Source organism: Chaetodon trifascialis, chromosome 13 (assembly GCF_039877785.1).
Source record: "Chaetodon trifascialis isolate fChaTrf1 chromosome 13, fChaTrf1.hap1, whole genome shotgun sequence".
In the NCBI taxonomy this organism is placed as follows: domain Eukaryota; kingdom Metazoa; phylum Chordata; class Actinopteri; order Chaetodontiformes; family Chaetodontidae; genus Chaetodon; species Chaetodon trifascialis.
The window spans coordinates 4,089,498-4,233,676 of record NC_092068.1 but is presented as its reverse complement, the minus strand read 5'-3'; the positions used below and the strand labels follow the sequence as shown (position 1 = coordinate 4,233,676).

The 144,179-nt window shown below is 41.2% G+C and overlaps 2 protein-coding genes across 5 annotated transcripts in view; both read right to left on the bottom strand.

Annotated features, from left to right (window-relative positions):
- The window catches only part of ltbp1 (latent transforming growth factor beta binding protein 1), a 175,920-nt gene extending 162,472 nt beyond the window's left edge, over positions 1-13,448 (bottom strand). For all 4 annotated transcript variants that reach the window (XM_070978139.1, XM_070978140.1, XM_070978141.1 and 1 more), the window contains exons 1-2: positions 12,746-13,448; positions 6,275-6,345 (exon numbers count right to left, since the gene is read on the bottom strand). In XM_070978139.1, coding sequence (XP_070834240.1) covers positions 6,275-6,345; positions 12,746-13,101 — 427 coding nt within the window. In that variant the 5' untranslated portion in view covers positions 13,102-13,448. The remainder of the gene's footprint in view (positions 1-6,274; positions 6,346-12,745) is intronic.
- Positions 13,449-50,394: 36,946 nt separating this feature from the next.
- On the bottom strand, positions 50,395-142,433 carry ttc27 (tetratricopeptide repeat domain 27). Its single transcript, XM_070977601.1, has 20 exons — positions 142,135-142,433; positions 133,004-133,187; positions 130,364-130,487; positions 125,486-125,626; positions 120,817-120,919; positions 113,732-113,890; positions 113,412-113,551; positions 106,567-106,679; positions 101,219-101,285; positions 91,533-91,646; positions 85,269-85,364; positions 81,630-81,752; positions 71,789-72,016; positions 69,448-69,546; positions 68,872-68,924; positions 66,812-66,977; positions 57,225-57,422; positions 56,831-56,942; positions 52,687-52,787; positions 50,395-50,796 (listed from the first exon to the last, which is right to left on the bottom strand). The coding sequence occupies exons 1-20, from the start codon at positions 142,223-142,225 to the stop codon at positions 50,671-50,673; spliced, it is 2,538 nt and encodes an 845-aa protein (XP_070833702.1). The 5' UTR covers positions 142,226-142,433; the 3' UTR covers positions 50,395-50,670.
- Positions 142,434-144,179: the final 1,746 nt, after the last annotated feature.

Here is a 144,179-nt window from a genome sequence, read left to right as displayed (position 1 = left end):
TGAGAATTCAACTTTTTCTTGAATACGTGACTTACATATGTGATTTGCAAGTATTCTCTTCATCCTTGGTTGAAATCAATAGCACGATTGTCTAATCGTCTAATCATGTTGCACCATATTTTCATGTGAAAATTATGTTTGAGAGCCTTGTTTTAAGGCCCAAGATCCACAAACCTGTCTGTTCCTAGTGTTCTCTGTTTCCCTTTTCCCCCAGTGTTATGTGTCTGTCTGTCTGTCTGTTCCCCTGTTTGTCTCAGCTGGGTGTTTCCCCTCACCCAGCTGGCTGTGCCTCTCAAGCAGCGCACCTGGAGCGCATGAGCCTGATTAGGGCTCAGTATCTAAGCCTACGTTTACACGTAGAAGGATATTTTGGAAAACAGATATTTTGGCCCCTCCGTTTTAAAAAATAACATTGTGCGCACAACATCATTTTCAAATACTTGTCGTTTACATGAACCCAGATAAATACGCCGTCAAGCGCCATCATAACTATGCCAAACCTATGCGAGTGTAAACACAGGTCACTCATTGATGTTAAGTATTTTCAGTCACATGTTGTGACGTTTCGGAACCTAAAACGCCGTTTAACTCTGTTTACACGCCAACACATTACAGGCATTTTTAGAAATCTCCACTCTGGCCGGAGTTTTTAAAAATGATAATTTTCCATGAAAAAAACTCTGTTTGCGTGTAAACAAGAGGCCAAACCGCATGAAAACATATGCATTTTCCCTGAGTGTAAACGTAGCCTAAGGAAGACGCTCAACTTGGTCTGTCGTCAGATTATCCTGATCTTTTCCATGAGTTTCTATAGCCCGTGCCTAGTGAGTATCTCCAGTTGATTGCCATTTGCTGTCTCAGTATTTGCGTCCTTTTTGAAGTGTTTTTTTTCTATTGCCCTCATGTGTGCTTCTGTCTTTTTTCAGTGCCTACCAGCCACGTCCAGCCTTTACTCAGCCTCAACCTCCCACGTGGAGTTTTGTTTGTTCCACCCGTTTGAGTGAGCTTTTGGTTAGTTTGATCCACTCCTTATGAGTGCGATGTATATTGTTTTCTTCATTAACAAACTTGTTCCCTTTTTTACTCTTGTCTTCGGTCTGTAACACCAAGGGTTTCAAAAGAAAGTTAATTTAGAGTTAATTTAATTTAGAGTTAATTTATGGGATAATTAGATTTCAAAATGTTTTTTAGCTTTTAAATATTTTAAACAAATATTTGTTCCTAATGTTTGACTCGTGGGTATTGCTCAAATTATTGCCCAGTTGTCGAGTGGAGCCTAGGGATGTCCATATATGTGAAATATTGGCTCCAAAATTTTCTTCAGCATTTCTTGTGGATTGTCATGAGTTTTTGTGAACACATGATATACAGACAATAAAGCTTTCAATTTTGGTGACTTAATGACTTTTCCATGAAATAATTTTTTTATCTCATACGCAAAAAAGCTCAGAATCTGTGGGGCAGATATTGAGTCCTACTAATTTTAATTATTTCATGAACAAAATGTTAGCTTTATACAAAGGGTATCATTTCACTGAGAAATATTGTATTTGATTTAATTACAATTAAGGCAACTTTTGCATGAAATTACTGTGTAGATCAAGCAAAACTGGTATTTGTATGAACTACTTAATTCTTTGTATCCAAAAAAGTACATTTTCAATTAAAGTAAGCCTGATTTTGGCTGTAAAATAACTTATTTTTTCAATTAAATTTTATATGATTTTTCTAGTAAAAATTATCAAATTTTACAAGTGATTTTAAGATGACTTTACATGGAAACAGTAAGTTGATTTTACTTGGAAAAATTAAGCTGAATTAACTTGAAAAATGTATTTCTTACTGAGAAACATTGAGTAGCTCACACAAAGACCAGCCTTGTGTGAACTACATAATAATCTTGAGCAAAAAGTTGCCTTAATTTTTTAAGTAGATTAAGCATGTTATTTTTCTCAGTTAACTGAGCCTTTCCAGGATGCCCCTTTCATACCCAATCGTGATACTATCACTGGTTACCAATGAACAGGTTTACCTGTGGAATGTCACGAACAGGTGTTTATTAAAATTTCACAACTTTCCCAGTCTTTCGTTGCTCCTGTCCAAACTTGTTTGAACATGTTGATGGCATCAAATTCAGAAAAAGCATATATTTACAATAATCAATGACGTTGATGAGATAACACATTAAATATATTGTATATATATACTATTAGCAATTGAATACATGTCAAAAGGATTTGCAAATTATCACGTTCTATCCTAATGTCATGTGCATTAATATGTACTTTGCATTTGTGTTATGTCACTTTTGTTGAGTTTCATAAAGAAATAAAGAAATCTGTTACAGCTGTGCAGGCTACTGTGTCCCACAACAACTTTGTTGTTGGCACATCCACTGTTCCTTATGCAGCTCCTGTGCCCTGTCCAATAAAGACACCTCGTCTGGACCTTGATGAGGTAAAAGAGGGCTGGATGCCGCCTACAGACTCAGTCAAAGCATATGAGAGTGTCAACAGATATGTTCTAAGTTACTCAAATATCCCTATAACCTCTTCAGGATCCAAGGAAGCAAACAAAAATACTCATAATTCATTTGTATGTTTCAATACAACATTAACATATTGTCGATTGCTGATAGCTTGTAACTACCATGACCATGCAAATGAAGTATCTACACAGCGTCTGTTTCTGGTTAAACAAAAAGGATCTCACTATTTAACAAAAATGCATCTCTGTAGCAATCACTTTCCATAATGTTTCAGACACTTAGAATAACAATCTAAACTCGTCAGTGGCAAAAACAGTGGAAGTACATTGATGGTGCACAAACGTCCAGAGCGATTACATTGCAGCACATTTTGTAGCTCACTGCAGCAGCGCTCTCACTCAATACTGGTCCGATTTCAAAAATTGTTGTCCCTATCAGTCATATAGAGGCAAAAACATGAGAAAATAGGGTCCATCAAAACAGACATTTGACTGGAATTTCTCCCATTTTGTCAAGGACAATGAAATCTTCCAGAGCACGACTGAGCGACTGACATGTACTCCAGCATGCACCTAAGCACATAATTAACTGGTTAGTTACTGGTTAATGGCTATCGAGCTATCAATATCGTGAAATTAACTGATACTGAAATCCCAAATCAATGTAAAATGTTACTCACATACGCCATGATATCTTGACTGCGATATTAAAGACATTGCAAAAAAAAATAAATAAAATTTTAAAACTGTTTTTGTTTCGATGCATGATTTTATGGAAAAAATCTAACTGTAAGTATTTATTCAGTAGACTATTTTTTAAGATTTTAATCTAGGTTTATTCTCTCAATATATAATTCCGATGGTGCCCACAACCAAAATTTACAGAATGTTGATTTTATAACATGAATCTGGCACTGTATTGTACAGACAACACAACCACAACTTTTAAGTTTCAGTGTCACATCTGAGGGTGAGGATGCACCCAAGTAAAAGTATTTTTTTGTTTGACAGTTCTAACTGTAGCTGATTATCATTGCTCTTAATAACCACACCAAACTTGGAAGCAGTTATTTGCCACATCTGCAGGTATACCACAGCTTTGATGAAGCCTGTCCCTTTGTCTTCTGCTCAATAAGGTCACACTAAGCATCTGAGATGAACAAATCCTCAAAGGCATTATCATATTTGTAACATTCTCACCTTTATAAAGTTGTCCTACTGCTGCATGCAAATATGTCTCTCCAAATCCTGCCATACATGTACAATGGGCTGTCAAAACTGACTCTATCTTTTCTGCAGCTATCCAAGATTTCACTGTGTTTTACCTGCATAAATATAAAGTTATAACATTAGTGAGTGGTAGTGTTAGCTACAAAGTTTCCAAATAATACTTCCAATAAAATACAAATATTTGTACAGACCTGTCCACATACAACCAGAAAATCCTGGTGTCCTTAACACTTTAATATCGCCAACAAATCCGACCAAGCATCAAGGCTTTTACTGACTTCAGGCTAGGCTTTGTGTATTGCCCCAGCATTTAATCAGGTACATATAAACGTCAGGAAACTCAGTTTCTGGCCATTTGTCAATGTCCATGGACCGCTGATTCTTTGGTAAGATGTCAGGATCACAGTTGAGTCCATTTGCCTTTAGTTTAAGCAGATAATGATGTATTTTACTCCTGATTTAACAGTTCCCCTACTAAGGGCAGCCATGTTGCAGGATGTTTTGCATCTCAGTCCGACTGAGGGGGTGTATTCTAATTGGAAAGTGACGTTAGCCTATACCCTCTATACTGGTTGGGGGTCTACCTTTTGCACAGATTATTTTGAAAGGGTGGGGCCAGAGGGTCAAGGGAAATCAAGCGAGGCTGGGGGTGAAAGCATTCAAGAGGGCTGGGGTACAAGGGCAAGTCTCAGTCATCAGGGGAGGGTCAAGGAGACATGTCCAAATGGCTTTTTTTTTTCTAGTCTTCTAATTATGAAACATCTGTTTATTAGAAGAAAATGTGATTGCAGTTGGAAAACTTCAAAACTGATGAGCACAAATCAATTTTTTGTTCTGTGGAGATTTCTAAGCCATGAACAAAGCACAAGTGATACTATGAAGTACAACATATTAAATAAAGACAAAAAACATACACTTTATATATATATATATATATATATATATATATATATATATATATATATATATATATATATATATATATATATATATATATATATGAAAAAATATTTTTGCTTGCTGTGTTTGATTTGGTTTGAGAAGCAGCCTCAGAGTCATGCCTACAGTGACCCTAGTAAGCCCCTGCCATTTAAACCCATAACCCATGCCTTTCCAAGAATGGCTTGGAGAGGCAGGACAACAGATATCACACATGGAGGGCACAAACGCTCTGATGGAGAAAGGCATAGAGAAATGGGGGGGGGGGGGAGACATGGGGCACAATGTGGATGCAAGTGGAGAACCTAGAAAAATGGAACGTTGGAACTGAAAACTGAAACTGAAAGAGGGCAGGGAGGAAACAGGCAAAGTCATTCAGTATGTGGATTCTCTCTCAAGAGGCTGGTCTTACTGGAAATGAATTCAGAATCAAACACACCCATTGTTCTCTCACCCCATGCCCAACCAAAATGAGCCATCGAGGACCCTGATGATGGGCTTCTACATTTGTCTCAAGACAAGGTGCTACAGGTGGCAAAGGATAAAAGTGGAATTGAATGGGAGGGCTGTTGGCTGCCTTTCTTTGAGGATCTGACAAAAGACCTAGTGGAGAAAAGGAAGACATTCATGTGGTGAAGAGATGTCTGCATGAGTTTAATGTGAGGCACAAGTCTGTATAAGCCTACAATGCTATCTTTACATGGAAAGGAAAAAGAAATTCTGAAAGAGCATGGAGGTAGAGAAGTTTGTGCAAGATGTTAAACGGAGAACCTTGGGACATGATACCAAAAACGAGGGAGTGTCTATGGAAGTAAGCTTATTTTTATGATGGGTTTGGGTATTTACCGTCAATGTGCCTCACAATCTGAGTTAAGTTAGTTAGCTCGGACAGGATAGGAGGGGTAGGCGTATTCTGTGTTGTTTTGCTTGGGTTAGGGTTCTTGTTCATGCTTAGTCTTTGCATGAAGTCAGTATATTTGAGTAGGCCTAATAATGTTTTGGATAACCTATGTAACAAGTGTTTTGGTAAAATGGTTGCAATTGTAGGCAATTCACAGTCACAACCACAGGGTATTTGCAGGTTTGAAAACGATGGGCGGGTACATTAATATATTAATATAATACATACATTTAATCAGGAGTCTGTATAGAAGAGGTGATGATTCCCATCTATAAAAAATCTAAGCTTTGTCATGACAAAACAATACAGTTACAGGGAAGGTTGACTTATTGTTCTGAAGCCTTGATCAGCGGAATTAGGACTGTGTTATGCAATATACGGTGTATGTGCCTAACAAAGAGGTTATTTCAACCAGGTAATGGGTGCGATAATTGACAAAAGCAGTGAATTGATGACTGTATACTGACAATATTTAAAAGATTAACAAGAACTTTTTTGATTTCTTAATTCGTCATTTCCTTTTTTGCCATGACATACAAAAAAAATTATTTAAGAAAGAGACCAAGGAAAACATCTTCCAAGAAACAGTGGGTAGTCTCAAAGCTGGCTTGGGTGCCTGGAACACTTTGGTCAGCACCCAGTGTTTACGTGTAGACTGGAGTAGCAGCATTAAAGTGGAGACACTGTTGTGTTGAAAGAAATTTACTGTACACTTACGCTTTGTGCACCGCTGGGATCCCTGAGCTTTACTCCATCCATGACAGCACTGCCCTCCACACACATTCACCCTGCAAACAGAAAACAAGCAATGACAGATGACACAACGGCATACACCCACTCAGATGGACATCAAAGTCAACAGAAAGATTTCCCCTTCCCTTTTTCCTCTACTTCTGGCTTCAAGTGTTTCAAAAGTAAGAGTTGGGCCCTGTTTGAAGATCCCAACCAAACTGCAATGCCAGCCCAAACTTTCATGTTAGTTTGGCAAGACCAAACCTTTATCTTTGAAGGGATGTCATTTCAAGTAGACTGCACATTAGATGACAGTTGTCTTTTTTACTCAAATGTCAACATCAACCTGACTGGACAAATGCACCATCCTCAAGGCTGTCAAGATACTAATATACATTTGAGTTAAGAAATGGGCCATGTCTGTAACACTTAGTTAAAATGTTGTCCACAACATTCAGGGGGTTTGAGATACTTGACATCATTATCTAAATGTTCCACCACAGTTATCAGATTTTTGGCCGGGCTCCACCAGTCCTCACCGGATATATTCCAGACTTGAATGCCGTCCCCAACAGCTCGGGAAATGCGGTTTGGCCTTGTGATACTAAATATGAGTGGGAAGGCAGGAATTATCTGTGATACTGAAGTTGCTGAGGTGTAGTGCTTACTATGGTAGGTTTGCCAGCCTTGCAAAGCCAACCCGAGTTTCACAAGCTACAACTACAACTACAAAACTTTGGTTTAGAAAAGGTCCACAGAGATTTGATTGCAGCAGGCTGTTGGAAGCTGGACCCATAGAGGAACTTACACTGTCATGAAAGAGAGTGGCTTAAATAACAAGTCACTGCCTCTTGAATTACAGTATAGGTGGAGGATGATACCCCAGCCATACAACAGATGCGCCTATGACTAGGGTCTTTTGATCACATGTTCAACCTGGATCAATTCAACCAGCTCTCACAGCTTATTTTTTGTTAGTGGTCGTTAGAAGAGTGTAGTACCATACACTGGTAAATCACTGAATTAAGATGGATTTACACTTGACACAAGGGATATCAATAGTGAACTCTTGATCAATTGTCAGAAAAGAAGGATGAGTTAAAAGTCAAGCTAGCCAGTGCAGCTAGCTCTGACCATTGACCACTGATTGAAATGTATTGGCTTTAAATACAAATGTTTGCTCCTGAAATTACAGGAGAAAAACATACTCCCATTATGCTCTGTCTATCTGCACCGTCTCATAAGCAAGTGACCTGCGGAGCCTCAAAAATATATAAAAACAGTGGTCAAGAGATTCACATAATTACAGTGGAATGCAAAGGTTTGAGAAGCCTTTGTAAAAATTTCTGTTAAAGTGAATAGCTTAGCAAGTAAAAGATATATTAAGTAAAATTACTCTTTTTATTTCCATCTTTTACAGTTTCAACATAACAAAAAAAGAAAAAAAGCAAAAGGGCCAGAAGCAAACATTTGGACACTCTGCATGGTCAGGACTTAGTAACACCTCCTTTAGTGTATCACATCTTATTAACACTTTTTGTGGGTCTTTCAATTCTTTTTGGGGGGATTTTGCCCATTCTTCCATGCAAAAGGCTTCTAGTTCTGTGAGATTCCTGGGCAGTCTTGCATGGCTGCACAGTTCTTTTGAGGTCTATCCACAGATTTTCGATGATGTTTAGGCTGGGAAACTGTGAGGGCCATGGAAAAACCTTCAGCTTGTGTCTCTTGAGGTAGTCCATTGTGGATTTTGAGGTGTGTTTCGAATCATTATCCCGTTGAAGAAGCCATCCACAAGCTCAAAGCATGATTGATCCACACACATGCCTGACAGTTGGAGAGGTGTTCTTTTCATGAAATTCCTTTTTTCTTCAAACATACCTTTGCTCATTGCAATCAAAAAGTTCTATTTAACATCATCAGACCACAGGGCTTGTTTTCAAAATGCATCAGACTTGTTTAGATGTTTGCAAACTTCTAATGTTGAATTTTGTGGTAAGAATGTAGGAAAAAATTTCTTTTGATGATTCTTCCATGCAGGTGTCTGCTTAATCTTCCTGAAGGCCTTTTGCAGTTAAAGTGGGAATCCTTCTAGCAATCCAATGAACTGTCCTCTTGGAAAGCATTTGGGTCCTCCAGACCTGAACTTGATCATGGCTGTTTTTACTCACTGCCATTTCTTAATCATATCACCAACCAAGGAAACAGCTGACTGAAAAAGTGTTGTTATCTTCTTATAGCCTACTCCTGCTTTGTGGGCATCAATTAATTTAATTTTCAGAATGCTAGGCAGCTGCTTTGAGGAGTCCATGGCTGCTGATTATTGGGACAAGGTTTGAGGTGTGTTTATAAAGCCTAATGTTCTGGTTTGCCCAAACACTTGCATGGTGCTCCTTTCCCTTTGTTTCCCTCTAAAATTGTGCAAAGCAAAAACAATGCCCAATTCTTGCTTGAAATGTTCAAGAGGATGTTTAATTTTAAACTTTATGACTTTTGGAGATCAATCCATCCTCTACTTAATTAACTGTTCACAATAGCAGAAATTTTGATCAGGGATGCCCAAACTTTTGCATACCTCAGTATATAACAGTCAGACCAGTGAACAAGACAGGGAAGTCATTCTGCATCTTTTTCAGTGAGCCTTCCTCAAATTTCCTTCATGTTGTCTTCAACCATTACCAGGATCTTGTAGAAGACATGCAACCCAGTCTGACCAATCACAGTTCTTGAAGCCAAGATCCGAATCCTCGATATTAGCTCTGATGTTCACTAAACCTTGAGCCTTATCTTTTGGCTCACTGTACAGTAACACTAACCTTCCGTGCATTGTGATGACCTTCCGTGTCCTGATATCTGTATCTTTTATCTCCTCCTTCTTTTTGGCGTGTTGGTGTTGATGGCTTGGATCTTATTCTTCTGGTTCTACTGGCTCCTCAGACTTGCTCTCTGAAGGTATTTGGCTGTAGCTGACTCCCTTGCTGCCTCTTCATGGTTTCAATTTGTCTGTGGAGTACCCAGGTTTGTAACTGTCCTCTATGTGGTTATCCTGCCATCTGGTAATTAATGCCTTCAGTCCTCACTTCCTTTTCACTTTTTGTCACTTTTCCACCATACTTCTCAGTGAATGAAATCACAATGTCGTCACTGCAGATCCTGGTGAGGTGGATCAGCAAATCAATGTCTCACTCATTCCTGGCATAAAGCTTGATGTCATCCATCTATATGAGGTGGCTCAAGGTATCTCCAATCTTGAAACTGTGTCTATAGCCACTCTTGACGCTCGCACTGATGAGGTTCAGAGGCCTATAGGGTTGGGCGGTAATTCAGTAATAGGGTATCCCACAGTATCTAAAAATAGCAACAGTATAAGTTTCATTACTGTCATTAAAAAAAAAAAGAAAATGCTGCGCATGTAGGTCTATAGGGGTCTAACATAATTGTAGCATCGTCATAACAAAAATGAAGTCCACTCAATTCAATGTATCTGGTTGAATTTTTACTCGAGAAAAAGGTGAAAAAAAGGTGAAGACAAAAAACGAACCCGAGCAGTTTTACAGATGTTTTAACACAGATATGTCCAGGCGCTCATTTCGGCGTATCTGGGCAGAGTACCGTTATCTCATCCAAGCATACACAGAAACATTTTTTCAGCCTTTTTTATGCTTGCTATTGTTCTTAGCTCTCATAAAAGGACGAAATGCGAATAAAACAGTAAAGTAACACTTCGGGCTGCTCAGCAGAGTCCTCTGTGAGCGCTCTGCTCATTCATGAGACGGAGCGGTGAAACTATGCCGGTCAATCACTCAGTGACTCGCCCACATTCACCATAGAAACACCAATGACAATCCAGAAGGAAGTAACCCCAGAGATTATTGCATGAAGAGCGCTCCCTCCACTCTAGAAACCCCCTCCTCTTTATGTAAACAAGCAGGACCTTCGTGATTGATCTCAAACTAACACAGAGTCATAGGAGGAGACAATAGCAACGTTTTTTCGAGCTGGAATATAACTTTTGACCACAAAACAGCAAAGGTAAGACATACTTAATGATTTAGCAAAGGTTTTTTTCTGCTACTCTTTGGCTGCTAGCTCGCCAAGTTTTCGTCGCACAGTGAGGAGGCAGACATCTTCGTGATCATCAGACTCTGCTTTCATATGATACCAGGTTTTGTGGTTTGCGTGAAGTGGTGAAATCAGCAGATGTGGTACCCTTGAGGTATTTTCGCTATTTTCGTTACGCTATTTTCGTGTTTTCGTTACGTGCGCATATAATTTCTTGGGGTATGAATTATGTTTCGTTTGGGTGGCAATTCTTTTAGCTGAGCTTCTCCCTGTCATTCTGGCATGCTACAAGTTAGGATTGGTGCTTCCTAGCATGAGCACTGACCATCTGAACAGCGCGCATGTCACGCTGCCCTGCAAAGTGATTTTTTTTTGCCCTGCAAAGTGATTTTACCCTGGGAAAATGTGGGGAAGGTTTGACCGTATCAAAATTTGGATACTGCCCAACTCTAGAGGCCTATATGTAAAGGCATATGCAGAACAGTAGTGGGGACTGTGAAGCATCTTGGTATATGCCACATTAGAAGGCTATTAGTGTCCTGTTGGCTTTGTACGCCAAGTGCCAAGCACTCCTATAACCATGTGTGGTTATATATATATACACACACACACACATATATATATATATAAACTGCCAATATTTGAAAACTGCACTTCACTTCATTTCTCATCTCAAACATTCTCAGAAGTTAGAAGTACGATACGAAAATTGTGAAAAAATTAAGAAAAAGCAAACTTTGCCTTATAGGACACAGTAGACGAGATAGATAAAGGATGAATAAAGGATTCAAGTGTCAAAAACTGCAGTAAAACTGCAGTTTTTATTAAACATTACAAATGAAATGAAATGAAATGATAAAACCCACCAGTAATCACCACATGCAAAGGCTGGCCCCTGAATATTTCTTGGAGCAAGTTTGGTGAGAAGTGGAGAAATGTGGATTGGAGGAATGGTGAGACACACAAACATACACACAAACCACTCCTCAATTACAGCAGTGGGATACAACCCAATCCAAATCATAACCATTTACTGTGCATCTGGAATTTATTATTTTACTATTAGCTATAGTATGCCCTGCAACTGACTGCTAGCACAGCACCACATTCCCATCCCTAAACGGCATAGAGGAGAGGTGCCATATGATGCCCACGCTCGGTCCTGCTGCCATCCTTCTCACGGAGCAATACGTAGAACTACATTCATGAGGAACTGCTTTGACCATTTATGATTAATAGTGGGTGGAATAATAGGCAGAAAACGAGGCTCGTCCATGTATATACGCTTTTAAATTGATTGTGATTCATAAAGAAAGAATGCATGCGGATTTCAGTCTGTGCACAGTTTTATAAATATTTTTTTTTGTACGCATATAAACTTTGGGTATGTATTCAATATAATTGAGGCCCCATGCATTGTGCATGCTTGCTCACCATTACCCTGTCACAGCTTACTGGGACACTTGAATAGAAGTCAACTTTACTGTTATGATAAAATGTCAAAATGTCTGCTGGGATGAGAGGCCTATTAACCCCCTGCTCAGGTTCAGGTTGTGTGGAGCTGTGATGGAATTGTCTGAGGCCGCCAAACTTATTGAACCCAAAAGATGGATAAGGTGTGATTTCTCCACCCTAACAGGTGCAGCAAAGCAACAGGAAGGTCTGGGAAATGTCAAGAGAACAGAGCCTGTACATGCCAACACAGTCCTCAGGAGAGGTCTTATTAGGCTAAATAAGGCACTTTGCTGTATACACATTCCTAGTGTTATACACTAGACTTAACAAACACACAGTATGGCTGTGCTCTAGTAATGCTTCAGCCAGCCAGCCAGCACAATATCTGTGAAAGAAGCCAGCTCAATCTAACACAAAAACCAGGGATACAGTGGAGAGTTGAGTTTGGAATAATTAATCTGCAATATAATAATAATAATAAGAAGAAGAAGAATTGCATCGTATCCACCATGCAATTACACTATATCATCAGCGTTAATTGAATCAACACCAGACATAGTTCATTAAACAGGTCAGACAGTTTGACCAGTACAGTGAGTGTGAAAACAAACTGTCAAGTCAACACTGTCAGCTCCAATTAGTGTCAGTGAAAAGTCAGCACCTGATAACAATGGGCCGTTTTGTGCTGGAGTACACTGAAGGAGAAACCAAAGACACGGTTTACCCACTTCACTGGCAGAATGAAATCAGGTCTGTGCCATAGAGTATGATGTGAGACCTGCGCACAACTGTTGACGCGTAAATTTCGGGCAGTTTTCTCAAAGTTAAACTGTCTAAGGCTTATTTGGTTTATGATCAAAGCTGACAGGAAGTCATTAAATTCATTCGCGTTCTCCCATAGCCAACATTCGCCCCTCCTGACACTTATCCGGAGTTTCTTACCCCGACAGCTTCATGACATTTTTCTGCTGGCTCTGCTCCTGGCCGCTCAGCCGGACGTCCGACTGCTGCTGAGTGAACTGCGGGGCTTGGTTCCCCATCCTGCGGGTCCGGACCTGGCCGCCGAAGTTGGCGGTGAGCTCCAGGTTGTACGTGTGCGGCTGCCCCGGCGCGCCGCGGCGCGTCGACACGGAGCTGACTCGCACCCCGCCGTCCGCTCCGGCTGGCCCCGGCGCGGGCTGCAGTACGTACAGCCTCCTAAAGCCGCTCTGGATCTGCTGCTGCTGCGCTGACACACGACCAGGGGAGAGACACAAACCGAACGAAAATAATAAAAGGCCCCATCTTATCCAAGCCATATCCACACCGAATACGAAGCAAAGAAAAAGTTTCTTGGGGGAAATTAGGTCCACGTTACTTTCGGCTCCGTGAAAAACTCCTTTTCACTTCTTACGAGGAGGAAAAACCTTCGTATTTCTGAGCATATTCCTGTAGGCACCGACCTCCAACCCGGTGCGGGAACGCACAAACTTCACTAAGCTAACGTTACCCAAGGAAACACGTTGGCTTCACTGTGAAAGGTTTGAAATAAAATGGGGCATGTAACGTTAAAATGGTTGTAGAAGTGAGTCTAGTCCCGCTTTCAGTCTTTCTGCAGCATGGAGGGCCTCCGGGCTGCTGCGGCTTCCTCTGGGGAAGATTTGACCTGGTCCGCAGTCAGAAGAGCCTGAGAACTCCAAGAAAGTTTCTCTGTTGTAGGTGAACAGTGTCAGCAGCGCGAGCAGCCAGCCTCCAGACGTGACGTCAGGGGGGGTGGGGGGTACACACTAACCCAAAGAACGTTAGCTGAGCGTTTCTTGGGGCCCAAGGGTGTCAGGGGGCCTAAAACAAAGCCCCCACCCACCCACCCACACACAGACTGACTGACCCACCCCAAAACCAACACACACTCATTCTCCATTCGGATTTCTGTAAGTTGATACTAAACTTCCAGTTTAAATGAATAAACTCTACACCTACTGTAAGTATAAGCAGAGTGGATTTACTTCCACAACTCTCACACAAGTATGTTGGTTAAATCATCCCTCAGCTGGTGGTAGTAATCACTATGGATACATAACTTGCACAGGGGTTGTATATGGAAGCCCAGAGCAGCAAATATTTACTGATGTTTTAGCATTATATTAGAGGTCACAGTGGTCTTACCTTGAAACATAATATGGTTATCTCATATTCTCAACCTCATTATCTCAAGATAATTAATGCTTATATTTATTTTATGTCCAAGATAACAGTCATTTTATATTCTTTGCTTGTGTCAGCAGTGAAAAAAAACGTAATGCTTTTGAAGTTCACGTTAAGTAAACACATTTGTTTTTATCTACATTGTAAGGTTTAAAATACTTCTGAAATCTGCCCAAAAAAATCTACTGTGGCTCATCATCCTGTTCTTAGAATTGTAATCTAACACCCATTCCCTATGGTTCCATCATGCACTTGTGTCGCACAGCGCCCCATTAACTTTTGCAGACTGCTACATGTAAGAATGGGTGTTGACGTTCGCCATTTCTGTGTTTTTCCCTGTGTAGGCAGCTACTGGTTTGGCATTAGTTTGCTGCAGCTGCTAGTTCAGAGGCTGTTTGTGATTACTTGGTTTCAAGGAGATGCACTAATGTAAAACAGTTTGTGTTAGAGATTAAAAAAAATCCACTGTCTGTATAAACAATGAGGATAATGTTGCAGTTTTCCCATATGGCATGAGACAATTCAGCATTCTGGACATTCACCCATCTGGGCATTAAGAGGGCCATGGTATCAAAATTGTGAAGCAGAACGACACGTGACGGAAAAAAAATCATTGATATTTATGGTGATTTAACACACTACAACTGAAGAAAACACATGCAAGTAGACAAAAACACAAGCAAACTAAGAAAACATGTTGACACAAATACACACAACACAACCAAATACACAAATACATGAACATGTTGTGATACACAACCAAATACACAAATACAACCAAATACACAAACATGCTGCAAATACTCACAACACGGCCTAATTAACACACTGCAAGTAGCACAGACAACGGATCTGTTTCTAAGGGAGACGAAAAAGTGATGAACCTGGCTGGTACGCACTTGTTGTTGCCATGGTTTGTGCCTTTTGAAGTTACCGAACATAACATTTCACAGTTAATTGGGTGCATTTCAACAGATTATTTGAACTGGAGGGCTAATAATTAGCGAAAGGCTAAGGTGCTCTTAATAGCAGATAATATCTGCAAAAATATTTGAATTGTGATCACATTGTTCAAATAAACCAAAAAAGTTGACATTTTAGCTCATTTTCCAACTCTTCTGACACGTGACTTCAAAAGTTACAAACCATGGCAACAACAAGCGTACATCAATTGGTTTCATCACATTTTTGTGTCCGCTGGAAACAAATCTGTTGTGTCTGTGATACTTGCTTAGTGTTTCTGTGTTAGGTTGCGTGTGAGTATCTGCAGCGTGTTTGTGTATTATTGCACATATAAGGACAGTGTTTTGATGACAGTGTATTCATTACAATTTCATGCATCATCCACACCAAGTGACTGCAGTAGGACACTTCCATAATAAAATCCAGCAGGTTGTTTGTTAAACTGTCTCCACAAGAGAAAAGTTTGTAGGACTGTGAGTCTGTCCTGTCCATTGTTTGTATAGAGGGTATTATCACAATTTGACATGGGCATGCTAATAATACATGGTTATGTCACAACACAAATTGAGGTGGTCCAGAAGATTTAATGAAGACATCACCATGACCTAATTAGTGTATTTATCCTCCTTGCAGACTATTTTGATGATTGGCTACTCAGTGTCCAGTCTGATCAACTATTGGATGGGCTGCCATTCAATTTTAGATATTCTATTCATATTCATGGTCTCCAGAGGATGACTCCGAATGACTTTGGTTCCTTGACTTTTTCTGTAGAGCTACCACAAAGGTCATGTTTTTGTTTGTTTGTTTGTTTGTTTGTTTGTTTGTTTGTTTGTTTGTTATGTCACCATGTTTTGAGATGGACACATTTTAATTGTAGTAACTTTGTCCAGTATTATGGTTTATGACTAAATACCTACTCATGACATTCCCAACTGCCTCTTCTTTAAATTAACAACAACTTAACACATAAAAATCTCAAGGCAGGGACACATGTACAATATATATAACAACACGTGAGCACAAGGAACAGCCATCCAATCCAAAAGAAAACAAGACAGTGGGTAACACATGAGCACAACATTGCCAATCTGTTGTGAATTCAGAAATAATTTGACAAATTTACACCATCATAATGTCTCAGTGTTGGAGTGCTGTGGTAGATGCACATAATGTCACCAGTTTAGTCCTAGCTAGGGACCTTTGTTGCATGTCATAGCCCCTCTTTCTCCCCACATTTCCTGTCTGCCTCTTAGTTGTCAAAATTGTCCAATAAAGGCATGAAAAATATGCATAACAACATTTGACCCACAGCCTGTTGTTGACCTGTGGATGGAAGCAACTAATCTGAGGCTCAGCCAGGGACTGAGAGGAGCATCTTCATCATCTACCATGCAGGAAGCTGAAGAGGGGGACAGTAAGGGAGACACAGAGGAGGACAGTGTGGAAAACTGTCTTTGTTATGACCACGCTATGTATGGAGTGAGTACCAAATACAATCTGTTTGTTTGCTTGCTTGCTTGTTTGTTTGTTTGTTTGTTTGTTTGTTTGTTTGTTTGTTTGTTTTCCTGTTGTTTTTGTTCCCCAGTTGGTTTAGCAATGTAAATGTGTTTGTCAATGAAGTCCCCGAACAGAAAAAAACTTCAGAGGCTAGTAAAGACTATATGTGTGTGTGTGTAATCAGATGCTACTCAGATCCCTCCTTCAGTGTGAAATTGGCTCATTTACATTATTTTCTGCTGAAATTAGTTTAACAAATCAAATTTTCTTCTGCATGTGAAATGATAATTGAATGTGAAATTCCCTTGACGATTAAGGTAATAGAGCATGAATAGCTGGCTTTATCAAACAGGTTGAAGGCTTTTCAACATGAACAATATCCACTCGCTTAATTAAAATCCTGAGGGTGGCGTTGCCAACGCAGTGTCATTGTGGGAGTGTGTCATTTTTTTTCTGCACTATCAACATTTACATATGAGTTCGACAAGTTGCTGAATACCTTTATTAAAAAATAAAATGTCAAAAGAGTGTGTGTTACATTGCCCAAAGACAAAAGTTTTCTGAGGAAAATATGGTTATTGAAACTTTCAGACTGCTGCACCAGATTTAATGCTGCTCCTGTGTCTTTGGTTGCACTGAGCAAATGGACACACACGAAGAAAAGTGAATATCAGCAGATACAAATGTGTCTTGGAGGAACTCCATGCACATAGCCATCTAACAGGTGCACTGGTATAAATCCAGATGCACGACAGAAGTCCTACTGTGCACTTGCAGTATCTCAACTTTGAATACAGTCCACTATCACCAACACTACCTCTTTCCATACAGTCCACCACTACTGAAACACAGGTGTAGGGTTAATGAAAATGTAGCATGTCCACTTGCAACTCTTAAAATGTTAACTCTTCAAATTGTTTGGACGTTGTTTGCTGTCAGAAACACAATGAGCTACAGATGCAATACCTGCCCGGAACCTAAAAAAAGAAAAGAACAAGTGTGACAGTTGTACATAAATGTCTGGCTGACTAACCTGACTCCTGATAGCCTTGCTTCCATGAGCACGCTCTCGTGTGGTTATTGTTATCTCCATTATCTCAGTAACACAGTTGATTGGCAAGTCTCAATTTTCATAAGTCATTGTTTACTAGGAGTTTTTCAACATTGAAGTTATTGTATATGTACTTACACCTACAGTAAACTTGTAGTGAGTTGTTTGAGTGTGGAAAACTCTAGGCACCTATTTCATGGCATGGTCCTAAAAGCAAAAACTTGAAATCTAGTGGAAATGATATGGTGCTCAATCCAAACAATCTGGTTCCTGTAAGTACACACGTACCAGTTCATCTTTGTCATACACATTTTTAAAGACAGATCCGGGAACAGGAGCTGGGAGCACCATTCACACACAAGTCAAGTGAAGAGCGTACTTTTTATCCTTTTATAAAATATTTAATGCATGGGAAATGGTGCATGCATGGATTTTGTGCATACACATCATTATTACATCTGGTTCCTGGAATGTGTTTCGAACAGATAACAGTTGTTGACACAATTGTGGGTGCATCATAGCTAAACAATTAATTAATTCCACATGAGCCTCATTTCACCAACCATGTTGATTTCAACTACATCTCATCAATGATGTAATGGGTGCTCATTTTGGTTGCGTGAGAGACTTTCACACTTTCAACAAAAAGACTTTACCTCACAGGGCCTGAATGGAAAGTTTGTGTTTGTTTAATGGTTGCATATGTATCAGACAGATCTGGGCGGTGGACCCTGCTGTCAAATTTGGACCAATGAAGGGTGATGGTAAGCAGAACCCACAGACAGACTGTGAAACAGCATCCTTGAGAAAGAGGGTGGAGGCTGGCAGCCCTTTGCCAAACTTGTGGGGAAAGACATGGCAAGGCTCTGAGGAGGGCTGCTGCCATGATGTGTAATCACAGATGATGCAATGTTTTAAAATCCGGCCAGAGAGTCCATTCATTCAGTCAGCCTGGGTCTGGGTCATTCGCACAGAGGCTGCTTTCATCAAGGACAAACATGTTTGAAACATGGTGTAGAAAGGGGTTGAGGGTACTACTTCAATCTGGAGACATAAAATATGCATTCATATGATAAAGTCAGGTCTTTTTCTGTTGATGCAGACCCCGTGTGGGGTTTGTTTGTGGGAATGAGCCCTGATACCAGCCAGCAACATCACAACTTACACAGCTATGGTTAAAGTTTGGTTAGTTTTAGGCACCATTCTAACTTGGTAATGGAAAGAGAAAAATATTCTTCTGTCTCAGACCTTTGCACGTGTTACAACCTCCAAGTGAAGCTCCTCACCATTAGGTGTAAAGAAGTTCTTAGTCTTTCTCCTTAAGTACTGTTTTATATTTGAACTCCTAAATCATGAAGTGAAAGATAACCTAGTTTTAAGATAAGATAAGATAAGATAAGATAAGATAAGATAAGATAAGATAAGATAAGATAAGATAAGACATTATTGATGTAATTTGATATTGATTGCACAGTTGAGAAAAAATATAAACTTAAAAACCTGTAATGGTATTGCAGCAAATGAAATAGATAACCTGAGTTCATCATCATCATCAACACAGTGCTTCATAACATGATGCTGGCATTAAACAGTCTGGCAGCTGTTGGAATGAAGGACCTGCAGTAGTGTTCTTCCTAACACACTGGATGCAGCAGTCTGCTACTGAAAGAGATGCTTAAGCCCCTCACTGTCTCATGCAAAGGGTGGGATGGGTTGTCCGTGATCAATGTCAGTGTGGCTAACATCCTCCTCTCACCCACCTCCTCGATGGTGTCCAGAGGGCAGTCCAGGACAGAGCCAGCTCTCCTGACCTAGTATTTTTATGGCCCTCTCTGACCTTCCATAACTCCAGCAGACCACTGCATAGAAAACTGCAGATGCCACCACAGAGTCATAAAATGTTTTTACAGTGTCCTTCATACTCCAAAGGACCTCAGTCTTGTATGTACAGTATACGTCAAAACTGTATTATTGGGTAATAAATGGCCAGTCAGTGGATGTTTTGCAGTTTTTAGTGACATTTAAGGTTTAGTGACCCTGTATGACTGGTTACGTGTTCATCAGGATGATGGCTTGTGGGAAGAAACAGTTTTTGGCACTCAATGATCTTCTGCACCTACCAGAGGGGAGAAGTTGGAAGAGGCTATGTCCAGGATGTGAGGGTTCTGTAGTGATGTTTCCTGTCTGCTTCCTGAGTCTGGAGGTGTGCAAGTCATGAATGGATGGCAGATGTTACCAATGATTTTCTCAACAGTTCTTGTAGTCTGTTGCGGTCTGTGTTATGATTCATAAATGAATGTATTTTTTGATGGACCCCAGAGGCAGATAATCAGCACAACAACAAAGGGAGTCATTTAACATTATTTGTTTATTTGTTTGTTATTTAACAATAACAAACAAATAAACCACAACTTACAACAAAACCCAACTAACAACCCACAATACAAGAAAACACAAAATCAGCCCAAGAAAACAAAACATCAACTACACTGTGGCAAGTGGGTAGGAACAAAACGCACTACTAAGGAAGAAAACCAAAACTAGGAAGCTACACTATGGTAAACAAAAATAAAGGCAAGATCTGCACACAGGCAATTAGGAATGCGAGACAAGGATAACTAAGAAGCTATGAGCACAGGGAAAAAATGGCTGGAAAGTCTAGGCATGAAGCTTTGACAATATGGCAGCGTTATGACTCTGCCACGCTGCTTAAAACAGGAGGAGAATCAGTAGAATCAGCCTCAGGTGTGCCATCTGCCTGCAGCACCACCAGGCCACACCTCCACTGCAGACAGTTATGACCCCTAGCTCATGGTGGAAAAAGGGAAGCAACATAGACCAGTTGGAATTGGTTAAAGCAAAGTTATTTATTATAAAGGTAAGGAAGATATTTACAAACAAAACCTGAGGCAACACTAAACGGGCCAATGGGTGCTGACAAATCAAAAAACAATCAAAACCAAAGGAGGACTTCTCTGAAACTAAAGTTAATTAACAAGAAACAATCCAAAACAAAAACCCTCTCTGATTAACTAGAATTTAACATAAACAACAAATCAGCACCCCTTATTCCTAATGTGACTAAACAAGGTCTTCACTACCTCCATGTAAACTATCAGCATCAGTGTTGAAACTGGCCCTGGCCCAGTCCTTCTCATAACTCAAAAATGCCTCTCACATCAACAATACAGCCGCACACAAAAGACACGACTGCGGTCTGCCCGAGCCTTTCTGCATCCTGTCCTCGATTGGCGCCTGGGGATTGGTGACCGGGCCCGACACTGCACCAATCCAGGGAGCAGACAGCCAAAGGTGGCAGGCGGAGGGAGACCACACCTCCATGATGAGCCAATCTCACACTGAGGTCCGCTCCACCTGCTCCACATACACACTCCTCCGATGCACGGCAGGTTAAATGGGTGGGGGGGTGGGGGGGGGGTTGGTGGCCGTAACACCCTGTGACGGCTGCAATTGCTGCCACACAGCTGGCATGAGTGTCCTTACACCTTCACATTGTACATACAGACAGCGAACACATAAAGGATGACACATAGCTTTTGTTTTCATACAACATATACATATTTATTTTAAGTTGACAATACATTAGCTTCTATTTGTAGCGCGCACATTTAGTTAGCTTTTGTATAAGTCAAACTACCAGTTTTCTTATGTCTTAATAGTTTTTTGAGTTACCATTGTGGAGCGTTCACCTGCTGAAGGACATCGTGCCAGGCATGCGCAAAGGATGCGGCTGAGGAAACGCTGCTGCTAAATACAGGAAGTGGCCATTTGGGCCTATACCAAGTGTACTGGTCTCACCAGCAGTTACCCAGTCAGTTAAACACAGGATTCAATAAAGCCAGTTGAAGCCGGGACTTGTTTTGGATCTTTTACTGAACCACGGTGTGAAACTGCAACACAATGCATTACAGAATAAACATGTAAATTTCGGCCGTAACTCGTAAAATAATACATTCTCAGCATCAATATAGACCTCAAGAACACATACTTACAGACAATGCGTCTTAATAGGCATGTAAGATGACGGAGAAAGTTGCAGAAAACACTCAAAAACGATCTGCCGGCTGCCCGTTTATGTACTTTCGGTTTTTAGCCGCCACTTCCGGTTTGCGCCGGAAGTGACGTCATCTCAGAAATAAAACACGATTTCACAGTAGAATCACTTTAGAAGAGCAGAAAACAACAAACAAACAACTCAAGACAATTTACTGTCCTTAACACTCCCCGCCTGGGGTCCTTGAACGACCCCACTTACGTTCATCTTTCACTTAAGAGTCCTCAGGAGACAGAAGGAGAACCAGTTCAGTGACAGGTCGAGAGAGAACTTTCTGGGTTCCGTCTCTGGAGACTCTAATGTCCACCTTTCTCACCTTCCCGTCTTTGCTTGGTGAAGCCTTCACGATGATGGCCATCGGCCACTCGATCCTCTTGGCCTGGTTGTCCTTCAACAAGACCACGTCTCCTTCTTTCAGATTGGGCCTGTTGTCTTGCCACTTGCGTCGATACTGCAGCGTGCTCAGGTACTCTCGACGCCACCTGTTCCAAAACGTCTCTGCTAGACTCTGAACACGTTTCCATTCCTCTTTAAGGAGTTCCACTTTCCCAAATTCTCCAGGCGGAGGAGGAGGAGTGCCGGTTTTCTGGGTCAACAGTACAGCTGGAGTCAGAATTAACGGTGCTTCTGGGTCTGAAGACACAGGAATGAGGGGTCTTGAGTTAATCACCGCTGTGACCTCAGCCATGAATGTCGTCAGCACTTCATGCGTGAGACGAGATCGTGCATTCTGGAGGAGCATACTGTCGAGGATGCGGCGGGCGATCCCAATCATCCGCTCCCATACGCCGCCCATATGAGATGAATGGGGCGGATTGAACACCCATTTGCACTGCTGACTCTGAAGATACTTCTCCAAGACAACCGAACTGCAACTTGAGGCATCCATGTTCAACTCGTGGCATGCACCAACAAAATTAGTGCCACGGTCTGAGTAGATCTGCTTCGCTGGGCCTCGAATAGCGAAGAATCTTCTGAGGGCGTTTATGAAGCTGCTGGCACTCATGCTCTCAATGACTTCTATATGTACAGCCCTCGTACACATGCAGCAGAATAACGCAGCCCATCGTTTGCTGTCAGCGTGACCACCTCTGGTGCGGCGTGAAACCACTTCCCAGGGCCCGAAGATGTCGATACCGACATAGGTGAAGGGTGGTGCTGCTTGAAGTCGCTCTGCTGGAAGATCGGCCATCTGTTGGTGCTCTGTCTTACCACGAAGCTTCTTGCAGGTAACACACTTGAAGAGAAGACTTGTGATGCACCTTTTGGCCCCAATAATCCAGAATCCGGCAGCACGGATGGCTCCTTCCGTAAAATGTCTGCCTTGGTGCTTCACAGCGTGATGATATTGACGCACAAGCAGAGTTGCCAAATGGTGTCTACCTGGGATGATGATGGGGTTGGTTTCATCCGTTCCCAGTCCCGACTGTATAATGCGGCCCCCGACTCTTAGAAGACCATTGCCATCGACAATGGGACATAGCTTCTTCAGACTGCTTTGAGATGGGAGATTCTGCCCTCTTGTGATACAGTTCAGCTCTTTGTCGAAACACTCATGCTGCGCGCTTTTGATCACGAAGATCTTCGCTTTCTCCAGCTCCTCCTCAGCAGGACCTCCACGACAGATGTGCCAACCTTGGCAGGTATTGTCTGGTGTTGACTGAGCAAATGAACGAGCTATGTGGATTAGACGAGCAATTGCTGTTATGAGTGTGCTCCATGCTGAAAAATGCTTAAACCTTTTGGTGATCACCACTTCATTTGAAACGTCTTTGGCTGTTGCTGTGATCAATGGACGTACCTCAGCATCAGCGTGAGGGTTGAGGAGGTCAAAGGGTTCCTCAAGTTCGGAGAAGTCTGGAGATGAGTTGCGGAGAAAAGGTGGTCCAGACAACCAAGTTGTGGTGCTCAGGGAGGCTGCAGCAACTGACCTGGACCCATGGTCAGCTGGGTTGTGTTCCGTGGGAACATATCGCCACTGGTCTGGGGATGAGGTCTGTCGAATCCGCTGGACTCTGTTATTCACATAGACGTAGAACCGCCTTGCTTGATTGTGAATATACCCCAACACAAGTTTGCTGTCAGTGAAGTATGTGATGCGGTCGAGTTCCATATCCATCTCTTCCACCACTAGTTCTGCGATTTCAACTGCGAGGACTGCCGCACATAGCTCCAACCTTGGAACAGTAATCTCTGGTTGAGGTGCCAGCCTGGCCTTCCCGAAGACAAAGCTGACTTCACTCCTTCCATCTTCAGTGGTTAGTTTCAGATAAGCCACTGCTGAAATGGCCTTAACAGAGGCATCACAGAACACAAATAGCTCCTTGTCTTGAGCATTACAGAGTGGGAATGATGAGTAAGGCCGTGGTATCTGAAGCTCCTGAAGATCTAGGAGGGAGGTTTTCCACGCTGTCCATTCCCCTTCCATTTCATGAGGCAGCGACGAGTCCCAGTCCTCGGCTTGCTTAGAGAGCTCTCTGAGTAAAAGTCTGCCTCGTATGGTGACAGGAGCCAAAAAGCCAAGGGGATCGTACAGGCTGTTGACCGTTGATAAAACTCCTCTTCTAGTGTATGGCTTCTCATCATCTGAGATCTGAAAGGAGAATGTGTCTGTAGTGATGTTCCAAGACACTCCAAGACTCCGCTGTAAAGGGAGATCGTCGGTAAGGAGGTTCGAGTCTTTAATCTCTTTGGCACGGTCCCCGGGAGGAAAGGCCTCGATGACTGCAGGTCTGTTGGAAGCTATCTTGTGGAGGCGAAGGTTAGAAGCAGCAAGCATTTCCTGAGCTCGCTTGATGATGCTGATAGCGTCCTCTTCTGTAGAAAAGGACTTGAGCCCGTCGTCCACGTAGAAATCTCGCTCCACGTATTGTCTGGCGTCACTGCCAAACTCTGCCTCTCCTTGCTTGGCCGCTCTTCTGAGACCATAGACTGCAACTGCGGGAGATGGGCTGTTGCCAAAAACATGCACACGCATTCTGTAGTCTATGATATCTTGGCTTGGATCATTGTCGTGGTACCACAAGAAGCGCAGATAATCCCTGTGGTCTTCTCGTACCATGAAGCAATGGAACATGTGTTCAATGTCCGCAGTGACAGCCACCAGATCTTTCCTGAACCTCAAGAGCACGCCCAGCAGGCTGTTGTTTAGATCGGGCCCAGTAAGCAACACGTCATTCAGAGAAACTCCCTCAAAGGGAGCACTTGAGTCGAAGACCACTCGGATTTGCTCCGGCTTCCTAGGATGATAAACTCCAAACGATGGAAGGTACCAACACTCTTGGCCAGCAGAGAGTGGTGGAGCAACTTTGGCATGCTTGCTGTCGAGCAGCTTCTTCATAAAGTCAAAGTACTGGGCCTTCATCTTTGGTTGCCTTTCCAGAGTTCGGCAAAGTGAAGAGAAGCGACGGCAGGTGTAGTCTCGGTTGTTGGGTAGGTGTCTCCTTGGTGAACGAAAGGGAAGAGGGGCGACCCAGCTGTTTGAGCTGTCTTGATAGCACTCTTCCTCCATTAGCTGAAGGAAGCTCAAATCCTCCATGGATGGCGCAAGTTGATGGTCTTTGACCGACTGATGGAAGACTGACTTGCCCAGACTCTCTCCGGCATGCGTTAGCGAGCGACGTGTGATTTGGGCTGTGCTGAGGGGCTGGCGGTCGAAGTTCTCCTTGACTTGGACCTTGCTGGTACATGGCTCAAGGTAAGTGGGGCGGCCATTTTCCAAAACTGTGGTCTTGAAGGCGTTCACTTGAGACGGCCTGTGTGCTCCCCCAAGACACACATCTCCAATGATGACCCACCCCAAGTCAAGTCTTTGAGCGAAGGGGGCGTCATGAGGACCGTTGATCTGTTCCCGCACCTTATGCACTCGCAATACATCCCTTCCCAACAGCAAAAGGATGTTAGCCTCTGAATCAAGGGGAGGAATGGCTTTGGCGATGGATTTCAGGTGGCTGTGATGGAGTGCTGCGTTTGGAGTGGGGATCTCTGTGCGGTTGTTAGGGACCTGGTTGCATTCCAGAAGTGTTGGAAGTGGGAGACTGATCTTTCCATCCACTGATTTGACCATGAACCCACTGGCCCTTCGGCCGGCTGTTTGCTTCAGTCCTGCGCATGTCTTCAGCGTGTACGGTTGTAAGTCTCCTGTGATGTTGAAAAGCTTGAAGAATTCTGACCGGGCCAAAGACCGATTACTTTGGTCGTCTAGGATGGCGTACATGCGTTTCGATTCTTCGTAATGTCCTTGGGGGAACATGTTAACAAGGCATATTTTTGAGCATGCTCTTTCGCTCACTCCGTCGCCACACACTTCGGTGCACTTAGAGGTAACCTCATCATCGTGAGGTTCGTTGGGCTCCCCGCCATTCTCTGAGGCAGGAGGGTCTGACCTTGACCTTGAAGGAGCCGGGCCTGGGTGGAGGGCTGAAACGTGCCGAGTGCTTTCGCATTCCCTGCACTGTATGTCCACTTGGCAATCCTTGGCGAAGTGGCTTGTGGACGAGCAGCACCGGAAACATATAGAGTGGTCTTTTAGGAACTGCTTGCGGTCTTCGTAATTCCTCTCTCTGAAGGTCCTGCACTTCTTTAGTGGATGAGGCTTGTCATGGATAGGACAATGTTTGGCGAGATCAATATCCCTTTGCTGATTCCCTCTTTTCTCCACAGGTGACACTTGGGTCTTGTGGACTGCTACAGGCGTCCAAACATTCTTATCCGGTCTCTCCCTTTTTGCAGGCGTCGACTGGAAGGGCGCAGTGTTGAAGCTAGGATCTGTCTGTGTTCTAGCCTCGTTGCAGATAAAGTCAACAAACACACTGAAAGGAGGGAAGGGAACGTTATGTTGGAACTTATACTTTGAACCCACTGATTTCCACTTGTCCTGTATGCCGAATGGGAGCTTCTCCACGATCGGGTGGACCCCTCTTGAGGTATCTAGGTACGAGAGCCCAGTCAATACGCCATCCAATTTTGCGGCTTCCACCTCCATCAACAGGTCCGCCAGCTCTCTCAGTTTGTGTGGGTCTTTATATGACACCTTCGGAAAGTTCTCTAGCTTGGAGAAGAGAGTATGTTCGATGGCTTCAGGTGATCCGTACGTTTCTTCCAGCCTTTCCCATACCATCCTCAAGCCTCTAGATGGGTCTCTCATATTTACGGCCTTTATCCTGCGGGCATGCTCTGATGATTGTTTCCCAAGCCACTTGATGAGCATGTCGAGCTCTTCTCTTGGCGACAGGTCCAAGTCGGCAGTGGCCCCCTGGAAGGATGATTTCCACGCCCAATAATTTTCTGGTTTGTCATCGAAGACAGTTAACCCGGTAGATACTAGCTGCAAACGGGCCATGCATTTGATGAGGTCAAGCGTGGTGCTTTGAGTACCTTGGTTGGTGGGTACAGGAGAATCGTAGTAGGGCTGGTAAGCGGCTGGCCGTTGTCTACGTTGCTCCCAGTGACCATCTTCATACTGCTGCTCGGACTGAAAGAGACCAGGCTGAAGGGATCTAAGCTGAGAGCCATGTCCTGCATTCTGGACACCATGCCACTGCTGCCTTGGAGCGGCCGGCTGCTGAGGAGGGACTCCACCTGGATCCCGGTAGAGTTGATTATGTTGACTAGCATCAGATTCATATGCCGTTTGACGGACAACTAGGAGCGGATAGAAAGTAATGCTTTTGTCATCCGTTCTAGGTGGCTGGTGGATGGATTCGACGTGGGCTTGATCATGCACATAGTCGGCAGTGCGCTGAAGCCGTTGGTCAAGAGGGACGGGTACAGGTGCACTTTTATGCGACTCACATTCTGATTCCAACAGGCCTGCTTCCAGTATCTCAGCTTCAGCTATGGCAGCATTCATTTCTTTTTCCTCTTGCATAGCTTCCAGAGTGGCTTGAAGGCGAGCCATTTCAATCTTTAGCTCCTTCTCTTTAACTGCGAAGGCAGCTCTGGCTTTGGCTGCTTCTGCTTTAGCCCTTGCTTGGACAACCATCATGCTGGAACTAGAGACTGAAGACCTTTTTGATCCATTTGATTTTCTTGATTTAGATGACGCGGACTGTTTATCGTCGTGCTGGGCTGCATCATCACAATGGCTCAAAGGCATAATGGAGGCGGATGTGGAAACAGAAACTTAGCTTGCTGACAACGCGATGTCAAATGTGACAAATCTTAGCAGGCTCTCCTTTCTTCACAGCCTATTGTATGGCTGTCTTTTCACTGTACTGGTCTCACCAGCAGTTACCCAGTCAGTTAAACACAGGATTCAATAAAGCCAGTTGAAGCCGGGACTTGTTTTGGATCTTTTACTGAACCACGGTGTGAAACTGCAACACAATGCATTACAGAATAAACATGTAAATTTCGGCCGTAACTCGTAAAATAATACATTCTCAGCATCAATATAGACCTCAAGAACACATACTTACAGACAATGCGTCTTAATAGGCATGTAAGATGACGGAGAAAGTTGCAGAAAACACTCAAAAACGATCTGCCGGCTGCCCGTTTATGTACTTTCGGTTTTTAGCCGCCACTTCCGGTTTGCGCCGGAAGTGACGTCATCTCAGAAATAAAACACGATTTCACAGTAGAATCACTTTAGAAGAGCAGAAAACAACAAACAAACAACTCAAGACAATTTACTGTCCTTAACACCAAGTGCATGTAGCATTGAGGGGGTCAGGAAAATTTAGGTCAGGATGTTCTTTATTTCTTTAATTGATAGAAGAATTTGTAGTGTTTTGGTTTAGTCTTTATAATTAAAATATTTCTTCGCACCAACTAGTTGTCTCGTTTTGGGTTATTTGTTGTCCAGTTAGTTATGTTTGTTTTGTTATCCCCCCCTTTTTTTTGTCTAAATGGTCTGATCAGCCATTATATATATGTTCTCCTTTGTGCGCAGTTTGTGGGGTAGGCCTTGTCTTTGTTAAGTTTGTTTTGTTTTGCTTTGTTTGTCTTGGTCAATTCAGTTCAGTCTGTTTAAGTTGAAATAATCTGAGTTAAATTCTGTTTAGTTGACCTCTTTTATGGGCCCAGAACTTTTATGTATTGATTACATTTTTGTCTAAATAAAAGTTTTTTTGCTAAAATTTACCTGGACTCCTCCTGCCTGTCTGCCTGGTCCCTCACACACCCCTCCCCTTAAAATACAAACTCTAGGTTTTGTAACCTTATAATCAAAATGCAAATATCTACCACAACCTGGACAAGGCATCTGCCAACACATTATCTGACCCTTTGTGGGATATGTGGGATAGAAACACAAGGGGGTTATGATCGGTCAGAACAACAACTGGAGAAGAACACGAGCTGACATAAACTTCAAAGTGTTGGAGTGCTAGCAACAAAGCAAGAGTCTCTTTCTCAATAGTGGAATAATGGAGCTGGTGCTTGTGGAACTTTCTCGAAAAATAACCCACGGGATGATCAATTCCCTCAGTGTCCTCCTGTAGCAGTACCGCACCCGCGCCCACCGCGCTCGTGTCAACCTCCAGTTTGAATGGCCGCGAGGGATCTGGAGCGGTGAGCACAGGAGCATGGCTAAGAAGGGACTTGGCAGTCGGGAGTCCACACAAAGTCTACTTTGGGACTGATTAAACTTGTCAACGGGTGGACTACAGAAGTTTTGGCGGAAACTTAGGTAATAACCAGCCATGCCGAAGAATCTGCGAAGGGCTCTTCTAGTAGACGGAACTGGACATTCTGTTATGGCGCCAATTTTTGCATTGACAGGGCGCACCTGGCCCTGGCCCACCTGTCTCCCTAAGTAGGTGGTGGTAGCCCTGCTGAATTCACATTTTGCCAGATTTAGTGTGAGCGAAGGTGGAACACTGAGTCAGGCAAACACCTGCTCAAGGATCTGAATGTGTTCCTTCCATGTGATGGTGTACACAATCAGGTCATCCAGGTATGCATTACAGTTTGTCAAGCCGGCCAGGATGGTGTTTACCAGATGCTGAAAAGTGGCCGGAGCATTGCACATACCGAAGGCCATGACGGTATATTGCAGGAAATAATCTGGGATCACAAACGCTAAAAATTTCAGAGACGCGGTTCATCAATGGGACCTGCCAATAACCTCTGAGAAGGTCCAACTTGCTCACAAATTTGGCTGTACTCAAATTATCGATGCAATCCTTCATTCATGGTAGAGGATATGAGTCAGTGCTTGTGACGACATTTACTTTACAAAGATTGGTGATGAACTGAGGAGAGCCATCAGATTTAGCCTCTAAAAGGCACGGTGAACTCAAGGGACTGGAGCTAGGTGTGGCTAAGTCATGTTGCAGGAGATACTCTGCCTCCTTTTTCATCAGAGCCCATTTAACTGGATTAACACGATAAGGATGTTGCTTAATTGGCCTGGCACCTTTACCATCAATATTGTGTTGGAGAACGGTCATTCGGCTCGGGACATCACTGAAAAGACACGAAAAAACGGCTTATCAAGTTAATTACATCACGCTGCTGTTCATCTACCAGGTGGCTTGACTGGGACGGCAGCACTTTCAACATCTCAGAGTTTGGCAACTGAGCACTTTGACGTGAGAAATGACGCACCATGAAATCATCATCTCCATTGGACACGTTTGGGATTTCAGACACGATCAGCACAGAACTGCCAGAAACAACGGACGGTGGAAGATTGTCAGGCCGTTTTGGACAAACTGCGGGCGCAGTATTGGAGTGATACAACTTCAACATATTAACATGGCACACCCAAGTTTTTCGCCTCCTTTCGGGGGTGCCAATGACGTAATCAGTATCACTCAGACAATCACAAATTTCATAAGGGCCGGAAAATTTGGCCGAAAGAGCTGAACCGGGAATAGGCAGTAATGCCAAAACTTTATCACCCTTTTTTAGGCCTGGCCAAAAGAAATGCTAAAGTAAGAGTTGGTAGGTTTTTGTTACACCTAAATGTCCTGACCACTGACTTTCATGTGCTACAGATAAAACATTCTGGCAGTACCCAGCGGGAATCACTATCTGGTAGACAGCGTTCAAATCAGAATCAGTGTTAGCTTTGTTGGCACTCACCACACCGGCGAAACATTTCTTCAGTGTTGGGTCAGCCCATTGCATGGTGCACAGATGTTCACGGGTGACCGGGAGGGACATGCTGTCAGAGGATGACTTATCTGGGCTGGCAGAGCGCACCAGCTCAGCGGCGGTTTTGCGGGGAGACACAGCAGCGATCTCCATGTCAGTCTTTGTTTTAGCCTCCTCTGAAAGGGTTGCCAAAGCACTGTCAGATAAAGACACATCATCATCATCTTTATGTTTGCACGCTTGTGCACGAGTGATTACACAGGTAGGAAACAAATCTGAATGTGCATGCGTTACCTTACCATCATCTGTGCGCTGAGGAGAATCCAAAACTTCCAATGCAGGAGTCACCTTACCACCAGCTATGTCGTTGCCCATTAAAAGAGCAACACCTCTGATCGGTAACATGGGGCAAAAAGCAACAGGGAAGAAACCGGTGATTAATTTTGATTGCACATGGATGCAGTGTAAGGGCCCGGGAATGTAACCCATTTCAATGCCATGTAACACGGAAACATAACTGCAGGCAGACTGTTCAGAAAACAGAAGAAAGAATTAATGACTGTGAGGCGTCAGCCATAACACAGACACAGAAAGAAAATTAAAACACAATCAACAAAATCATAATCACACAGACTATAACAGCCTGTTCTTGTCCTAAATGGTGACAGACCAACAAGAAACAATGATGGATGTGCATAGAGTAGACTGGATTATTCCTATGCAGAAGTGAATCAGCAGCTGTTGAGGCAGGTTGAACCTCTTGAGCTGAGAAAGTAAATCCTCTATTGCACCTTCTTGTGTAGCAGTTCATTCAGCCTCTTACCTGCTGCCATTGTCATCTTACCTGTTCACCTGCTCAGTACTTTTCCACACTCAGCCACCCCTACCTGCTCATTCACCTAATCACACACCTGAGGCTCACTGCAATCAATCCAGTACTTAAGGTGCTCTCTCACACACAATCAGTGCCAGATTGTTCTTTGCAGCATGCCAGACTCTCCAACGTTTATTATCAGACTGATCTCTCATTACCGGACGTGCCTGCCCTTGACTTGACCTGATCTTCTGCTCCCTGGTAAATACCTCAGCCTTCAGTGCCTGATTAAGTTTGATACCCTGTACTTCTTGGATCAAATCATGACTGTTGCATGTTTGATTCGCCAAACATTTCCTGAGCCTCTCTATTGTTCCGGACAGAGCATTGACTTTATCAGGTCTAAGACTCTGAGGGACTTCTGTGTTCTGGTGGTACTGCAATTGGGTCCTAAATTCCCCCATTACAGTACAATCCGGCGAGTCGTGGACCCAGCAGATCCTACCCCACCACAGAATCGTTTTGAGAAGATTGCGGGTGTCCTCCAGAGACATGAGGCTATGATGGCGTCCACAGCGACTGCAGCCAGGCAGCAGCAGCCCAAAATCAGGGGCCCAGCTACATTGACCGCTCAGATCCAGGAGTTAAGCAGCACCCATGCCCAACCGTGTTTCTGGGTTCACTTGTCCAGCCACCGCCTTTACTCGATGTCAGCTCCTGAGAGAGAGGCTATGAAGACCTACTTCAATGACTCTGCGTGAGTGAAAAGATGGAACTCTGAGGCCCTGCATCGACTACAGGGGGCTGAATGATATCACTGTCAAGAACTTCCTCTCATCTCCTCGGCCTTCAAGCTTCTCCAAGGGCCCACCATCTTCACGAAGCTAGATCTCCATAACACCTATCACCTGGTTCATATTCATGAGGGGAATGAGTGGAAGACAGCCTTCAACTCTCCCACCTGACATTTTGAGTGCCTACTGATGCCATTCGGCCTTACCAATGTCCTAGTGGTGTTCCAGGTGCTGGTAAATGATGTACTCAGAGCCATGCTGAGCACTTTGTGTTTGTGTTTTTGGACAACATCCTCATCTTCTCCTGGTCCCAGGAGGAACACGTCCATCACGTTCAGACTGTCTTGCAACGTCTTCTAGAGAACTCACTCTTCATCAAGGTAGAGATGTGTGAGTTTCATGCCCCTTCTGACTCCTTCCTGGGGTACATCATGGCACCGGACAACATCCAAATGGACCTCGCCAAGGTTTCTGCTGTCACTTCTTGGCCCGTTCCCAACACCCATAAGCAGCCAGTTTCCTGGGGTTCACAAACTTCTACAGATGCTTCACCTGCAATTACAGCATCATAGCTGCAAAGTCCCAGTTCACATCTGTCCACATCCTCCAGCTGCCCAACCCTGACCATCAGTTCGTCGTGGAGGTGGATACATCAAAAGTAGGAGTAGTGCTTTTGGCATTATTGCTATTATGGAACATTTGAAGCACGAGGGAACTTCACACAGCTCCAGTGATTTGTTGAGGATCTGTGTGCAGCTTTCTGGTATCCTGTCTCTTGAAGAGGTGTCACACATCCTGTTCACACACCCTGAGTTCTGGTGGAGGGTCAGTGGGGAAGGGTGTGAATGGTTGTTTGAAGGCTGGGCTGGGTTGGGTGATGGGTGTTGATTTGGGCCTTTCAAACCTGCAGTACAATGTATTAAAGTAGTTAACCAGTTGATGGTTCTTAGTTGTGTGGGGGGATGATCTCATGTCATTAGTAATGTCCTGCAGTTCACCTCACACTGACAAAGGGATGTTAGCTGAAATGCTATCGTCCAGCTTTTTGGTGTAGCACCTCTTTGCTGCTTTAATCTCCTTTGTCTGTGTGTTTCTGGCTTGGTCATAGTGGACTGTCGCTACTTCTGAAGACTTCTTCCTTAGCCTGACAAAGCCATGAACCATGGTTTATTGTTGTACGTGCAGACAGTTTCAATTGGCACGCACAAGTCCTTTTAAAACTAGTGTAAGATATCATGGTGTCAGTGAGTTCTTCCAGATCTGTTGCAGCAGCCTCAAAAGCACTCCAGTCAGTGCAGTCAAAGCAGCCCTGTTGTTCCAGCTTTGTATCAATGGTCCATATTTACAAAGTTTAAATTACAGGCTCCGCTAATTTCAATTTCTGCCTCTAGTTAGGAAGAAGATGGACCGAACAGTGATCGGAGAGCCCCAAGGCTGCAGAGGGGACAGTAGAATATGTGGATTTAATATTGAGTAGCAATGGTCCAGTGCATTACTGTGCCTTGTGGGACACTTAATGAAGCAAAACTTTCTGGTCTGACAAAAAGTCGGGGGAAAAAAGTCTGAACAGTAGATTTACTGATGCTTAACAGTTACTCCCAGCTGTCTTGTATCAGAGAGAGACAGCTCAAAACGCAACACATATACAAAAACAAAGCAAGTAGTAGAGAGCACAGCACCAAGGTGGCCATCAACAGCACTATCTTGTAACAGCAGTTTTAAGCCATAATGTTATGTTACACTTTTTAGATCCTTTTCATTTTTTCTGCTTGTTTTAACCAGGTAAAATATTTTAGTCATTGGACATCTGGATCTGGAGTGAATGAAGCCCAGTATTTAGGCCTCTACCACTATCGTTTGATTCCAGCATGCAAGCACTCGCCTCTCCATCCAGCTGTAACAGCTGTCTCTGCTGGCACCAAAACAATTGCCAAACTGCAAGGACAGATCTCCATTCTCTACATGATCAGAGACAAAGGACAGTTTATAAATTACCTGGTTATAGTGGCCTCAGCTGAAGCAGAGATGGACTCCATTAACCTGGATGCTCAACACCTGGCCAAGAGCCTCAGAGTATTCAACTGAGTATAATTTCAATTCCCAAAATGTTTGGGTGTTTGGTGTCCCTAACACCACACCATCCTGTTGATTGTGGCATAGACCTGATTGGTACTCCTTTACCATCAAGCAGACTCTATAATTTGTCTTCACCCCAAAGAAAAGCCATGGAGACATACATTAATGAGTCTTTGACAGCGGGTATAATCAGTCCCTCCTCCCTCCCTACTCTTCTCCTCTTGGTTCTTGGTTTTCCTTTGTTGCTAAATTAGATCAATTGTTTTGCCCTTGACTTCTGTTGACTGCCATATCACAGCAAAGAACAAATACCCAATGCCACTTGTCACCTTTGCTTTTGAGCTTTTCCAAGGTGCCAGAGTGTTCACCAAATTTGACTTCCAGAATGAATGAACACATTTTTGACTAACTAATGCTCCTGTTTTCTTCCAGACTACGGTTAATGGTGTCCTCAGGGACTTCCTGAACTGTTTTACCTTAGTGTATCTGGATGATATCTTGTTTTTTTTCCAAAGACATGCTTTAACACATGTTCCATGTCCACCTGGTTTTGTACAGGTTCCTTTAGAATAACCTGTAAACTTTCAAAAAGTGCAAATTCCACACCAAGACAGTCAGCTTCCTGGGGTATGTCATTGTGAGCGGGCAGGTGAAGACCCATCCAGAGAAGATAAAGTGGTTGCAGACTGGCCTAAACACAGAAGCCGCAGGCAGCTCCAGAGGTTTTTGGGCTTTACCAACTTCTACTGTTGGTTCATCAAGGACATCAGCAGAGTGGCTTCTCCTCTCCAAAGATAACTTCTTCCTCCATCCCATTTTCCTGGACCCCAGAGGCAGACCTCAATTTCTCTCAACTCAACAGCCTTTGCTTCCACCCCCATCCTGGTCCAGCCAGACATCCACTCAACAATGCATTGTAGAAGCAGATGCACTTGACACTGGAGTGAGGGCTGTTCTCTCTCAGTGCCTTTCCTCAATGCTCTCTCCCAGCAGCACACCTGAAGAACGCCTTTCTGTCCAGTCACTTTTCCCACCTTGTTCAGTGTGGTGGTAGCAGTGACTTGAGAAATCAAGTCAAGTTGACATCTGTGACTAACTGTTGTTAACCCCTCTGTTTCCTCCACTCCAATCAGCTGTGAGCAGTTCAAAGATTTCTTTCTCAACAAAACTGACATTAGGCCAAATATTTCACAACCAATAAAACATTTCCCACTGGCTATCGAGGACCTGAGGATCTGCTTTTCATAATTTTGACCCAGTCTCTTCACCACAGCTTGGATGCATAACTGCAAGCATGAAGTCTACTAGCTGTCAGTTTCATATAATTCCGAAGAAATTCCTAAAACATTTGAAGCAGTTGGTCTCAGGATATGGAAAACTTTTAACAGATGTCTAGCCATAGATTCAGTTCTGTCTTGTTTTAAGCATGCTTAAGCCTAGCATAGTTCAGCCTCTCCTTAAGAAGCCTGGTCTTGACCTAGCAATTCCAAGTAATTTTAAATCAAATTCTAAGCTGGATTTCTTATCTCATGCCCAGTTCAGACCAAAGATTTATGGAGATGAAACTGTTTTAGAACGTTGCAAGGAAAAGTTGCTGCTTTTTAAAGTTGTTCAATATTAGATGAGCGAAGAGAGGATCAACTCATCTACCACTTGCTCTCTCTCACTTGCTCTACCACAAACCACTCTCGACACATATACTTTTTATGTTTTCTGTTTCATCAAAACCAGAAGTGCAAGTAAATCATTATCACTATCTGCATTCATATTTCAAAACAATACAAATTATATACAGCTACAAAAAGGCCTGAAAAGCCAGCAGTTAGAACATAAGTACAGAGAGTCGTTACAATGCTAACAATACACCATCTCATCTACTTGCATTGGTGTAAACTGGGAGATTTCCAGAATGTTGCAGTCCGGCACTTTGCAAGTACTCGGAAATTTCATTTCATCTTGTCTGCAATCTTTGGTCTGAACTGGGCTTTAGTCTTTAGAAAAAAATTTTTGAAATCTGATTCAGTTCCTTTTAAACCAAAACAATATTTCTGCGAAATTCCATGGGCTGTGTTAACACCCACAGCACAGGGCCAGCTCTCCAAAGCATGACAAATGACAAATCTTAATTCTTCTAGATCTTAGTGCAGCTTTGACACTGTTGACCCCATGATTCTCCTGTATCATGTGCCATACTGTGTTGCATTTCATACTGTGTTGCATTTCTGGGTCTGCCCTTGATCCGTTCCATACTTGCATTTCAAACATAAGTTTTACTGTTTACATTGGCAGCTTATCCGCCACACCTGCAAATATTTCATGTGGGGTTCTGCAAGGTTCAGTTTTAGATTCACTTCTTCTCTGTCTTTATGTGGTCCCGTTGAGAAAAATTACAAAACTGCCTCCAAGATATTAAAGACTGGTTGGTGTATGGATTCAACAAAAAGTTTCAACAAACAGGTAAATTCTGTTGTCAGGTCCAGTTTCTTCTAAATCATAGCCATCTCCAAAATTAGGTATTTCATATCACCCAATGGTTGAGCAAGAGTCATTTATGCACTAATACCACCAGGCTGGATTACTGTACCTCCCTCTACCGAGGCCTACCAGAGGCAATTAGACAGGCTGAGTCTGCTGATGCTTATAACATGCAACTTAAGAATTACTTGCATTCTCTGGCTTTTAATTGTGTTTGACCTATTTTTCCAGATTTCCTGGGTTTTAAATTATTTTAGTAGTATATAAAATACACCTTTGGACATGTGCAAGCACCTGAGCCCATATGTGTGTCAAGTACTTTAGTGTGTGTGTGTCTTCTTGACCAATAGGCTGTATTTTGCAGGATGTAAAGGGTGATGAGGGGTTATAGAAGAGTGATTTGGTTTCGACTGCTGAAATGAATAGAGGTGTCATGTTTTTATAGTAGGAAATGTCACAGGCTGACTAGAGGTGCAGAGGGGAAAAGAAATCTCTCCACTACTCATTCTTTCATAAGTTTAAAAAATGACACAACATGTATTCATCTCTAGATCATCATTTTTCTAATCTAATTTTTCTAATAAATTAATTTGTTGATTATACTTACCATATCCATGACAATAAAAGTTTAGTTTTGTTTATTAGAAGAGACTAACTACAGTGCAGGAAAGAAAGGAAGTCTAAAAGGCTTCTTCAAAGTGTCCCACTTACTTAAACAAGTCAGTCAATGACATGTTGCTTCTCATTGTGGAGCTCTCATGGAATCATGTGATTGATTGATTGATTGATTGATTGATTGATTGATTGATTGATTGATTGATTGATTGATTGATTGATTGATTGATTGATTGATAATCCCCATGGGGGGAAATTTCTTGCCACCAAAGCCACATCACACAACAACATACAATCAGCAGGACAATAGATACATCAAGTCAGGGCACAGTACAACATACAATCAAACAATCAACAGGACAGATAGATACATTAAGACAGGGCACAGTGCAACATACACTACAGCAACACACAAACAGATGTACCACATAGACACTGACAGGACACAATAATCACAGCAATACCAATAAGTAAATCATCACATCATAAATTAGTTGACAGCTCTTATTATAGAGTCTTATTGCAAAAAGAACAAAGGACCTCCTAAATCTCTCAGTGGAGCATCTGGGTAGAAGGAGCCTTTGGCTCCTGTCACTCAGTGAAGATGCTGTGTAAAGGATGGTCATCTCTTGACAACACTCTCCTCATTTTCCTCATCACCCTCTTTTCTACTATTTCCCACACAGAACTTGGGCATGAGCCAATGATGGAGCCTGCCTTCCTTATGAGTTTGTTCAGCCTGTTCCTGTCCTCAACAGTTAGGCTACAGTACCACCCCAACACACAACAGTATAAAAAAGGACACTTTCCAGTATTCCATGATAAAATATGTTTAAAATAGGCCTGCCCATATTAAATGACCTCAGTTTCCTAAGAAAAAATGTAGATGTTAGTTACCCACACCTTTGAAGAGTAGATCACATTCATTCTTGGGTTATTCATAAAAGCAAATCACAAATGGTCAGACAAGAGACTTCTTAAACCTGACATAGCAAAATACTGTCAAATGGTCCAACAGATGGTGTCCAAACTAAACAACAAAGAGCCATTTTCCCTGGGGAGTGTGTCATCCTTCATTCACCTGTGCAAACCTCATCTGATGGTTCTACATTCTGTAGAAATGGCTCTTGTATCCAATGAGTATTAAATAAACTTTAATTTTAAGTGCTGTTTAAAATCGTTTAGTTGATTTTACTTATTTATTTTTATTCTTAAAGTGTTTTTAAAATAGGTCTGAACTGCATCGCAGAGAGTCCTGTGCAGGAAAATTCCAGTAGTGGATCAAGAAAGAGAACATATGTCTCAGGTAATGCTATACATAGTTGTTTCACTTGCATATAATCATGCATTTGTCTATGAGAAGAATATTGGCTATTCCTGTCGATTTTAAATTAACCTGATAATTATTGATTTCTCTAGAGGAACACAATTTCTTTGATGAGACAAAGCGGTGGTGAATGCTGGTTGTTAGCTGCAAAGAAGAAATATTCAGTCAGAAAGCAGAATTGGTATTCTGCATCCAAATGTGCATCAAAATTAATGTTTAAATAATGCTGAGTTTATAATTTTAACTTGTGTGTGTGTGTTTCTACATTTTCATATGGAGGTATACAGGATATTCAACAAACAGAGAATACTCCAGGGCACCCTGGATGCTCACCTGATAGAGTGCGCTCTCCATGTACTGAGGCTGAGTCCTGGGTTTGATTCCAACCTGCTAGTGCAGATGGCCCAGGACCCAACACAACCTCCAAGACCAACGGAGAAGAGTTTGACTAAAGGGAATAACAGCAGAGAGGTGATTTACAGAGTTTCTTATTGGATAGTTAGCGTTACGTAGTGCTAAAGCAAGCTAACCACAAAATGCTGCTAACTTTAGCCCTGTTAGCTAGTTATCTCAGTTAGCTGTGCAGATACTGCTCCCATTAATGACACATTGGGTGTCTGGAGCCAAACCAAGTAAGAAAGCTACCTCTGTAACGTTATTGCATTCCCAGTGGACAAAATGGCTTCCATCAGTCTTGGAGGCTGTGATGAGTCATAAAGTAGCGTCCTGGTCCGGCACTGCTACTACTGCTGCAAACACCAGTCAACATTTGAGACAAGACAGTTATTTCATCAGAGTCCAACCAGTCAGTCAGATCTCTTTCAAAGTGGAGCTGGGAAAAGGATTCAGTCTGTATGTCATCACTGCTGCCTTGATGCCACTTTGATCCAACTGACAGGTGAGAAGTCTTTCAACAGTACAATATGGTGTGGTGACGAAGACCTAGAGGAGGAGATTATTCAATTTGGGAAATGTTGCACTGGGGCATGCTTCAAACATGTCAAAAAAGATGTAAAGGCCCTGTCTCTTTTGACTGCTCTCTACAGCTGTTGTACAAACACATGTTCTGCATCTTTCACAGTAATGGAAAAATGTGTGCTGGGCTATAGTAATGTATTTGTGTGAGAAACTGAAGCAAAATGTTTTGTTTCACTGTGAATTCCATCTTAATCTACAATAAAAGCAGTGTACACTGAGCAAGGGCATAACTTTGGGTTAAACATTGGAGGGGTTATTTCAGTGCATCCCAATATTTATTCCCAACTCATATTTTCTGTTACTCAATTCGATTATTTCTTCATATATTTGGCAGGGTAAGAGGCCTAGACTTAACAAAACCTTGCTTCAAAGACCCAAAAAACATGGAGGTTTGGGGCTTCCTGATTTCCATCACTACTATTGGGCCGCTAACATTCGCTGTATGGCATTCTGGACCCACCCTCATCTCCAGTCTAAGGGTCCCAACTGGACCCTCATGAAGCTCAATTCATGCAAAAATGTCTCTCTCAAGGCGCTCCTGGGTTAATCCCTTGATTGCCCTTCAACAAAACCTTTAGACAATCCGGTGGTGCATAACACCATTAAAATATGGACCCAGTTTCGTAAGTCCTTCAGCCGAAGGCACCTTTCCCTCCTGAGCCCAATTGCCTCCAATCACCTTTTCCTTCCTTCGTGTTCTGATTCATCCTTTAAGACCTGGCATGGGAATGGTATCAAATGCTTTGCAGACCTCTTTGTGGATGGATGTTTTGCCTCCTTCAACCAACTGTCTGTGAAATACAACTTGTCAAAAACCCACTTTTTTTGATATTTACAGGCTAGACAGTACATTCGCCCCCACCTACTTAGCTTTCCCTTAAAACCAGATACCAACCCTATAGACACCTTTCTTTCCTTTGACCCGCTATCTAAAGGTGCAATGTCTAAATTATACAAGAACATATCACCACTGTCGTGCCCATCCCTGGATAGGATTAGATCGGCCTGGGAACAGGATCTGGGAGCAGTGGGACTCTCTATTACGGGAAATACACAAAACCTCACTCTGTGCAAGATATGGCCTGCTTCAGTTTAAAATCGTCCACCGTGCTCACATGTCTAAGACTAAGATGTCTAGTTTCTACCCTAATCTAAGCCCAATCTGTGATAAATGTAAAACCGGCAACGGTACCCTTTTCCACATGTATTGGTTGTGCCCCAAAATACAGATATTTTGGAACAATGTTTTCAATACTCTATCTAAAATATTGGACAGGGATTTCGCTCCTAGCCCTACTGTAGCTCTCTACATCCGCATTTCCACGGATGGTGGCCCAGATTTGACATCTAGTGAGCAACACATGGTCGCTTTTGCCTTGCTTTTGGCAAGACGCACTATTCTGCTTAAATGGAGGGATGCTGCTCCGCCCACGCTGAGCTAGTGGCTCCAGGACATAATGTCTTGTCTCAAGTTGGAGATGATGTGCTTCTCCATTCGCAGCTCAGAAAATTTTCATTTTTATCATATTTATATAATACCCAAATAACATGAACTTGAAACTAGCTTGGTTTTGGCCCTTGACATAAACATTTACCGCCTGCCTATGCCATAAGTTAATCTCTAGAACTGTGCCTTAAAATACTCTCAGTACTGCAAGGGGGGGTGGGAGGTGGGGTGAAGGATTGTTCATTGTTTGTGTTAAACCATGCACTTATTGTCTTGTTTTGTTTTGTTTTCTTCTGTTAAAATAAAGATCTACTGTTTACTCTGTGATCACTGTTCACATATTTGTCTGAAAAATCCAAATAAAAATATTTGAAATTAAACATTGGAGGGGTTGAGATTTCATCCAATTTAAGAAAGTCCAGGGGTGGAGTTTTTTAAAAAAAGTCTGTTTTATATGAGGTGAAGAGACACGCCTGAACAACATAATATGTATCCTAAGTAGTGCTTAATTATACTTCCGTGTTGCCTTTTCAGCACTGATAGCTATCAAGGCCCTGAGCTGAAGTATTTTGTGTCTATGTTAAAATAAGTCTCAAAGCTTTACAGATGAGTTAGTTGCATTGGCATTACTGTGGGCTGCAAGACAAAGCACTGCTGCTTTTTATTACATATACATTAAGACATTAATACACACACGTTATCATTTTTTACAAAGTAGGGAATGACCATAAAATAAATAATTGACAGTTTATTAATATTCTATTAATATAAATACTTTTCCGTCAAGAGATTATTGGGGGGATTGTTACAACCCCCCCACCCCCCCCAAAAAAATTACGCCTATGACACTGAGTAAAAGAGGAAGGGCCGCTTGCAATCTGGCATTTGCAAAATGCACCGCCACTCAAAAAATATGACCTATCATCATCATCATATGGTAAAAAACAAGCAAGAAAGAAGAACTGTTTAATTTTTCTTGGTTGCATAGTCAGCTCATTCTGCAGCTGCACACCAGGCGAATACTATTACAAGGGTTACACAAGTCAGACATACCATAACTGTAGATATCTTTGCAATGTATGCCTGCCTGAAGAGTGTCAGAAACAATAAGATGTAAAACCCATGGAGTGTCCACATTGTTGGCGAGTTCACTAATCAGTGATTTGCTTTAACAGACACAAAATGCCAACATCACAAAAGATTTAATCCTTGTGATCAGACTAAATATTGTGATGACTGCAGCCACTTGTACTCCTTAAGTCCTAGAACAAACACTGTTGGTCATAAATGCCAAAAAAGTAAATATGGTGTGGAGATCTGTTAAGATGAGACATACAACATCAGTGTTTTATGCAACCTAAAACCCATCAAGGCCACAGACTAAATATGTCTCTTTGATTGAAATGCAAACACATTACAACACGTAAGAATTTTGTCTGTGCAAGATTCAAAACCAGACTAGTGACTGTAACAACTCTGATCCTGAGAGGGTTCTCTTGGGAGTTTGGGTCAGTTTTGGGTTGCAAAAGGCTGTTTAAAAAGGTTAGGCTGTAACCAAAATTGAAGAGGAATGGCACTTTGGGGGCTGCACGGTGGCGCAGCAGGTAGTGCGTGTGCCGACCAAGAAGGTCGCCGGTTCGATTCCCGAGTCGGGCCTTTCTGTGTGAAGTTTGCATGTTCTTCCCGTGCACGCGTGGGTTCTCTCCGGGTACTCCAGCGTCCTCCCACAGACCAAAAACATGCTCATTAGGTTAATTGGTGACTCTAGATTGCCCCTAGGTGTGAATATTGTTTGTGTATATATGTTGCCCTGCGATCGGCTGGCGACTGGTTCAGGGTGTAACCTGCCTTTCGCCTGTTGACAGCTGAGTCAACTCCAGCCCCCCCGCGACCCCGAAAGGGATAAGCGGCATAGAAAATGGATGGATGGCACTTTGCAGAGAAGAGTGACAATCTGTTCAAAAGTATGTAAACACCTTCATACAAGGAGAGCAGAATGCTTTGGGCCAACCAAGTTTGCAGAAGTCAAAGAATCCAAAGCAAAATATATCCAGGACTATGATGACAAAGAGGAGATTCAGTTAAATCCAGAAAACACAGCTGACAACAGAGCTGTGTGAACTATCAACAAACTGTTACTTAATTCTTTCTGGGGTTGTTTCTCAGTGCATTAAAATGAGGATACATGTTCAGTTATGACAGACCCTGAACAATTTGCCCACTACATGTTTAATGAACATTATGATGTCTGAGAGTTTACATTTGCACATAAACAACACAGCACAGCTTATATTGTGTGATCTGATGGGCAAGCTAGGGCAGATATGTCTCTGCTCTGACACACGCTGTGTTGTTTTTGTGTCAAAGAATGGAGACTGGGTCCCAGACACAGGTCCCTTTTCAGGGATCTTACAAATGAAATTACTGGAAATACTGGAGGTCATGAGCATACTGTGGTATTTGTGTCAGGAAGTCCAAAACACTATGTTTACAAGTATTCCTTATGGATATTGACTGGTTGATTCTAAATATAAGATTACATTGTTGACTTGCCAGTTGTGTATGTGTCTAAGAACAAACAAAGTCATGTCTGAACCCATGAGAAGAAGCTTTGTTGTGCTCAGATAACAGATATTGTTCAATTTGCATCTAAAGAATACTTTGACATTGTGTGAAATAGCATTGAATGTTTGAAAAGTGAAGTTACCTTTAAACAAAACACAGTGTCAGAGGGAAAAAAAGGACTAATAGCTAATAAAAAGCCTTTGCCTTTGTGATGAATAATGTTAATAGCTTCAAAGGTTCTTCAAACTCCTTGTTTAAGAATTTTTATTCACTAAAAACCTATTTCTGTTTAAATGTACAGGAGCCATTTGGTGAAGGGTGTAAACATCATCAAACAACATTTTTCTGTGTCATAATCTGCTAAACAAATACAGGAATTTTCAAGGACAGCCTGTTTTAGTTTTTGGATACCTCCATATCCTCCAAGATTTTCTGGTGCATAGTAATTCTTTTTCATGACCTCCTCAATGGCGGATGTAATAAAAATCCACAAGTACGTTCAGTGTTTAAGGATTTTGTGCCTGACACATGCTTACATCATCAAAAGAAAAACACATGTTCAATGATTAATATGACCCACTGTGCTATGCATCATAAAAAAGCACAAGAACAAATTGAAGTTTTTGCTCACCAAAGATTTAACTTTAAATCATCATTCACATGGTCTTATCTATTGAACTTTGAAGTACAAGCTAGGTTGAATTCATTGTCACTCAAAGGAAAAATCCTTTGTCCTGAATTACTTTTACATCTGTATATTTACCTGCAACCATTTTGTTTCCTCTAAGACCAGTCGTCTGCCATATGTCTAACAGCTGTCAGAGATTTGAATCCAGGACAGCACTGAGATCTGCCAGCGTCGTTAAGACTACTGTCAACAGAAACTTGCATGAAACATACTGTTTTCTGACATAATTTATCTGACTACATTTTTTTTTCTACTCCAAATACACAACAGTTCCTGAGCTGTTGTGTTCAATATGTCATCTCCTCATTGTTCAGTTATTTGGTCTAATTTTGTGGTGAGAAATGGTGCAGTCGTCCACTTCTGCAAAGCATCTGCTGCAACATGAAGAATGTCATTTGAAGAAGGTGCAGCAATCCCAAGACAACTGAATATGTATGCAGACTACATGTTTAGAGTACATGTTTTCATCAAAAAGCTCTTGCTTCACCTCCTCCAGATTTTCTTCAAGATAAAATGTCAGGGCATGACTGAGAGTGTCTTTTATATAGTTCACATAAACACAATATACGTGTTTTTGTTTGTTTGTTTGTTCTATTTGCTGTGAATTCTGTGCAGATAATGTCTGGTTGTTACCTCAACAATATGGAGACCAGAAGCTGATGCACTGGAGCATTTGTGGTGGATTGTCCAGAGTGTTCAAACAATCTGAAGACAAAGGAGCACCTTCCTCCCTTGTGTCTGATAGATTCTCTTCATAAGATAGAACAGGAAGATTTCTTTTTCCCCAGCTCCTAATTAAACTGATCCACCAAGAGTTTCTTTTTTTTTTTTGTAACAGTTTGGAAAATAGACAATTAGTAGGGAGTGTTGTCAGTCAGTAATACATCACATCCTTCATAAGACGGTTCCAGACCTGTCAACCCTCTTCTTCCCAGGATTCTCCCATATTTTACCCTCCTGTCCTGCTGTCCTCCTGTTTAAATATTTCCTATAAATCTCCTGTATTTTTAAACTTTCTGGAAAAAAAATGTTGATGGACAGCATAAGTGCCTATTTGAGGCTTATCTAATTTTGCTGTGTTGGTGTTGTTCCTGCAACACCATAATTAATGTTGCTTCAGGACCATAATTGCGACTGAGTAAAAAAAGCAACCAAGTTTGCTTAGGGATCAGCGTATGGTGGATGAATAGGTCAAGCTTGAGACTTTTACTTTCATTCATGTCTGATGTGGAACTTCAACTTATTGTTGAACTTATTTTTCAGATTCTTTTTTTATTTTCAGTTTACTGTTGCAGTTTGGTTTGGGTTAAAATAGATCCCTTCACAATGTTAACCACGTGTTGGAAAGGCTAACTTCTCCCAAAGCATGATTTTTCCAGTCTTTTTCCAAAGTTATGAAATCTAAACAGCGTGATTGGTCAGTTGCAGTGATGGTCCTGGAGCACACAGGCGAAATCACATCGTGCACCAACTTGACATGTTTGCTAAATTTACCTTTGGTACAGCAGGTGGGAGTATGTAGAACATTAGCTGAGTAGCTGTAACTAGGGATGTCCAGATCACGTTTTTTTGTCCCCGATTCCGAGTCATTTGATTTTGATACCGAGTCCCGATCCGATACTTCTATAAAATATTATGAAACGAAAAGAGCAAAGAATAAGATCCAGGATGTCCCTTATTTTTATTTGTTTATTTATTTTTTACCAACGGCTCTTTTATTAACATGTAACACTTGTGCAGTGCAGTGTATTGTAAACTTCTATGAGGTAGCTTGAATTACAGTCTCAAGTCAGAACAGAACACAGAAATAAAATAAAATTTTCTTCACATTAGGCATAGTGCAACATTAATTAAGGGATAATGCTCGACGAAGTGTCCATTATCAGAAATGAATGGACCACGCGGAGGCGTGAAGTGTCCGACGCGAATGAATGGACTTCGCTTTCATTTCTGATAATGGACACCTCGAAGGGCATTATCCCGCTTATACCATGGTCACTTACGAAAGAAATAAATATTAAATCAATTGTTAATACATTAATGTTGTTTTTTTCCCGTTAAAATCGTAAGTTTTTCACAAGAAGCAGCTGAGTGGACTATTTAATATCTCTCGTTGTGACGCGTTGCCAAGGTAACCGGCTCTGGCCACAGAACCTGCAGCTCGGTCGGCCGCAGCTGTTATATTAGACCTAATCAGTGGAGGGAAGTGAGATCATCGCTTAACGTTATGTTACATGATACAAAGTGTCATTTCAGAGGGCAAGTGCACCTCTTACCGCTACTGTCTTGCCGTTGTGATAAATAAACTGGAAGGCCTGTACCCGTTGATAGTTAATAAATACTATTTTTTTTTTTTTTTTTTTACTATTATTCTCATTTATTTTGATCGGCCCCGATTTCATGTGATCGGATCGGGACAACCCTAGCTGTAACATCTAGTGACGAGAAGACATTCAGTAAAATGGTACTTGCTGATAAAACAAGAGGAAGGAGAAGAGGGATGAATGTGAGCGGGATGGATTACCTGTCAAAAAGACAGAAAGTCCGTGCAGGTCTCATCAAATGGAAGTAGGCTTACTGTGATTAATGAAGAGCAACGTCAGTCAAAGTTATGCTTTTTGTAAAATATAACACAGATAGTGGATCACACAGAGAGAAAAGAGACAAATCTGCCAAGTACAAGCGAGTCTAAGAGGGTCAAAAACATGCTGAACCAATGATTTTAGCACTCACTGTGTCCCCTTGTCTAAATGCAAGGGGTATGTGGACATTGACATATTTTTCAAATCCACTATTGATGGGTATGGACAGGTATAATGGATATTAGAACGTGTGATATGTACAACTTCTTTTCATTTGGCTTTAATGTTTCGAAAGTGCGTGACAGCGGAACAAAAGTTTGTCACAGGAGAGCGATTCTCTTTATCATGATGAAAAGTCTGATCTTTTGATGAATCATCAAGTCATCAAGACTTTTGACACTTTGGCCCTGCTTATAGTTCTTATACCATCTGAACATGGTATTGATGTAGGAGAAGACATCTTGTGTTCTCTCCCAGTCATCCCACCACACAAATAAGCCATTGGTTAACCATGAATTCCATTCTTCATCAGGAGAGCTCCTTGACGTGTCATAAATCAGTTCTGTCCAGACACGGTCTGGAAAACGTGCAGGATTCATGTGGATGTGTATATCGGTCTCCACTCTATAGGCCTCACCAGGCACCAATCCATCCCATAGCGTGTACAGACCTACAGTCACTTAGCTTTTGACAGATTATGTCTTTGAAAATAGCCCAGTCTTTGACAAAAAAAAAAAACGGATGTGTGACGTCGTGGCTGGATGAAAAATCTCTACTGCCTCTCTTGTGTAAAAGTATACTGGCCCTGGATCGAACGAGTACCCCGAGTATTCCACATCCCAGTCAAATGGCAGAGATCATGGTTTTTGGTCCAGTATTAGTATTATGAGCAGACTTTTTTTTTTTAGGAGCCACTAGTAACTCATCACATCATCAAGAGGAGATAACTCGGTGGATATGACCATCCCTGCATCATCTCTCAGTCATAGTTTAGTACGTATGAGTACAACCGACTTCATTATACCACAACAAACCAGTCATCACGCTCTACCTCCTGCTAAAACACAAACCTTTTGATCTGGGCACATACATCACAATCTAGATGGTGGTTTGAATGCAGGCACAAACTTTTACAAGATCTCAGTGTATGTGATGAAGCTTCATCAATAAATCTCCACAAATGAAATGAACGAATTGATCAGAACTACCAAAACCTGAGGAAATTCAAACATCCCAGGCCTGAAATTATTCTCCATGGAAACTAATACCCATCCAGCTTCAATAAAAACCCTGGTCATGAATCAGCCCTTACATGAGAATCTGTCAAAACTAAAATAGTCTCTCTTCCAAGTTAACTAAAACGTGATGTCATGGGAGTCTGGTGAGTGGTAACATCAGCCCACAGAGGAATACCAGGAATTCTGGTAGAGTGAATCTCAGGCAGAACAAGCAAACTTGTGCTTGCTTCTATTAAAGCTGTCCTCTGGGTAATGACACAACAGCAAATCATTTATATGGTTTATCTAGAAATAGCATTTGGGAAATTTACAGTCCCATCAAGAAGATGAGTCACCACTGCTGACTGATCCTGTGTCCGTGAATGTGATATAATGTGGTGATGAATGACTGATACAGAACCTGAAATGCATCATAGTTTCTTGTCATTTTCATTTCATGACTGGTGTGTAAAGCTGGAAATGCGGATTTAATGCCCCCTAATCTGAGTGTTAGCTCATACAGCTTGCTATGCAGATACCTGTAGCACAGAGAAGAGAATACAACATCAATCAGTGTTTTAAATTACTATTCATCATGCAGTAACTGTATGTTGCACATGCATGACATGATTTAAGATGCTCCTGGATCAATATCACACATTACATTCCTGGACCAACAATGCCATCAACCAATCACAGTGTGTAGATCACGCCGTGCTGTTGGGCACACTGCTGAAGCATTCCAATTCCTCACAAGATAACAGTCATGTCATCCATGAACAGCGGCTTTCATAAATAGCATCCATGTATCCCTATCTTAAACACGTCTTTTCCACCCTTATCAGCCCACGCCTCAGCTTTGAAAACAGCCTATTGTAGCTTTCCCTTCAAAGCAGAGGCGTAGGCTGAGGCTCTGTGTGCTGTGATAAAACAGCCCAGGCAAAATAAAACATGAGCCCCATTATGTTTAAAAAAAAAAAAAAAAGCAAAACCCTGAGCAATGTCAAGGTCATGTTCCTGCTGGGCGAGGGAACAAACTGAAGGGAAGCTTGTGGGACCCTCCCTGCAAGGATGAGCTGGCCTCTGACTGTTAGTGAGTGTGTGTGTGCTCATCATCTCTGGATGAGTCCAGAAATTATCCCTCAGAGCATCAAAGTGTGTGCACTCGAGTGTTTGATTGTGCTTTTTAACTCAGCACACACAAAGTGGAGGTGGTGTTTAAAAACTGAAACGTTGTCCAAAATGGCCACCTCATTTTCAGAGGAAGTGGTGGGATTGTGGCTCATGATGTGTCATATGGTTCAGAATGTGATTGCATGCAGCCAAGTGGGAAAAATAATTCACATCAGCCTCATAGCTGTGACTCCAGATCAGAGATATTGTGAATCTCTGACAGCTACAATATTTTCTACTTAGGAAAAAGGGCTCCAGAAGTGTCAACAAGCTGGTCACTAAGGCAACATCGCAGGTAGTTACACCCAAGTAAGACTGAATATTAATTGTAATTTAATACAGCTCAGTGAATTATAATAATAAAAAGATAAAAGATAAAGATAATCTAAAAAGATAAAAACTAACTTTGGAAGATATCCACTTTATTTTTAAACTCACTGCTGAAGCTTCATGTTAGCTTTAGATAAGCTCTGGAGGATATTTCTGCAAACAAGGAAACTGTGGATTTTGTCCTCTTTTAGAGTCATCTCTTCCACCAAAAGCAGATTCAGAGGGGATCTTAATACGCTTCCAAGTGAAATGATTACACTGCCATCTCTCGTTGAAAGTTTCAAGGCCAGCTGCAACCACAACCAGTCGTGACGTCACAGTGTACTGAGTCACCCTGGATTACATCACTGCAGAGAAGTGATAAACCACCGGGGCAACAAAAACAAGAGTTTCAGCAGCTGGTAAGGATTGAGTGATCCCAAATGCACACTCGCATTCCAGTGGAACTTCAACATAATCCATATAAGTCACAATCAAATGACAGTTCTTACGTTGTCTGAGGCAGCAGGGAGCCTGCAGAGCAATGGACGTTTGAGTCCTTTGACCAATGCAGAAGTACAGTGCAATTTAGCCTCAGACGGAAGAAAGGCATCAAATTTTCTATATGGTAACCAGGTGTAACACACACAGCTCTGTAATGATGCGTTCCTAAAGCTCTGCCTATGATTGATTTTACACAAAAGAAAAAAAAGGAAGCATTCAAAGTTTTATATATTTTACTCTTTGAAGCGTGTGGACACAGAGATATAAAAACGTATTGATTACAAAATGAGTCCTTTGGCTTTCCATTTTGAATTGGATCTATTATGATTCTATTGTCATCACATGTAAAACACTTGATTTAAAGGCTTCCAACAATGCACATGGCTGCTGACTGCAGGTGTAGAGTCTGTCTTTCTGTCTCTGGGGACTTTTTACTACTTGAGAGCATTCAGAGCCACAGCTGGGGGTTCTTCTGAAGAGGACAGTCAGTGTGATTGCTCACGCAGCCTTCCACTCAGCTCCTGCAGCTCTGTGATGAGCTGCTCCAGGGCACTGACACCATCCTGCAACTCGCCTTGGACCTGACCTGTAGCCACATCTGTGTGCATTTGCTGGAACAGAGTAATGCACAGGAAAGAGATGAAATAAAAAGGTAATGCTCTGAAGGATCATACTGCTAACATCATTGTTATTTTACTCAGTAACAGTGAATGATTTGCATGTTATTTGCTCAAAGTGAGATGAGGCAGGTTGGGCAGCCTCTGCTGGTCAGAGTGTCAAACGATGTACCAGCTGCTTAAATAGTGTCCTGGGAAATCTACTGTAATGCTTTATGGGACAAAAGAGAAGACCAGCTATTTACTACACACCATGAGCCAGAGTTCTAACTTTGTAATAAGAAAATTTGTAAAAGCAAAGAAATGTATTCAGAATTTAATATGGAATTCACTGTAAACGTATGTGCTGTCTGTTAGTCTGTTACAAGAGCAGCACTTTCTAAATCACCTCAGACAGACAGTACAGTATCTTTGGCATCACTACTGTTTATCTCAATTTTGGCCAAAAGGTATGTTGATACCAACATAAATGTGATAAGCTATGGAGATGTACTGGTTGGCAGAGTTTGAGCCACAGAGCGTCACTGTGACAGTGATATTTTCTCACTGGGGCCTCCCTGCACCCACATGGGCCGGAGAGACTGACAGCTGTCAACAGGATCAGTTTAGATGATATCTGGCATCTTCAGCTTTAATTGTCAGACTTACCTGCATAGCATTCACCACTAACTATACAGTAACTCTTTAATTGTAATGTTTACGAAAAATCTGAAATGTAAAAAAGTAATTTGAAACATCACAGTAATGTAACTGCTGCAGTAAATTGGCCTGGTTTTCCAGTTACGGATTGTCAAGTTGACTTCATGTAAAATACTGTCGGACAGTTACAAAGGGCAGTAACCCATCACCCTATTTTGATTCATAAGGTTCTAGAATTTCTTACAAATTCTCTGTTGTCTGTATCACTCAAAAACTAAAAGTTATATCCCTAAATATGACTAATATGAACCCTCCCATTGTCTGAATAGGATTCTGTAGCACTCGCCTGGGGTGGACTTTTCACAGTACTGTTCATTGTCTCCTTTGGATGAAGCAGCGACCCCTTAGAAAAACACTACTGCACCCATGTGACCCCCTCCCAGACACTCTTGGCTCAAAAACTGGGTTGGGCTCTTAACTTGAGTTCAAGCTCTTAAAATAATTCGTGACTGAATCACTTAGCAGGATTCCACCCTGAAGGGCCTGGATGCCCTTTGCTTGTAATTCTTCACGTCCTCAATTTGTCGTTATGGACTGATGGATTTGGAACCTGTTCAGAACACACAACTTTACTGATGTGATCTGGCAAAACCTTTGGTCATGAAATAAACAAATAAACACACACTGCAGGGCTCCAGTGTCTCACTGTGTATTTGACCCAGTGGACGCTGGAGCCCTGCAGTGTGCAACCGGTTTGTTTACTTGCCGGTTTGCTCACTTTCAGCTCAGCAGCTGACCTCTTCGGTTTGGATGTGTGTCCACACTCCTACACATTGTGTGTCAACCCTGCATGTGGACATCACCAACTGGATGTCTGCTCGAGCTCCCTGCTGCCACTGTCACTGCTGTTTACCTGGAGGGAGGCTTTACAGTAGAACTATGGAGCCTGCCTGAATGTGATTCTTTAATTCTGCAATATTATCAAGTAAAGAGGCAGCTGCCATCTTTTGCCTGTAGTTTATGGTCTGTTGGCACCAGCACTCTGCTAAAGGAAGCGACATCTGTCTTCAAAATTTTTTGTCAAAAATGCAGCCAAACTTTCCTCAAAGACACTGGAGCAGCTCTATTCAGACTCAAGATGCAAGAAAAGAGCGATAAAACACAGTGACGTCTAGTGGCCATGCACTCCACCATTAGCCGTGAGTCATGGAAAGCCAGCAGTGGACTGTTTTTGGTGGACTGTACCTTAGCTTTGGTGACCAGACTCCTGAGACTGAGGCGGGTGGACGACAGCATCTGAAGAGCTTCTGTCGGATTACTCTTCTTCTTACTGCAGCTGATGGTCACTGAGAAACAGAGAGATTCAGAGAATGGACCAAGTTTGTTGGACAAGTTGCTTTTCTATCCCTGTGTTTTGTCCTGGATTTGAACTCAGCATATTTGACTTCTTTGACCACATAAAAAAAGCTGTGTTGACTGTTAAGCTGCATCAGTTGTTCTGTACTCTCCAATATGAAACTGTAAATCAATCAATGGAAAAAACAACAAGAGGGTATAATTCAGTGAAATAAGCAACACTTTGAAATGCAGACAACATCGTGTAGACAGAAGAATCGATGACACTAAGAATAAAAAAAATACATTTAACGGGCTAAAAATAAACCTGAAAAGCAGTAGGTCAACATACTTCTATATGTGAAAAGCTTAAGTTGGCTGATCATTTTGGTTCTGCATATGAATTGTGTTGGCTGTTTTTTGGTCATGACGGTTAGCTGGACAAAACAGGACATTTGAAGACATAACTTTGGCTTTTAGCATTTCTCACTCTGTTCAGGCATTAGACCAAATGATTAATCAATAAATGAAGAAAACAAATGGCAGATGACTCAATCATGAAAAACTAAATCTGTTGCTGTTCTGTAAGTGATACTTTCACTTTTATTAGGTCACTACATTTTGATGGTAAACCTTTCACACCTTTACGTGTGTACTTTTTTTAAGTTAAAGATGACAGACAGCAGAAATTTGACTTTGACAGCGCCCAAAAAATCCGACCTGAACACCTGGAAGACACTCAGACTACACACATTGCCATAGGGATTGTTTCACTTGTATACAAACCAAAACTCAAGCAGGTGCCTTCACGAGCTCCCCTGCACATAGCTTTGTAGATGAGCAGCTGGTCTGAGGCCAGAGTACTGATGTTCCCCTCCTCCATCTAACAGGTCAGCTAACTCCTTCTGTCTCCCACAGGGAAGGAAAACTAGTTGCTTCCTGTCCTGGTTTCGTGTCTGTTTCCTCCCTGGCAGTGCAGCCCCTCTCTGCCTTAGGTGTGACTGTAAAGGTCAACCTGTTGTGATTTATGAAGGCACTTCCCTCCTGCTCTGCTTCATCTGTCCTCTGCTTTCTTTTCATTGGAGTCTTGTGATCTGTGTAGATGCAGTACCCACAGCCCAGATGAGGTCAGTGGAGTTGAAACACTGAGATAGAGTCAATATTCTTTGACCTAAAAAGTGTCAATGATGGATTTTCCACAGCTCCAAACACCTTCACTCAGACATGGCATTTTGGCCGCAGGAAAAACCTGCCCTGGAGGATAATCACAAAGAACATCGATACCTATTAATCTAGAATTGTAAGGGTCAGTGCTATTCTTTATTTTTTCATAAATCCTGTGAACTGACTACAACCAACAACGAACATGTCCGACTAACAAGTACTGTGTGTATCAAGGCCTGATACGTCTTCTTCCTCTTCCATAGAGCTTCATTGTTGTCCACAAACTGTTAAAAACACATCAATGAGCCACTGTTGCACTGGGTGACATGGTCCTTCATTACTATGAACAAACACACACTCTAGTTTATTTTGACTCATCACCCACACACACCCTCCAATACATGACACCATCGCTCAGCTGAGTACACCCAGGGGGTTTTGCTGCTCTAGCCTCACTTGGTCTCGTATGACCAGTCATTTATGTTGGCTAATGTCAGCAAACTTAAGGCAGATTTTACTACATTGTAGCAAGAGCTGAAAGTAAAAAAGGTCCGCTGCACTGCCGGCAGTGCAAATTTCTTTTCTCCAGTTTCATCTTGAATATAGATGAAATGCCTCATGTCCAGTTGGTATGAACATCATATCAGCACTGACAGAAACCTCAGAGCGTTTACTTTATAAATCTAATCAATAACAATTATCAAGTAAAAAGAAGAGAACAACACAAAGTCAACCCTGTATTTACAACTCTATTCATATGCTGATATGTTTAGGTAATGCCGTCGGACCCAATTCATTCTGCAAAACGCCCATAGTGACCGAGGTAAAATGCCATGCAGGTTCTAGCATAATTCATTTGGAGATCAGGTTTGCATTTTGGAGGATGGCCAGGAAGACAGACAGACGCTATGGAACACTGGCAGTGTGTGATCTTATCGTGCAGGGCATTGGGAGTGACGGCAGCCCCTCAGATCCAGAGATTAACCCTGATGAGGAACACTGTCATTTTGAATTAGAACTTGATCCAGGTGAAGATGAACTGGATAAATATAATCATTTCTCACATTCGGAGGTTTGCATGTTGTTTGTCGACACATCAACACTGTCATTTGAACTGTGGCGATCCTGTAAGCTTTGTGCAGTCTGACTGTTTTTCACAGCCCATCACAAGATACCTATTTTATGTACAGTCTTCATGCCTAAGAGAAATCTAGTGTTATGTGGAGATAATTTAGCCTGTATGAAAGCAATAGGTTCAGTCTTGTTCAGTCTTTGACCCCATGCTGGGTCTTATTTAGCTTGCTGACTATCCATATTTTGACATTCAATTGTCCAAACCAAAGCAGTAGATTAAAGTGTTTGTGTTTGATATATACATATTAAGAGAATCACCTCGTGATCAAAAGAGTTTGTCACAATGGGTAAGGTCCTTTTCAAACTTGACTGGGACATCAGTTGAGGCCATTTATCAGGTTTCATATGAAAACAGCATGTAGAATTTGCCATGACTACAAAACAAAAACAAAATACTGGCTGGGGAATTTGTTACAGATTGTCTTAACCAAGGATAGTTAGTTATTAGTTATTACCATTGCTTACCAGTACCGTTGCTCGTTGCTCATGTTGCTCTGGGTCTGTTAGACAACACAGTTGCTTGCTGACACATTAGCCATGAAAACATGATGACGCAGAGATGTAGCAGAACAGGAGTCATTGGGATGTCTATGTGTGTGTAGTGCACCAAGCATGAGCTTCTCACACACACAGCATGAGAGGAAAAGGACGGAGTTAACAGGCCATCTGACCCACAGATCAAACGTATTACCACCCACCTACACTACTCCTCTGTTCATGGTAGCTCCTGACTAACTCTTCAGCACTTTGTGTGTCTTGCTGTAATGAAAACATACGGGGATTGTGGAGATTAACAGCTAAACTGGAATCACAGATAGATGTTTCTTATCTTCTGCTCTTCCTTCCATCCTTTCATAGGTGAGTGGGAGGTCACATATCCTTGGGTGAAGAGGTAGGAGGCTCGTTTGCCTTAAATTCACAAGGACGTTTGGTCACCCATCCATCATGTATACTGGAGGAAGAGCTAACAATGCAGAGGCACCCAGAGGTGACTAAAGCCTGATGGAGTGAGAGACTCCATCAAAATGGAATTCCTCATACATTTACATATACACATATATTACTACTGTTATCTTTGCCTGATTCTTTCTATAAGCAAAATTTTGGTTCTTGCACAAATTTCGTATTTCTATTGAGTTGAGTTTTAAGGTTAAAGAGGAAATTAACATCCTGTGGTAGCTTCAACACAACCCCTTCACAAATTCATAAACTGCATTTGAACCCTGACATGTAGAGAGTGATTGAAGTTGATGTGAACGGTTGGTATGGAACGTGTGGATTTGCCATAAACAACTGATGCACTCTGTAAAGTAATATCTTACAAGTAGTAGAGGTAGCATTACGATTACTTTGGTATTCTGCTACAGCTACTCTCAGCTGTATGCTCTCTGAAATGGTTTGTATGAAATGAATTACAAGGATCTTAGCTTTCCAGTAATGTGTGGCATGAGTACAAACTTCACACAATCGGTGCTTTCATTACACGACTTTTGACAGCAACACAAGGTAGTAAGCAGGACTTCCTGTTGATATGACTACTGGGATCGTCATTTCCTCCCTCTGTATAGGAAAGAGGTTACAGCTGCTCAGTCAAAAAGGGGCAGCAATCTTAAAAAGATTAGTCATGGAAAAAGGGAGACTCAGTCATAGGGTATCAAAGGATCATGCATACAGCTTCCCTGGAATAAAACAACATTGAGGTCTCTGTGTTGCTGTGTAGATGATCGATGTCTATTCAGCTGGTTGGCACTCTTACCTTCACCCATACTGATGGCTCTTTGGATCACTTCTTTGAACAGAGCGGGGTCTTTCTCCCACCCACCAGCCTGAACTTCACAGCGATGGGCCTTGGACAAGAACTGTAGTGCCTGAAAAACCATGCATTGCTTTAGGTGGCATACACACAAGTCAAAAGCACTTGCGTTATTTAACTTTTAACCATTTTAATTTGCTCTAATTATTAGTTGCTTCAGCTGTTCAATCAAGTTCAATCATTGCAGGTCAAAACATCTCGTCTTGCGAATTTGCAATCTGTTCACGTCTACTTGCATCTTGGCTTTGCACGGCTGGGAGAGTGTAGCTATGTGGAACACGAGAGAGCGATGGGGAGTTAAAAACATGCTGCAGGAGGGGGGGGTTGTGACACAAACCTTTTCGTTGTCCTCTGGGTTGGAACTGTGACCGTCACCATACAGCAAAGCGTACTGCCGCCATATCTCAGAGTCACTACTGTGGCGGGAACTGACCCGGCCCAGGAGCTCCTTTAGTTTGGACTCAACAGTTTGTGCCTGCTGACCCTTGTTGTCTGTCAGGTTTTCAGCAACTGCTCTTACCAGGATCTGGAGAATCTGCCATAGAAAAAACATACACATATACACATCAAAGGCAACTGATGTCATGTGTTTGAATTTTTTGATGTATGCGATTCTTTAATAACTGACAATTAATTCACAAAGAAAACAAGACAAACTAAATGAAAAGTAACCACTGGCTAGGCGGTTAGCTGGCATCCGTCCTGGGTCAGCATGTCGTTCAGTTATTCCGTCTCACAGCTCCGCAAGCTCAATTCTGCAATCACTCCTGGACTCAATATCCCCATTTTAAAAGAACTCGACTTTTGCGTCACTCCCGTTATGCGCACTGGAGTACACGCAGAAACTTTGTTTAACACCAGTGGTCCGCGCAGTGCATCCCCTCCATCTGGACACCCATCGCACAATTGACACGTCAACAGAGTGCCACCACTACGTCGCTATTTCACTCTAAGCAGGACAAAAAACATTGAGTGGATCACAGCCTACTGGCCTTGCTGTTGTGCACTGGGGAGACTTTGAGTCGTCACCCCTGTCCCTGCCTGTTCACTCCTCTTTTGAATGCCTTGCATTCAAATGCAAACCACCACTTTCCATTACAGTTCTCCTGATTTACCATCAGATTACTAAATCTGTGGTTTTCTACAATTCTTCACTTACCACCCTCCTGGACCGCCATGCCCCAGTGAAGACCAGAACTGTCACCTTTACACACGCTCGACTCCCTGGTACACTAGTGAGCTGGGCGCATCCTTGAATGGCGTTTCACAGACTCAGGACTCGCTGTTCACAAACTAGCCTAGCGGGAACATCAGAAGGCTTACAGCAAGTCCCTCAGTGACACACGGTCTCAATTCTACTCCCACATCATCTACAATAGTCCTGGTAACTCCAAGCAACTTTTCTCAACTATTAATCATCTCCTCAAACCTCAGACCCCCCTACATTCTGACAACACGCAGGAGCGGTGCAACAGCTTCATCTCTTTCTTCAAAACTAAAGTTGGAAACATCCGCTCCCTTCTCTCCAGCCCCTCTGCCACCTTTGCATCTCCAGTCACATCTGCTGATCCTCAGTCCGGAGCTGCTCAGCCCCTCTGCTGTTTCAGGGACATCACACAGCGTGAGGTTGAAGACATCATTTGGAAGATGAAGCCCTCCACCTGTGACCTGGACCCCTTTCCCTCAGCCCTGATAAAAAGTCACTTCTCTGCAATAAGTCCCATGATCACCAAAATCATCAACCACTCCCTCCGGTCCAGCCTTGTCCCCTCCTCTCTGAAAACTGATGTCATCAAGCCACTACTCAAAAAGCCCAGTCTTGACCCTGAAGATGCTGCCAACTACCGCCTCATCTCCAACCTGCCTTTCCTTTCTAAGGTGTTGGAAAAGGTAGTTTATGCTCAACTCCACAACCACATCAAATCAAACAGTCTGTACGAGAAGTTCCAGTCCGGTTTTTGCTCTGGCCACTATACTGAAACGGCTTTGGTCAGGGTCACCAATGACCTTCTGATGACGGCTGATGCTGGCTCTCCATCACTGCTCATCCTTCTCGACCTCACTGCAGCATTTGACACCTTGGACCACCGCATCCTTCTACACCGTCTTCACTCCACCATCGGACTCTCTGACTCTACTCTGACCTGGTTCACATCCTATCTCACAGATACAGTATGTGTCCCTGGGAGGTGCTAAATCAGACATGCACTCTGTCACCTGTGGTGTCCCTCAAGGATCAGTCCTTGGCCCCTTCCTCTTCACTCTGTACATGCTACCCCTTGGTCGTGTCATCAGCTAGCATGGAATATCTTTCCATTGCTATGCTGATGACACCCAACTCTACATCAGAACAAATCCAACCCCCTCTGTAGCCCTATCCACACTTTCCTCCTGCCTGGAGGAGATAAAGGCATGGATGATAGCTAACTTCCTGAAACTCAACAGCTCTAAAATAGAAGCCATCCTCAATGGCACCCCACACCAGACCCGGTCATCCACTATCACCAGCATCACCTTCTCTTGTCATGACATCCACCTTTCATCTTCAGTCACTAACCTTGGTGTCAGAATGGACCCTCACCTAACCTTTGAGGTCTACATCAAGCACCTTTGCAAGACTGCCTTCTTCCACCTCAGGAACATTGCAAAACTCCGCCCCACACTCACTTTCTCTGAAGCTGAAAAACTTGTCCATGCCTTTATCTCCTCCAGGCTAGACTACTGCAATGCACTCCTCATCAGGATCCCCAGCAAGAACATCCAACAGTTGCAGTACATTCAGAATTATGCTGCCAGGATCCTGATGAGGGTGCGAAAATATGACCATATTACGCCTGTCCTTAAGTCTCTCCACTAGCTTCCTGTCCAGTACAGGATTGAATTCAAAATTTCCCTGCTGACCCACCAGTGCCTCCATGGCACTGTTCCCCCCTACCTTAAAGAACTCCTCACCCCCCAGTCCTCCTCATGCCATCTTCTCTCTGGACAGGCCAACCTCCTCCAGCCTCAGAGGACAAGGCTTCGAACTATGGGCGACCGCACCTTTTGCACGGCTGCTCCCAGTCTGTGGAATGCTCTCCCTGGCCAATCTAAGGGCACCACAGACTGTGGATTCTTTTAAAAAAGGCTTAAAAACCTATCTTTTTAGAAAAGCATTTGCATAGACTGCAAATTTTAAGTCATTTTTGTTTGTTTGTTTTGTTTTAATTCCGTAGACCTATATGCAGCCTCGCTCTGCGCTAATTTTACTTGTTTTTATTCTGACGTTGTTTTTTACCCTTTTTGCAGTGTAGCACTTTGAGGTCATTAATTTGATGTAAAATGCATTATAAATTACATTTACTATTATTATTATTATTATTATTATTATTATTATTATTATTATTATTATTATTATTCACTGAAAACCAACTACAAATGTTAAATATCAACAAACTGTGATTGATGGACAAATGGACAGGTGAACTAATTACATAGTTGTCTGACCAGCACATATCTAGCCTTGCTCCCGATTAGTAAAACAGTATCCTTGGCCACTTGTCTCCTGTTTTAGCTGCTTGATCTATTGCATGAAACAGACGAGAGGCAGCTAAAAACAGCTGGGCCAAACTCTGAAATATGCAGGCAGCATGCTGGTATTTATAAAAAGCTAAGCTCAAGTACCATTATCAATGTAGTAACATCTTAACTTTCAGTCAGTTATCTTTCAGCTTTGCTACTGGAAGGAATTTGTAAGTTCCAGTATGAATGTCAACAGGCAACCATCTAAATCTTCCTTTAGATGTTCATTGTGAGTGAGTGAGTCCGGCTTTTGAACGAGTCGCTGCTCTGCAGTGGAGAGAACATCATGGCAAAATCTGTGATGAAAACGGCACTAAAATTGACTCCAGCTAACAAAACCACTAAAATCTGTGGATGAAGCCACCGCCATCACCCTTACAGTAAATACCATCCCTCTTTCTGAGTCGCTCCTCTGTCACTTGTCTCTCTCCCACCACGCGCCTTTCTTCTTTCAAGAACATTATTGGCCTTCTGTGCTGAGTTCCAGCTGAGATCTGAGATCTAGAAGTTCTCCACCTCCCACCAAGTAACTAATGAACCATCTGTCAGGCTTCTTTTATGTGTGACTGTGAGGCCAACTCTGTAACGTCATCTCAGGCATCATGCAACATGCCACAGAATGCACGGTTTCTTCAGATTCCTGCTGGATCCAGTTAAAGTGTAAAATTAAGTGGAAAAGTAAAAGGAACAAAACAAATGACAGACTGGATTTTTCTATGAGACTCACCTTGAAGTTTACTCATTTAAGTGGATCACAACAATGGAAAATGAGAAAAACTGACTTTTTCTCCTCATGGGGTTCTTGTGTGACTCAAGGGGTGTGTGTGTGACTGAAAGATTCCTGCCTATCCCCTTTAACCCCATGAGACACAAAGCTGAGCCATGTGACCCTCAACTCCTTTGAAATCTATGAGCTAGTCAAAGCACGTCTGTCACCAGCCCTCCATACATTCCATAAGAGAGGAATTCATGGTGGTCCCTGCCACCATTGCTCCTTCACTCCACGTCTCACACCCTGAGCCTGGGCTAAAAACAACCACAGGCAAGAAAAATATGTCATAGAATAACACAGAAATGCTGCTTTGAAAAATGTGACAGTGGGAGTGGTGGAAGAAGTATTCAGATCCTTCACTTAAGTAGCAATGCCACACTATGAAAATACTCCATTACATGTCCATCTGATTATGTAGTTAAAGGAGGCTCAGTGTGTAATCACTATTTAATCTAAAAACACAATTTAAGGTGTGAGACGGATGTTAGTAAAAATAGATGAGCAAAATGGAATAATCATATTAAATAAAGAGACTTTTGATGGTTAGAGGACATTTTGACAGGTTTGGATCACTGAGGAGGGAGGAGGAGAGGGAACAGTGGTATATCTAATTAAAGATGCACTACCCACAGAGTGAAGTGAAACATCAAAATCTTGATATAAAAATACACTCTCCTTTTTCACCACTTAGTTTTTTCTTTGGTATAAAGTCTCAGACACTGGAATCCTTGGTATAAAAGTATTCACAAGTCCAGAAAGAGAGTTCAAAGCAATTACCTGTCTATCATCAGTGTTCAATGTTGTCTTGATTAGCTTAAAAATATCATTAAGGTCAGCATCTGTGCATTTGGAGAACTACATGCAAAAACAAGCTGAAAATAAAAAAGCTCAACCTGAATGGAAAAATGCTTTCATGGCCTGCAGGAGAGGAGCTTATAGTCCTGACGTGTAGCGGAACAAACACAGAGAGGCCGGTTGGTCATTTGGTCCATCCAAGTGATTGATTGCAACTTACTGATACTGGGAAAAAAAAAGTAAATAAACCTTTGAGTTGAAATTACTGTTACTGTTCAAGACTTTCTGAGTGTGGAGTGTATTGGCTGCTATGCTTCCAAGGCGTGGTCACATTGAAAGGTGGGACAGTGAAGTTCATCTGCGCATCCTTGTGAAATAAATGTTGCCAAAAGCTTGGTAACCTAGCTTACATACTCGTCAACTGGGAACATGCTAGCGCTAGCCAGTCACCATCACTCCCAATAGCTCACCAAGACAGTGAGTTAAAAGTTAATACACAGATGTCTGTCTCACAGTGGATCTGGTACTGCACAGCAAGGCTACTGTAAAAGCAATAGGTGTAAAACAGCCAATATAAGTTATTAAAGCCTCCTCTTTTGCACTCTGTGGCTCTCTGTTCCCTCACTCAGATGCTGTGATGGTTTGCTATTGGCCAGCGGTGCAAATTTACATGTCAATGTTCACCATAGTTGAATGACTTGACATATTTACTTTGCCCTCGTGAGTGCATCCCCTGATCATTGCAAACAAACAGATTTGGCTCTGAAATTCCACTGCTTTAAATACTGGTATGGCCAGATTGTGGCTGCCCCACATGAATGCAGTTCTTGCAGTTCTTCTGGGAGACCGTCCCACCCATCCTCTCATAATGGCTAAAAGATAATGTGTGACTCATGGTAATTCAGATGTTACAGCACTCCTACACTACTTCTGGGAAATCTGGGATTCCACGTCCTTTTTTGGTAACAAAAAAGGGGGTCTGTGTTGAGAGGATTTCACACATCAGGCCTTGTAACTGCTGGCCCTAATTGGAAGCTGCCTGTGTTAGAATGTCAGTGATACAACATTGAGTATGTATCTGTGTTGTGAGAGGAGATTAAAAGTTTGAGAAGGAGGAAAACAGAGCGAAGCCAAAATCCATTTATTAAGGGATCTACTTGGAGCATGGAGGCTGCTGCTGACCTTTTCAACTTGTGTGCTTTTACATCTTGCAGCCTAAGTGATGCAACATGACTAGCATAAACAAATGTGAACATGCTGGGTGAAAAAGTTTCCAAAAACAAGGCCGACATAACAGGACTACACCAAAAGAAAAAGAAACATTGTGCAAAATCTTTTGCAATTACATTTGAAAAATGTGAATCGGAGGCAGTTTGGGCATTTGGCCCATGAACATAGGCTGTCTTTCTGAGTCAGAGCTGGGATTTCTACCACTCCCACTGGGCTGAAAGATGCCATCTTTAAAGTTAATTGCTCCAAAGTACAAGACTGAAATTAATACAGGGCTGAAGCAGAGAATTAATAGTCCTGAAAATGCTACCGCTGGCTGTTTTGGTTTGTTTATTCAAAGCTGATGGTTAATTTTCCACTTAGAATGCGTTGGCGGGTGTGCAATTACTGAGACATGCTTATAAGAGGCTTTTCCTTCAGTTGTTGTAAATGAGTCTGCATATGTGACCACAATGAAAAAGATTAATTAGCACTACAGGAAAGAATAAACAGTTAGTTTGTCTTTTGACAAGATTCTACCAGCTGGGTGTATCGTGTGTCTGCAGAGCAAATCACCTACTTTGCCTCTCACAAAGCTCTAAAAACTCTAAAAAGCATTTTTAGAGTTTCCAAAGACATATGGGGGAATTAACTGTTTCTATTAAGACTCTTTTATCACTCTTTGTCATAAATGTGTGGCAAGTCTTCAGTGTTGACAGCAGCATCCTAACGCAATCCTACCATCCTTTGTTTTAGGTTGATGTCTTAAAGAACAAAAAAATGTGCTCGGTTTCGTCCTTTTTACATAACATTTACATTTTTATAACATTTACAGCTTTATTAAGAAAACTAATGATCAAATATAGCTGCAAGTAGCCATTCTGAGTGCAGGCTCTTTTTCGTTTCACAGAAGGAAGCAGCTCAATTGGCCAAAATGAAAGCTGCAAGCTGCAACAAGCAGTTTTCAGGCTTCACAAAGGTGAGCAAAGTCTCTTCAGCCAGTTGAATTCAGTTTACATAACGAGCGAGTCCAGTTACACATCGTCATCAGAAAGCCTGCAGTGCACTTCACCAGCTGTCCCTCCTTCATTTGAATACAACTCAGTGTGTATGTTCAGGAGATAGCGGGGGATGTCTACAGTGAGCTTAATCAGGATTGGTCCAAGGCATCTAGAGTTCTGAGTAGGGATGCACCAATCCGATATTGGTATCAGTATCGGTCCCAATATTGAAGAAAATTCTCGATCGGTATAGGTGACATTGGGCCCGATACATAGGGGCCCATCTATTCAGTCTACAATATGCTATAGGCCCTGTGAGGGACGTCATGCGCAAGCAACACGCAGTGCTGAAGCGCACATGATGTGGGCCACATTGTTTCCAAAATGAAGCGAGCAAAAGGAATCTGGAACTTTTTCACACTGCCTCAACAACAAACTTGACGGCTACTTGCAATACCTGCGCAGTAAATGTTCCAAGGGGCGGTAGTAAAACGTGAAGTTACACACAACCACAAAGCTCTCAAGCCTCACGCATTGGGCATGAGACACACGCATTTCAACCCGTTAACACACTCACACACTACACCTTGCATTTCTCACGCAGAGAAATTACCAAAGTAATGCCCACCAAGCTGCGCCGTTTTTTTTTTTTTATAACAGTGGAACAGGTAGAAGAATTAGTGATGTGTTGGTTGAGGACGAAACTGCTCTTGGAGCCGGCTCTTTTAAGTGAACGATCGCAGCCAGGAGCCGCTTTGTTTTTTATTGTTTTTTTTTTTTTTTCCTCGACTTTTCTGTTCAAGCTGCACATCAACTTCATAATGTGTGGTGGCTACTGTGTGTACGCACTGAGAAATGCTGAATTAAGTATTTTTATTTGTACGAATTTATGTGCCATTTAAAAAATAGGAAAGAAATGTCAAGTCAAGTCTGATGCACAAAAGAATGATCCCAGTCTTTTCCACATAATGAGAAATATACGATCATATTATAAATAATTTGTTATGTAATTCAGCACTGTTTTTCTGTATCGGTATCGGATCAGTATCGGCCGATTACTAAACCTCAAATATCGGTATCGGAGGTGAAAAAAGCAGATCGGCGCATCCCTAGTTCTGAGCACACATGTCACAGACCAGGCCAACTGGGCCAAGTTTCATGTTTCTAGTTCATTTCAGCTTATGGCAATTTGAGCTGTTGCAGCAAAATAAATAAATAAATTATAAACCATCAAAACACAAGCCCCTTCAGCGCTAAAGCCTAATTATTTAATCTACAACGTAGTAGTCATGAACACTTTTCACACATCTGTTTACAAGCAAGTAGAGTGTATTTTCTGTATCAATGTCTGCCTTCACACAGGGAATGTAACATATTCTATATCCTGTTATTTTTACAAACTCTGATATGTGAACCTTTGGCTCCTTCCTTAACTTTTCACAAAATTTGAGTACTACAGCCTTTATTCATGTGTTCGTAAGTTCAACTATTATACCTTCCTATATTGTATATACTCATATACTTTTATGGCCTGCAAAGATTTGAAGCAAAATGGATTCAGTCCAGCAGAATGAACTGAGTGAACTGATTGTCAAGCTACTAAACAAGCTGTAATCTGCATGGGTTCATCTGAAATATGGTTTGCACAATCAAGGGTCATGACTATATACATAAAAGTTTGTAGTTTTTGATCAATTAAAGTGAAAATGGCTTTTTTACAACAAATAAATATTTCTACACATTTCGCATTCCAACTGTAAAATAAAAATTCTAAATGAATAAATCACCTGTATATCCTACAAAGCTGAAAATAATTTCAACACTTGTGACAAAAGCGTGCCTCACTGCAACCTATGGTCAATTCAGAAGTCTGTCACATGGTATTTTTCAAAGCATGAAAAATCAATGAACATCTTTATCTTTACAAGCCTTCATTCAAAAGCAAACCTAAGACAGACATCGAGATATGAATCACCATAACCACATAAGGGTGGTTGTTGTGTGGTAGTTCTGGGTTCAGCACTGGGGGGAACCTCTGCTGTTCACTGGGAGTTAAATCCATGAGGGGCTGCTGTAATAACTCACCATTTTACAAAAATCACTATGATGCACTGAGAACCAGCAGAATATTTCAGCATTTTTTTTGAGTGACAGCCCGTCATGTAAAAAAATGTAAAATAAAATAAAAACTCAGACCAGCACCAGGATGTAGAGAAAACTGAATCTACTTAAATGAAAGCTGTGTGTGTCTGTGTATGAGTGGACTGGATTTTTATGAATTTGTGAAGGAGGTACGAGCTAGGTGTGAAGTTCATGGTTAATATCCCTGTAACAAAAAAATCCTCAGTTTCATTTCATCTGAAGCTCTGTATAGGGTGTGGTGGGCAACATAAAACAGATCATATGATTTTACTAACGCAGAATTCATTTGGTAAATATTAACTATAACCTTTGTGTTGTTTCACTTTTGTAAAGTGCCCTCTGCTCCTGCTTTTGAGAGTCACAGCTGTATGATACATTATCTCCTTGGACTGTCAGACAGTGGGATTTAATGTCACCTAAGATGACATTAAGTGCAGTTCTTACCTGGACATCCTTGTATTTTTCCCTAAGGTCCATCAGACGATGGTAGGCCTTGATGGCCTCATCAAAGTCCCCGATGTCAGTGCACACAGCAATAAAGTTCTCCCAGATCTGCCAGTGTTCATAGTTACACTTCAGGGCTTCTCGCAGGGTACGGAAGGCTTTGTCTCTGCCAATGAGGGTGACAGGAAGAGACAGACAGGTAAAGAAAGACAGACAGACAGAAAAATGTTAGCAGTGAACCAGCACACTAAAAGATCAAGGTTACAGTAATATTAATTTCAACATTTGGTGAAATAATGGTTGATTAAGAAGGCACAATGCTGCTGCTGCCACACGCACACACACATGTGCTTCTGCTGAATTGGCAGTGGTGCTAACCAGGTATTAGAAGCTTTCCTGCTTTGCTTTTCAATTTCAGGCCTGAAAGCACATGAGTCTGATGTGAACAAAGGCTGAGAGACACTCAGGTTTCACTGGATACCTCTGTACTCTCACAGCCTTCTCTGCTTGGAAAAAACACTGCACAAGAAGCCAAATCGGTGTGAACATGAACAACCAGAGCCATAAAGAAGTCAGGTTTGAAAGAAGGACGTCACTTTGTCCTTTACTACCTGTAATTTGGAACCCTTATGAGGTTTATCTGTTTGAAATTGAATCAGATCGTGTGATAGTGACCATGTGATCCGTAAACAAACCAAAATCATAAGTGCACAAGTTTTAAATACACAAAGTACAGTTTGCAGTGTTTCTCAATTTGCTTGCATTTCCAGCATTTCTTTCTTTCAAAAAACTTGTATTGTCTAGTATTGAAGTTTTCGTCATTTTCTTGTGTTTTGTCCATTTGCATGTTTCCCTAAATTGCAGTGCACATAATTCTCTTGCCCCGTAAAACTGCAAAGCAAAGGATGCAAATAAACTCAGTGATCACTTTATTAGGTAGAGTTGCACTCCTGCTCATTAACGCAAATTGAACCTTGAAGTGGATGGGCTGCTCCCGTGTTACTGCCACAGTAATTCTTGACATTGTAAAGATTAAGTTCAAAGACGCCTTTGGAATAATCACTCTGTACTGGGTGCTTGTGCACTGGAGCAAACTGAACTGAATTGAAGCAAATAATATGCAGCATTCTTCTTATCAAAAGCCAGTAGTTTGGTTGGCTACATGTCCATATCAAGATAACAACAGATGCAGACAACAACAGGCTAGGCAGCTAGCAAGTATGATATTACACAGGGATCTTATCGATACCTTCCTGGAGATAAAACAGAAGTAAAATAATTGTATCAAATATAGCACATATAGTAAAATTTGAGATAATCAACATGCAAAGCAAAGCGCATTGCCTAGAAATGACCAGGGAAATAACCAAATTACACAGTAGTTATTTCTAACCTGATGCACAGATGATGTAACACTTGAGACTTGACTCAGAGTCCTGAGATTTAAACAGTTTTATACTTTTATGTTTAGTTTGTCAAAAGGATATTTTTTACTTTTACCCCAGCATTTTTAATGGGAGTCATTGTACTTTTACTTGATTTTCTGTATTCTACCCACCACTGACTGTTAGAGAGAAATGCTAAAAATTTGAAAGCAGGTTTTCAGGAGGGCTTTAATTGCACTTGAACGGCCTCCACAGTCACCTGATGTCATTCTTTGGGATGTGCTGGAACAGGAGATCTGCAGCATAAATGTGGACTTGACAAATCTGCAGCAAGTGTGTGAAACATCACGTTAACATGGACCAGAACCTCTACAGACTGTCAGCACCATTTGAATCAGTGCCACAAAAATATAGGCTGTTCTTTGGACAAAGGGAGGTCCTACCTAGAACTAAAAAAGTATAACTAGGTCAGGTGACCACTCTCGAATTATCCCAACATGAAGATAACACTAATGGAGTTATTTCCATGGAGGATTTGATGGATACTTATACTTTGCTGTTCAATGTAAAAATCATATTAAACGAAACTCCATCTATTCTATTACCTGACACACTCTTACTACCAGTGCAAACAGCTCCACAGACACTTCAAATACACACCACCCTCATACTCACTTCTTTCGGAGGCGAATGTAGGCTGTAGAGAGGTTGTTCCATGCTTCTGCGTTCTGAAAAGAGGAGAGGGGAAAAGAGCAAAAAACAGAGAAAGGCAGAAAGGAGGAGGAGGGGAAGAGAGTATAAGGAAGAGTTGTAGAGAATAACAGCAGTAATAGTAGAACATATAGACGAATAGTGGGGAATAACCTATTTTTAAATATCTACACAGCCATCAAAGCCATCAAAAGGTCAGGGGTGATGTGACGAGTGACTGTTAAAGATCTCATCAGCGTGGTGTGTGTGTGTGTTCTATGTTCTAAAGTCAGGACATTTTAATCAGTGTGTATACTGTGTGTGTGTGTGTGTGTGTGTGTGTGTGTGTGTGTGTGTGTGTGTGTGTGTGTTGTAGACAAGGACTGTGAATGAACAGCAGTGTCAAAGTGAAAGACTGATGAGATTGTTATTGTCTTATTTTCTCCATGCACTGCTTGTACTTTTCCACCTTATCATGTAGCTTGAGAAATACTGTTCTGCATGTGTGTGTGTGTGTGTGTGTGTGTGTGTGTGTGTGTGTGTGTGTATGTAGGCACTTACATCTGGCTCTAGTCCCACACACCTCTGGAAAGCCTTGGCAGCTCCCTCATAGCCCTCCAGGGCAAAGTAGGCACAACCAAGTGAAAACCACACACCGAGCTGTCCAAACACACAAACACAGACACACACGCACATGCAATCAAACAAAACAAAAACATAAAAGTGAATCCAAGAATTGCATTTATGCACAGATGTGTGCAAAAGATGATTCCAGAAGATGCCAAAAAATGTTTGTTAGCAAAACAAGTAGATGATTTAAATTTTCAAAAGACTAAGAGACAGCAGACATGCTAGACAATGTTAAAACTCTATGTCTTTTAAACAGATGCTTACCATGTTCACACTAACACCATGTTATTTATGATGTTAGCATACTACTATTTGCTCATTAGCAATACACACTAAGTACAGCTGATTGGAATGCCATTGGCTTTACAGTTATTCATCATAAAAGCTGCATTTCATTGTGTAATCCTGTGATGTATCATGACAATTAAACTGAACCTTGACCCTCGATAAACCAAAGTATTGGACCACCACTGTCACTACAATTCTCAGAGGGACATGATAGTCTATAACAAATTCCATGGCAATTGATCCAGTAGCTGTTATATTCCACTCAAAAATCAACCTCGTTGTGGTGCTAGTTGAACAGTCAGGAGATCACAAGAGTCATTCGGATATACTGCCTGGACACTAGGGATGTATATCTCCACCACTGAGGCCGATTCAATATGCATCTCGATACGCAGCCACCGATACGATACATCAACGATACACTGAAGCCTCTGTCGATGCGATGCGATTCGCTCCTGTTCACGATATGATGCGATTCAAAAATAATTTGATAATGATATGACTTGCTTATAAAGAGATTTGGTTCAATATGATGTGATCCAGTTCGATACTGTTAGTTGTGGTACGAGAGTGTGCCCATATCAGATTTCTTAGAGCACAACTCTGCTTTACTCTCTGTATCATTTTGAGACATGCATGTAATATTTGGTTTATTTTTACTGAGCAAACCAATAAATCCTATTTTTAAAAAAAGACATAATTCCGTATGTGTAGACAGAGCATTAAATTTTATTTATAATAAGCAATCCTCCTCCGAATTATGTTCTCTGTCTCTACAATTTTACAAAATGTATAAAACTTCACAGTTTAACAGCTTCAGAAAGCACAGCATTAACAACGCGCATAGTCAGATTCGTTGCGCTACTGACGTAATTGATAGCTGCTCGGCATTGCAGATTGCGTGCGTTTTGTCCAGTTTCCGGTCTCGCTTGAAAAACCTGAAATATTGCCACACGTTTGAATTGTGTGTCTTTTTCGGTGCACTGAATATCTCCTCGCTGCTAACGTCGTTCCCGTTTCCCTCCGTGTTGTGAACAACGCTTGCGTCAGTGAAGGAGGAGCGATGGTGCATTCCAGTTGCCTCGGAAAACACGTCTAAGCAGGGAATAGTACTAGAACATGAAATAATCAATTTAACCATGGAATTTACCGATGCAGACAGGCTAGAAGAGATGCACCGTAAATCCACCTGTAAATTATATCCGATGTACCTTGAATCCAAACGTTTGTATCGGATCACCGATATGAATCGGTGAATCTCGTCATCCCTACTGGACACCATAAATGTCGGCACCAACTTTTGTGCCAATTCATCTCGGGACTGGTTTCAGTTTGGTAAATGGAAACTCAATTTTTTTCACTCAGCCATTTGAGTTAGATTCGAACCTCACCTACAGTATAGTTATGAGCTTTGGGTAAAGACCAAAAGATTGAGATCGTGGGTTCAAGTGGCTGAATTTAGATTCCTTTGCAGAATGTCGGGGCTCACTCTTAGAGACAGGGTGTTTTCCTCCAGGCTGGGGATGAACATTTAATATACATTTAATAGAGTGTTGAAGTGGCGCAGGAATGAAGTGGAAGCCTCTCTGTGGAGACATTTCAGCTACGTCCATCTGGGACGAGACCCTTGGGCAGACCCAGAAAACACAAGGGGGTTGGGTACTGTTTTAGATTGGCCTGATAAAAAAAGCGACCTGGGATAGAAGATTTTTGGGGATAGATCACAGCAAAGATTAAGCATGTGTAGGTTACTGAAAAAGTAGGCAGATATTGCTAGCGAATGCAGTATCCCCCACAGTAAGCTTGTGTCAGAAAGCCAGAGACAGATCAGTCTAGATGGTAGGCTGAAGGATCATCTCCACTCTTTATGTAAGCTTTAATACATTTTGATAGACTTTATGAAAAATGTGCATGTACCAAAAAAGTATGAACACACCTCATTGAATAAAACTTAAATCCAGAGATGTCTGGACTTTGCTTGTACCTGGAGAGTGTTGATTTTGAGTGACTGCTCAAAGCAGTCAACACATTGCTGGAGCTCCTTGTTGTGAAGGTGCAGCAGGGCTTTGGAGCGCATTGCTCTGGCACTGCGTTGACCTGACAGCTCCCACGCCCGGTCGTAGTACTGATGGTCCCTCACTATGTCTCCCAGTAGGCAGTACAGACTGGGCGTCTCTTTCTTCTCCAACTCCCTGCGAACAATCTCTTCAGCCTGAGCAAAAGGACGGGGATGAAGAGGGAGGTCAGGGAGGAGGAGGAGATGGAGAAGAAAGAAGACAGTCATTATAATAGGGAACAGCAAGAGAGAACAGCAAAGAAAGACACAAGGAATGAAGGGATAGACGTGTAGGGCAGTGTGTTTGGGATGATGGGAGTAACAGGATAACCAAAGCAAAACAGGCAATAAGTACAGTGAGAATGTGAACAACACAGACAGAGTAATGAAAAGAAACTGATATGTAAAAACACAACAGATCCGGGAACAAAGTTTGACAGATAAACACGGAGAAAAATTAAGGTAGAGGTTATGTTACAAGTAAAACGACTGTCAAATCACCTGTTGACATTTGCACTCGTTGCACCTCACCATGTCACTACGTGCTTTGGATTACTCTTGGACTGAGGTGAGGTTCACACTGTTTTGAGGTTGCAATAAAGAACAGACTTTTCTCTTTCCAAATCCCTGTACCTTGATTTTGATTGTGAAGTGTCTAACCACTGAAAGGCTGAGGGCCTCCAAGGCCTGACACAGCCTTAGTCCCACTAGATTCCTTTTCTGAATCTTCCTGTCAGAGGTCTGATGCTGGGCCAAGAGTCGACCCCGCCTGGAAACAAGAAACCCTGCTATACTTTTCTGAACTACACAACTCTGCACAGGTTGTACCAGACGCAGCATTCTGCAATTAAAGGTAATAAACATAGCTTCTATTACACCCTGTACACTGATGACAACTAATCCTACTCTGTCACGTTCTTGCAGGCATGGCTGTGATATAAACATTACAGCAACAAAGACAAGTCTGCTTCCCGTGGGCATTTTAAGCACAAAAGAGACATAGCGTGGCCACTGCACAGCCAGAACATGATGCAGCAATGTCCAGTGAACATCTGGGCAAAGCGCAATCAGCAGTGCCTTGTACTTCAGCCGGGAATCATTCTGCTCCTCTGTTGACCAGTTGCTCTTTCTATGAATGCCACATTAACATTAACGTAACACAGAGAAAACTGATGAACCATGCTGAACAGTCATAGCACCGCCCCATTTAAGAAGCAATGTGAGGAAGCATTTTTGGGTTTTGAAATCATGACTGGAAAATTCAGGAATAAAAGTAAGCTTGGTCACTTCTTTTTATTTGCAAAATGGATTACTGCAATGAAATGGAGAAAATGGAAAACAAAGTGTTTCCGCACTGATAATTTGCTGAGGGACTTCAGCAGGCTAGCTATGCCGCACCAATCCACTAGAAGTTACAATGTTGGATTCATGGACCCTGGAACATTGGAAGTACTATTTATTGAAACTTTTTAGTACTGTATTTTCTATGTCCCAGTCTGTGTGGTGAAGTGTGGAATTTTAATGCTTGTGTTTGAAACCGATCCGTCTGACGTTTTTTTGGATCATCTTACATTCTATTTTTTGCTGTGAAACTGCCTCTTAGGCCATGTTCAGACTGACGTGAGTCCTGTGTGAGCAAACACAGCCCTATCTTTCATTTGAATGAGGCCAGACCGGTGGTGCAGCAGGGGTGCCCCGGCAAAAAACCAGTGAACCAGGCTCACCTTTTGTTGCAACACAAGACGACATAATCCAGCAAGGTGATAAGGTGCCTTATCAAGTACTGTACATGCAAGTGCACACTGGTAGTGGAGGGATTTTTGGTAGAAATCCCTTCTTGGTTAACAGAAGGTCTGAAAACATTTGAATACCAATTAAATTTTGTGAAAAATAAGACAATGAGTCAAGAAGCAAGTGATTAGTATATAGTGCAAGCAACATTTTTTCAATTTTGTCATGAACCACTGTACACAGTAGTGTAATTTAAAGATAAGGCACATGACTGTATATCTATCCATCCATTTTCTATACCGCCTATCCCTTTTGGGGTTGTGGGGGGGGGGCTGGAGCCTATCCCAGCTGACAACAGGAGAGAGGCGGGGTACACCCTGGACCAGTCACCAGTCGATTGCAGGGCAACACACAAGACAAACAACCATTCACACTCACACTCACACGTAGGGGCAATTTTAGAGTCACCAATTAACCTAATGAGCATGTTTTTGGTCTGTGCGCCACCGTGCTGCCCATGACTGTATGTCACAGAATGCAAATTAAAGCAGATCCAGATGCAAATAATAAAAAAATGTCCATCTCCTATTATTAAAATACCAAATTTGAAAGATTGTGTACACTGGTGGTTGCTTTTATGTATTTATGTTGATAGTTTGTCTTCTCCAGCTCGGCACAATTATACATTTTCCCTTGTGTTTTGATGGAAATATCCCCTTTTTTAAAAAAAGAAATTAAATAAAAAGGTACAAAAACGCCTATAACATAAGAGAACAAATCAAAATAATCAAAATACAATTTAAAAAATGTTTGATTTTAGTCATTTGTATTTTCATCATTTATGTGGTACCTTGCATTACTTTGTAATGTAATGTCAACGTGATGGAGGAAGGCTGTAGTCTAGTCAAGACAAGAGAAGCAGCATTGGATAGAGACCAAGCCATTCCAGACAAATGGATTGCCTTGTTATTTTGGATCCTGGTGACTACATAACATGGACTATTGGCTGGGACAACCACAGCACATGATTTAAGACGAGAGCAGAGCAGGAGACTTCTGTTATTTGCCAAAAGCACCTTGTTAATCAAATTGGATCAAAAAATGTTTATCAAAGCAGGCTGTAGTTGAATAGCAGAGGCCTGGCAGCCTGTAGGAGTCCCACTGAGGGTTCTGGACAGACGGGACGAGTTCAGTCAGTGATCAGTGCATGTGATGGCTGTCTGTCTGCACTTAATGAGTGCTTTTGTATGCAAACATAGGTAGCTGGTGAGCCACATGTTTAATGGCCTATATGAATGCTTCTGCCTACTATACTCCTTGAGTTTGTGTGGGATTTTTAATGGCCATATAATGCCTGTATTTTATACTCAATGTAAACATACTGTGCATGTGAATGTTAACAAAAATCCAATCAATTTTCAATTTCTACAGCCCCAGTCTGCACAATGGGGAAAATGTTAGCTGTAGTCTTGGCAGTACCAACACACAAAAGACGGTTTGTAATGGCCATGAGGTGGATATGCATGCATATACATGTATTGTGCAGGATGGCCATGACACAGGTTTGTATACATAAGTACAGAGTGTTTAGAGTGTTTGCAATTTTTGGCATTTTAAATACAAGGAGCAAGAGCAGTGGAATCACAGTGTTACCTGTGGCATGGTGTGCCAGTATATTGCTAGAGTAACCATTAGAGGATGGGTAGATCAGGTCTATAAGGGAATACACATTATCAAAAGCAAAGCTAAAGTATATTTCATAGGATAGTGCCCCTACATGTGGTCAATATGGCTCTATGGGTCATGTTAACTTTGCACTCTCCACTTCCATCATGAGACATGGGGAAACATTTGTCTGAGTCTGACCCAAAGTAAACACATAAAGTAGCCACCTGGAATGGCCATTATGGCTAACTGTTTAGGGATCTGCATCTGCATCAAACTGCACTGTGGTTTTTTTTACATGTGAGAGGCTGTGGATCACTGTCCTTTTAGCATTTGTTGTTGTGTTTCTGGGACATGTTATAGTATGCATGTTTGTGTGTATGGCTGCTTGTATGGGTGAGAAGAGAAAAAAATAAAACAACAATAATAATGTCAACAGAGCTTGAGGGCTGTCGACTCCACAGCTGAAGCATTTGGGGGAGGTTATCTGGGTGAGGATGTGGCCCTGTGTGCCTGCACATTTATCTGTTTGTGTTACTTTTGTAATGACATTGATAAATGGGATCCAGCATATGTGAAATGAATCTATTTGATTGTTTTTCTAATGCGATCTGTATTTCTGTTGAGATGTAATAATAGTAAAACTTTATTTACATAGCACTTTACTGTAACAATGGCAGCACCCAAAGAATAAGCATTAAAACATAAAACACAATAATAAAATCTAACAAAAATAAAAATAAAAACAAATGAAAACAACGGTGCAGGAAGGTAAGAGAGAGGATAAAATCTACAAGCGCGTGTTTAAAGCAGACTTAAATGCAGAGATTGATTTAGCCATCCTAATATCCTCTGGATGGTTGTCAGAGTCTCGGGACCCTGATGATAAGCACTCTGTCACCTTTGTTTTCACTCTGGATTTAGGAACCAGCAGGAGAGTAGGGCCTGTGAGGTTAAAAGACAAGAAATATACCTTGGGGAGAGACTGTTCTGGACTTTGATATTGATGTGTGGGGATAGAGGAGATAGAAGTACATGCTCTGGAGTAAATGAGGTATTTCAGTCTTCTTTTTTAAAATAATTTAACAGTCCAAAAACCTGGTTTTCCTTTGTTATTGTGGAGTACTGTGTGTAGACTGAAGAAAAAATAAAAGTCTGAAAGACAACAAAATGTGGAAAACTTGAAAGGGTCTGAACACTGTCCATATGCACCGAATGTGGTCAGACAGCAGAAGGTTCCACTGGGTGTTCAAAGTTTATTTCTGTCTTTCCAGTTTAAGAATTTATTAAGTTCGGATAAAATATGTGAAACTCTAGATACAGCGACAGATGAAAGTAAGGGCAAATTCCTTGTGGGTGACTGTGGGTGACGTAGGTTTTCTAAAAATTGTTAGCTGCATGAAAAGCTGATGTCTATTGCCAATGTTTGCAATCTTACCCAAGTTGTGACTCAACCTACTAGAATTTCTACTCACATTAGGTTTTAATATTTCAACCTGTATTGATCATATTTTCATTAACATAAATGAGTCGTGTTCACAGGCAGTATGAGAGACAGTAGGGGACAGTGACTACAATCTGATTGTTTAAGAAGATATAAATGCCCAAGTTTGGAGATAGAAATTAAATTAAATATTTAAATTAAATCTGTTATATGACCTGTGGTAAACAATTATTGTAAACAATTATTGTTTACCACAGGTCAGGTCAACAGAAATAATGCAGACTCATTTCTGAATGATGTTAGACATTGACCGTGGTCTGATGTATGCCAAGAAAAGTATGCTAATGTGGCATTGAAAAATTTCACGTTTTCATGTTTCAAGTGAAATTGGTGGACATGCATTATAGTTCAAAGGGACAATGTCAAGACTGAAATCAAGGTGCCTTTTAGAAGGCTTTCCTGCAAACAGAAACAAGGTCATCAAAATCAGCAAGGTAAAGGTCAAATTGGGTCTGTTGATGTATGATTATGTGAGCTGTGTCTTCATTTTCTTTATTTTATTTCAAGTTTGCTCATTGGGGGTGTGGAAATGCAGGGAGTATAGATTCAGTTTCACTTCATGTCCAAGCTCTAGATCCTATTGTTTTGAGTACTAGGTTAAATTGACTGGGCCATTGTCTGGGATGATTACTGGATGAATTTTGGAGTTATTAATTCGAGATATAATATAAATACTAAGAAGTAGTCAATATGTGAGTAATTTTTCTGAGAGGGTGAGGCAGGAGTATTCTTTGTGTAATGGGTTCTGAGATGAGTGCCACGTTCTGTGACTTCTTCAGAGTTTTGATCTGTCTAGTTCTGGATAAAGGATTGTCTTAATGTTTCCCATAGTGCTGTCAAAAATATCACGTTATTAACACGTTAAGGCAAATCAATTTTAACGGCGTCATTTTTTTTTAATCACGAGATTAACACTCTTTGTGACCTTGTGAACTTGTAGTTTTTTATAAGCTGTTGCCACTGCTAGTAACGTAAGAAAAACTACAGGATCCGGTTATAAACCGGAAACAAAACAATAGGCAAAAACAGTAGGCTACCGGTTTGTGTGGATGTCAAGTGTGAAACGTCGAAATGGATGCGACAAGATTCTGAATGGAAAGTTTAGTTTCAAAAAGTTGCCAGTTGGGTCGACTGACAAGACCAAAGTTATCTGTGTGTAATGTTGGTGTGAATTGAAATATCACCGTAGCACATCCAGTCTGAAATACCACATGATGGCCAAACACACAGTGAATGCGAATTCTCCGCCGCCTCCTTGTCAAAACCAGGCAGCAATGGATGGCTTTCAACAGAGGCAGATGGATGCTATTATGTTCGAAGGAAACTTAAGAAAGGAAAGTTTAAGCCATAATACACTACATGTTGTTGTTTTCAATTAAAAAACATTTACACAAAGCAAGCCTATCCACTTTTCCATGTTGATAAGAGTATTAAAATGATAATTCAAGGTACATTTAGAATAGATAACAATGTGTGATTAATCTGTGATTAATCATGAGTTAACTATGACATTCACGTGATTAATCACGATTAAATATTTTAATCGATTGACAGGAATTTCTTCAAATTTGGACGAACCTGGACTCAATGATGAACTAATTAGATGTTAGATGTTAAAGGTCACGGTTACTGTGACCTCACATCCATCCTAGTCCCATCAGCACATCTAAAGAACACCTTGATGGCATACATTTAAATGTGGCACAAACATCCACTTGGACTGAAGGATGAACTAAATGGAATTTGGCTGGCAAGGTCACTGTGACCTCACAAAACATATTTCTGGGCATAACTAATTCATATGCTAATCATAGCAAAATTTCACACAAACGTCTAAAGGATGGCCTGACTAGATTTTGAGGGTCAAAGTTCTAAGGTCACTGTGACCACGCAAGACATATTTTCATTGCAGCAACATTCATATTTGAAGCATTGTAATTCAGGCTGGTGGTCCGGGTTGTTAATGTCCTCCCGCGTGGTGAAGTGGTCATAGCAGCTATCAGTGAATTCTGTCCCACCTTCGACTGTATCCCTGTCTGAATAATTTTATACCTGTAAAGTCACAACTGTTACAGCACGAGATCATTCTAACTCATGGTCACATGTAAATTTTCCAAGTCTGGCATCAACATGTGCCCAGTCTCTGTAGAAAGCTTTGGTCGGTTTTGGACTGCGGGCACACTGCCGGCCTCCTGATGTACATTGTCTTCAAGAATTTCCCTAACCTAACCCTTTCTGCCTCCATTCTTCATCTTTCCTCTTCCAATTGATTTCACTCTTTGTCTGTCAACTGAATCACTGATATTGTAAATGAGGTCTCTGCCCTAAAAGGACTCCCTGTTGTCCTTGTGATAATCCATGGGATAATCCACAATTGAATTTAGTGTTTTGAAGAATGCGGTTTTGCATACCACTGTTTCAAGGTGCCTTCCTGTCAGCTTTACCCTGTCTGGCATTTCTCTGACCTCTGTTGTTAATAAGGAGTTTTCAAGCACAGAACTGCCGTTGGGTGTCTTTGTTTTATGCAAAACTCTCTATCAACTCTTGTGCTTAAATATTAAGGAGATCAGCAGTTTACAGCAAGTTACTCAAACCACTCATCTGGCACCAACAATCATTCCACAGTCAAAGTCACTTAAGCCTTGTTCAGATTGCCAGCCTGAAGTTGGTTGGCAAATCCAAATTGCACAAATTGATTTTATCAAATCTGGACAGCAAAAGACCACATGTAATGCGATTTTTGCGAATCGGATCGAAAGCACATTTGGAGGTGGCTTCAAATGCAGTTTCAATCGAATTTCTACAGATGCATCTCAGTCTGGCCACTTAAATCAGATTTAAAAGTGCCTTTTGCATCACTAACAACAACGACATCAAATCAAGAGTGATGGAAGTGCAGAGAGAGAAACAGAACAACAGCGTGATTTTTTTTCCAGGGCGATGATGAATCAGCCTTTGTCATGAGTCAGCGTTTGAAAATACTGATGCCTATGTGATTGATGCAGCAACCCATGCAGACAGGTTGGTGGTGTCTGGACACACAAAACCGATCAGATCACTCGCAAAAAGCAGTGCGAACAGTTTGTCTTAAAGATCTGATTTGAGAAACAAACGTGATTTGCCTTCAGTCTGAAAAGAGCTTTGGCCACACACTGATGTTTACTCTGAACTTAAACTCTTGACCACGTCTGCATGCCTCAACAGTGAGTTTCTGCCACACGATTGGCTGATCAGATATCTGCATTCACAAGCAGGTGTGCCAGAGCATCTAAAAAAAGCAGCCTATGCATATTTTAAATAAGATTCACTGTGTCCTCTACAAATGCAATCATCTCCAGAACTAGACGTGAGCTGAGTCAAAGGGCCAGAAGATCACAACACAGAAAACAGCAAATTCTATGCAATCTGCTGTTTCTGTTGCAACTGTGTTGCACAAAATATCTAATATCTGTCATATTTAATATATTTATAATTTTTTTTTGTTTGTTTTGCAGTGATGCTTTATCTTCTGTGTATGTTTGTATGCGTGTCAGTAGGGTGTGTTAGTTTTACACAGCCATTTTTTTCTGTGTGCACATTAGAATGGGGAGTAAGAGGTCGTTGCTGGGGAAGACGATTGGGAGTGGTACATAAGATCCCTGAACACCTCTGACACACCACTTTTGTGCCGTTTCTGTGGTTGTGCTTTTGGGCCTCTGACCAAATTAATTTTCTTCATGAATAACAAAGTTTAACTTGAAAACCTTTTTTCAAATTCCTCCTTCATGCCCCACAGCACTCAAATTGGACTCAGAGCTGATGAGTTCAGTGACAGTTAACAGCCCTTTGTGCAGAAATGCAAGTACCCTAAAATGTATGGGTCTTCAAACATTGCTACAACATATAGACAAAAGTCCACGACCATCACACCTGTATGAGCTTGTTGGACATCCCATTCTAAAACCTTGATTTCAAAAAAAGTTTGGACGTTGTGTAAAACATAAATAAAACGGTTTACCAAAAATACCGAAAATATCTTTTTGACATTTGGCAAGTTACTGCATGAGATGAAAGGGACAGTTGCATGCTGGGGTTCTATTAAGGTACTTAAAAACCCTTAGTGTTCCACTGTCGCAATTTGTGTTGCATTGAAAACCTCTTCCTTCTGAGTCATAGCTCATTCAAATCTGAACAGAGTACACATATTTTTAGATTGAGTGGCTTACACCTCCAGAGAATATTATTATCTTCAACCATAAATATGCTTCAAATTATAGAAGAAAAAGACACTCCAGAATCTGTATCATCTTATTTTTACATTTTTTTCAGTATCAAAGTGATCAGTGACAGTTTTCTGTACATCCCTGGGTACGCTGCAAACAGGAAATGCTAATAGCTAATTTGGAATACTTGTAATAGTGCCAATTGTAATCAAATATAGGCTAAAATACAGAGTTTTCTTTCTCAAGCTCTTTGGGGAATTTTTTGTTTTCAAGTTCAACTATGTAGTTGTCTACTTCATGAACAGAATTCATGCTGCAATCATTTTCACAGCATTATCTTGATATGACAGTTTACTCGTATATTCAAGTATACTTGCATGGTGAACATTTTAATCCATTTTCACCACTTTTAGTGTATCAGTGTATCAGACCAACAGAATAACCAATGTCTAAGTGTGTTTAATAAAGCAGATATTTCTTTGATTAAGGCTGAACCACAAGAAACATAGATGAGAAAAAACAGAAGGTTTCAAATCTGAAGACATAAAATACAAATTGAGTTAATCTACTGACAGACAAGGTGTGTTTGGCCATAAGCTGGTAAAGGTACATGTCGCACCTCCTGCTGTGTTGGTTTGTCTTTCTGTGTGTGTGGTTATTTGCATACCTTGCCGTGCTGGCCAAGCTTTTCATAGCAGATAACTGCATCCTCCCAGAGCTCCAGCTTGTCATAAATGAGCAGAGCTGAACTTGTGCAGCCGAGGTCTGTCAGGAGGCTGGCAAGCTGTTTCTGTAGAGGAGGAAACAACAAGGCTAAGAGACTACAACCATGCCAGCAGCTTTGCAGGATACTATCATGGCTCACAATGAAAATGCCAACAAGATGTTCAAGTATCATTTTTACCATGTGCATCATCTTAGTTTATCACATGGGTATGCTAACATTTACTAACAAGCACTAAACAGAAACTACAGCTGGGAATGATGAAAAGTTTTGCAGGTATATGGCCAAAATCATTGTTGTAACCATTATACTGTACGTGTTCAAATATTGGATGTATATAGGAGGACATGGAGGTCTGAACCAAATGTAACTTAAGCTTTTATCCCATAGTTGTTTCATTCAAATGCCAACCTGTATGTGACACTAGAAGAAAAGCCAGGGGATCACCAACAACTGCAGGATTCATCCTCAAGGGACGATGAGCATCTATACGAAATATCATGGCAATCCATTCAATATTTGTTGAGATACTTCAGTCTGGACCAAAGCCGTGGCCCAACAGGGCCAACCAACCTTTCCAACCCTGGAGCCATATCACTTGTGTGTCTAAAATATAGTGACAATGACTTTAATTTTGATGACTATCTAAGTACTGTATGATAGAAAGATGATTTTTACATCACTGTGAAATGAATGATAAGCCAATGGCTGCCTGAAAGGCAGGGAATCAGCTCTAAAATATACGACATGCTTTCAAACATGGTCAGCAGTAATGTAATATATACTATTCTGGCTGGGTGACATCTCCTCTCCAAACCGATCTCTCCCTCTCTCCAGCACTCCTCCTCCTTCAGTCTCTAAAGTCAAACTCGTTCCAGTCTATTTACTTCACACTCTTTCCAATTTATTCTGCTCCTTATGTCCTGCGCTGTAATATTGTGTCTGATACTTGTTTTCATAGATCTTATGATGCTTTGTGGCACCAGTGCATTGTTCTACAGGCCCTGTCAGACCTTTAAACTGCATCCTTTTTTCTCTGTTGTGAGTTGTCAGCCTGTACACAAAAACAATTCTCATCTAAAAAAAAAAAAAAAAAAAGGGTTAGGGTTAGGGTCATTGAAAGCAAGTCAAGATCTAATCAAAGCTTAGAAATGGTACCTACTCACAGCAAGTCTGTTAAGGCTTTGGATTTGTCCACATGTTGAAGTGGTGTGCGTACAGCACAAGAGAGAAACTGAAATTACAGAGTTTGGAGGGATGATTTTTTATTTTGTTCCCCAAAACAAAATTCTTTACACCTTCCATTAAAATGTGTTCCATCTACTGAACCATATTTCCAAAAACGTTGGGACACTGTAAAATGTGATGATTTGCAAAACACTGAAAGCCCATATTTGATTGAAAATAGCACAAAGACAACAAATCAAATGTTGAAACTGAGAAATTTCATCGGTTTCGAAAATTATATCCTCATTTAGAATTTGATGGCAGCAGCACATTTAAAAAAAGTTGAACGGGTCATGTTCACCACTCCGTTGCATCACCTCTTCTTTTGGCATAGTCTTGCTGGAATAAGCAAGGCCATCCTTGAAAAGACATTGTTTACTCATTAGCATGTTTCTCTGAAGCCTGTATATATGGTTAAGCATCAATGGAGCCTTCAAAAATGTCCAGGTTAACCGTGCCATGTGCACTGACATCATCACAGATGCTGGCTTTTGAACTGTGTGGTGATAACAAGCCGAATAACAAGCTGAATAGGCCTCTTTAGCCCAGGGAACATGGCGTCCATGATTCCCAAGAATTTCTAATTTTGACTCTTCAGACCACAGGACAGTTCTTCACCTCAGTCCATCTTGAATAAGCTTGGGACTAGAGAAGGCGGCGGTTTCTGGATCTGGTTTATATATGGTTTCCTCTTTGCATGGCAGAGTTTCAACTTGCATTTGTGGCTGCAGCGATGAACTGTGTTCACAGACGATGGTTTTTGGAAGTGTTCCTGAGCCCATGCAGTGATGCCCACTACAGAATTGTGTCTGTTTTCAATGCAGGGTCTGAGGGCCCAAAGATCACGACCATCCAATATTGTTTTTCAGCCTTATCCCTAGCATACAGAGGTTTGTTCAGAATCTTTGAATCTTTTAATGAAATTGTGTACTGTAGACAATGAAATCCCCAAATTCTTTGCAATTTTACATTGAGAAACATTTTTAAATTGTTGCACTATTTGCCAGCACAGTTTATCGCAGAGTGGTGAACCCCTCCCTATCTTTACTTCAGAAAGACTCAGCCTCTCTGGGATGCTCCTTTCATACTGAATCATGTTACTAACCTGCTGCCAGGAAACCTAATTCAGTGTGAGATATTCCACCAGGTGTTTTCTTTCAGCATTTCGCAACTTTTCCAGTCTTCTGTTGCCACTGTCCCAACTTTTTTGAAACATGTTGCTGGCATCAAATTCTAAATGAGGATTTAAGTTTCAAAAAATATTTGCTATGTTGTCTCTGTGCTATTTCCAATTAAATATGGGGTTTCAATGTTTTGTATATAATCACATTCTGTTTCTACCTGTGTGTAGGATTAAATCAGGAATGCTTTCATAACTGGGGCCAGCTGGTAAGAGTTCAAGGATGGATCGATACCCTGCTCCAGCTGTCCATGACCCAACTTCAAACTTGGAAGCTGTAATTTTTGTTATAGGTTGGTTTCGCCTAGCTTGTGGCACACTTGCACACTTCTCTTTTCGCATTTTTCAAATAATAGATAATTGAAACCCTTTGAGCCTGTATAAGACACACCTGTTTTGTCGCCTAGATTGTGAACGACATGTCTTGCACCACATTTTGGTGAGCTCTACGTTCACTTTTATGGTAGTTTTCCAGTTTGATGGTAACTGGAATCCATAAGTGTTGCAGTAATGCATCTCTATTTACAGCATCTACCCAAAGTGATATGGTAATAATTGTCTGGCACATAAAAATCAGGCCTGTGGGAGCTGACCAATCAGAGCAGACTGGGTTTTTCTGGAGGGGGCCTTAAAGAGACAGGAGGATGAAAAGGGGTGCTGAAGTAATGCACAGTTTGAGAAAATGAATGTGTTTCTTGAACATTAAAGCACGTAAACCTATTTTAGTAGAACCCTGAAAGAAAACTATGAACCTGAAAATGAGCATAATATTTGCCTCTTTAACTAAGGACCATGACCACAGTAAACACATGATTCAGGAAGAGCATGTTTATGAGTATGTTAATATAGTCAACATTTTCATGCTAGCATGCTGAAATTAGCATTTAGCTTAAAACACCGCTTAAAGTAAAAATTCACAGGGCTGCTAGTATTGCTGTAGACTTAGTCTTGGTTGGTTCAATTAAGTTCTTCACATTGTGCACTTTGTCAACAAGCACAAATGTTTTGCTACAGTAATAGTACTGTACATGACAACTGACACAGTGGAAGTAGTGGTATTTGGTCTGTAAATCTGATGTATGCCCTGCACCCCTCTTTAAAAGTCATTCCACCACATCTGGTGACTTCAGATTCAAATTCTGAATGTCTTTCAAAGAAAACAAAGTGTTTGCTACCTGGACAGCCCATCTGGGCGGGGCTTGGCTGCAGTAGAAGACTTTGAGCCGCTCGGTGACAGGACAGTTCTTATCTTCAAAGTGGTCTACGATCGCCTGGAAAAGGAAAACAGGAGATGAAATTTTGCAGCTGGGTTGAGCAGTTCACAAAAATGAACTATGTGCTGCAGAAAAATAATGTATTTTACCAATTCTGTGATTTTGCTCACCAACAGATTCACGGTTATTGACTGAGATGTGATTACAGCTGATATAAGAGCTTTATCGACTGGCACTGCTAATGTCTGCTACACTGTATGCTGTGATCAGCCTCTGAGTATTGACAAGGTTACAGGACGGACACACGACTCATTGGGTACTTAAGGGTAAAATGACAGGGAATATTCACAGAGACAGATAAAGAGAGCGAGCACTTTTGTGAGGCTGCTTCATCAAATCATCTATAACTGTTCAGATTTGATCAAATCCTTCTATAGCATGGGTACACAGATTATTTCATAGAAATGGGACAACACTGTAAAAAAAAAAACAGAAGGAAAAAACAGATGTAGCTTTCTCTTATCATCCTCACAACAGGTTAACATCCATTCCACAGAGGTGAAACTGATCAGCTGTCAAGATCAAAAAGCTAGACCTTTCTGACACAACAGCACTCTCCAAAAAAATGAGCAATGTCACACAGAGATATCTGCCACAGTCAGGAAGGGCTGTGTAGCACACACGCCGAGTATGATGAGAAAAGAAATACACACCATTTTTCTATGGTCCATGTGTGTTGCAACCATTAAAAGAAATGTTAAAACTGAGTGATTTATCAGTCTTTCTCTTTTGGGTTAAGATAAGCAATAAGATGATTCTAAAACTGGGGCTGATGTTTAAAAAAACGCTTTAGCTTTTCAATAGATTCCTTGGTTATCTCCCCTATGAATTAAGTTAGTCTGATGTTCCAGCCCACTGTATCAAAGTCTACCCCATAGTACATACATCAGGCATCTGCCTAAACTGGGTGGCTTCAAATAAAAGGTAAATTATCTGATATAAAATGCAGAGACGGACAAAGAGATCAGGGCTGAGAATGAATGCTCCAAATGTTTGCAGAGGTGTGTAACTTCAGGTACTGCTGAGATAAGATCCAGGAAGTCCGCTTTGAGGAACAGATCCCTGAATTTGAAGGCTTTCAGAAAACAAAACACTGATTTTACAACACTGGAAAGTCATTAATATTTGATCTTTTGCTGTGATGATAATGGTGTTGCAAAGTAATCTACCAATAATGCATGAGCCAATCAAATGCTTCTCGCATTTGATTGGCTCAAGCAGTGTCTTGCCAAATGATGGTGCATTGTGTCTCCTTACTATCAAAGACAATCTAAAAACTAAATGGATAAAACAATAAATCTTTTCAATCTTTTTTTGTGCTTTATTTTACAGAGACAGCTGGAATATGATGGGAATGGAAAGGGAGAGAGAGGGGATGACATGATGAAATGTCCCAGGCTGGAATCCAAACAGGATGCTCTGGTAATGGTTCAGCCTTAATACATGGAAGACACTCTACCAGGTGAGCTACTGGGGCACCCATTCAACAATACATTTTGTTTTGGACATGCTGTCAGTTTTTTCCCAGTGGAATATTGACTTTTTGTCCTTGGGGTGGTCAGAGTAACAAATGTTAATGTGAGACAACTGAGACAGTTGCCTTAAGCATAAAAAGAAAGTCACAAATCAAGGTTTCATATTTACTTAGTGTGCCTGATGTGCTATGCAGAGGGGCTCACTAGTTATTGGTCGGGCTTCTTATACTTATTCTTCATTTTCATATGGATTTTCAATCCCCTACTCCAACAGTATTGGCAATACACATGCAAACAATGCATGAAAACAGAAGGACTAATTAGGAATGGAATGGTGCGCTTTGTCTTTTCTGAGTGATTTGTCAAACCTTTAGGTTTTTTTGGGAAACACTACAATACACAATAATGGGGAATCGCTGTGAACAGAGTTCAAACCCACCTCTCACTTTTCTAAACACAGAAAAGTGATTAAATGTCATGAGACTTGGGACTTTATTGGGCTAAATGGGCATTTTGATAACTTGCAAGGTTTTTACAATAATCACAACTTATGGCCGATGCATTTTTAAAGACTTCCAGATTCTACAAAGGGTGTGTATGTGGAACATTCAGAGCCAGACTGGGTGACATCATTGTAAGAGTGGAGAGGTTCTGTAAAATTTTAAATAAAATGAAATAAAAATGTCACTCCTCATATGTAATTTTCATTTCAGACTGAAGGAAACCGCGTGCTGGTCACAGACAGGTAACAATGGACTTACACATTAGGCACTGAGCGTCAAAGTGTCTGGAGGGCCAACCAACTACCCCACCCACTTCATATTTTCTGTTTGTATAGTGAAACAGGATGAAAGAAGGATGGAGGGAGTTTCATTTATTCAATAAACTAACCAAATAAAGTGCATCTAAGAAAATTGCATTTAGTGCTGACAATTTCACTCTCCAGTACTCAGTCTCAAGCACCAAACTCTCAAATAAAAAAAGAAAAACAATCCATATTTCATCCATTTCTTTCAGCATGAACACAGCAACTGTCGTCTTCCAGCCAGGGGTTTGAGTCTAATATTGTCTTCACCGGCCTTTTCATAATCCTATAATGCCATCTGTGTGTGTCTGTCTTTCAAGGATGTTATTGATCAACATCCAAAATAGCACTTGGAGCTGTGGTGGATTAATGGTTTTGTTTGTGCTCAGGGTTGTTTTGAGAGACAGAACAAGGTTATTCAATAACTCTCTGGGACTGTGAGCCGAGATGAGCTCTGCAGCTCTTTTAAAATTATTAATTGACTCACAAATATCAACACATGCAGATAAGATTACTCATACAATGTAATTTACATCTAACAGCACACGCACTATGAATACAGCTGAAGCCTGCAGTGACAAACAGGATTCTGTGATTGATTAGAACTGCTTCTATTGGGAATAAAAGCAAGAAATATGTATAAATCCAATGTAATAAAACAACATGGCATTGGTTGTTCAGATGGATATGCTGATAAGTAAACTGAATATGTGAGTATGTACAAAAACAATCCTGCTGTGCCTGATATCTGTACATATATAATGCACACGTAAAAAGCAAAATGTACCATCTTTTAATGAATCAAAAATGTCAAAATGTGCAATTAAAAAATTTGATAACAATTGCATGTAACTTTACACTGTTACATACGAACCCCATAGCCAGCCTAATGTGCCTCTTCATGACTGAGCCAAGCCGTCTTTGAGAATCGTGTTACTGATCTTTGGGCAGTGGGTGCATGGCCTCCAGCCAATAACAGCATGCAGGCTGTGAGGTCAGGACTCTATATAAATGTAGTAACCAGGTTACATAGCTGTCTCCATCTCTCCCCTCTGCTGTCTGTGTCATGGAGGTATAAAGAGCTGCGGATCTGAAGGAGGGGAGGGGAGGGGAGGGCATCAGCACTCGAACCTACATCACTGTTTTTTGCCTTAAACTCGCGTATGCAAGGCGATGTCTCTTTTTAAGTTTCATTTAAAACACTTCACACTCTACGCTGCACTTCCTCAGCAATACACCCAGCAGTGTGAAGTTGATCGGATGAATGGTTGTCGAGAAAATGGAAAGACAGACGGACTGATATGCAGATTCTTTCCTTTTCAGTATAAGTACAACGTAGCATGGTATGTCATATTTCATCTGTGATATGTAGCCACCAATATGGAATTTTATACTGCAGGCCTACACATGACTGTACATACATCTTATGTGCACATATCAAAAGACTAGGGCGACACCGAATAGCTTAAGTTTAATTTATAACACTGAAATTCAAGTTCTAAATCAACATTCGATGGGTGTGTTGCAGGGCTCTGAGGAGTGTTGTGTGAGGAGGACAAGGAAGTCTGGAGAAGACTGGAGGCAGACTGGAGCTTCTGGAGGAATAAACGCTCGGCGTCACACCAGATTCTGGCCTGATCTGGAGCTGTTTACAGGTGGGAGAAGAGCTCAGAGTATATTTTTTAAACTTCTGTGATTAAAAAGGGGTAAACACTTTATCTTCACTTCAACCAGTCCACAGCAGCGAGCTGCGGTGGGCACAAACAGTACTGTAATTAGTTTCTCTTTGCTGACTGCTTACTGCAGGAGACTGTGAATGTACTGTAAGGAGAGGAGGGGGGAAAGAAAAGACACTGGAAGGAAATAACTGAACAAACCGACTCAGAGGGCTGAGTTCAGTCAGAAGCTGAACTGAAAACAAACACATATAGACACACACACAACCTGTGTGCCTGCCGTTGCTGGCTATCTTAAGGCTCAAGTACAGTGTTTTGGCTGTTCAGGGTGAATAAACACTAATGATTCTGCTGTCTCATTTGCATGAGGAATGCAAAAAACAATTCAGCAAAATTATAATTTTTTTTTTTGGCAGGTGATGATGTTATAAAATTGATGACAGACAGAACTTAGCTGAGAGATGCTTCAAATGTAAAAAAAAAAAAAAAAAAAAAAGAGAGAGAATAGAATAGAATTTAAAAAAATAAAGATTTGGGGTACAGCCCTATAAAAGACACAGCTGAGATGTCAATATCATCAAAGAATACTGAACTGAAATGAGCTGTTAATCTGTTAACTGGAATATGTTTATAGTGGACCTGCTGCCTCACAGGGCTGACATCTTTAGAATCATATAATCAGATCTATATTTACTGACCCAGCATATTGTTTATTATTATCATCTTCATATCATATATATTTATCTTTATTATTTTCTCATGGTATTATATAAAACATCTAATGCCCCCCAGTGCAATATTGGTGTAAACAGAATGAGCTGTCTCAATATAAGTTCTATATCAATGGCAATTATTCTATAGCCATTACATTCTGCAATCAACATTCCCTTAAAAATGATATGTTAAAGCAAAGAACTTGTCAAGTCCCTGTGTAACAGTGACAGTGGACAGAGTCAGAGTCAATGACTGTCCCGAGTTAGCTAGATAGCTAAATTTCATCAGAGCTCCTTACATGCGATGATTCAGACAGATGCACAAAGAATGAACATTGAATCATACAAAACTAAAACCACTTTCCATTTGCCATCATCAAATTGTGATTTAAACTCAAAGTTTTCAAAGGTTTGTAGCACTGATGGAGAAACCTGACTGGCCAAATTCAGTTGACGTGTGCTGTAATACACAGTTGCCTCTGGTAGATGCTGTTTTTTGCCTGACGTTATCATACTGACACAAACTCTGTCAGTTTAGGAGGAGAGGGTAATTTGTGGGTAATTTGCAAAATTATGCAGGGGTTTGCCAGGTCTACGAAATTATCAACGGTCAATAACTTTGTAATTATGATTGTAATTATGAGTGATGATACCTTGTAGGCTTTCTGTCCAATATTTGATAAAGTGGTAATGTAATATGTCAGATGTGGGGAAAATCAAAGTGTGCATGTACAACTTAGCAGCATCGCAGTTCACAGCTCTCCACATGCACATTTGCAAATAATATAGCTACATTATTGGCCCCATACAATGACGTTAAAGCATCGAGCTAAGAGACCGTCAATGAAAAGTTCCACGGGGGCGTCTGTTGGTTAGGACCCATACCACATAAACACAGTGTGAATGCTTCGATTATGGCTGGGGGGTCTTTGTTGCATTTCATGTCCCTCTATCTCCATCTCTTCACTCTACTGTCACCATGATGAAGTATAGTAAATACAAAAAGAAATAATGACATATACTCCAATCAGATAAAGACCAGTTTCAGCCAATATTTAATGTAATTGCCTGGCCTCCCATTTCTGCATTCACTGTTCAGTGAAAATGATCATAAAATTAGTGCTACAAATAACTTAAAGTCACTCTAATAATGTTTTCATTGATTTGTGGATAGTTGCCCAAACTCTCTCTGGCACTGGTGTCTGAGGGTGTTCATGATCCAGTTTTGACCTTGCACTTGTGATGACAATGTTGAGCTGGTTTATAACGTATAGTTTGCATCTCAGTAATGCAATTTTGTTACAAAAACTGAATGAGATGCTGTGTGGTAATACACAGCTCAAAATCAAATTTTAACATGCTGGTTCTATTACTGCCTATTCTATTATAGAAAGAACGCACATTAATTCATAAATAGAAAAGATATGTTGTGAATCTCAGTCAGGCTTGGATTCTTAATGAATACAGAAATACAATCCAACAACGCATCTCCTTACCTGGGTTTGCATCATGGCTCTCTCAACACATCGGGAGCTTCCTCTTTCCAGTTTTGTCCTGAGCAAAAGTGCCGTAACTTCTACACCCCAGAACTTAGGCTGAGACAGAATACACTGCAAAACACATGGGGGAGACAAAGAGTGAGATAATAATATAGATAATACTATAGTTTGTGTAATTCTGATGATATAACAGTTATGGCTGGTTTGTTTATAAAATGTCAGAGTACAGTCAAGGCTGTCCTGTCACAAATTAGCAACAATCTGTTCTGGCCACATAAGACGTAATTCTGCAGCATACAATTATGATTATGCCAGAAATCCTCAAATAAAAGCAACAATGTCTGATTCTCAAATAGCTAGCACAAACAAATAATGGTGAGTCACCAATAAAGGCTGGGTAAAAAGGTGGGAGGGTTAGACTACCTAAACTATGGTGATATGCAAAAGTTTTGGTACCCTTGGTCAAAATGTGTTACTAAGAGAGTAAAAGATGACCCAAATTCCAAACACAAAGTCAGGCATGACACATTTATTTGTCATATGTTAATCAAGATTACTTTTTTATTTCTGTCTTTTACACTTTCAAAATAAAAAAAAAAGGCAAGGGGCCAGAAGTTTCAGCACTCTGCATGGTCAGTACTTAGTAACTCTGCCTTTGCCAAGTATCACAGCTTGGAAAGGCTTTTTGTTGGCAGCTAAGAGTCTTTCAAATCTGGTTTGAGGGACTTTCATCCATTCTTCCTTACACAAGGCTTCTAGTTCTATGAGATTCTTGGACCGTCTTCCATGTGCTGCTCTTTTGAGTCTATCTACAGATTTTCAATGTTTAGGTTGGGGGACTGTGAGGACCATGGCAAAACCTTCAGTCTGGTGTTTCAGATCTTTATCCTGTTGTAGAAGCCATCCTCTTTTCATCTTCAGCTTTTTCACTGACAGTGTGACGTTTGCTTCTACAATTTGCTGGTAGATCATTGGATTCATTCTTCCCTCCACCAGTGAAATGTTCCCTGTACCACTGGCTCCAATACAAGCCCAAAGCATGATCAATCCATCCCTGTGCCTGACAGTTGGAGAGGCGTTCTCTTCATGACATTCTGCACCTTTTTTCTCCAAACATATTTTTGCTCATTGCAGCCAAAAAGTTCCATGTGAGGTGTTGCTGCACAGTTGAACAGTGCACGACCACTCCAGAGTCTGCTAAACCTTCCTGAAAGCATTTTTGCAGTCGGCAGGAGGTTTGATTTGCCTTTCTGGCAATCCTATGAGCAGTTCTCTCTAAACATTTTCTTGGTTTTCCAAATCTCAACTTGACCTCTACTGTTCCAGATAACTGCCATTTCTTAATTACATTACAAATGGAGGAAACAACTACCTGAAAACTCTTTGCTATCTTATTAAAGCTTTCTCCTGCTTTGTAGGAATCAATTGTTGAAGTTTTCAGACTGCTAGGCAGCTGCTTAGAGATGTCCATGGCTGCTGGTTGTTGAGACCAGTTTAGAGCAGTCATAGTATTTATCAACCTTTGAAATTTGCATCACTTGGCCTTTCCTAACAATGATTATCAACAAGCCATAGTACTATCAAGCTAATAAAGGTCAGGGGCTTTGGTAAAAGTTACCTGAGAGGTACTCAGGTACTCCTTTCCTTTTTTCCCCCTCTAAAATTGTATAAAACTTACAAAACTTTTGACCAAACTTTTACATACCTCTATATAATGATCACATGGTAAATTCAGTATAATGTCCATTTCCACAGTACCAATTACACCACTACAACAGGCTATACTACGTAGTGCAATTATTCATTTGAATGAAACTTACCACTTCCATCAAATGTTAAAAAGCGTACCAGGAAAGGAAAGGTTACTGCACTGCAGAGTTCTCGAAAGACTTTTATTGCTGAAACATCTATGCAGGAAATGGTGAGTTTTACTGGCAGAAGCTTAACATTGATTGAAATACAGCAGAGAGCAGAAGTAACACACCTACACCTATACCTGCATTAATAACTAAAAATACAGCCTTGGAACAGAGCATATCTGGCCAGCATGCCATGTTGCTTGTGTCAGTTTGTTTTCTTTCCAGGCTTTAACCAACACAATTTCCCATGAACCCATGACATCTATGAGCTAAATGTCACGGCTCAAAAACAGTGAGTCAAGTGTCTGTGGTTAGATCAGACATATCTGTAATAACAGCAGGACATAGAGGAGCAAACGCCGGATATATCTGAGACAGCGGAAATTACAACTAAAAAGTTGGGAAGATGACTTTAGAAGAGAGTGTTGGTGAGCTATACGAATATGGACGAAACCAAGAGGCAATGATGCAAGTACCCAAGCATGTAGTTACTGTGTGCTCACAAAGTAGCTGCTGTTTACTTTAGAATGATCAAGAACGTCTCAGCTCCTTATAGCTAATCAGCTCCACAACAGCAGTGGAGCTGGTTACACTTAGAATACGGAAAGTAAACATTTGAAACAAGCCTCACTGAAAGACCAAAAGGACAATAAAAGACATGCTGATTGAGTTACAGAAGCTAGGGGAACAGAGGCTATCTCAGAAGTGATGTATTGGCTCTAGCTCTCTAAACAGCAAAATAAAAGTATCCTGCTAGTTCACTCTATTGTATGAGGACACAATCCAGTGACGCGCTTAAATTAAAATGTAAACCTCCACAGCACTAAACAGTGTGGTTTACATCCATTTCTCACGCCTCTTTAAATAAAAAATAAAATCTAAAAAAATACAAAGACAAACTGTACAGGACTTGAAAACACACATCCTGATGGAATACAATGACAGTACTCTAGACACTTTTATTGTCCTTCCCCACATTTAGCTGCCCAGCTTTCTGTTGTGCTCTAAAGTGAGAAGTCAACCAGCAATCTTCAGTAACAACACATTCACTAAAACCTATTACAGCCTGAAAGTCTTTATCTGTGTGCTGTGGTGATAATCTGCTGTGTAACACCTGGGACAGCTTAATGATACAGGTTTAGATGAGCCGATTAAAGGTAACAGTGGACAGCAATATCCAGCAGATACGATGACAGGTGGAAAATGACACTTGTTTTTTTTTTAACTTATAATATATTGATGATGATGGAAATATGCAATGAAAGTGATACATGGTTTAAGGTGAGATGAACAAACACTAATGTTGTTTGTGGATGCTTAGCAAGTCTTGCTGGGGTCATTAGTGCAACAGTAAATTGTCCTAATTATGGAATTATTCCTGCAGCAACATCAATCACTAAACAATTAAAAATCAATACAGGCTGTGAGACCATCTGATCCAGCCAGTGAGGCAATTCATAAATACAAAAAAGCCATTACTTTTCACACTTTCTCCCAAAGCGGGCCCAACTCACATGGAGCAGTTCATATTGCATCATGGCGCCTGTCAACCAAAGGGAAGGAGATGCAGATTGTTCAGCTTTCCAAGAGAAATGGGCAAATGATTATTTCTTTTCATTGAAATAAAAGGCAAGCCCATGTGTCTAAGCTTGTGGCGACGTGCTCACAGTGAAATAAGGCCATTCTTGGAACATTCTAATCTCCAGCTGCAAGGACAAATGCACTTGGAAAAGTTAACGCTCTTCTGAGGAGTCTGGATGCCCAACAAGCAGCTTTCGCAAGACCACATTCTGACTAAGTTTTGTGGTGAGCAAGCTAATAGCTAAGAAGCTGAAACCTCATTCAGAAGGAGAATTTGTGAAGGAGAGCCTTGTTGCTGCTGTAGAGCTGCTAGCACAGACAAAGTTAAACTGTTCCAAAGTGTCAGTTTGTCTGGAGTAATTCATAGAGATGAAGGAAAACCTGATGTGGAAACTAAGTGATAGCAAATGTCTGTGTGATTTGACCTTTATGGTGGATATTACCCAGTAGTGATGCTATGGTAATAAACTTATTAATTCAAAGGGGTCATTACAGTTCAAACAAAAGTTTTGTTTTTTTAAATAAAAAGTGACAGCCCTCATCTTGACACACAAAAGTCATCATTTAGACCACTGTTGTCTATAGCCCTCATTCCATCTAATTGTCGAGCAAATTTGAGGCAAAGTTTCGAAATGTCACAAAAAGGCAAAAAAATAAAATAAAAAAGTGAATTTGTCATGTTTCCATCAACTTTTTCAGAGAGAATTAACTGGGCTATAGAAAGTGTAGTTTCCACCAGAAGCTGACAGTATAGGTTACATTATGCAAGGCTGTAATAAACAGAGTAGAAGAGGTTGAGAACCGGAAACAAAACCAGTTGTTTGCCCACTGTCAACAAACCTCAGAGAAGCAGGAGTGGGAGGTGGAGGAGGCGCTACCTTGTCTAATGTGATACTTCAAAATGTGCATCAAAGTAGCTGCTGTCAGATTTTACAATCAACACTGCTCCCAGTAGACCACGCACGCCTAAACTGACAAATTTGTGCAATTAGTGTACCCCAAACTTGGCAATATTAATATTTCATATGTGCAATAATGTAGATTTAGCTACTGTCTGTTTTACATATTTTTTACTCATTTATCGTATTTTGCTTTATCTATTTATTTTTTTACTGATGCGTCTTACTATTAGACCATCCCCTTTACTGCTGTAATACTGCAAATTCCCCCACTGATTAATAAAGGACTGTCTTAACTTAAGCTACCATCAATGAAACTCAACTCTTCCTGTACAGATGTTTCAATGGCTAAAAGTGCATAACTCTTCCATGCTGTGATGTGAATGTGAAAAATCTGCGGGAAAAAGAAAAATGGACTGCCGAGTATGACAATACTGTGTTGTACTAATGGACTGAGTGTTGGGCAAATGTACATTATGCTGATGTATTATTATGTACGGTTTATGCTTCACCAGGTGGCAGAATCCCCTTTACTTGTGGGCTTTTAATTTGACATATATGATGAAAATGTTCTTTTTACTTTGAAGCAACTGCAAAAAATGGAATTGGGACCACCTGTAAATAATTAGTGAATAAAACAAACAGTATTATTGTTCATATTTTTTTATTAGTAATTGGCCTGAATTTGTTTGCACTCACCATTGCTATTCCATAGCTATGTGCTTCTGCTGTATGGGGGTGAAAAGCCTTCAAGGACAACTTGGTGATAACTGATACATCAGCGCTACCTCCAGATGGTCCTCCTCGAAGGCAACAGATGTCGCAGATCGATGAAGACAACCAGACATGTGACAACCATCTAACCAGCCTGCAGATTCCTGGATCTACATGTAGGCTGGGAAGATGCCTGCTCACAGAGCCAGCAGCTGCCCGCAGCTTTCCCATTAGATGCAGCGACAATACAATATACGCTTCCAGCTCATTGTCCAAACTGAGCTCACAGCTGGATGGATGGATGGATGATAACTGCAATCCAACTTCTGAGAGAGTGATGGCCACAAAACAGGCTGAATACCTGTCATACTGCTCACAAGAAAATGTTTTTGTTTTTCATTTGAACTGCACCATTAGCTAAACTATGGATGATTAGACAAGTATGCTGGACTGGCTGTCCAGAATCCAGGACATAGAATGAGGCTTTTTTTATCCAAACAGTGTGCAACAGTTGTTCTGAGGTCAGCTGCACTGCCACACGTACTCTTTTGTGTACTCTTTCATGTACTATTTTTACTACAAAGTTCTTCCTCATCAGAAAGTCACTGGCAGCTGAGTTGGATCAAAAACTCTGACTTGATGAAGGTACAAGTCATCACTCAAAGTGAGACGAAGTAAATGACAGTCAGGAATCTTTTTTTATATTATCAAATTGAATACAATCATTAGTTATGATTCTACATGAATACTTCTATGTGAATCAAATTCTTAAGTTTTAAAAACTTGTTCACTTACTGCAGGTTCTTATTCCACTTATGAGCAGAGATGGGGCAAAGTTTTGTAAGCCATGAGCAAGTCTCAAATGTTGGCTATAATTTCCCAAGTCAAGTTAGTGTTTCAAGGCCTTAAAAGTCTTAACACACATTACAAAATGTAATGCCAATCAAAATTTGTAAACACACCATCCAACATTCTCCCACACTGTGAATGGCTACTGTCAGTGTCAAGTGTCTTTATGGCTTCCCACACTTGAAAAGGAAGGACTGGATGTGCGACAGGATTTCACTCGTTTTCTTCTTTATTTTTATTTAAGCAGTGAAGAGGAGGCAAGGTGAAAAACCTTTAAAACACAAAAAACAAACAAATATAAATACATATATTTTACAACTGAGTAAAGTAAGCATGTTTTATATCAGTATAATCATTAATTAAACACAAACTTAATCAGGTTTTAAGTAAACAGAAATTTAGCCCTACATTTTTAAACAATGTTTTAAATTAACTCATTTTACCCAAATTATTTCATATGGATTTTACACAAATTAAACAGATTTTATTTTGTTATTTTTTAACAGTTTTAACAGTTTTTTAGCTTTCTTCCCATGAATTCAAATAAAGCAAACTTATTTAACTGTTACTCAAACTATTTTAAATAAAGGTTTTAGCAAACAATGAACTACTTTCTGTCTAATTATGTAAGATAAATAAATGTTAATTCAAATAAACAGGTAATCAAAAATAACACAAATTGCATTTAAGCTGCATTTTTTCTTTTACTCACACAAATAATAATAATACTAACTTAAACAAGCAGGCAGTACAATTTACACATGTCCTCAGCAGCAGTGTCCGACAATTCAAACGTGTCCTCAGCAGCGCAGTCAAAAAACACACTTAAGAGTCCAGTGAGATGTATGAGCTTACCGGTAGCCTCTTTTTCTTCCAGTCCCTTTCCCATGCGTTTCTCATCCATAGGTTCCTTCTTTGTCCTTGTTTTCCTCCCGCTGCTGAGCCGTTTTCGTCTGCGGGTTCTTTCTTTGTCTTGGATTATTTGCCGCTGCTGCTGCTGCTTTCCAGCCAAATGTTCGGTTTGCCACTGATACTGCCCAAGTTCCTGGCGTGTGGTGCTGATTACCTCAATTGCTCTCACCTGTTGAGGCGCGGCATGGAGGTGCGCGCACAGCACGCGCCCGCCAACACGTTTGCTCTGCTGTCCGCTGCCATCAGGTGCAGTGCGCACAGCCACACCTCCAGGCAGATCGCCGCAACAGTCAGAATAATTCAAAGCATGTATGTGAAATGTCAGGAACGTTAAGAGACGATTCATCTCAACATCATTTTTAGCCATGCTAGGGATGGCAATGTTGGTCTCTTGGTCTGTCAGTCCACCACTTTAGTCCAGACTGAAATGTCTCAATGATTACTGGATGGATTCCCATGACATTTCATCTTGTACCATCATCAGGTTAAAATAGACTATGAACAAATACCTTCAAAACTAAGAACATTGCCTCCAGCCTGAGCTGCACTTGTACATGTGTTGTGCTTATAAATGTGAGCATGCTGACATGCTAAACTAAGATGGTGAACATGGAAAAGATAATTCAGTCCAACTATCAGGCTACTGTAATCTGCCACCCTGTATAAAATGTTTAATTGAAAGTGTGGAAATGTAAGAATTTAACAAGTTAAAATGTGTTCACCTAAACTCAATGTGTCAGCAGCAGGTGACTCAAGGTTGGTGATACCAGACAGTAAGGGTGTGTTTTGTTGCTTATGTGTTCAACTTTTCATTTGTAAGAGAATAATGTGTTATTTTTTCTTCTGAAAGTTATGTAGTCTAACTTTAATGTATCACTGTATTTAGCAAATATCTTTAAACTTGTATGTACAATACAGGGAACGTACATTGACAGTGGAATCTCACAAGTAGCTACTCACTGAATAGTAATGATTGGTCTGCTGGAATAACTCAACTGCTACAAGACGCAAGACTAAGAGCTTGGTTTAGAGGGCCAGGTCTGTCCTGGGATGACCCCTCAATGCAGTGGATGTGGCGGGAGAAAGAAGGATGATGGCTAAGCTATCCATGTATGCATGCTTACAATCCATATCAATACTGCGGGCATGAAAATCTCAGACAATAATATGGTTCTGCCTCTGCATCTCAACTTGCCATGTTTTGCGATTCTAATGCACACATTACCTACACAATCAAATATCACTGAACCTACAGCAACTTATCAAGTTTTTATGTCCCATCAACACAAGAATGAAGGCAGCAATAACAAATAAAGGCAACTGATGTATTGTCTTAATAGGCAGAATGATCTTCATACATTTCTGTTCTAAAAGCAAAGAGAAATTCAGCCAGCCTGGGGTACAGATGTCACTATGCAATCAGGAAGCTGACATTTGTTCATGTTTTATAGAGAGAGAGCTTTCTTTTTTTTTAATAAGCAACAGAACAGAAGGTTTTGGCACTAGGCAACACCAGCCCCCAGTTAAGCCTTAAGAGTTTTTTTCAGTTTTTTCTTTTAATTTCCTGTCCGGTCAAATTCCTCTTGCCAAGCGTTCTCATCAGCCTGAAAGGACCTAACCTTCACAGTGCTTTCAGAGACGCCGGACTAGATTGGCCAAAGGAGCTATCCCACTGCTGCTCTATGATGTCTGTGCAGTAGGGGAGCGTCGTCAAAAATAACAATGCTTGAACAGGGAGGAAAAAAACAACAAACAAGTCTTTGTAAGCTTGTGTGTTATACATTATGTTTTCCTGTCTGTGGCACATGACAAATTTTGACCATGCATCGCTTGGGAAGGTCAGCCCTCACACAACGAATTTCTTGAGAAACGCGCTCTTGAAGCTTAGATGCTGTTTCTACAAATATCTAAAAACAGTTTTAACCCATTTTGAAATATTGAAAACTATGCAGAAAAGCTTGAGCATTTAGTTTATATTTACTCCCACAAAAAGTGAGAACTCAAATTTCACTTCGGCTTTAACAACACCTCCTCGGGACACTACTCTATCCAGGTACCCTGGAGCAGCAGGCGGTTTTGCTGAAGGAATCTCTCCACTTCTGAGTGAAAATACGTTCTGAAGCTGTAGCTTCAAGACAACATTTATTTCACAGTGAACTAAGGACTGGGAAAAGCAATAGCCAAAGATAATAGGTACGTGGTCCATGTTAGCTAATGTTTCACTGGCAATGAAGAAGTACCTGACAAACAAAGTTTTAAGCTTGTCAGCAAGTTCTAGCTGCTTTCATGAAAACAGTGAGGGGGTATGTGGGGTTGTCAACATAGATTTATGGTTCTGTTTTTGTTTGCCACTTTTGCACAGCTTTTGTGCAGTTCACCTTTAGGTGAGTCATTCCATCGGTTCTGCATTGTGCTTTGTGTTTGGGTGTAGTTCAGTTTGCTGGTGCAACACTATGAAAAGGTAGCCTTCAGCTTACTGTTGGTGTTGTTGACTAATGACTGCAGGGGGAGGAGATGATAAATAAATAATATGCTTAGTTAAAGAGTTTCAGAAATAAGATGATGTTTCTTAACAGCCACCTTGTAAACAGAGTAGTTAAAGACCTGGGTCAGTTACAGACAACTGAGAGCAATTATGACCATGATTTAGTCATTCAGTCAGCCCACAAACATTTTAATTCAGTCCAGGTAAGTTGCCACATTTAGAAAATCAATATGATCTCATCTTATCATTATTTGTACTGAAAGTAGAAACAAAGATATATTGTGACAAGTGAATGTATGACTGCTGGGTCAAATATAGGAAACAACCCCAGCATCAGCTACAATATCAAACTATAAATAACAAAAACAATAAACAATGACTTACAGATGTGAAGGCCAGGAGTTCCTCTTCAGTCAGTTTGTGGACGGGGTTATTCTTCTGGAAGTCAGTGCTGCAAGAAAACACACCTGGTCAACACAACACACATATAAAACAAGTCTACAGCCAAGACAACAGCTTTGTCTTACTTAGGCACAGCAATGCCTTAAGGTAACTGCTAACATGCCCAATATGCCACTGCCAAACTGTTGATGTTTAGCAAGTATGATGTTTACAATGTTAAGCATTAGTTTACGGTGTTCTTTACATTTGCTAATTGCCAATAAACAAACTACAGCAGAGGCTTCAGGGAATGTCATCCATTTGGCGGTTATTTGTTCTAAAACCAACTAAAATTCTGACCTGATGGTGGCATAGATCAGGGAATCAAAGTCATGCTAGTAATTCTTGGGGGAATGTCTGTACCAGTTTCATGGCAATCCATGTAATAGTTGTTGAGTTAGAGTTCACATTCAATGGGCCTTGAAGATGTGTAGCAAATTTACCAGCCTGCCGTACAATAGTTATCAAGATATTTCACCAAGACATGTCAAACTCATGGTGGCTCGAGAGGAAACGTCAATGGGATTCTTCCTCTGGGCAATATGTATGGCTGTATACACTTTCATGGCAATTCATCTAATTGCTATTGAGATATTTCAGTCTGGATCAAACATATTGCCATCCCTCGAGCCATGCAACTAGAATGGCTAATAATCCCCCCCTACAAAAACCGGGATGGCTCATCTCTTTGAGTCTTGAGTCTGCCAGAAAAATAGCTACAGTCCTTTATGGTTTACTTATTATTGCTAGAAAAAACTTGAATTCATGTAGTGATCATGATAATACGTACCAAATTTATTTTTAGTCAATCAAACATTGTTTCAGAAATTGCAGAAATGACCAAGCTGCTGGAAAAACAACTGACTGAGCAATCAAGACGGCCAATTCTAAAAGGTGCATCAAGTTGAAATACAATAAGATTTGGTCGAATCACTCTTGAAATATCTTGTTAAGTTCAAGTGCAGGTGCTGCAAGAAAGGCAGGTTTTGGCTCAGGGAGGTTGACTTCTTTCCAGCCGAGAGGATTTGGATTTCAGGGAGATTAGGTGCAATAATTACAAGTGTGCCTTTTCTGTGCCATTTCTTTCCTTTTTTTTAAACACACTGTTAAAATACAGCCAGGTTGATATAATGTAAGTAGTCCTCTAATACCATTCACACTATTCACCCATTTGCACTCTTTCCTCCAGGCAGGCCTTGCTGGTTAATACATTAGCATAGGAGGGAGCCCGACAGTGGACAAAAGGCCAAAGGGGCCTACAGGTGCAGCTGTGGAAGGGAAATCTGGAGAATTCACTCTTACAGAGGGCAATAGCCTGTACGCCTGTACTTTCTGACTTTCTTTCTCTCTGAAAGTGTGTAAATCTATGTGTGTGCTCAGTGAGTGTGGTAAACCCACAGCTCAGGTCGGCTGAGCATCTCTTGGCCCAGGGTCAATACGGTCTGCCAAACCCCGGCCAATATGTCAGATGAATCAAAAACTAAACAACCATAAAGAGATGCAAAATGACTACAAAGAGACTCAAATAAACCACAATGGATCTGAAAACAGCTGCAAAGAGATGCAAAATGGCTACAAGGAGAGACACCAAACAACCACAGTGACACAAAATGACCATGAAGTATCACAGAAAGACCCCAGAGAGACACATAATGACCACGTAGAGATGCAAAACAACCACAAAGTGACGAAAAATTAATATAAAGCAACCCAAAACTACCAAAGATGCAAAAAAACTCACAGAGATCCAAAGTAACCACGAAGTGACACAAAACAACCACAATGAAATGCACAATAACCACAAAGAGATACAGCACAACCATGAGGAGACAAAAACCCACAAAGCAACACAAAAAGACCACAGAGACATGAGAGAAGCGAAATGACCAGCTGTGCATACATGAGAGTAAGCAGGGTTTTAACATCTGTAGCCCTCTTTTTCATTCCAAACACAACTTTTTCTGTCACTTTACATGTGACCGTTCAACAACTAAGTGCAACACTAGAAATACCTTCCAGACAGTCTAAAATGTGCAGCAATCTCCATACTAAACAATATTATGTTGCCTCTCTCTATGATGACCAACAGACAACAGCCCATACAAAATAGCTCTGCTCGAGCATAGGCCCTTGATAGCCTGGGGACAAAGTCACCAACTACTGAGTCAAACTGATCACTTCAACAAAAACAATTTAAACACAAGGTCCGCTTACTTTCCTCACCCACAGTTTTAGCATACCTGACTGCCTTCACAAGATGAAGTAGCCAAGTTGTTCCAATATTTTTTGAGCAATTTTAGGTCTTTCTATTTGAGTTAGCTTCACTTGACAGTTCATTTTTGATAGTTGAAACTTAAGTTCACTTAAGTTCTGAACAATCTAGTAAAAAGTCCTTGAGTTGAAACTGTTTTGTCATACTGCTGTTTCCAAAGTCAAGCATGAAATTTCAAGACAACTCTGTTCTTTAATTAAGTGTGAATATTTCATTTCTTGTCAAGTATAGAATGCAATATGTGCTTTTAATGTACCTTACTTAAAAGGTAAATCTAAGAGTTGCCAAGAGCTCAGCATATCCACAGAGGGAGAAAAGAGAATCAGACAAGGTCACATTCCCAGAGTTAAAAGGACCATGGAGAACTCAATTGGCTGATCCTCCTGACCAGTGACTCTTCAACTTTTTAATCCCTTGGCTAAAATTTAATAAAAGGTAATCACATCCTGGGATGTGCTCTCATTAATACAAGACACACTGACAATGAAAAGGAAATGAATTTACACTAACACCATACACACTTCAGTCATATTTTTCAGTCATCCTGATTGAAGAATTATACTGCTTTTTTAACCAATGCAACTGTTCATGCCAGTTGAGTAAGGCTCAAAATTCCTTGATACTCTGTGTGTGTTAACTGTGCCTTTTAGGTCTTTTCTACTTATATGCAGAAGTACCTGCGTATTTGTGTTATGTCAAACAGCGCAGGGCAGTACTGTGGCTGAATAGATCTAGTAATAACAACTCTTCCAGGAATGCATGTACAGTGTCCACTGATAACTTCACCTTTCCCTTTGCTCTGACAATAGAAATGCCATAATCAGGATATGAGCATGTCTTCAATTTACCTCACAGCTCCATCCAAGCAATCCGCTACGTATTGTCACTGTGATTATACATTTCTGAGTAAGTCGCCATAGGAAAGAGAATATGCTTTCCCAAGGCTTTTTTTATGGATCCTCTAATGATAATTGAGTATTTTACTTAAATTTTGCATAAATCTGCTTTGTTCACTCTGGAAGCCTCAAAAGGTACAAGACAGTCTTTTCTGTTAGGGTCTTGGGGCAGTATGTAGGGGTGCAGATCTACCATTCATTTAGACAGACCTGCTGCTCATCAATCATCTCCTAGCAATCTCACTGACTGCTCCATTGACCTTCACTTGACCCTTTCATTCCGCAGCAGCAGCAGCATGGGAATAAATCACTGACTTTCTGTGAAGCTAAATGGTTTTATATTGTGTTGAATGTCCTATATCCACCGTTTCTCTGGATGAAACCACCACCACAAATAAGTTCACAATTTACCGTAGGTGAGCCATAAACCCAGAGGGAAACCACAAGTCACAAAGTGAGAAATGAGGTCTGCAAAAAACAGCAGGAGGAGAAAAGAAGTGCTGACACCTGGCTCCAGACTTTATTTACCAACAGACTTTCTTAAGGTACAGCTTCTGACTCAGAAATGCTGAATATGTAGAATTCTGTTCATGCTAACTGCTCTCACAAACACAACTGACCAATCCTAAACAATGCTCACCCACGGACATCCTACTGATGACAAATGTGACAGTGCCCATTTGGTTTGGTTATCCACTGCAGTGTATTACTGATTCTGGGAATCCCGCAACATGTCACCAGGAAGCAGACAGCAGAGACTTTAGTCCATCACTGATAGATATAATTAAAGTCTAAGAATTAAATCACTGCAAAGGGTTAGGGGTTAGCTAGTAAAACATCAAAGCAAAATAAGGAGTGATACTTGGGTTTTCTGAAGCCAGGTCTTTGTTTGACACAAGGGATTAAAGGGAGTCCTGCTGTAGATACAAACAGTGAAGCTTTTGACTTAAAGAGCTCATTGTACACTATTACACCATTTGAACACTGCGTTCCCAGAATGCAGGCTTACTCATGGTCCCTAAAGTCTTCAAAAGCAGAATGGGAGCCAGAGCATTTCGCTATCATCTCCTCTCCTGTGGAATCATCTTCTCCAATCTAGAGACACTCTCTACATTTAAGAGTCATCTCAAAACTTTCCTTTCTGACAAAGCTTATAGTTAGGGCTGGCTCAGGCTTGCCCTGGACCAGCCCCTAGTTATGTTGCTATAGGATTAGACTGTCAGGGGACTTCCAATGATCTTCTTCTCTCCCTCTCCATCTGCACGCTCTCATGTCCTACCACAGCATGTTACTAACTCAGCTTCTTCCCCAGAGTCTTTGTTCTTTGTCGTCTTGCAGGTTCTCACGGACAGTGGTTGAATCTGGATTGTGGATTATAGCTGCGTCTCTTGCCGTGGCCCTGCCTGACATCCACTGCAACTGCTACTACTATTAGTCATACTTCCATTATTATTGCATTCTAATGGTATATTACATACATATGCTATCTGTTACTAATATATACATATATCACACACATAAATATATCCTATATGTGAACACAATGACCTATATACTACATCAAGACTCTATTATTAGAGCTGTCACTGTTACTGTGACTCTTGTGATTTGGTACTATATAAAAAAAACTGAATTCAACCAAATTGAATTATATTCTAGCATCTGATGTTTCCCATTGACACTGCAACTGTGACATTAGATAGACGTATCAGACGAGGGTATGCTTTAGTGTTATTCCCACAGTTACATTCTTTTACTTTGTGATATGAGTGACAGTGGGAAGTGTGATGAAGAGTGGGGACTGCATTGGGCAGGTTCGCCCAGGTTTTACCTACCATAGGGTATCTTCCTGGCCACTGCAGCCATGCTGTGCAGTTACATTTTTCACTAAAGCGCAGCTGCAGCAGCTGCACAGGCTGAGTAGCTGTAGCTGTAGTAACACACAACTAAAAACGAAGCTCAACAGCATACCATGATACCCTCTGAAAATATTGCAACTATTTCAGACGAGCTAAAAACACACTTAAAACACTGTTTGTTTTAATTTATACAACTTTTGTGTTTCAAGTTTCAATCGGCAGATTTAACAGAAACGCTGCTAACGTCTGAGGCAGAAGACTTACCAGACACCCAGGATGACAGCCTGCTCCTCTGCGCTGAGGTCAGGCAGCTCATACTGATCTGGCTCCGCTAAATTGATCTTATCCAGCACAGTGTCATCATCCAGACTGTAGTCCTGCATGGAAACACACATGGAGTCAGATGTGGGCACACATGCTGCAGCTATAAACCATGGCACACGAGAACAACTAAGAGCAGCCAAGTGAGACAGCATGCTTTTGTGGATTAAGTATGACATATTTTTGATAAATTGGTTACAGCCACAACCTTTAAGAGGAAAAGTACAAGACTGACTCCCTCACGCATGCTGCTCCTTAGTGGGGAATTTCTTGAAAATTGTGATGGTTAGTAGACCATTCACATTTTACTTAATCTTCATTAGATGAACATTTTTTTAAAATTGCAGCCAACTGTAGGCAGCAACCTTGACAAAGAACTACTCGATATAGGATAACTTATAATTTACAAATATGTAACCCAAGTAAATCCAATTTATCTGAAGATACATATCTATTTCACTGCTGTGTATGTTCTCATTTCCAGGAAGTGGTACCATAACTTGAAGTTTACTAAGATGCTATTAGACTGTGGGGACTGCAGGTACTTTGGGTTTCTGCAGTGGTCAGCTACATCATTAACATCTTTCACCTGCTCAATTACTGTCAAATTAACACAGTCTAATTTGAACAATGACTTATCACATGAAGAACATAATTTCTAAAGTTCAGGTTCCAGCCAGAAAGCTTTAGGGGATTATTGTGAAGAACTGCTCTTAAAAGGTGTTAAAAAAATTAATGTTACTTATGTACTTGTTGTGCTTGCCTTACCATTACTGTGAATGTAATGGTAAGGGCATGAGGTAATGAATTACTGTCTTCTTGAAAAAGTTGCAGCATATGCATGATTTTGTTCTGGTCTTGAAATGTAACATTTTATGTTAGTTTTAGTTTTTTCTGAAGTTTTATGCCCAGCAGTCAGTATCACTCTAAGTGTTACTGGCATTTAGGAATAGAAGTTTTTCACAAATAAATGCCTGCAGATGTCTGTATCTGGGCTTTACTCGTTAGAAGCCACAGCATGCTCAAGTCTTAGCTGTTTTGTGAAAAAGGTCAGCCTCATACCCAGCAACCAGCAGACTGAGGGAGGGTATAAAAGATTGTGTAATAAGTTAAATTGTTGTTAACTGTACTTATGTACTATCTTAAACCTGAGAGTAGTGCCATCGCTTTGCAATATCTGACATTTGCTCATGTACACGCCCTCTCATCAGCAGCAGCTGTTTGGAGTTCAGCGTCTTACACAAGCACACCAAGACATGTACGAAGGAGAAGTCAGGGATCAAACTGTCTAAACAAATGTGAGGAATTCAGAACTTTAGGCTTGGATGATGCATGATAGTCAATGGCAGTCAAGTGCATGTCCATTCTCTAATTTTGGCAAACATATATTGATGTGAAAAGAGCAAACTCAGTTGAAACCCTAGGCTGTGACATTGTGGTTTGGCACCAGTAACAAGAATTCTGAATTAGACTTGCTTTTATTGGAATAACACAACAGTGCCAAATAGAGCCAGACCCACAGTGACTGAAATGGCCCAATTTCCCAGCTGGCAATGGTGTTGATTGACCAGTGATGAAGAGTTTCTTTTTGGTCCCACTCTGCTTTCCTTCTATCTATTCTAGATAGGAAGCTAGTGAGCTCTGGTTAATGACAGCCTTTATTGAACCCATTTACTCCCCTTCCTCCAGTAATGAGGGCCTTAGTGGTCTGAGCACAGCATAAGGAAGTGGAGCTGGGTGACAGCTACAAGCCTTTGGGAGATATCAGAAAATAGAGGGAGCTGACATCTCAATCCTGACTCCTCTAGCAAATAACCTAACAGCATCTTCAAAATTCTATGGCTTGAGTTCCTCCATTGTTATTGAGAAGATTATGTTTTCTGTGCTTTGCAAATGTTTTTTCTATTAGCACAAAATCCCCCAAACTATTTGACCATGTCATAATCATAAAGCACTTTATGTTTTGACTCCTTACTCCCTTTTCTTGTATTCTTTAATTCAAGATACCTTTTCAAGTCCTCAACAAGTCATCCAAACTAATCAAGAGAGGTTATTTGTGACTGCCTTTAAAAACAGTTTTCAGGATCTGATGCCACAATTGGTAAGATGACCTTGATTGTCAGTGCTGGCCAAAGTATGAAGAAAGCCCAGCAGGAATGATAAGGAATTCTCTCTCAGACTGTGTGGCTTATTGCCAGACTTGACAGCAGCACCCAGCAGTCTAAGGTAAATGAACCTGCTGGATAAGCACACACTGACAAAAGAAGTCAGCAGGAGAGTGATTGAGCAGGTACCCAAGACAGAACCTGCACTATATGGACAAAACTCAGTTGGCACCTCATCACAGCTTTTTGGACATCCCACTCTAAAACAATAGGCATTAATATGAAGTTTTGTGAGTTTTTGTGAGACAGAATTTGTGCCCATACAACCAAAAAGACCATTTGTGAGGTCAGGCACTGAAGTTGGAGGAGAAGGCCTGGCTAACACTCGACATTCCAGTTTTTCTCAAAGGTGTTCAGTGGGATTGAGGTCAGGGCTTTGTGCAGGCCAGTCGAGTTCCTCCACACCAAACTTGTCTAACCATGTCCTTCAGGACCATGCTTTGAGCACAGGGGCACAGTCATGCTGGAACAGCAAAGGGCCTTCCTGAAACTGTTGCCACAAAGTTGGAAGGGCCAAATTAGCTAAAATGTTTTCATATCCTGTAGCAATAAGAAGGCCCTTCACCAGAACTAAGGGCCCCTACCCTAACCCCGATAACAGCCCCACACCATTACACCTCCTCCATCAGTCTTCACAACAGGCACAGTAGTGTTCCGGTATTCTGGTAGATAGCGTGCAACTGACATCCATCAAACCCAGGTTTGTCCATCAGACTGCCAGATAGTGAAGCATGATTCATCACTCCAAAGAACATGTTTCCACTGCAGCAGGGCTGGTTGCGTGAATAGGGCTTATGACTAGCTGTTCTAAGTCTGACCTTATGGTTATGTCAGTTGTGCCATCTAGGTTTATGCATACTTCTTGCTAAGACCAGGGGTAAATATTACACCTAGTTAGGAACAGGCACAAAGTAGGCCATTTTAACAGTAATGACTTTAAACAAAGTAGCTTGTAACACTGGCAAACACTGCAATAACAATGGTGCATCTCACATATCGACTTTACAACAAGAAATAGTATCACTGCTATTTGTGATTTTGTTTGTGATTGTGTCCTTTTAACTTCATTGTTGCAGAATGCGTGTCGCTCACTTATTCAAGAACACAAAAAGCTTTACGTTATAATTTACTTACCGCTTGTTGACTGAGAAATGTACATATAATGTAATGTAATCTAATGTTTAATGACATATAAATGTCCTTTATATGTGTTGAACAACAAGCTGACATTTAGCAAGACAGTGGGAGATTGTTAATGTATCCTTGCAACGCACACAACTTGGCAACAGCCATAGTCAGGTGGACATTCACATGGCCATGCATTGCTAAGACTGGGACATAGTTAGGACTAGGCTTAACTTTTGTTGGTGGAACAAACCTCAAGTCCATTCTAAATATTGGACTTATCAAAGACTAAATTAGCAGTTAGGACCAGCCTCAATAAAGACCAGTTGGGATGTGAGGCTTGTGTGTAGCTGCTCGGCTATGGAAACTCACTTCATGAAGCTGAGCAGTGAAGCTCAGTTTGTGTGCTGATGTTGCTTCGAGAGGCAGTTTGCAATTCTGTAGTGAGTGATGTAACAAATGAATGGCAACTTTTAGACACTTCAGCATTCGTTGGCCATGCTCTTTGTTTATCTATGGAGGAGTGTCCACTGACTTTTGGTTCTTTTAGTGTAAATAGAGTGACTAAATGCACAGAGGGGATGAATAAGAGACTTATGAGGTATGACAGAGAAAATTAGACAATCAGTGCTGTGTGAGGGAGATTGTTTCAAGCTGTGCGTTCTTTAAAGACCTCTAAAAAGCACATTTATTCCTCTGCTCTCCCTCAAGCCAGGAGAGCAAATCAAACACTTAGACAATGGCCATCCTTCTCTTTTCTGCTGGTTGGTATTTTGGGGCAAGAGTGTGTGTGCAGGGCTCTAGAGTGCAACCATTTATTCGGATTTCGCAACCATTTTTGGAGACAATGCGACTAACTTTTGTAACTACAAGCACCAGTGTGAATTGCAAGGAGAGGAAGAGGGATTGAGACTGTGCCTGGACGAGGATCAGAGAGGTGACCCATGGTTTATAAAATTGCAGCATGGTGAAGCTAAAGCCAAACTGTTTGAATTGTCAAACAATTTATCTGGTTTTAGGAGGTGCTGCAGCCCCCTTTAAAAAGTCATGGGAAATTACTGTCTCTGAAAAACACTACTTAACTTTTCAACTTTTTCTTTTAACACAAAACAGCACACTATTATTTCTGTAAATTGTCTATTTATTACCAAAGCATTTGTAAGCAATACAGTTAAGTTGGGAAAAAAATGAATGTGTTGTGTTGCATGTTGATTGAAGTTGTGCTCCAAAATTTTCTGCTGGTGTGCCTTAAATTTATTCATGTATTAATGGCCTTCCTTTCCAAATATTTATCATGTTTTGCCTGTGAATTTGCATTTATCAATATCAACTCTATGTTTAGTGTAACGTATATGATAAATCAGTTTAGTTTGTTATTCTGTTCATATACTGTATTGCTACAGTACATGAGTATCAGTGCGTCTGAATACAGTGCAGATATATGTGTGCAGATGTGTATGCATGTCTATGAGTACTTACACATTTGCATGCATCAGTGTCTATATGCATGTACACATTCCTGTAGACATGTTGCCTCTTTGGAATTTTAGGGTTTAATCTCTGTTCTGAGCACTTTTGAGATATTGAGCTTGTTTATTGAGTTTTGTAGTTTAACCAAAGTTTTTGTTGACATGTATAATGTCAAAATTATATCATATTTGTAACTGGGAGGCTGCACGGTGGGGCAACAGGTAGTGCGCGTGCCTCACAGCAAGAAGGTCGCAGGTTTGATTCCCGGGTCGGGCCTTTCTGTGTGAAGTTTGCATGTTCTTCCCGTGCATGCGTGGGTTCTCTCCGGGCACTCCGGCTTCCTCCCACAGACCAAAAACATGCTCATTAGGTTGATTGGTGACTCTAAATTGCCCCTAGGTGTGAGTGTGAATGGTTGTGTGTATGTGCCCTGCGATCGGCTGGCGACCGGTCCAGGGTGTACCCCGCCTCTCACCCGTTGACAGCCGAGATAGGCTCCGGCCCCCCCGCGACCCCGAAAGGGATAAGCGGCATAGAAAATGGATGGATGGATTTGTAACTGGGGTTCTTTTGCAACAGGTTAAATGTAGATAGAGCCCTCTAATTAAAAGAACTGACTTTCTGCTAGGAATTACAAGGTTCTATCTTGAAAGACATGAAAAGAGGCAATTCTTTTGAAGTAGTTTACTGACAGTTAGTTTATGTTAGAAACATAAAAATAGTTTTGTCTAAATTAGTATCTACATTTCTATAGCATACATTTCTTGGTTTCTTATTAAACACAATATTGCAGGAACCATTAGTTTAAGTTTCCCTTTGGGTTAAACAACAAAGAGCTACTGTAATAACTCTAACCAGGACCTTATTCCACAGAAAGCTGTGCAGGTAAAATATGAGGATTTTCTTGATATTCTCTCTGCAGATCAATGCAGCAGGTGAATAAAATGGGTGCTGGGTTCATTTAGCATAGGAACCATCCTAGCAAGTAAGTGTAGCAGGTGTGTATGAAGGCAGTATTAGGTTTTGTATTACTTTAGAAATGCTGACTGTGACCCCACCAATTCATATGTAGACTTTTTAATGACCTTTAAGACTAAATACTCATAAACTGCAAGACAGACAATTCTTCAGCTTTCATGTATCTTTCATGTAGTTTTCAGTAACTGTACAGTTACCTCGGTTTGGATATCCATTTGTCTTCACTTACTGCAATGTGAAAAGACTGGATCCAAAAATAATTAATATGTTAACCTACACTGTTTTGTGAACGTACTCTACGTTTCAACACTGTGTTACAAGATGCTCTTTACTTTCATCACCAAAAAGCCTAAACAGGTTGCCAACCCTAAAGGGCACCAGACTTAACCTGATCAGTCAACCAAATTGGTGACAATGAATCCACAATATTAATAATCAATAATAATCCCTGAATATTTTGTCCCTAGTTTTAAACATGAGGAGGATGGAGGAGTGTAGTGCAAGGGGATTCCATTGGGTCAACAGTGGCAACAGGTTTCATGCATTAAGTGTCCAGAGGTGGACATCTCCCTCTGCTGATGATATTGGGTATTACACATTATTTGCCCCAACTGTGCCTTCTGGAGAGAAGAGAACACCTGCTCTGAAACACCTGGATCTGGGCGTTGCCATCATATGGACAGCAATGTTTAAAATAGTATACAAGGGCAAGTGTCAATGAAAATAGTGTTTATAGTGGAATTTGTGACATTTCAAGTCCCTTTTTTAAAGAACAGATAACATTCTACCTCTATTCTCCTGAACTCATGACCAATCAAATGCACTACTGCTTAATTTAATATACTCGGGTTGAAGCTATGCTGTTGTAAGCAAACTGAACTAGATATTACTGAGTAAATTTACTGACTTTATGACCCTCCTCTACTTGTGATACTGTTACATTTTAGCACTCATCCTTATCTGAATCAGTCAACTGAACAGTAAAAGGTTTAAAATGATAAATGAGGCATCAAAAAACACCAAGTTGGAAAGAAAACAACAGAATCTCACCTTAGGAAGGCAGGCCAGAGGTGTGGGGGTGGGGCTGGACTCAACGTCTCTCTGGCAAGGCTGGTCCTGCTTTCTCTTGACCTCAAGGATGAGCTGAGCCAAGTACTTGTGCTGGAAACGGGTCCTTTTGCCGAGAGCACCTTGATTGACCAGATACAATTAGCTGTCAAGTTCACTCCATGTATCACCAAGGCTGGATCGACACAGACTTATGAGAATCATTATCAGGTACAGCATGACAGCCTCCTCCTTGCTTATCTGTATTTTCAATAAAGCTCTTGATCATCCTTCCAAAGCAGATGCTGCTGTGCTTTACATACCAGTCATGCTGAGATTCAGCCCTGACAGCTCCTGCGCCCTCTTGATATGTTCCTTGGCTGGCTGGTACTCATAGTAGGTCAGCCTCGTGTAGACACACTCCAGGTGGAATTGGATGTCTAGGTTTCTGTGCTCCGACCACAGAGACTTGCATTTCAGCACTGTGAAAGAGAACAGAGAAGAACTCTAATAGCCTCATCACTACCCACAGTCCAGTCTCCAGAGTCATGCGTGTGATCAACAAGCTTGTTGTCCAGGTGAATCACATCTGAGGTTTTCACTATTATCAGTATGAAACAGCAAGTCACACGATTGCCTCTCAGCTTTTCAGCTCTTTTACTTGTTCTGTGGAAGCCCTTGACTGTCGAGAGACAAATTCACTTTAACCCCTGAACACCATCTCTCCTAGTTACTGTGTGACAAGATATGACGTACAAACACTCCCAAAAACAGTCCTCAGTACTTTGCAGTATATTCTCATTGGTGTAATGGAGTCAATTCATAAATGAAAACTGCTTCATTGTTTTTGTTGAATTTTTTAATTCCATCTTTGCAAAAAATAAGTCTTTGAAAAACAGACACCTGTCTTTCTTTTTGTAAGTACTAAGGAAAGCTTGGCACTTAAACAGTGTGTATGAAATCACACAAAGTAGTCATGTTGAGGTCCTGTGCATGGTTTCCACACACAACTTTTCGAAAGTGGAAGCTGTAAAACACCTGTATTGAACATACGCAGACAGGTGAAACCCATAGCTGCTGGAACATTGGGCCACATGCAAGAACCACTCATGCAGACTTCTTCTACAGTTGCAAAAACAAATTATTTAAGAGAACCACCATCATGGCTGCCAATTTACTGAGACAGCGACTTTATTTTTTTATCGTCATATTTCAACATAGCAACAAATCAGTGTTGGAATTCTCTCATTCCAGCAGCTGCCTCAGGACCTCAGCAGGTCTCTGCTGGTGGCAGCAGAAAATCATACTGGGCAGTGTGAAATCAACTCCTGCAGGCTATAATAATCTCTTGTCTAATATGTCCATGACTGTCACATCGGGACCCCCCCACCCTCACAAAACAAACAAAATATTTTATTTATGTTATGTTGTGCATTCTTCATGTTCAGACGTTTAAAGAGATCTTTATTTTGAAAGTATGGGTTTGTTTCTGCTCATCGTCTCTGATGTTTCTTCCACCATAAACTAAAGCAGACAGATGATGCAAATTCAAATATTATTGCTTTTAAGTTTCAGATCTGTCAACCCTCCCGTTTTTCCAGGGATTGTCAAGTACTTAACCCTCCTCTCCTGCTGTCCTCCCATTGAAATATTTCTCTGTAAATTTAATATTTCTTAACTTTCTAAACAAAAAAAAGAAAAGGAAAAAACAGGTTGGCTGTAATGTTGACAGGAGGCCTAACTGCTGAGCCTTCTGGTAACACAGGTGGCGTTACCTGTTATATCTAGCAGAGAGGTCATTCACAGCACCCACCAATAAAACAAAAAGGAGAAGATTGATGAAGGTGAGAGGGATGAAGGGTCTGCCAAAAAGGCAAAACGTTTGTGCAAATATCTCTCCGAATCTGAAGAGGCTAAGTACAGGTACATACTTAATGAAGAGCAACGTCAGTCAAAGCCATGTTTTTGTAAAATTTAACATATATTTTTGTGGATCACACAGAGAGAAAAGAGACAAATCTCCCAAGTACAAGCGAGTCCAAGAGGGTCAGAAACATGCTCCACCATGACTGTTTTTATACTATCTCTGCCATCCATTTTCATCATCACTACTAATTGTGTCTCTTGCCAATAGCTTCTCTCAAAATCACGACTGAAGCATAATGTGTAAGTGATGTGTCCATATCCTTCAAGTAAAAACAACTATGTAATTTCAATAATATTCATAATGCACAATGAAAGCACTTGTGCTGATTAAAGACAATAGCACAGTTGACTCCCCCCGCCCTTTGCCTCATAATGGTTTGAGAGAGTCATTGTTAGTGGCTGATCCTCCAAGTAATTCAAACAAAGGATATGTTAGACACTGCTTAGGGTTGGACCCAATCCTAGCCAACACTGGGTGAGAGGTGAGCTACACCCGAGAGAGAGAGAGAGAGAGAGAGAGAGAGAGAGAGAGAGAGAGAGAGAGAGAGAGAGAGAGAGAGAGAGAGAGAGAGAGAGAGAATAAAACAACAGCTATAATATTAATAGAAATATGACTAATCATAAATATATATATATATATATATATAAATAAATATGAAATGGTACATGGATGTGTTTAGATTGTGGGAGGCAGCTGGAGCACCCAGAGGAAACCCACAGACAAAGAGAGACCCCAGAGCCTCCTAACTGTGAGGCAGCAGTGCTAACCACTGCACCACAATGCTGCTCCATTTCTTTACTTCTCCCACTCAATACAATAAAATATATTTATAATAGTCTCCAGTCTTCATTTTTGCTGCATTGAATTGTACGTTGCTCTTTATGTAAGCTTGCATTTAGCTGACATTTGCTAGTGAGCCACAGTTACATCAACCAGTGTTTACAGCTGTATGAATTGGAGTCAACATGTTCCTACAGTTAGCAGAATATAGCCAGCGCCAGAATTCAAAATCACTTAGTGACAGATGACGTAAATGACAATCATTGGCCTTTATGTTAGGCTTCAATTCCATCCATCCATCCATTTTCTATGCCGCTTATCCCTTTCGGGGTCGCGGGGGGCCGGAGCCTGTCTCGACTCTCAACGGGCGAGAGGCGGGGTACACCCTGGACCGGTCGGCCAGCCGATCGCGGGGCACATACACACAACCATTCACACTCACACTCACACCTAGGGGCAATTTAGAGTCACCAATCAACCTAATGAGCATGTTTTTGGTCTGTGGGAGGAAGCCGGAGTGCCCGGAGAGAACCCACGCATGCACAGGAAGAACATGCAAACTTCACACAGAAAGGCCCGACCCGGGAATCGAACCTGTGACCTTCTTACTGGGAGGCACGCGCACTACCTGCTGTGCCACCGTGCAGCCTTAGGCTTCAATTAATTGGCTTAAAAAATAAGTGGACTCAGCATGTTTAGCCTATTACAAACCAGCATCTTTATTATCCCCTCCCCAAAAACAATTTAAAAAAAAATAATAATTTTTTTCACACCTTCAAAAAAAAAAATTTGTAGGCACAGTGCGTACAGGATTCCGGCTGGCTGTGCCACTGCCCCTCAGGAATTGCTCTTGAGAAAATTTAATGTAATTGTCCCCACAAAGTAGAAGGCAGATTTTCGCCCCTGATAGACGGCATCGCAGCCCCTGAGACGAAGGGTTGGGCTGACGTGGAGACACAGAGTGTGTGTGGGCTGACTGGCTCTACTGAAACTGAGTATGTTTACTCTTACTCTCATTATCTTATTTGCTCTTCACTTAAAGGGAGACATTACACAGGACAACATTGTTTTAACATTAACATTTGTTTAATGTACTGGTCAATTTTGAGGTTTTTAACTACTTTGCCTCTGTAACTTGTCTACCTTCAGACTAGAGGAAAGAAAACATCCAAAACAATTTATTTATTTTAGTTGAGGTTTCTGCTCAGGACATTTGATTGAGGAGTAATAAGAATTTAAACAGATAGCATAAGAGCCAATTAGAAGCTTCCAGCTGCCATTCAACATCTTTTCATTTACAAGTTGTTGATCATTTCTGACTTTGTTCTTAAGTGGACTATCTTCAAACACAGCTGTAGTTGGGACTAGTCAAGTCAACTTGTTTATGGAGCATATTTAAGACAACATATGTTGACCTGAGTGCTTTCTAGAGGTGTGAGACCTCTATCAATCAGACTACAAAACACATATATAATCAAACCTGGTATTAAAGCAGCATTTGAATGCAGCATAAACATGCAGTAGAGTTCTGAGAAGAACATGGACATTCAGGAGTAGTAACATGGACAGACATCGAAGCTGTCCACTAAGCACCAGCCATGTGAAACGAGTACAGCTGCACTCCTCACAGCTCCGGCCGAAAGAACTGAAGGCTGGAGGTGACACATTAAAAAGACAAACAGAGCATGCAGGTGATGGCGAGGGAGAATGAAAGCTTGGGCTCTCAGCTGCCTCTCTGAACTGCGTGGCTCCTCATCTTTCTTTCAATCTGATGTGATTATTAATTCGGCCTTGATGAAAACCCTGTCACAGAGGCGTACAGATTATCCTCAGCTGAGACCAGCAGGAGAAAGAAGCAGAGAGGAGGTGTATAATTCATGACAAGAAATCTTATACTTTCATTCCTATTCAACATTAATGAAGCGACACCGAGGCTGAGGCGCCCAGAGCGGGGGGGGGAGAGATTTACATGCAACACGTCTGCGTCACCTTTAGCACCAGCACTTTCACACTGCGGGAAAATGACTCTGGTGGCTGTGTGAGCTGCCGAGTGGAAGGAGTGGAAGGGTAAGCTACATTTCACAATTATTTAAAGTCTTAAAGGAGAAGTTTGTCTTTTGGATAACTGTAATATTTTAGCTTACCATTAATCCAGCATTAGAGAAAAGTGGAAAGTGATAGTCATATAGAAAAAAATAAAAATAAAAAATAAAGTGCATTCCTGTAGTCTTTTTTTAAAGATTTACATCTTCATTACGAACCAGTGGACGACAGACCAGGTACTGAAGTTAGAAAGTAATGAGAGACTGACTAACACATTGTTACTTTTGGTCTTTTTGGTTATTAGAAAAGAGAATAACATCAGTATTTTATTTCAATGTAAAATAAGCTACTTGAAATATGTAAATTATAACGTGAAGCTTTGAATCATCCATCCATCTTTGAAGATATTTAAAAGGTGTGTTCTTCTACCTCAATCCAACAAATATTGAGTATTGAGCAGTGCTCGGCCAAACAGACAAACTGATTCTTTAAAAACCTTTGAACAGCATGCAGTCACATAAAGGATCCATGAGTTTGTTCGACTCTGGCTGATTAAACTATCGCTCCAATGCTGGAGAGAACCATTGTGACGACTGAAATAAAGAAGCATTACGCTGGTGCGTGCTTTTCTGACTACCCATAGCTAATTAAAACTGACAGTTAATGAGCAGCACAAGTAAAAAGAGATCAGGAAATTAATTCTGCAACAATTTCCCTACTGACCACCATCTCACACCCAAACAAAACTAAACCAGAGCAAACATCATGGCAGCACGTACGCAGAGCTGCGACGCATGGGGGAAAACAGATCTGCATGCTTTTCACAGCATCCCCCTCACCTCTCACCTCACGTCACTCGTAAAAGGATTGCATGGCAAACTGCTCCTCTGGAATATGGATTGGGCTGTTTTGTAGCCTGCGCATACCGCTGACCCTTCACACTCCGTCAACCATCACACAACAGACCGCACTCCAGCAAACACACCCTCTGCCATCACACAATAAAATCCAGCAAACAATGCTCCACAGATGAGGAAAAAAGTTCATTAAACTACTTACACTAATTAAACACACATTTTAAATGTCCTCTGATAACAACCCACCTCGTTGGTTCCAGAGGTAAAAAAGGAAACTAGCTTTGCTTTATGAAGAGGAAAGTAAATTCACATTATCTCTAAACCAATTAATCACACACCATTATTCCAATGAAAAGAAACAAAAGCCTCAGAAGTCATTTCATTTCCTCCGTGCACTGTGGCCCAAAGCCACAGTTCAGCATCACAGCGAGAGTGGAGTGCTGCTGTATGAAACCATTGTCTACATGCTTCATACGAGAGCACACACGAGCTCTGTGGAAATGTTTGTCATAAAATCGAAGCTAAATCTATCTTTCCAACCAAAATGTGCAGTCCACAGCTGAAATGAAGTCTAACAAACTCACCAAATGGGTAAACACCAAACAGTGTAATTCATTCACTCATTTAAATGAAATCTCAATAAAGTTCCCCTTGCATTCAAGCACAGTAACAACAATAGATTTGTGTCTCACAAACACAAACGGGCAATGCAGATCCCTCATTTATTTGAATGGTGCCAGTCTGGCGGCACACCAGGAGTGTAAGCAGAGGCACCAGCAGAATCACACATGGTCACCCAGTGAAAAAGCCGCAGCAGGCTTGACTTCTTCCACAGCACAGCATGACATCATCCAGCCTGGCACTGCCTTGACCAATTAAACACGTGCAAACATACAGCCCTTATAAATTTCTATGGAACATGAACACATTATTTTAACTGTTTACGTCCTGATCATTGTCATGTAAAATGATGCACTTGGCTGCTGTCAGATTAGTGACATTGTCATTGCCAGCAATGAAATTCATGGATCTATACTCAAACTGGACTACCTGGTTTGGATTGTATTTTTATCCCTGCTGCAACAAGCCCCTACAACGCCCACAAAGCCCCCATTCACACATGTGAACTCAAACTGTAGAGCTGCAACTCACAGCGTTCACTGTAAATGGAACCTACAAATATCATGGAGCCTCCCATGCCATTCAACACTCACAGCTCCCTGCAGCACCAAACTGAGAAGTTGAGTCCAGTTTAACTTAAAGTTTCTCTGAGGGGTGAGACCAACAATCCAGAGATATCTAATCAAGCTTTTTTGCTTTCCTGGGAAACAGAAGAGCAGCCACTGGCAGGTGAGCTGCGAGCTCCAAGTCAACTCTGTAAAAACACATCAAACAGATCTCAGCAGCTTCCCAATTCAATATCAGATGACTTTAATGGGCTACCAGAACGATGTGGGGCAACGCATCGCTCACGCACTGTAAGTACTGCACTGCACAACAACACAGCGGTAACAGGAGAAATGAGTGTCCAACCAGAGCCAGGCACAACAATAACAGCGATTTCATTCAGCCAAAAGCAGCCAACTGTTTATTGTGCATGGACAACAATCAGTTAAATCTCCAGTCCTGTTGAGCAACACAGAAAAAAACATTTGTTTAGCATTTCTGCCCAGGTGAGCGTTAATGTAAGCTATACGATCCTGAGGCTGTTGGACCTGGCACACACCATGAAAAACAAGCCCACACCAAAAACACATAAATGTGTGTGTACAGAGATGTTAACAGTTTGCTGCTCACAGACCTTCGTCCATGCTGCTGTGGGCCAAGTTGAGGAGCTGCACAGAACAGGCCTCCAGGATTTGCTGGTGCAGGTTGATGTAGCGCAGTGTCCACCAGGGCAGCAGCTGAAAAACACAAAGAACAAATAAGGATATCTGGGATTACATGACAAACCTGTTCATAAATGAAATGAGAATCAATAAAGAGGGTGACAAAAAGTCAATAAATAAATTCAGACATTTTCATCTGTCAGTCTGATGCCTCTGTATAAATCTGCTAATGTTTTGAATATCTTATTTTCATTTCGTGAACACTATGTTAGAAATGTTTGGAAATGCTGGAAAATGCATTCTGGTATATATCCCATTAGTAAAATATCCCGATTTTCCTTATTGTTAAGTCCACAATTCCATAATATCCATGAGCTGTGATAAAGTTCACAGCTCCCCAAAATGATTCTAAGGTTATAACACCTGCTATATTTTATGCATGACGGCAAGCAACTTAAACAAGAACTCTGGGCTATTATTATTTATTAGGTTGTATTTGTGTAGATCTGGCTATGATCAGTTATGATAGCAGTGCGCTCACCGAAGGAACCGCTAAGATCACCGAATGTGGCGAAATTGCCGCAACAAAATGTGACAAGTGAAGAAAAACAAGTTTTCAGACAATCAAACAGCTTTGAAGCAAAAAGAGCCAAAAGTTTTGCCAGACCACTGAAACGTTTTTTTTTTTTAAGGTAAAACTGAAAGTGAGCACACCTGAAATATCAGCAGTGATTGAAAAGACAAACTGTGTGTCACAAATGAAGTAAGTATGGAAGGTCTAAAAACTGTGCTTGAGAAATAATTAGATAAGTTAACAGAGCTAACCTGGAGGATTCTTCTTTTTTTTAGTCATGTTACCGTGTTCCCAGATCTCAGCAATTAACTTGGTGAGTTTGTCAATATTACTGAAAGGAATGACCAAAACTACAAATACAAGATCCACATTTCAAACAGCTGAATTATCATTTAAAGGTCCAGTGTGTAGGATTTAGCAGCATCTAGTGGTGAGGTTGCAGACTGCAACCAACGGAATACCCTTCACATCACCCTTCTCCTCCAAGCATATACTAGAACCTACAATGGCTGTGAAACCAAAACCACAAAAGGCACTCTACAGGCCCAGTGTTTGGTTTGTCCATTCTGGGTTACTGTAGAAACACCCCCATGACCATTCTTAGTTTCAGCTGACTATACATGAATGAAAACGCATTTCTGAATATTATAGTCCATTTCAGCCATATTCTGCCAATAAATCCTTCTAAATCATACACATACAAAGAGGTCATTTAAAATTGTACATTAGTTGAATATCGTAAGAAAGGCTGTAAATGATGGGAATGAAGGCAGAACGACAGTAGGCAACAATACACCTTCAGGTAATTAGTTTTAATATGAAAATGACTATTTTCAAATGACAAGAGTCATGATCTTAATCATAACTGAGAGTATCTTAAAGTGGAGGACTGTTGCTGGCAGATTTAGTCAGCTGTAGCTAATTAACAAAAACAAAACAACAGACAATTTATGACCGTTGTTTGGTGAATGTGCTCAGTGTTTGTTCTGTTTACATTCAGCCAAAGATGGTCTAATTGATTCCCCACTTCTCAATCAACATCTGAAAGGTAGTTAGCGGGTGGCTCGGAAGCTGTCAAGTGTAAATTACCCAGCTGGCACAGCGACTTTCAGAATTTCCCAAACTTTCAAGCACATGATTATCGTTGCTAAAGCGCTGAGTCTGGACCTCGAGGATTCAGAGCTGTGAAGCAGTCTGTGCTGTCAGTCTGTGAATTTAACATTATGCTAACTTGAACAGCTAAACATAGAGCTGTCAGCACTGTTATTAGGAGCTGCCACATATCAAATACCGTTAGAGCGGACATCATCAAAAACACAAAAAACAATATCCCCATAAGGCACTTGTCTAAATCAGCAGGTAGTTAAACAAACAATGTTACATTTATCAATGAAGGGCACTTTTAAATGTCCTTTTGTGAAGATTACTGAATAACATTCTCATTAACACAAATCTGCATTTATTGATCATATTCTTTCCATGTACAAACATGAAAGGTTTCGGATTATTTCTGGTACAAGAATATCGAGTTTACAACAATGCAGACCACAAATACGGCCTGGAGTTTAAATTAACTAAAAGAATAAAAATTTAAATAACTGCAATTTAGATCACAATTGCAATATTGTCCTGAAACATTGGAATCAGATGTATTCGTCAAATTGTTCAGGCAAACCTGAAGATACAAGCAAATGTAATTCAAACACTTTTTACTGGGATTCATATTAAATAGATTCACATCAAAAAATGGGAACTTGTCATTTTTCATTTCACTGTAAACTTTAAAAATGCATCATGCCTTTAGCTCAGACAGGAATGCTTCGGTTAATCAACACATAAAATGCTGCTCTTGAGGCCCCTTTAGCACAAAGGAAACACCAGCATCCTGAGTGCTTCACACTGGAGCTTAGAGCTGACCATGCAATAAAAACTCCAACTCTTTTACTTTTCTGTGTCTGACCACAACACAAACTGGCAGGGAGAGAAAAAGCGAACGTCTTGCAGCCATGTAAGTGTTACATTCCCTCTCGCACCAAAGCCCCCTCACCCCCTGTGCCCTCCTGTCCTCGTTTCCAAGTGGGAGAGTGGAAGTGAACCATGCAAAGAGCTTATCTGTGTGTCAGAGAGGATATCTCCAGCCTCATTTCCAATGCAGGATGACCCCCTCCTCTGTTGCATGCTTACATGGAGGTTTAATTGTCTGTCTCACTGAATCAATGCCCTCCAGCACACACACACACGCTCTCACTAAGCATGTTCACACATAAATTCATCATGTCAACATACACGTGAACACCTGTCTCCTAACCGGCACGGCTTCTCCTCCTCCTCCCATATTTACTGTTGTGCAATGGGCTGTGAGCAGCTGCCAGAGGGGAGTGAGTGCACTTAAAGCTAGACAGCCCCAACTTCCCACAGCTTGGTGGATAGTGCTCCTGGTACAGTAATTAACTCCCCTATACCCCATTAGCCTTTAAAGAGCAAATGAACACTAAATCACCTACAGCAGAAAAGCATTGTTGCACTTGTGTCCACATCCAAACTGATGGTGTCAGAGCAGATATTTGAAAGACTGTGTGACAGCACAACGATTTTCCCTCCTGTGTGACTTCAGGTTAATTTGCTCTTTAAGAGGCTACGGTTTGTGGACAGCTGAGGCCAGAGAATGACTGCCAGTGCTCACAATTTCTTTTGCTTATTTAGCTTTTGCTTGTTTACATGCAGACAGCAAATGGAGAGGAAGAGCAAAGAAACGGAGCCTGCTCAGGAGCTCTTCTTTAATGAGCAACATGCCTTCCAGCTGCCACTCCTCTGAAAAGTCATTATAGACAATGAGTCTCTACGGCTGCATTAGCTGTTAGCCTGTAAGATGCTGCAGAGGACCAGTTTCACCTCAGTCTAAACCCACTGTGACGTCACCCACTGGGTTGGGAGCTACCGTTCTGAAGCCTCCAGTTTGGCATTCTGACTGTCCCCATTTGGCTTTTTGGAGCCAGAAGTGACCATATTTGGACAAGAGGGTGGATCAGATCTGACTGAGAGCCTGAACCAGAATTAACTAAATGAAAATCATGCTACATTTAAACTACTTAGAAGTTAAGCCACTGACTGTCAGCAAAAACAGTTGAGTTCAGTTATCATTTAAACGTCATCAGTCAGACTGATGTCCCAATTCAATGTCCATATATTTTCATTTTAAGATTTTAAATATGAGCTTAGTTAATCAAAACTTGAAGATTTACTGGCTCTGATGTCTCCATAGTGTTTTAAAAATAAGTTTCCATTTCCTTGTGGACACAAACTTTAGTTTGAGAGCTGAAATTTAATATTTCTTACTGCCGAGTCGGTCTGACCGAAGGTAAAATTAAAATTATTAAAAGATTTCTATTTTTATTGGCCAGCTGCCACACAATATAATTGCCTCTGTGTATTTCTGGCCCTTTATATGGGCAGATCTTTATATAAGAATGAGAAACACAGAAATGGAATGGGGTGGTGTATAATGTTAGATTTGACTGTAAATACACGACACAGTGAGGATAACAGGTCTATCGACTGCACGTCAGTCGATGGGCTTGAAAGCTCTGAAAGCTTAGAGTGGATCTTTGAATTGAGATTATTTTTCACACAGCAGGTGTACAAGTGTGTTAAAGTTGAAGCACCAGAGCCAAGCTGAGCTGGTGATGTCAGTGGGGATGCTGTGGTCCCTTCTGCAAACTGCTCATAGTCTGTATCCCCATTCTGCAGGGTTCTGAGTTCAGCCTGTCGACTTCAGTCCTTAGAATGCTCTTTGAAATGCTTTATGTACAGTACAAACTGCACAGCTACAGTAGGCCCAACAACATTGCTAACACTCATAAAAACAGTCCTCTAGACTGGGCAAGTACAACAGCAGTAAAAATTCCATGCACAATGCACCATGAGGCCTACTCTCTGTGGTTCACCGACACTTCACAGATACGATAAGAATTGGAAATGCTGAAATGTTATTTCAGGAGCAGAGTTACCATTAAACAAAACTTCAGAGAAAAACTGAAGAGGGAGTTGTGACAGAAAGACGGTCTTACCTGGAGGCTGCTCATCTTGGAGGAGCACTTGGTGAGAATAACCCTGGCCAGCAGGAGGAGGAAGGGGTTGGAAACCAGACTGTACACAGACTCCCCATCCAGGAGCAGGCTGGAGTGGATCGCCTCAGCAAGGGTCTGCATCTGCCAGTCACACATGAAAATCTGAGTTCATTTCAGTCACACAGTTCAGTGACCAACACTGGATATACTGATAGAACATTTGAGAGTTATGAAAATACTGATTACAATACTGTGCATTGTCCATTCTTTCACCAAAATTACTTATAGCTCTAATAATAACAACATAATATGAACTTATCCAGTATAACAATACAAACATATGCATGCCATATACATGGTAGTAAATATTTAAACGAATAAATAACATTAAAACAATTAAAAATAACTCCTATTACATGAATGGTGAAATAACACGTTAATTAAAGCTGCTAACACTGCTGAACAGGCACGTTAACTGAAAACCGTCATGTAAATGTCTTCAGGTGTGGACTCTAACTAGACTTTTCTCAAACATGAGGTTTAGGGCAGACTGGACAATGAACATTTAACTTTTCCACTTTTCGAGCTTCCCCTCGGCACAGTCCCTTCCCCCAGTGAAGCTTATGTCTTGGAAAGTGCTGCTGGTTAATTCACACCTTTGCGTACTCAAACAGTTCAGCCGAGAAGAAACTAACATTATTCAATACAGTGATTCATGCGCAGCAGTTATCCATCCATTCATCCATTATCAGCTGTCAGCTATCCACATCTGAGTCATTAAGCAGCATAGCCATGATTTCTAGTAGCCCAGAGCAGGGTCTGTTCCCACAGAGGATCACAGGGTGTTCCCAGGCCTGATGGGATATGCAGACCCTCCAGCGTGTTCTGGGCCTGACCCAGGTTCTCCTCTCAGGTGATCGTGCATTCAGACCAGGAGCCATTATCTCTGATTGTCAGGCCGGACACGTAGTGAGTGAAACTCATTTCAGCTGCTTGCATTTGTAATCTGATCTTTTCTGTCATGACCAAAATCCAACACCCATAAATGACAGTTGAAAGGCAGATCAAAAACTTTGCCTCCAGGTTCAGCTTCGTCTTTACCGCAACAATCCAGTACAAAGGGATTTTTCAAAGCAGACATTTTGACATGTCATCGTAGGAAAAACACAGATGTTATGAATAATATTAACCAGGCTCTGTTCTGTCAAGTGTCCCCTGAAGTCACGTGTGTGGCAGTGAGCCAGCATGCACACATCCTGCTGGGACACACCAAAGCCTCCATGAAGAAGGTCTACCATGACAGTGGATGCCACGCTGATGTCGATCTTTACAATCTATTTTACTTCTAAATCATCTATTCATGGAGAAGATGATTTCTATATATATATATATATGTATATGTGTGTGTGTGTGTGTGTGTGTGTGTGTGTGTGTGTGTGCTAATGCATGTACAAATATTGTATGTGTCACTTATTGGAATGCCAATATTACCATTTTTTTTTATTAATTATATTAATGCCAATATTTCTAATTCATATATAAAGAATTTTTTTTGCAGCCAACAAATAGTACTACAAATACTCCAGAGTCACAGATGGAGGAGGCTTTAAACAATACAAAAAATGAAGAGAACAAACACAGATCAAGCAGCTTCAGTATGATGGCATCGTGTCAAAGCTGCTGATTTTACTTCCGGACCATTTAAAGGCAGAAGAGCTCCACAACGAGCTGAATAACAGAACATCTGACAAATATCGTTCCCTTCTAAAGTAGTTACTTGCTAATTTATGAACACTAATTGTACATACAAGACACACACACACGCACGCACACAGCAACATTAGTATTCATTTGGAGTTGTGTTTCCATCCACCGTTGCTGTAAACAAAGCTAATGAGAGTGGTGAGACTGAAGTAAACCAGTAAAGATGCAGGCCACAAAACTAAAACAATGAGATGAAAGATGTGTTCTTCACTTGTCACACTGCACAAAGTAACGAGATCCATTGTTAATGCACAGTTTAAAATATGAATTAGTGCAACTTTAAAATACCTGATGATGATGAGAGGGGAGCTTGTGGGCTGGGGGACATTTAAGAAGCTGCTCATTGTATCCGTCTGCTGTTGAGCAGGTAAAGTATGGTGGTCAGCACGTTCTGTTCACATTCCCTCACAATGATCCAAGAACTTTTCCGACACATAACAGAATGTGAAAACCTTTTCTAAGAATTCTTTGTGACATACTCAACTGAAAACAGTACAAAGACAACATGATTAATGTTTGACCTCATCATTTCCACAGGTCAACAGGTTCACTGGTAACAGGCCACAGTATCATGATTGGGGATGAAAGGGGCGTCCTGGAAAGGCTCAACTATTTTTATATTATCTGCTTCTTTATCGTCTCGAACACGAGCTGCAAATGTTCACATGTGGTTTGCTACCTCCAGGGGTAACCAAGCGTTACATCCAGAGGCAATGGACATGCTATTAGCTTTCTACATTATTCTGTGGGGCTTTAGGTTATATAACACACTGTTCAGGACCAGCACATCTACGGTTTACACATATTTCACACTCTAGCAGCTCCAGCCAAACTTGAGTTAGAAACCATTACATTTGTTATATTCAACAATGTGCACTTACTTTACAGGTCCAGGTGGTGTGTGTATGAGCACATTTATTCATACTGCATGCTTTATGCTTTTCAAATATTTGCATTTCTGATTTGCATTTTATTGTTACTGCATATACAGTCCAAACAGTAAACCATCATTAGCCAGTTTCCTCATGGTGATCATTAAACTTTGGTGTTATCAGCACGGTCAGCTCTCACTGAATTTAGAAAAACACCCATATGAATTAGATTCAGGTATAATTAACTTTGTCTCTTTGTCTCGTCCCTAGGTGAATTAAAACCACATGATAACAGCTTAGCCATGTTTGTCCTCCCTTTCACCTGCACTGTCACGCATGTATGGACGATGTGCTTTATAACCCAAGCTCCTTGGCGTTACAGCACAGTTAAATTATTGATGCCAAAGGGATTACTTTGATAAAAGAAATGGTCCTCTCGCCTGGTGTAATGGCAGAGTGAAATGCACTATTCTGCTCTGAGCACAGCAGTGCCTGGAGGAAGCAATCTCCTCAGCTCGGCACTGTAATTAGGACCCCAGAGATGCTTCATTACTGGGCACTTCTCCTGCACCGTGCCAGCCTACTGCTTTCTCCGGTTCTTCTCTGGCTCAGCAACCATTACGTATATATCAATGTAAAATTAAGCTTCATCACACTCCAAGACTCCACACCAAGACCGCGATTCCATACAGTATTTGGCCATGGTTCAAATACGACACAATCCATACACACAGGAAACTCATTTCCATCCTTATTTCCAAAATATAATCGAGTGAAATAAGCATATCAGTCAGGTGGTTTAGAGGATGGCGCTATTTCATCTAGTTTGAGTTTCTTGTTACATCAGCAAGCACAACTCAGGTAGCCAAAGAACACTTTGACTGCTTTTCCTAAAAAGAACAATGGAAATCCATTCGATTGATACAATCACATTGTAGTCAATTGAGCAATCACAGATGAGTTAGTGTTCTATCCCACAACCAGTGCGTCAGGGGCTCACCTGGTACATGTTTGAAGGTTCCAGCTCTTTGTTTGCATACGGTGATGCTAAATTACAGATTAGGAGCTGACCAAATATAAATTATTCTGTTTTAAGGCTGGGTCGAGGCAGAAAGTTCAGCAGCTTGGTGACTTAAGCTACTGTATATCCACACTAACATATTTTTGTTTTAAAATGCATAACTTTTGCTTCATTTATGCCCAGCATGCAAACTACACTGGCATTTTGGAACCCCCATAACGGACACCATGTTTGGTTTAAAAACACCAGGACTGCCTTGCATCTGGATGCAGCAAACAGCTGTTGTGCATTTTATCATGCCACTACTGTTTACATGTGCAGGAGGCGAACAGACACACCCATACCCAGTGCACGTCAATGGTCGTGTGATCTGTGTTTTCAGATGTGTTAGTCTGCACGGAGCTAAAATGTTTGTCTGCATGGTGATCGTTTTGTTTTAAGACACCATGTTGCTAAAACATATTCATGTGGACAGAGACTTAGTGACTTCTTACTGTACTAGTTGACCAATTACTGTAGCTGAAGGCAAACGTCAGATGGAAGATGGACACTCTGTACCCATAGCTCCAACAAATTGCAGGAATGCAAGCTAAACAAAATGAACAGCATGCTACTAGCAACTTGCCAACAACCATGGCAGACATGGAGAAACTTTTCAAGTCAATGGACGGCCAACTGGAATGTCCAACTTTTTGCTGACTGAGCACGACTGGACAATTCAACTCTTGGAAATGTCACTCAAAGACAAAAATCACAATAAACTGTAGTATCAGATTGCAATACTTGAACATCAGAATACTTACATCACATCTTACTATCACAACAAACATCGAATTGCCAGCCAAGTATTGTGATAGTATCAAATCGAGATAGAAGCATATGATCCCAGTCCATTTACACATGTGCACAAGACTGTTAGAACACTATGAATGTAGCTATCATTGATAACTAAGTCTAGGAGTAATGCTCACAATAAAAAGTGTCCTCCATTTATTCACTGTATGCATTATGTGACGACTCCCAGTGTAAATATGAAGCCTTACAGTTTGTATCTTGCAGATTATCCAAAACCACAATAAAATGGTTTAAACATTTTAGTTAAATGTCATGAACTCTGTTAATGACATAACAGTACATTTGACCTTGAGAAAACCTTTTAATGAACTAGCTAATATAAAGAATGATACATGACACAAAAACAGTGATGAGATGGTCTCATACCTGAGAGGAGAGCAGAGCAGGGGGCAGCAGCTCAGAGATATGGATGGAGAGTGGAGGACCAGTCCAGTTACTCTGGGCAAACATGTGGAGGCAAGAGACAGCCAGGGCCATCACAGCCAGCTCCCTACAGCAAGCCAGACAGGACACACAGTGGACTTAGTGGACAGAGAGACTGGAGAGAAGAGCTGATAAATTAAGATACTTTAAGGTTTTCAGAATTCAGAAAAATATTCGATGGTACTGACAGGTGCTCACGCAAGTTTCTAGAGAGGCAGTCTTTTCGAGCTGCCACCTCACTCTGCGAGCAATTAGAGGGTTTTAAAAACAGGCACGGACCAGCGACATGCTTTGCTGCCTTTCTATTAGGCTGAGATAGTGATGGAAAGTGATAGAAGAGAGGAAACGGATCCAATCACAAGGAGGGGAGAGGAGGGGTAATATGTGCTGCATTCAACACTTACTCACGGACAGTTCTCCCCTGAGAGCAAGAAGGGAGGTGTTAAGCTGTCCTTATTAAAAATTAATAATTCATGACAAAAGAAATAGAGGCGGAGAGAGGAGACTGAACAAACACTCCTGAGAACAGCCGAGGTTTTCACTCAACTACTCCCACCCTGAAACCCACCTCATCAGGTCAATGCAGGGACTTTAATTAGTGGGCTCACAAGCACACACTCTTATTCATCATTTTACTGTTATCATTATGAACAGGATATCACTAAAATCACAATTAGTTACCCCTTTTCCAAGTCAAAATTGTGTCAGTGATTTCTAAATGTAAAGTTAAGACTTGTTTTTTGTTTGCAGAAAAAAAAGAAATGCTCCTTTACTCTCCAAGCCTCCAAGAGGGCATGAATGAGTACGACTACATGACTGACAGCCGGTGTGACTGGAGGATGGAGGGACAATGTAAACACACCTGCACAACTAACTCTAGTTAATAAGCCAACCGCTTTAAGAAGACTTAGGCACAAAGCTTAGCGATGATGAATGGAAACGCAGGCTTGACCCGGTACACTAAACCTCTACCTGTGCACAACACGGCCAATTCTCATGCAAACTTCTATTTAGTCCATCACACCAAGGCCAAATTAGCTAAATGTTTTGTCACCACTAGTGTAAGGCTTCACATGGACTCAGTTTCCAACAACCCTCCATTTATCACAACTGTACCTGAACTCTACCCATGGACTTGTGATAGTGATACTTTGACAGTAATCACAGGTGAGTGTAATCAATGACCCATGACATCATAAAGGTTACAGTCACACTCCACATGATCTCTCTCTGTGCTCTTCACCAGTGTGAAAAGATATGTTTCCACCTACAACACTGATAAAGCTTTGTCCAGGACTAAGTAATAACTTGGGGCAGCCCCCTCATTGGCCACTGCAGGGGGGGCTTGGCTGACCAGGGGAAAACACATAGTAAATATGTCAGTATGTGTTATGTAGTAAAAATAAACAAGCTATTTGCTGATGCCATCATGCTGATCTTCATTTCACTCACTTTTTCACTGTTCGCGTCCCCTGTCAATGTTAACAATGGCTAAAAAATGAGTGTGAGCTTTGAGTGTAAGACATCATCCTCTGCCAACAAACTACTCCTCTTCTCAACTGCCTTCATTATATCGTTTTTTGGTGTTAGAAATGTTGTAACATTATTATGACCAGATTTAAGAGCTAATAATTTAACTAGATTTTTCATTTATTTTAATCATTTGAATTATTAAAAATTCCAAAATTGATGGTTAAGCACAATATGTCTGATAACTCAAAACTGATCTGAATACAAGGGCAATGCAAAGCTTATCTGCTCAACCTGCACTGGTCCCCAGTTATCTCAGCACTGGACGAAGACATTTGATTCCCAATCTGCGTACAGTGATTTTTGGCATTCTTCACCTACCATTACCTGTTGGCTGGGAGCCTTTACATTATGAAAGTGAAGCATATCCTACCCTAAATTCAAAGACTGGATCAAGGAACTGAACTGTATAACTAGACTTTAGGTCAGGCGTCTCAAACTCATTCCACAAAGGGCCGTGTGGCTGCAGGTTTTTCCTCCAACCAATCAAGAGCACGCAGTCTGACCAATCAGCTGTCTGAAGACTGAGATCAGCTGATGAAATGAGTCAAGTCTGGTGTGCTGCTGCTTGGTTGGAAAGAAAACCTTCAGCCACTCGGCCCTTTATGGAATGAGTTTGAGTCCTGTGCATTAGATATTTTCGATTTCGTTTCGTTTCGTTTAGAAAGAGTGATGTGTAAAAGGCATATTTAACCAGCTAAACTGAGGGGAGTGCTATGTTTCATTACAATCTCACGCAGGGAAAATCACCACTACAATGACTTAATTCACAGATGTGAAGTGCACCAGGAGCTTTCCATGCTTTAACATACGCAGATGTGACCAAAACAAAACAAACAAGAACATCACAATGAGAACCCAAAAGATAAGAATTCTGTTTCAGCTCCATTTCATGGACAGATCAACATGATCAGTGACTTTTAGCAACTTTGCCCCAAAAGGGCTCGATGTGGTATGAAAGATTAAAACCTTAAACCCTTGAAGTGTAGTTAAAACACATTTGGGAAGTCATCTAGTTGATTTGATACCTGGTGTCCTTCCCTGCTATATTACCTGTTGGTCTGGTCATCGTTGTTGTCACCTGTCAGGTACAGCAGGACCCTTCTCTCCAGGTAGGCCTCGATGTTCTCGCCCTTGTCGCAGCTGCCATCTCCAGAGAGCAGATCAAGCACCTGGGGGCTCAGCAGGACTGCCTCAAAGTCCCCCTTCATCAGGGACTCCAGCAGAGAGCTTGCCTCTGGAGAAACACAGGTTAAAGCTCATAAAGCTTTGAAGCATTATTATTGCTCTTAAATCACCATTTCTACAAAAAGTGCACTGATGCACGGAAGACTTCATCAAACCTTTATACACTAAACAGGATCAATATAAGAAACTGCAGAAGTGGAGAGATTGAAAAACCACGACTTTCACAAACCGCGTTTCTTCTGCATTTGAACATACAGAGCAACATTTTTTGGCAACTGTGCAACTGGTTACCATGCCATGATATTTCCCACAAGGAAGGAGTAAAATATCAACCAGGGTTCAGTGGATGGACAGAGAAAGATCAAGTCCGACATCTGGAACTGTCTTTGAACAGAGACTGTGGATCTCTCCACACATCCGATTTCTTCTCACCTTACCACCGTTCCATACTTGGATAACATGGTGACAACCGAATCATGTCTATGACAACTGAGCACACTCCACTCTCTGATAAAGGCCAAGTGATGGAAAGCTCTTTGTGAAACTACGATTTCTAACATTGAATCTTCAAGATGCTGACATTTAACCTGCAAACTCTTGGCGACTCATAACTGATGCTCACCTGACCTGAGTTGAATGTGTGCTCAACAGAAATGAAGACTAAAGAACAAGACGAACAAAATCATTATGTTAAATGAATGTAGTGACTGCAGCAGCACCAGTGAGTTACAGCTTTGCAATGCGTGTGTGTCAGACAGCCTGAAACAGTGATCGTTTTTGAAACAGCATTTTAAAATGAAAACGTATTGTGGTCGTAGCCTGAGCCACTTTTTGTGTGATGTGAACTGATGGTGTATTGTTATTCTACTTAGTAGTTCTTGTCTATCATGTGCATCATGTTCCCAACTGCGAGTCCACACATCCAACACTAATTGCCACAATTTCAGGGAATGGCCACCATATCAGTACAGGGAAGCTGTGCCTCCTAATCCATGTAAGTCTATTGAGGAAGGAGGTCTGTCCATACTTAAAATCATCATAACTCGCTGAATTTTCTACTGTTTTTCGAAGTTTGATCTTTGTAAATGTCAGACATGGATGCATATGAACCAGATGAGCTAGATGACATGAGAAAATGAAGCAGTATTTTCAGGTTTCAACCAAAATCAAGACCCTGAACGAGCCTGCAAGGTAGAATTTTCATTTAGTGTGTGTTTACTGAGATTTGTGCTGCTCATTTGAAGTGTAATATATGGATGTTTTGTAAAACAAGAGGTGTTATGTTCCTGCAATTGACCACATTAATGCCCTTTGCCTGGAAAGTGATGAACTGCACTATGTTTTTTGGAGATGGTAAAAGACACTTCATACTTGTTTTAAATAGTTTTCTCTTTTACACATTTGTGGCCGGTGCTACAAAACTTTCAACCTGTGTAGCACCAGTTCAGTGCATGTGTTAAGCACAGCCCTGTACGCCTGGATCTCATATCAAATGATCTACTACACACTACTACAATACAGCTCAGTGTGGATTTGAATGGGGAAGAGGTTGTGTGTCAAAAAAACGATCATGTGTGGTGTTTTTAACAGAGTACTGAGCAAACTGCTGTGTGACTGTATTTTGTCTAATTTCCCCCACAGCCTCCCTACACAAACTGGCAGGCACAGTTGAGGAAAATGAAGACTCTGCCCCAGAGCTCTGGCCAACTTGACTATTCATCTCCCCCCATTTGTCTGACATGGTTTTGCAGTGCTTTTTAATCTCCATTCTCCCAAACTCCATATTCTCATTAAGTCAATGAGCATATTGAACCATTCCCCACAGATGAGGTGTACAGTGTGCGAGTGTTTGGCGAGCTAACGCTCCCACACTGCCATACACTGATGAGGAGGGCCAGCTGAGGAGGCTGATGGTGAGATAGTGAATGCTGATTTATGAAAGGACAGAGGAAGGCTGCAGGGCCACTGCTTCCCCTCCAGAAATAATTGTGTTGCTCACGTGCTCGGTTCAACGTCTCCCTGCCTTTCATTAGCTTTTTATTTGAGGAGGGAGACGGGCTAGGCTCATTAGCATTGATTGCTTTGCATTCCCCCGGTGGACAGAACAGAGACGGAGGAGCTGATATTCTGAGCTGTATAATGAAGCCTGGCTAACTTAAGAAACAGTCCAAACGGTCTCCATCATACATACACACAACATGAGGCGAGTACTGCCACACATGTGTCACGCCACAGAAACAATGCCGGCTCCAACGGTCCCCCATGACTGTCTGTTCACCGCTCAAAATTCACCTCTTTAAATCAAAGAGAACAACATTCAGTCAATCTGCAGATGAACTCTGCATGCCTCAAATGCTCAAAATAATCTGCAATCTCTTTCGCTGCTAATGGAATTCAAACCATTTCCAGCTGACTGGCACAGGTTCGCACACAGCATTTCTAATTATTATAGACACTATCTCTGACCCTAGGATCTGCTCTGTTATCATTCCTATAGTGTGGACATCAGGTGTTTAAACAAGGAAGGAAAGAAAACTTTACACCACTTCATCACGACTCGCAAAACCTCTCAGACAGGACAATGACATGCCGGCACCGACGCCATTAAACACTAACGGTGACTGTGTCAATGCGCAATACAGTTGACGAGACTAAAATGTCGTTTAAACCAGAAAAACTTTACCTAAATCTCTATTTTCACTGACAAAAACGAGGAGACAAACTATGAGTGATATATTTGACTGTTTCTTTTGTGCTGCACATGGCAGGTTTGTGTCCTGTGCTTCAGTGCAGTGTACAGCGTGCTTGGTGTTTGCAAGGCAAGAATGTGCAGATAAAAAGTGAGTGCGTGCGTGCGTGCGTGCGTGCGTGCGTGCGCGCGTGCGTGCGTGCGTGCGCGCGTGCGTGCGCATGCGTGCGCATGCGTACATCACTTGGGGTAAGTTACATGTGGGATGGTGCTGACATGAAAGTGTGGTGGGTTGTGTCCTGTATGGGAAAACTGATGTTTCCAAATAACTGCAAGTTTTTGTAAAGCAGCAGGAGCTTCAGTCTGAAGCTGTCGAGCTAACGAGCTAAAAGACATACAATCATAAACAACAGCCCAGTATGCTGCTAACACCTGAGCAGCTAAATTACTAACAGATTCTGGCATGTATTTGGTGAAATAAAAAAGCTGTGTTCATTTGTCATTAACATTACCATCAATGAGCACAACACAAAGTATGAAAGCATAGCTGAGGCTGATGGGAAAGCCATTAGTTGTGCAGTATTTAGAAATAAAGCAAAGTATTGGACAAAACGACCAAAGTTAACACAGTTCATCCTCTTGGGCCATGAATATGTGGACCAAACTTTAGAGCAATCCATTAAATAGTAGAGATATTTCATTAAAAATCAAAAATGTTGACCTCATGGTAGCAGTAGAGGAAAGGTCGGGGATCAGTAAAGTCATTAAGTCATGATCCCTTAAACTGTACCCTTGGCTTTAATAAGCAATTGCAGTGTGACTGGTGCTGTAAAGGAGGTGTGGAGATTTTCATCTCACTGCTGATCTAATGAAACCCAGGGGCTGCCATAATAGCACGGTGAGAAGGGAGGGAGAAGACGAGGGGAAGGGAGGGCTCTGGCTTTATGAGGGGGAAAATGAAAGCCTGAGGTATGGCCACATGTTTAATGACATTTCAGCTAGTCTTCAGGTCTGCCGATGAAATGGCAGCAATTATGGAAAACAAGGCAGAGGCCCTCAAATTAGTCCATAATTCATAAAGGTTCAGGCAACCAGCTGCAGTTAATAAGACAATGGTGAATAGAATTGGCAAAAGCGTGCAGGGCTGAGCAGCAATATACAACCAGGGTGAATGACAAGGAATATCTCAGACAAGTGTGGCCACTTCTGTACCGTGTACAGGCTGGTTTTCCACTGAATACTGCACACAGTCACAGTCTGCTGGCTTCTCCTTCCACTGAACGGGTGGGGTGGTTCACACAACCTTGATGAGTTGTATTACGCTTGAATCAGTTTCATTAATCTGGGTTTAATGCAGGATCTTGTTGTCCTGTGATCATCAGTGTGGCATTTCAAAGGCTCGTACATCTCCATTTTGCCACCAGGCAGACGTGGACGAGAATGATTCATGACGCACTTTCTGATCCAAAGTGTACTGAATTTAAAATAACTTGCCACACCTTAATCATACACAACTGATCTGCACTAAAATCTCCAATATAAGCAGGTACTGCTTCCATCAGTACAACCATGACGTCGTGTTACGCTCACCACTCGGCTGCTCTGGTTGTCTTTTTGACAGAATGCAATTTACAATGTGCAACTTTTCAGAACAGCTGGCCGTACGAGTGATTTGTATGTGTTAGCAATTTATGTTTGGAATTTATTTTGATCAATATTCTCTCTGATGGCCAGTGTGCAAAGAATTACCATACATCCACCATGATTGAATGCCAATGTTGCAAATCAATGCTTTATGGTACAATCTCCAATACTGCTACATGTTCAATCCTAACACTGGATTTAGAGGACTTGAACTGTCAGGTAAAAAAATGACCAGAGCCAAGCCTCAACTTCAAACCATCCTCCTCTGAAGCCACAGAGCCATCAGCCTGCTACTCTGCTGCCCTTCATTGAGGGGACCAGAGAGCGGACTGTAGTATTGAACCAGCGGTGGAGCAGATGGGCCCAGTGCGCTCCAGCATAGACGAGTCCCAGCCTCCAGCATGGCTCCCTCTCTTCCCTGAAAGCACCTGCGCCTTTTTGCTTTGCTTCTCTTTCATGTTTTTACTACACCGAACGATTGTATATGCACACATCCACATGAATACTACTGGTTAGCTGTTGCAATAAAAAATTTATATTCATTATATTTATATATTTAGAAATGTCTTTTAAAAGATTTAAATACCTACATATTATAAAATAAACAAACTAAATAACGTCCTGTACATCACATCAGCTAACCTTCATTTCATTTTCAGTGAAAGCGAGAGAGAGAGAGAGAGAGAGAGAGAGAGAGAGAGAGAGTGAGAGTGAGAGAGAGAGAGAGAGAGAGAGAGAGAGAGAGAGAGAGAGAGAGAGAGAGAGTGAGGAAAACAGCATGCAGAGTCTGACATTATGACCACACAGATTTAAATATGTCACACTTCAACAGACAGCATTGACATAATGCACTCCCTCGCCCCTTAACTTCACCTTAAACAAGAAAACTGAATACCTGACCCGAACCTCACCGTTAAAAAAATCTGCACCTTCAGACAAAGTTGTGAGTTGTGAGGACCAGACAAAAGTCCTCGATTTCCAAAAATGTCCTCCTTTTGAGGTTAAGAACGGGTTTCAGTCCTCACTATGTATTAAGTGCACACACACACACGCGGTTTTATACAACTAAGGCAAGCTTGTTAAACCAACAGCGAATTGTTACCTACAAGCTAAAATGAAAGCTGTCTGTGTGAAGCCTAATATCTGCTCATCTTAGACAGCCATTAATCTTAAACTTTGGAAGATTCTTGTAACTTGGCTGCTGGCTGAGATGGCAGCGCCCCCTCCCTCTATCACTGGTAACTGCAGGCAGTGAGTCACACCAGCAGCAGAGGCAGGACAGAGGACAGGAGGACGGACTGATGCTGACTGTCAGTGTTCTCCATTCTTCCTCAACTTCACTGATTTAATGTCAGGAATTATTGGTCGACCAGTGCGTGTTTTTCAGTGGCTGATGCCGATACTTAGAGAGCAGGGCAGCTGACAGTCGATATATAATGCTGATATCATGTTGTTGCTTTTCTTTGCATCTGATAAAATACAACAATTTATTAATAACGAACGAGACACAGAATTGATGAACTTCTAGAAATATTTATTTAACACTAATGTTACTGTCTGCTTGAGAGACAGATCTGCACTCTGTGGTGCACCAATTTAAATAAAAAAAAATTGTCGGCTAAATAAATGTCTGCAGGTAATCAAAAAATAAACTTTGTTAAAAAAAAAATGCAATCAAAAATAAATAGGCCTTAAGTTTTAGTGCACTTATCAACAGCATGTATGAGACAGATAGAGGCACCTCCACGTTTCTGAGAAAACTGGCTACCAGCCAAAAAGCAAATCTAAGCGATCAAACGCACCACAACATGTCATTTTAGACTGTCAATGACTAACTGCCTGAAATATTCCAAAACCTCCATACTGCTACATTATGCTCCAGCGTTTCTGGCAGAGACAAAGGGGACAGCGTCATTTCCTCTAATTCATCACGTGAGCTACACAAGGCACAGCATTGGCCAGCTTACTGCCACCGCAGGAGACGCTGCTACAGAGCGTGCTGTGCATTATTACACAGACCCAACTAATCAATGATCAAATTTGCTATTTTTCAAACTGATTTGAAGAGATTTAATCAATTAAGTGTTGCAGCTCTAATTCCCGATGAATGTTATATGCATTTCTCACTAAAAGACTGGAATCAATCTAATTAAACGACAGTAATTGAGGTATATTATTAAGAGTGGCTGGTTAAATACACAGAGCTTTGAAAGCCCATAATTTAAGTCTTAATGTTTTCTCTCAGGTAATGTTACATCAAGCATTGGCACATTTGAGAAACCGATATGAGGGGAGCACTCACATTGATCCAGAGCAGTCACAGTGACGGGGCTGCCTGCAGATGTATGCGGACATTTCTTATTTTAATTAGCCTCATGAGCACAGGCATGGCCGGTGACGATTATCTCAAAATGGCAGATAATCAGCTAAAGGAATGGGACGACCCATTTATCGGTCCATCACTAGCAGGAATATCATTTATTTGACTGACATCTGAGAATTATTGAATGTAAGCCTACACAGTGACTTTGCTGTTGCTGCTCTAGAAAAAATATTTAATCATACTTAAGATAGAATTCTGAGAATTTAGTGGCTGGTTAGTGGCTTCACACCACATCTGGGTGGAGGAGCAAACCACAGTTCACTGTAAGCTCTGCTCTTATTCTGTGATTATTTTTTAAGGCACACACTGTGACTGCTCACAAAGTGTGACTGTACTTCAGGACATGGCGCTTAATTCTGAGCATATTTGTTGCACTTTTTTTCCTGCTAATCTGAGTGTAATGTGAAAAACTAGAACCTGTGAGTTTTTATAATACTGTCATGATCATTTTAGTCAAACAACGTTGAAGTTTCTTAGGGTAGGACCTCAAAACTCACACAGGGAAGGAGGTGGTCTTCTAACAAATGTGCCGTGTCTCAGATCAAGGTGAGCTACCTGGGATATTCTTGAGGGACCGCGATGTAAAGGATCACATGACAGATGGAGACAGATCGAATGCACCCACTGGCTACTTTTCAGCAGCCTTGCTAATTAAACTAACGTTACATCTACTGCAAAAAGGAAATCAGTTCCAGGGGAGAGGCTAGGTCCTCAACTGCGGTCAGTCATGCAACCCACCTCCAGGGTTGGTCTGGCTGATCTCAGACTGCAGTGTATCATGTGCATACACTTACACTTTAGAATCAGTACATCCTACATTATACAAATATATCTTCCAACAACTCAGTCAGTGTGTTAATCCAATTAGCTGGAAACAAGCAGCATATGTCTCTGTTACAGATATGAGGAGAAAACATAAGGACGTGCATGTTATTTTAGGATGTCAGCAAATCATTTTGACCTCCAACGCCGCCCTGCACCGTACACATCCACCAACAGAGCTTTCATATGAAGCGTGTCAGCGAGTCAGAGAGATGGAGTGTGGCTGTAAAGATCCTGGCATGTGGGTCACCTCAGCAGAGTGCAGTGGACCATTTCCAGCACTGTCACTCAGTCTGAGCTGTGCAGGACTGTGCTGACTAATCTAAAGACAATCTGTTTCATTTCAAACACAGCCGACATAAAACAAATGAGGTAAAGCCCAGAGAGTAATTTAATCAGCTCCAACTGGACACCCATAAGAAAGCCTTACTTCCCTCATCTCCCGCCATGTATCCTGCAACTTCAGCCTTGCTGCACAATTTAGTGTCGGAAAACTCAGGTATTGTGTTTGAGTACTTTTTCCATCGATGTGTTGTTCAAACTTACTGCCATATTTCATATATTTAACAGCTTTCAGCACATAAAGTACCACTTGAATTCTAATCATGTAAGAGTGCAAACCCTGTGAAAAACATCAAGGCTGGGGAAGTGTACAGCGAAGTATAGACATGGCAGTGAGCTGTGGCTCAGTGTGGCACCAGCAGCTGCGGACAGATGTGAGCGCGACGCGGCTCCGCTCTATGCAGGTGTATGAAATGAGGACGTCATGCCAGACTCCGCTTTTTAAATCTGCCTGACAGCACACAGCAATGCACAACAGAACAAGATCTTTCACGCAGTCTGCTCTGTCTAAACCTCAAGTCGCTAATCTCAATCTGAATTTCACTCTAAATTCCACTTCGGTATTATGCTGAAAGAACACTGGGAATAAAAAAATGGGCGAACTCAAGCTAACGTTAGCTAATGTCAATTACAAAAGTTGATTTTTTTATTTGAATTAACATAAACCCATGCATGGTGTGTATGCCGAATTACAAGGCATCTCAAAACGTTTACACCCGCTATCAAGTATTACTTCATGAGGTATATGCTGTTTACCACGAGTCAGGCCACTTAATATTAACGAAAAAATGTATGGAGTCTGGTATGACGTTCACGCGCGAGAGACCGGTGCGTATCGTCTAACAGCTCACTTCAACTAACGGAACTGCACCCATAAATTTCATTAGAATGACATGAAAACACTGACAGCGAGGAAAGGCGAAGCTGGTGTCGTTACCGTGAGTTTCATCAGCAGGAAAAAAGCCTCCACAACGCTGCGTTTAAATGTCCCTTTGCTAAAGCGACCACAACCTGTCACGGTAGCCTTTTTTACGGCACCCTTCAGATGACACAACCTGCTCGTCATGGTGGTCAGCGCTAAGTGGTGAAATCGTGAAAAGACAATGTGTGTCTCACCTGCAGTACTGCAAATAGTCTGCTTCCATTCCGTAGCCTCGCTGGGTGTTAAAAAGCCCCGGAGGACGGGGATCTCTACGTTCAGAGGCATTAACGTTCCTGACGCCGCTGGTTCGTGTTCGAATGAAGCCGGAGCTGCTGCCTTCAGTCAGGACGCTCCTAAATCAAAGTCGGCAATTAATCGCTTTATTAACGAGCCAAGTCGGCGTTTCTTAATCAGAGATGAAACGTTTACTTCTACCCATGTGGTGTCAGTGGCATCAGTGAGCAGCCATGACAGATGCGCATTGCATTGTGGGAAAACTAATCAAGACTCGCACAGGGATGCTGGGCATTCTGCACGTGGGGTGCTGGCCCGTCGACGCTGCGGCTTTTATTCACCTGTAAAAACCTGCGAGCTGCAGCTAATGTTGCCTCTGTTTAATAGCATATAGTTACACTGAGCTCTTCATGGCCATTATTTATGACAATGCAGTTCTAAGAGTAACCATAGTGCAGCCATAGCTGCTGTCCCAACCGACTGAAATTCATTTCAGAACTTATTTTTTATGCGAACTAATATGGAGGGACTTTTTATTGATAATAATAGAATAATAGATAATTTAATTTGTGTATCAAATATGTGCATAGCAGCGCAGTGCTTTACAAAAGAAATCTAAAAGAAACATAGAAATAAAATGTTTGATAACAACAAAGAAAATAAATGTTCAAACAGTAAGAATAATCAATGAGGATTTTTTTCCAATCCAGCTCAAGGCCTGAGAAAGGAGAGACCGCATAAACTAAAAATAGGTTCACTGAACAGAACTAAAAGAGAAATTTCACCGAACTTTTCAATGATAATGGAAACACAACTAACCACAGGTTGGATGGCAGGTGAGAGACGAAGAGCGGCTGTCTAAAACTAGCCTATACAGAGCGTCCAGTCAGTGCAGGCGAGCTGAGTATCACTAACAACCAGACCCTGCTCAGCAGGCCTCTGCAGGACCAGAGTGTGTCCAAAGGGTCCTTACAATATAAGATCAGATTGCAAATGAAAAGATGGATGTAAAAAACACAATCAAGCAGACCTCATGTTCCCCTAAATGAGTGTTTTGGTCTAAGACCATCAACTACTTATAGCCAAATCTGCATAAAATTCAATAAAACTTGGATTTCCACACAGACACGTCTGAGCTAAAGGTTTGTTTTAAATATCCCTCGTCTTCTTACCTGTTTTGACCTAATTTACTCTTCACCTGTTGTATTTGGCATTGATGAATGGTGCTTTTACATGTGGTTGATTGCTTTCCAGAGTTGTTGAAGGCCCCTAAGAAGGCATTAAGAACAAAGAATGCAAGTAAAAAAAACATAACAAAACAAAACAAAACACTTATTTCACAGACTGATTTGCTTTCACAGATAGCTGACCTGCCAAAGCCTCAACTCAGTTTGTCTGCTTGCAGCTGCTTTTCACTCCCTTCAGAGAAACCAAGATGTCCCTAAAATCTAATGCAGGATCACAGAGGTTAGCGATGGTATAGAACACCACTGAGGATCCATCCAAAAAAAATGTGGTGCTGCATCCAGGGTGCGGACTACGGAGGAGCCAGGGGTTCCCTTAATGAGACATGAGCTCCCCTCAAAACATGATTTGCAAAATTTTGCAGGGTTCTCTTAATATTGGCAATATGCTATTTTTGCTATGCATTTCTATCTTTCTGTATTGTCATTGATCATGCGTTTAATAAGGTTGTTATTGATGTATGATTCATGCATGAGGTTGATTCACTATAATAAAGATATCGATGTGCATGCTATTCTTGCAATCACTCTCAAAGCTTGAAGCACAGTATCAAATTTTACATATGTTTACAGCTAAACTGAAGCTTCAGGAGCTCAATGGTGCAAAAGTAGGCACTGTACATAAATCAGACCACTCGTGTGCTGAAATTACATTAACATTAACTGATTATTATATATCAGATGCAGAATCGTAGTAAGTCCTCTATTTAAGGCATGCTCAACAAAAAAAGAGCTCCCCGAAAGTCATTGCATAGTTCACA

Coding starts and splice junctions, on each gene's coding strand:
- ttc27 (XM_070977601.1), bottom strand. CDS start 142,225: ATGCCTCTGAACGTAGAGATCCCCGTCCTCCGGGGCTTTTTAACACCC. Junction 125,627..130,363: donor CTGCTCTGCTCTCCTCTCAG/GTATGAGACCAT, acceptor TGTGACTGGCAG/ATGCAGACCCTTGCTGAGGC. Junction 101,286..106,566: donor GCTGTCATCCTGGGTGTCTG/GTAAGTCTTCTG, acceptor GTTTTCTTGCAG/CACTGACTTCCAGAAGAATA.